At 48.0% G+C, this 137,639-nt stretch overlaps 7 protein-coding genes and 13 non-coding genes across 26 annotated transcripts; 9 read left to right on the top strand and 11 right to left on the bottom strand.

The window, feature by feature from the left end:
* Positions 1-39,457: 39,457 nt before the first annotated feature.
* POFUT2 (protein O-fucosyltransferase 2) lies at positions 39,458-48,991 on the bottom strand. 2 transcript variants are annotated; one of them, XM_053981982.1, is made up of 9 exons: positions 48,962-48,991; positions 47,476-47,726; positions 46,309-46,453; positions 45,904-46,014; positions 43,697-43,763; positions 42,133-42,258; positions 41,399-41,579; positions 41,034-41,157; positions 39,458-40,754 (listed from the first exon to the last, which is right to left on the bottom strand). In XM_053981982.1, exons 1-9 carry the CDS (start codon positions 48,970-48,972, stop codon positions 40,601-40,603), a joined length of 1,170 nt encoding a protein of 389 aa, XP_053837957.1. In that variant the 5' UTR covers positions 48,973-48,991; the 3' UTR covers positions 39,458-40,600. The 2 variants fall into 2 exon arrangements, with proteins under 2 accessions (XP_053837957.1, XP_053837956.1); XM_053981981.1 differs by lacking the exon at positions 48,962-48,991 and adding an exon at positions 48,374-48,552.
* On the bottom strand, positions 47,649-49,327 carry YBEY (ybeY metalloendoribonuclease). Of its 2 annotated transcripts, XM_053981998.1 has the most exons (3): positions 48,962-49,321; positions 48,808-48,876; positions 48,607-48,693 (listed from the first exon to the last, which is right to left on the bottom strand). In XM_053981998.1, exons 1-3 carry the CDS (start codon positions 49,298-49,300, stop codon positions 48,607-48,609), a joined length of 495 nt encoding a protein of 164 aa, XP_053837973.1. In that variant the 5' UTR covers positions 49,301-49,321. The 2 variants fall into 2 exon arrangements, with proteins under 2 accessions (XP_053837974.1, XP_053837973.1); XM_053981999.1 differs by lacking the exons at positions 48,607-48,693; positions 48,808-48,876 and adding an exon at positions 47,649-47,726 and having other exon boundaries at positions 48,962-49,327.
* Positions 49,328-49,577: 250 nt separating this feature from the next.
* Positions 49,578-71,741, top strand: MCM3AP (minichromosome maintenance complex component 3 associated protein). Of its 4 annotated transcripts, none has more exons than XM_053981957.1 (29): positions 49,581-50,439; positions 50,525-50,748; positions 51,389-51,467; positions 52,688-52,835; positions 53,841-54,037; positions 55,040-55,179; positions 55,553-55,750; positions 55,965-56,233; positions 56,412-56,574; positions 57,123-57,283; positions 57,757-58,001; positions 58,807-58,994; positions 59,644-59,744; positions 60,571-60,702; positions 61,321-61,434; positions 61,585-61,737; positions 62,152-62,349; positions 62,980-63,048; positions 63,770-63,904; positions 64,318-64,471; positions 65,630-65,888; positions 66,213-66,310; positions 67,208-67,598; positions 67,720-67,977; positions 68,463-68,592; positions 69,196-69,390; positions 69,569-69,763; positions 70,014-70,164; positions 70,283-71,741. In XM_053981957.1, the coding sequence occupies exons 1-29, from the start codon at positions 49,593-49,595 to the stop codon at positions 70,439-70,441; spliced, it is 5,751 nt and encodes a 1,916-aa protein (XP_053837932.1). In that variant the 5' UTR covers positions 49,581-49,592; the 3' UTR covers positions 70,442-71,741. The 4 variants fall into 4 exon arrangements, with proteins under 4 accessions (XP_053837934.1, XP_053837932.1, XP_053837931.1 ...); XM_053981956.1 differs by having other exon boundaries at positions 49,582-50,439; positions 58,804-58,994; XM_053981959.1 differs by lacking the exon at positions 69,569-69,763 and having other exon boundaries at positions 49,578-50,439; positions 58,804-58,994.
* A 163-nt stretch (positions 71,742-71,904) lies between these two features.
* Positions 71,905-71,986, bottom strand: TRNAS-GCU (transfer RNA serine (anticodon GCU)). Its single transcript has one exon. It is a non-coding gene; the product is annotated as a tRNA-Ser (tRNA).
* A 168-nt stretch (positions 71,987-72,154) lies between these two features.
* Positions 72,155-72,227, bottom strand: TRNAM-CAU (transfer RNA methionine (anticodon CAU)). Its single transcript has one exon. It is a non-coding gene; the product is annotated as a tRNA-Met (tRNA).
* A 119-nt stretch (positions 72,228-72,346) lies between these two features.
* TRNAS-GCU (transfer RNA serine (anticodon GCU)) lies at positions 72,347-72,428 on the top strand. The gene has a single exon. It is a non-coding gene; the product is annotated as a tRNA-Ser (tRNA).
* Positions 72,429-73,866: 1,438 nt separating this feature from the next.
* TRNAP-AGG (transfer RNA proline (anticodon AGG)) lies at positions 73,867-73,938 on the bottom strand. The gene has a single exon. It is a non-coding gene; the product is annotated as a tRNA-Pro (tRNA).
* Positions 73,939-75,450: 1,512 nt separating this feature from the next.
* Positions 75,451-75,522, top strand: TRNAA-UGC (transfer RNA alanine (anticodon UGC)). The gene has a single exon. It is a non-coding gene; the product is annotated as a tRNA-Ala (tRNA).
* A 254-nt stretch (positions 75,523-75,776) lies between these two features.
* On the top strand, positions 75,777-75,858 carry TRNAS-UGA (transfer RNA serine (anticodon UGA)). Its single transcript has one exon. It is a non-coding gene; the product is annotated as a tRNA-Ser (tRNA).
* A 509-nt stretch (positions 75,859-76,367) lies between these two features.
* TRNAA-UGC (transfer RNA alanine (anticodon UGC)) lies at positions 76,368-76,440 on the bottom strand. Its single transcript has one exon. It is a non-coding gene; the product is annotated as a tRNA-Ala (tRNA).
* Positions 76,441-77,587: 1,147 nt separating this feature from the next.
* On the top strand, positions 77,588-77,659 carry TRNAP-CGG (transfer RNA proline (anticodon CGG)). The gene has a single exon. It is a non-coding gene; the product is annotated as a tRNA-Pro (tRNA).
* Positions 77,660-80,746: 3,087 nt separating this feature from the next.
* Positions 80,747-80,818, top strand: TRNAP-AGG (transfer RNA proline (anticodon AGG)). The gene has a single exon. It is a non-coding gene; the product is annotated as a tRNA-Pro (tRNA).
* A 686-nt stretch (positions 80,819-81,504) lies between these two features.
* On the bottom strand, positions 81,505-81,576 carry TRNAP-AGG (transfer RNA proline (anticodon AGG)). Its single transcript has one exon. It is a non-coding gene; the product is annotated as a tRNA-Pro (tRNA).
* A 1,564-nt stretch (positions 81,577-83,140) lies between these two features.
* TRNAP-AGG (transfer RNA proline (anticodon AGG)) lies at positions 83,141-83,212 on the top strand. Its single transcript has one exon. It is a non-coding gene; the product is annotated as a tRNA-Pro (tRNA).
* Positions 83,213-83,513: 301 nt separating this feature from the next.
* TRNAA-CGC (transfer RNA alanine (anticodon CGC)) lies at positions 83,514-83,585 on the bottom strand. The gene has a single exon. It is a non-coding gene; the product is annotated as a tRNA-Ala (tRNA).
* Positions 83,586-89,346: 5,761 nt separating this feature from the next.
* LOC128809749 (feather beta keratin-like) lies at positions 89,347-89,634 on the bottom strand. Its single transcript, XM_053982002.1, has one exon. The coding sequence runs from the start codon at positions 89,632-89,634 to the stop codon at positions 89,347-89,349; it is 288 nt and encodes a 95-aa protein (XP_053837977.1).
* A 10,430-nt stretch (positions 89,635-100,064) lies between these two features.
* Positions 100,065-100,136, bottom strand: TRNAP-AGG (transfer RNA proline (anticodon AGG)). Its single transcript has one exon. It is a non-coding gene; the product is annotated as a tRNA-Pro (tRNA).
* A 520-nt stretch (positions 100,137-100,656) lies between these two features.
* Positions 100,657-106,633, top strand: FTCD (formimidoyltransferase cyclodeaminase). The gene is made up of 14 exons (XM_053981975.1): positions 100,657-100,823; positions 101,583-101,766; positions 102,119-102,247; positions 102,360-102,448; positions 102,666-102,845; positions 102,934-103,071; positions 103,364-103,495; positions 104,152-104,213; positions 104,892-105,021; positions 105,132-105,293; positions 105,676-105,719; positions 105,800-105,938; positions 106,220-106,315; positions 106,485-106,633. Exons 1-14 carry the CDS (start codon positions 100,770-100,772, stop codon positions 106,569-106,571), a joined length of 1,626 nt encoding a protein of 541 aa, XP_053837950.1. The 5' UTR covers positions 100,657-100,769; the 3' UTR covers positions 106,572-106,633.
* A 1,357-nt stretch (positions 106,634-107,990) lies between these two features.
* Positions 107,991-109,847, top strand: LOC128809748 (nematocyst expressed protein 4-like). Its single transcript, XM_053982000.1, has 3 exons — positions 107,991-108,087; positions 108,335-108,636; positions 109,540-109,847. Exons 1-3 carry the CDS (start codon positions 108,069-108,071, stop codon positions 109,594-109,596), a joined length of 378 nt encoding a protein of 125 aa, XP_053837975.1. The 5' UTR covers positions 107,991-108,068; the 3' UTR covers positions 109,597-109,847.
* A 785-nt stretch (positions 109,848-110,632) lies between these two features.
* Positions 110,633-134,414, bottom strand: COL6A2 (collagen type VI alpha 2 chain). 2 transcript variants are annotated; one of them, XM_053981964.1, is made up of 28 exons: positions 133,986-134,355; positions 129,823-129,959; positions 128,541-129,139; positions 128,065-128,085; positions 127,359-127,424; positions 126,879-126,932; positions 126,753-126,797; positions 126,492-126,518; positions 126,144-126,170; positions 125,994-126,038; positions 125,711-125,764; positions 125,240-125,302; positions 124,922-124,984; positions 124,348-124,437; positions 123,488-123,550; positions 123,045-123,107; positions 122,858-122,920; positions 122,333-122,395; positions 121,857-121,907; positions 121,473-121,508; positions 121,044-121,106; positions 120,738-120,800; positions 120,507-120,542; positions 120,240-120,285; positions 119,962-120,114; positions 119,338-119,790; positions 119,021-119,059; positions 110,633-112,007 (listed from the first exon to the last, which is right to left on the bottom strand). In XM_053981964.1, the coding sequence occupies exons 2-28, from the start codon at positions 129,929-129,931 to the stop codon at positions 111,400-111,402; spliced, it is 3,063 nt and encodes a 1,020-aa protein (XP_053837939.1). In that variant the 5' UTR covers positions 129,932-129,959; positions 133,986-134,355; the 3' UTR covers positions 110,633-111,399. The 2 variants fall into 2 exon arrangements, with proteins under 2 accessions (XP_053837939.1, XP_053837940.1); XM_053981965.1 differs by lacking the exon at positions 110,633-112,007 and adding an exon at positions 115,092-116,369 and having other exon boundaries at positions 133,986-134,414.
* Positions 134,415-137,639: the final 3,225 nt, after the last annotated feature.

Genomic DNA, 137,639 nt, shown 5'->3' with positions numbered 1-137,639 from the left:
CGTCAGTAAATCCACATTGATTGAGTGGATGTATTTTCTAATTTTCTTATCATTCAACATCTGCATCACATTTTATATGTGATGATTACCAAACTTTCCTTCTCAGTTAATTGTTGCTCCTAGCAACTTTCATCTAAGCCAAAGGTTCTACAAATTGAGGAACATTTTGCTATTAGCATTTGGGGAAAATTTGCTGATAATTTTTCAAGATTACTTCATTAGTGCCAAGAGCTAGACAAGGGAAAATAATTCTAGCTGTGATTTACAATATGTTATAAAATTTTCCCTAACAACTGAAATGAAAAAATACTTCTTATTGTAGCACAGTACAATAATGTAATTTGTAGGATCCAGTGATCAGGGCCATTCACTTGCCTGTGCTAATTAGGTCAGACCAAATCTTGATTTTAAGTGTAGCCTGCTGCAGTAGTAAGGGAATATCCTCTAGGTCACTTTTGGCTGCCTGAGGTTTTCCCAACAAACAATAATATTATGCTGATAGCATTTCCCTTTTCTTATTGACTGCAGTGTTCCCTGTTCCTGTTTATTGGTGTAAATGCAGGAGAAATTTTAAATTTAGAATTTAATTAATTAATTAATTAATCAATCAATTGCAAATGTAATAAGAGAGAAAGTCTGTTTTCTTTGGCAATGAAAGAAATCTGAGAACCTGAATAGCCTGATGCTTGGGGAAAGGCTCAGCACAACATAAGACTGAGCTGCTTTGAGGCAGCAGAAGATACAACTTATTGAGCTGTTCAGTTTGGCATTATTAGTCATATCCTGGTTTGTGCTCTATTGATCAATTCAATTTGGCATGGTTATGCCCTGGTTTGTTGTAGTAAACGTTCAGCTCCGGGGGCTCCCTGGGTTCCCAGCCAGTCCGGGGAATGATCCTCGGCTTACCGGTCCTCAGGGAGGGGTAGGTGAAACTCAGATAACTCCACCAGATAAAGACAAGACGTCTCCCGAGCAGTGAAATCCGAGAGGTTTATTGTAGGATGATAGAAGGAGCGGGAGGAGAAGGCAGGGAACAGCAACACTCTCGGAGGGAAACTGGCTCCGGGAGCCCAGAACAAAGGCGGGACCGAGAATATAAGGGCAGGGGAGTAGGAGTGGCTAGGGTACATAGCAACCAATGGGTAAGGGGCAAAAGGGAGGAGATGGGATGGGGTGACATACAATGAACCAATCGGGATACAGGAGAGGAGTGGCATTCTAACAAGGTCCAATGGGGTTAACAGAACAGAAGAACTTTCTAGAACCGGGGAGTGTGTTAACCTTTGACGGGCAGCTTCAACTGGGGAGGGGAGCAACATGTGATTGACAACTTTTATCTATATTGAAGCTGCCTCCCAAGGGAGGGTGGGGACCCCTCCCACAACTCCCCCTTTTTGGTTTATTAAAAAAACATTTCCCATTGTTCTAAATAACAATTTCTTAAAGATGGTTAAAGCAATAGAAATTAAGAAAATTATAATCAAAACCCAAACTAAACCTTTAACGATCAGAATGGCCCACCCAGGAACACCCCATTGGGAGAAGATCTTATTCACAGCGTCCACAGCCCCAGTTTCAGTCTTTAAGTCCTTTACCAACGCCTGGATCCGCTGGATGCTGGCTTGGATGGATGTGCTCCTCGATGACAAATTGAAACAGCACATCCCCTCAAAGTCCTCGCAACTGTGGCCATGGGCGAGCAGCAGAAAGTCGATGGCTGCTCTGTTTTGTAAGATGGCATGCCTGGTGGTCTCTTTCTCTGCCAAAAGATCTGATAAGGCGGCAGAGGTAGCATTGGCCTGCTTACTCACCCAACAGCCTAAGTGAGAAATCTCACCGAGGGCCTTTGCTGCCGCATACCACGGTAGAAAGATGGATGCAGCGACCCTCTTTCCTTTGCCCCAATCATAAATTTCCGAATCGCAATTTGGGTCTAATTCACCATAGGATCTCTTTTGGCGTGCCGATTGACTTTCCTTTTTCCAATCAAGAATTTGTGTCTTGTTGGGGGTTAGGGTAGTAAGCTTGCCAAGGCTACAGGGACCCCCCTTGATCTTAGAGGGGATCCCAGCCCACACCCTGTCCCCACAGATCAGAAACACACCCTGAGGGAGCTCCTTAGGGTATGGGTATGACTTGGACAGTACCGGGCTTGTGTAGTTGCACCACTCGTTGATATATTTCTTATCAGTTGGTGTGACTTCTTTGATGTTATAATCTGTTTTTCCTTGAGGGGCCTTAGTGTAAAATCTAATGCAAAAATGAGCCCTTGTGGACCCCAGTAGATCTAATTCCTGGGGTTCCTGTGGTGCCTGCGGTAGTGTCCTTATCCAACTCCTCCAGGAGTCCGCCGAGTTGGGTTTCATACCTGTGAGTGAAAAATCGTTTTCAGACAGGGGGACTCCCACCAGGCATGTAGACAACGGGTTGTCTACACCTCCCATGGCCATGCAGAGTTGTTCCTGCCCGATGGACTTTGCCAGCGTGACCCAGACGTTCTCTTTTGGCTGTGGTACGATCCAGCTTCCTGCCAGGTGAAGCCACACGATGGTGAAGAGTGCTGCTGCAGGAAGCTGGTCACTGCGGGGTGCTCTGGCTGCTGTGATTGCCATTCTGGGTGGCCCAAAGTCTAATAAATAGATACATAAAAGAAATGAGGATAGTGACCCCTTTGAATCCCCATCCTCCCCCGTTTAAATCAAAATAGTAACAAAACAGGAAAACAAAATCAGGTCAGGTATGAGGGAAGAAGGGGTGAGGAAAGTGGTAGGATGGGAAAGGGTAAGGGATGGTAGGGGATGGGGTCAGAGGGTAAACAGTCCAAGCAGGTGGGAAGTGTCTGTTAGTTATTAGGGTCCTGACGGCGGCGCTAACTGGTCTGGTCTTCTTCCTCTTCCTTCGACTCCACGCGACGGTGGTTTCTGATGGAGCTGGCATCTCGGGGGAGTGTTCCGGGGGTTGGCTTTCTGTAGAGATGTCCTCCCGGTACGGTTTGATGAATTTCCCGGGGATCCACCTGGGGCCCTGTTCTGTTGAAACACATCCATACCCTCTCCCCCACGTTATTAGAGGGTATGGACCTTTGATAACTTTGGACTCAGGGTCTTTCACAAGCACAGGAGGTCTCTCTTTCAACTGCGCCCTGGTGTTGTTATGGAAATGGCGCAGGATCAGGGGGTTTGGCTCGCGGTCCGAACGGTTCATGAAATTGAGAACGTATAGGGCCTTGCACAACCTCTCTACAGGGCTCGTGGTGATGGCCGAATCGTTTTGTTGCTCTAGTAATTTCTTAATCTCCTGATGTTTCCGTTCTACTATTGACTGCCCTGTAGGGTTGTGTGGAATACTGGTAATATGGTCAATGCCCCACAGTTGCACAAATTCCATGAACTGTTTGGACACAAACCCTGGTCCGTTATCAGTTTTGATGGTTTTTGGGACCCCCAGAGTGGAGAAAGCCATATACAGATGTTTGATAATGTCCTTGGTTTTCTCCCCCGTATGTGTGGAAGCGAACACTGCCCCCGAGAACGTGTCCACCGACACGTGGATATATTTGAGTTGACCAAAAGAAGGAAAGTGAGTGATATCCGTCTGCCAGATGTCCAATGCCCCCAGTCTCCGGGGGTTAACCCCCGTCGCTACTGATGGTAAAGCGTGGGACTGGCAGTTGGGGCAGGTGGCTAAGATGGCTCGCGCCTGCTCCTTGGAGATCTTAAACTGGCGGCATAGCGCCGGAGCATTCTGATGGTAAAAGGCGTGGCTCATCTTAGCCTGCATATGAACATCTGGCAGGGCGGGTGCCAAAGCTGCTGGGTTTGCGGTGTTGGTGTTAGCTAACATGGCCAGAGTGTCCGCTCTCCGGTTGCCCTCGGTGATGTCTCCTGGCAGGTCTGTGTGTGACCTAACATGCAAGATATGATAAGGTTGCTCTCGGTGGGAGATCAGCCAAATTAATTCTGAGAGCAAGCTATAGAGTATTTTATTCTGAATTTCTTTGAGCAAGGCATGTTCAGCCCGCTCTGCTATCCCGGCTACATATGCCGAATCAGTTACCAGATTGAAAGGTTGTTGGAATTTTTTGAAGGCTCTCACAACCGCTGCAAGTTCAGTGATTTGGGGGGAACCCTGAACTATTTGGACATCAGACTCCCACTTCTGACTGTCCGGGTCCTTCCAAGTGATCACTGATTTGTGGGATCTTCCCGACCCATCAGTGAACACCGTGAGAGCGCCTTTTAATGGTGTTTTGCTCTTGAAAATTTTTGGAGCCAGATATAAAGTATCTTTAAATAGGTTGTGCTTGGGATAGTGTATAAGAATTTGACCAGGATAGCTGTCAAGTGAAATTTGTAAGTATTCATTTGTTTGTAGAAGAAAGTCCAATTGGTCCAAATTTAAAGGTAGATAAATGCATGTTGGGTCACACCCCGCGAGGGTCCGGAGGCGCTGACGGGCCTTAATGATTAGTTTTGACATGAGTTCTGGATATGTTGTTACTGTCTTGGCGGGTTGGTGGGGGAGGAACAACCACTCGATGACAAGGAGTGGGTCCCTCTGGCTGTCGTCCCACTGGAATAATAGGGCGTGTAAGTTTGGGGACTTACCCAGGATGGCACACTGGATTGGGAGGGACCGCGCGACCCGATGCGCCTGGCGGGACTTGATAGCAGCTGCGACTCTCTCCAAGGCCTCACGGGCATCCGGTGTGAGATGGCGTGGGAATGCCAGGTTGCCGTCGCCTTTCAGCAGGTGGAAGAGTGGTGACAGCTCCTCTGTGGTGAGTCCCAGGAGAGGTCGGATCCAGGTGATGGTACCGCACAGCTGCTGCAAATCCCGCAGGGTCCGTGGGTCGTCTTTGATGACAAGAGACTGGGGCGCGACGGTCCTTCCCGTGATCAGGAAGCCCAAGTATTTCCAGGGGGACGACAGCTGGATCTTGTCCTCCGCGATCTGAAAACCCGCCTTTTTGATAACTTTTGTCGTCCTGTCCAAAGCTGCTTGTAAATATGTTGGGCTGGCAGCGCAAATCAAAATGTCATCCATATAGTGAAGGATGATGGCCTCGGGAAAGAGGCGGCGAATTGGGGAAAGGACCTGTGCCACAAAGGTTTGGCAGAGCACCGGGGAATTTTTCATTCCCTGGGGCAGAATGGTCCATTGGTACCGCTTGTATGGCTCACCTCGGTTGATAGAGGGAACCGAGAACGCGAACCTGGGAGCATCTCCGGGGTATAACGGGATGTTAAAAAAGCAATCCTTGATATCAAGGATTGCGAGCTGCCAATCCCGGGGCAGCATAGAGGGAGAGGGAAGGCCAGGTTGCAAGGGGCCCATATCTTCAATAACATCGTTAACCCTGTGTCGTGGTTTGACATGGAAGTGAATTTTTTCCAGGAAGTTGGGTCAAACCAATCAGTGGTCAGGTTTGGATACTGGCACCTGGAGTGACCACTGAAAGTGTGGACACGCCTCTGAGAACACAGGGGGTTAAAAGCAAGAACTCCCAAGAGAACTCTCTCTTTTTGTTCCGGTCGTCAGAGAGTGCAGACTCCCCCCTGCCCAGCCTTAGGCTGGGTGGGGGAGGGGAAGCCACGCGGCCTTGTCCAGGTAGGCCGAGGGGCTGAGGGTCTGGAAACCAGCCAGCTCCTGTGGACGGAAGGGTGGAGAGAACCGGAGATGCCTTTGCCCCCCCCCAAGAGGGAAAGAGACAGAGAGCCTGGCGGCACCTGGAAATCTGCCGGCAGAGAAGGAGAAGGGGGGGGGGATGGTGCCCAGCGTGGGAGGCGGAACGCTGGACCAAGATATCAGCCGTCCAAGGAGTCTGAACGTTTAACCCTTTCCAGGAAATGAGGGCTTTTTAAAAGTATTACTCCTCCTTGATTTGTAGTGGAAGACAGATAGTCCGGGACCTGAGATGTTAGAAGAAGAAATATTTAGGTGGGAGGAGATGATGAAGTAGCTTTTAGCTGGACTTTTCTTGTTAGCCATGGACTGAACCAAAATCTCCTGCAATAGAGACTGCATTTTGGGGGGATGCAGTGGTGACCCAGGGAGACCTGTTTCAGCTTCGAACAGCACAAGAATGGCGAGAAACGAAGAGAGCTGAAGAGGGAATGGTGATACCCTCTGTCTTCGGGAAGAAGATGAGTCCTGTTTTTGGACCCCTTGGCCCCAGGGGAAAATGGGGGGGACTGTAGTCCCAGGATGAGAAACTGAACTGTTATATCTTTGGGTCCGTGGCAAAGCATCCTTAAAGGAGCCCTATGAGCAGTCTGTCCATGCACGGTGGTGAGAGCACTGTGACATGGAATGGAGAGTGTCACACTGGCAGATTTTTTCTTCCAGGCGGTTGCCATGTGTGACAGGGAAACACAGGGGGGCAGCTGTGTTTCCTAGGGGGTCTGTGGCGCAAGAGAGACTTCTCTCTCCCTTGATAGTTTAAGCATAGATTACCTGAAGGGTGGTAATTTGATCAAGAATCCCGGGTGATGTTTCATGGCTGGGTGTTTTTGGAATTGGGAGGAGGAGGGGTGGTTTAAAAGGTCTTCATCCTGGATTTAGTTTATGTGTTTTCTGTATTAGTAGTAGTTTAATAAAGTTTTTTTTCCCTTTGTTATTAAGCTTGGGCCTGCTCTGCTCTGTTCCTGATAACATCTCACAGCATTTATTTAGAAAAGGTGCATTTTTCATGGGGACGCTGGCATTGCGCCAGTGTCCAACCATGACACCCTGCGTAGGTCTTGGAGCAGGCGCCACCTGTCTTTGCCGGGTTTTTTAATAACAAAGACAGGCGTGTTCCAGGGGCTGGTGGAAGGTATTAAATGCCCCAGGCGCACCTGCTCCTCTACCAGTTCATTGAGCGCCTTAAGCTTTTCGATTGGCAAGGACCACTGGTCCACCCACACTGGTGTATCAGTTTTCCAATTAAGTGGTGGGGAGGTGCGCTCCGCAGTGGCCCAGACTGAAAATCCCACACAGGGCTAGGGATGTCGAGACGGGCACCCCATTGGGACAAAACGTCCCTGCCTAATAATTTGATGTTGGATGTTACTACGTCTGCTCCGGTGTCTGCCATCAGGTCCATAGAGATGTTTTTCCCCTGAAAAATAAAAGTAGTTTTAATAATCGGTCTTTGTCTGGTAACGTTTTGTATGAAGAAAGCAGAAGGATCTTGATCAGTAGGAAAGTCCGGTGAGACGTCGTTGTTGGTGTCTTCGCTGTGAGTATGTAGGATGTAGCACAGAGCTAAAGGAGACCCTCTCGGCAGAGAGAACGGAGGATGATGGCACACCACGGAGACGATGAGCTCTGCCCCCGGCTCGAAGTAGACGACTTCCGGGATGACGGTGAGGTCGTCCGGCGTGCTGATGGAATCTCCCACGAAGAGAACGGTGACTGGGCGTTCGCAGTAAGGTGGCGGCAGGAATCCCACTGGAACACGGACCAAGTCCTCATCCGGAAACATAATGTGGATGGAACTCCGGAGGACTTGGCGGCGGGCGCTGTTCAGTTGCTTAGTCCGTCTGAGGAGCCGGAGCCCGTCCTCCTGGCTGCGGACGTCCGGAGGAACGTGCCGTTGGGGCAGTGGTTCTCCGGGAGCGATGGCAGCGCAGGGCACTGGGACGGGCCATTTGTTGTTGTAGCACGGCCCCTCAGCGCGCTCCGCCTCCCGTTTCCCGGCTGATGATAACGGGGATTCCGGTAAGGTGGTCTCGGGGAGGGGTTGTAATGGTGGTAGGACCTCTCTGGCGGCCAGTGTGGGCAATTGGCTTGTATGTGGCCCAGCTGGCCGCAGCCGAAGCAACGCCTATTCATGAGGTTCACCATCGCCTCCCCCACCCCTCTGCTCACCGCAAACGCCACAGTCTGTTCCATTGATGCCGCTTTTGTGCACGCCTCGACCATCTTGGCAATGGTCAGCTCCGGATCCTGGGGGAGAGCTCGCAGGATCTTCTTTGTCTCCGGGTTGGCATTGGTCAAGGCCATCTTGCGCAGCAGTTCCTCTCGGGCCTCGACGTTCTCGATCTGCCGGTCTATAGCCTCCTTTAGCCTGTCTATAAACTTAATAAAAGCCTCATCAGGGCCCTGGAGGATGGATGTAAAGTTCTGGAGGGGGGTGGTTCCATCGGGGATTTTTAGAAGGGCTTCCTTCCCAGCGTCCCGGATGTCAGCTAGTAAATTGTCGGGAAGGAGGATCTGATCTTCTGGTTTACTAAATTCCCCTTCCCCTGCCAGTGCCTCCAGGCCCTCGGCGCCATCTCCCAGCACCTCCTTAAGGTCATATTTTGTCAAAATAGGTTTTATTAACTTTTTCCAATGGATCTCCCACAGAAGAAATTCTGTGGGAGACAGCAGAGCCTTCGCTATATAGCGAAGGTCATGCTGTACTAGGGTATGTCCAGTGAAAGTAAGGTCCAGTACGTTTTTGAAAAACGGGGAATTCCTCCCGTAGTCCTTGGCTGCCTTCCTCAACTCCTTCACCTCCGCATATGGCAGTTGTTCCCACCGCGGTTCCTTCCCCCTCTTAAGCCTGACTGGTGCCGCGATTGGGCCTAGATCCCTGGCGAGATCTAGGTCCCCATCCCTGATAGCCTTGGCCCTTATCCGGGCCCAGCCCTCCCCCGGCTTGGTTGTTGGCCGGGGGTCGTCACTGTCCTCATCCTCTTCCGAGGATGAGGCAGGACGGGCTAGGGCGCGGAGCCTCTCCCTTGCCGGTGGGTCCTGGTTATGGGACACCCTGCAGGCCAAGATGGCCTGCTTCCGGCAAGGCCTACTTCCGGTTCCGGTAGCGTGGGAACCGGAAGTGGTAGGAGAGGGGGCGTGGCCTGACCCACCCACTGGGGCGTGGCCTTCTGGTAGGCCTGTCCCACCCACCAGGGGCCCGCCCAGGGGTGTGGCTAGGGAGGCAGGATGGGAGGGTCCCGATGTCACCGAAATCGACGCAGTTAGGGAGGCGGGACCCGACGCAGGGGTGGCACTCGACGAAGGGGGCGGAGATGGTAAAGTGGCGGGAACCGGAGGGGTTGAGGAGGAGGAGGCGCCATTTTGTGGTCTAAGGCAATCGGCCACGAGGCTGTCGCCATTTTGAGGTGGTAACAGAGTATTGAAACTGGGGTTAGAACTGGGGTTGGGGATTTGAGGAACGAGGGAATGGATAGAGCTCGTGCTGGGGTGGCCAGTCCCAGCACAAGAGAAGGACAGGGTGGAACAGGAGGCAGCAGGGAGACGGTAGCAGCCCTCTGCCTTATTTTGGCAGGATCTATCTCCCGATCCACCCTTAGGGGAAATGGGGTTAGGAGCGAGGGGGGCGGAATGAGGGGTAGGAAAACTGGGGCCCGAACTTTCCCCTTTTTGTTTAACTAAATTTAAAATAACATCATAAATAGGAAAAAATCTCCCAACCCAAAAATTCCCAGAAACTTGTAGATTATAAATATAACGACCAACTTTCCCCCAGAAGGAAACAGAAAAGACATCCTCATTAGAGGCGTCAGGAAAATGATCAAAAATAAAATTAACAAAAGATTTGAGGACCCGCTTATTAAAAGAAACATTCCCCAACCGAAGGGTAGTTTTAACTTGGGAATAGAAGTCCCGTCTTGCAGAGGAGAGGCGGTTATCCATCTCCGCGCTGCAGAAGAGAATCCCCACCAGAGCAAAGGAAAAAGGAAAAGAGAAGGGCCTGCGTCAGCTGCTCTCCTCGAGCAGCTGCACTCACCAAACCACGACGCGGCGAAAGGCAAAGCTGAGGTGGGGTGGTGGAGCTCTGCTGGTGTCGTGGAATCCGGAGCTTCCCTCGAAGCTGCAGGGTCGGATGTCCACGACTTGTCAGCAGGTCCAGGAGACAGGAATCTTCTTAGAACAGAAGAACAGCTGCTCCTGGGATTGGCAGCGAACGGCGCTTTCAGTCCCGCAGCGCAGGGTCACAGATCCTCACGCGGCAGGAGACGCTCGTCGGAGACCGGGGCAGCGATCGCCGTGTTCGAGGCGCCAATTGTAGTAAACGTTCAGCTCCGGGGGCTCCCTGGGTTCCCAGCCAGTCCGGGGAATGATCCTCGGCTGACCGGTCCGCAGGGAGGGGTAGGTGAAACCCGGATAACTCCACCAGATAAAGACAAGACGTCTCCCGAGCAGTGAGATCCGAGAGGTTTATTGTAGGATGATAGAAGGAGCGGGAGGAGAAGGCAGGGAACAGCAACACTCTCGGAGGGAAACTGGCTCCGGGAGCCCAGAACAAAGGCGGGACCGAGAATATAAGGGCAGGGGAGTAGGAGTGGCTAGGGTACATAGCAACCAATGGGTAAGGGGCAAAAGGGAGGAGATGGGATGGGGTGACATACAATGAACCAATCGGGATACAGGAGAGGAGTGGCATTCTAACAAGGTCCAATGGGGTTAACAGAACAGAAGAACTTTCTAGAACCGGGGAGTGTGTTAACCTTTGACGGGCAGCTTCAACTGGGGAGGGGAGCAACATGTGATTGACAACTTTTATCTATATTGAAGCTGCCTCCCAAGGGAGGGCGGTGACCCCTCCCACAGTTTGTGTTCTGACCTGAGAGATGACAGAAGCCAAATGAGATTATGTTAATCTGCTCTTATATCAGTGTGCTTTAATACTGAATTTTAGGGTATTTTTGTGGTAGTTTCTTGCAGCCTCAGGCTTTGTGAAGCTGGCAGGAGAAACTTGAAGCAAAATTCTGGGATGGAATTGGTGTTTCTGGTTTGGTCACAAGCAGCACTCACTGAAGGTATGGGGGGAGGCAGAGAATATTCCTTAGAAAGCAGCCCGTCCCTTTCCTTGCCATCACGAATTTTCTGGAGAAAACAGTGAGTGCTGGGCTTCAGTCTACAGAGGGAACAGTGGAATTGATTGCTGACTTTCATTCCAAGATGGTGAAAACAAATTGTGATTACAAATCACAATAAATTAAGTCTATCTGTAAACTTATTCTTTCACTGAAAGCAGATTGCTGCTTTTCATCACAAAACTACCACACAGGTACTTGGCACTTGACTTGTTTGTTGGTCAGGATGATGTTTGTTTGATTACATGATATATTTTTTACATTCTGACATTATTTGTCTGTTTTACAATACACAGCCTGATAATGTGTTTAATCAGTCCCTAGGAAATGAATAGCCAGGGGTTTCATAGTTGAACAAACATATCATCTATATTGGCTGCTGAATTATATGAACTTTTTGCAAATCTTTGTAATACAAAACCCTTAAAAGATGTATAAAAGATGTTATTCACAATAATTTGTGAATAACATTACTTGAGATTTGGGATTATTTTGTTTACCTTTAATTTACAAACTGATAAACTTTTGAACAGCCTTAGTTAACTTCCATCCTTCAGTTTTAAAACTCTTTTGTTTCTCCTTTCAAAGAATTTTCTTAGTGTTTATCATTTATTCACATCAACTCTGCTATATTAAAGTTACTATCTGAGAACAATGATACCATAATTTTCATAGTACCGTCTTTCTTATGAATTTAAACTACTTTTTGGACAAAGACATGATTGCAGTTGCAGACTGTAATATAAATAAGGAGAAGATACTGGAATGTGTTTGCAAGTCACCCAAGGAAGCTGTGGGTATGAGGGAACTTTAAAAGTCTTGAAATTTCAACGGAAAGTTGCCCTGCATTATTTACAAGGGTCTGGAGGGGCAGAACAAGGGGAGCAGTTTTCAAACTGCAGTGACAGAGCAGGGCTAGATGGGATATTGGGAAGGAATTGTTCCCTGAGAGGGTGGGCAGGCCCTGGCACAGGGTGCCTAGAAAAGCTGTGGCTGCCCCTGGATCCCTGGCAGTGTCCAGTGCTGGACACTGGTGCTTGAAGCAGCCTGGGCCAGTGGAAGGTGTCCCTGTCCATGGCAGGGGTGGCACTGAATGAGTTTTAAGGTCCCTCGCAAACCAAAGCAGTCTGACTCTTTGATTAAGGGTAAATAATCACGATCAGCTGCTTCAGTCCCACCCATCCATCTCACATCTCTAACACCTGTCAGTGTTTCAGCTCCATGAAAATGCAGGTTGTTTGTTGGTTTTGCTTTCATTCCAGCTTAGCCTGTGAACCCCAAGGAAGAATTGGTTCTGCTTTTCTTTGGTTGTTGTTGATCAAGTGCTGGGAAGGGAAATTTTTCAGAGAATGTAATCACTGAAATGTTTGCAACACCATGGGCTAAAGCCCTCTCCGCTCCCTGTGCCATCTGGGTTGTAAATAACTTTTTCCCAGAGAGACAAATGTGAACCCTACATTGCCTTTCTGCCAGCAGTGGTGAGTTGTGTGATCACCAGTCATGTCACCCTGCTGCTCATGCCTGCGATTCAAACAGCACAGAACAAAACAAGGATGAAGCTGAACAAGTTCTGCAGCAGTTCAGTAGTTTGGCTGATTTATTCTCCAGTGTTCTGTGATATATTTGTCCTGTATTTTTATAAGGTCTGCATGTTATATGTAGCGTTTCTCCTTAATTTTAATTATGTGGCAAGTTGATTCACTCATTTCATTTTCCTCCCTGTATGCATCTTCTGCAGATTTGGTTTACTTTTCCCTGAGATTTGAAAAAGCAGAATTTATCATGGAATACATTCCAGAAAATAAAAATAATAAAATAATTTTAGTCACTTACTAAATTTCCCGCATGAATTTCTGTATGTCACCTCCAAAATATCTTTTTCTTCCAATTCATTTAGGGTCAAATGTTGGTAGGGAACAAATTTTCCTTTGATAAAGCTCTCCAAAATCTGTGACAGAATGATGACTTTCTTTCTGGTTATGGTGATATATTTTAATGTGTGAGAGAATTTTTAATAAAGGTTGTGCAGAAACTAAAGAGAGACAGAGACTCAGCCAAACCTAGCATCCTGGTTTTGCATCACAGAAGTGATGCAAAGAGAACCTGCTAGCAGTTTCCTCTGTGTCTGACAAAAAAAAATCAATCAGTAATTCGCTTTAAGAATTGACAATCTGTTAAACCACTGAGAAAGCTGATATGCCTCTGTGAACACCCATGTAAAAATAGAAAAAGCCTAGGAGGGCACTTCCCCTTCTAGTCAACGACGAAGTAGCAAGGCCCCTATCTCAGCCGGGCAAGGCCCCATCCATGACTAGGCACGGGGAGGGGAGGCCACAGGGCCAAAGCCAGGCAAGGCCCCAGGAGATGCAGAGCGGGGAGAGGGGAGAGGGAGGCCATTAGCCGCTGAGTCCAAGCCTGGCTGCTGAAATCCTTGCCGCTTCCCCCTCCCTCCACCCCCCCGCCGCGGCCGCCGGAAAAAAAACCCCAAAGCAGCTCTACAACCCATACAAAAAACAACCCGAAGCCAAACCAACTCAGCAAAAATTCTACCACCTTTAAAATTCACCCACAGCCACTGGGCAGAGGGGAAGAGAAGCCATCAACCCCAGGGTGCCGGCTACTAAGTTTTAGTCTAGCTATTAAAATCCTAGCCACTCCCGCCCCCCCCAACACAACCACAATTCCCACCACAAACTACTAAGCCCAACCAAAATCACATAACCATTTACAAAGCCCAAACAAAATATTAACTCTTTCAATACTTCAATCCTCCCTCAAATAAAAAAAAAAACTAAAATACAAACACATAAAAAAACCAACATAAAACCACCATAATCAATTAAAAAAATATTTCATAACAAGAGAAAAACCCTCAAACAAACAACAAAATCATAATTACTGCCATCTCACATTTCCTCTGTTTTGTTGGCACTTGCTCTTTTAGTACCTGTCTGCTTCTGGTTCACAGCATTTCTCATTAATGATTTTATTTATAGAATACCCATGCTGACAACTTGAAAACAGGTTTTAGTGATAAATTCTTTTTAAAGAGTAAGTGATCAATTAAATATGTAATGAGATGTGTGAAAAATGCATATTTTATGATTGGCTTTTCGCAAATGTTACAATGAATATTATATGTATAATTTTGGAAAGTTATGCTGTATTAATTCTCTCAAGTAGTGTGTTGAATGTAGTTTTAGATTATAACACAATGTTAAAATAGAAACTATACTATGTAAGATACTTTTTAACTAGCTCAAGAAAGAGATGAGATAATCAAGGAATTCTTCACACAAAGATAACAATTGCAGAAACCCCTAAATTTTCCAGAGGAGAGGAATGTATGGCTTTCCTTATCAATAGAAACGAACTTCTTCAAGCCTGACTTAAACTTGAAGGTGCCTGGGGATTAACAGAAACTTTTTGACAGGTGCCAGACGAATTTCTTGTTTTTAATAAAATATATGCATAATCATGAAGTGTTTTGTATATGCAACAGGCTATTGCTTTTAAGGTTATTCCTTTGTTCACAAGGCATGCTTATTGGGCTTAAGGGCCCGAGAGCATCCGGATGTCCGTAATTCTTTGCTTTTTATTGTCTTGTAATTGTCCTAACTCTAAATTTTTATTACTCTAATTGTATTACTATTTTTATAACCATTTTATTATTATTAAACTTTAAAAATTTTAAAACCCAAGTGATCGGCGTTTTTCACAAGATGTTAGTGCTATGTCTCCTTAGGCAGCAGCTTTTGTATTAATTCAGCCACTGGGCATACCGTACTTCCCATATCACTTTTACTCAATTCTATCAACTATTCAGATTTTACAGCCATTACTATGAGGCCTTCCTGGGCCTTGTTTCTTGCATACTTATGCACACAAAAGTTTCTAATAAGGACTTGCTGCAATTAGAATTAAAATTAACATTAATGTCATGGTGATAGAAATGGGCCAGGAGACCAGCTCCTTTTTAAGGCCTTTATTAAGTGATCAGCTGTGGGTGGGGGCCTGAGAGGTCACGCACACCGCCACTGCTCCCTTCGGCGACACAGAGGAGGAGATGATCAGTTTTGCTTCACAGCAGAACTGGGACTCCTGTCCTCACAGGCATGCCTAGGAAGATGTCTTCTGGCTCGTCGGCTAGGGTCCTCATTCTGGTCTGGTTACTCTTAGGTGGTGGTGACCTCCAAAACCCTGTTGATGGAATAGAGGGGCTTTCCCCCAGCAGGTCCAGTCATTTAGTTTTCCAAATTTTAGGTTGGCTCATTGTTTGTTGGATTTTCTTCTGCTTTGCTTAATTTGCATATCACCGGGACTGTTTCCAGCCGCCATTCTGGGTGCAGCAGAGGCAATACCCAAGGGACTCAATAAGGGTACAGGTAAAGGGAGCACAACCAGGGGTATGTAAGGGGTTTAACAGTGGGGAGAGCACAAGGGGGGTACAACCAGGGTGTGTAAGAACAAAGAGTAACAGTGGAGGGGTACAACAAAGGTGTCTAATAACAAAAGATATATGTAAGGGGATTAACAGTGAGGGGTACAACAAGGGTGTATGTTGGGGGTGTTAACAGCGGGGGGTACAACAAGAGTTTTAACACTTATTAGCTTATCACAACTGTGTGTACTCCCTTTACCTGTACCCTTATTGAGTCCCTCGGGTATTGCCTCTGCTACACTCAGAATGGCGGCTGGAAACAGTCCCAGTGATATGCAAATTAAGCAAAGCAGAAGAAAATCCAACAAAAGACCCTAGAAACAACGAGCCAACCTAAAATTTGGAAAACTAAATGACTGGACCTGCTGGGGGAAAGCCCCTCTATTCCATCAACAGGGTTTTGGAGGTCACCACCACCTAAGAGTAACCAGACCAGAATGAGGACCCTAGCCGACGAGCCAGAAGACGTCTTCCTAGGCATGCCTGTGAGGACGGGAGTCCCAGTTCTGCTGTGAAGCAAAACTGATCACCTCCTCCTCTGCGTCACCGAAGGGAGCAGCGGCGGTGTGCATGACCCCTCGGGCCCCCACCCAGAGCTGATCACTTAATAAAGGCCTTAAAAAGGAGCTGGTCTCCTGGCCCATTTCTATCATCATATAATAATTGCCACAATTTTTAATATATTTTTTACTTCATGCTCAGCACATAAACAGAAATAGTTGCAGGAAATAAGTCCAGCTACAAGTGTCTCATCTGTACCAGCACTCAGAACTTCTTTCTTCTGTTCTGATCTGCAGCTGCAGGAAATTGGTGAACAGAGGGCCTTTTCCACAGTGAAGCAAGGAACAAGGAAAGGAGATCTATCTCCATTAGCAGGTGCTCTTGCTAATCTTTCCTGTGGTCCTTACAGTGGAAAAGTCAAGTTTGTGAATATTGCTATCACTTAAATATTAGATTTAAAAAAGGAAAAAAAAAATAAAAACAACCAAAAAAATCCACAAACTAAGAGGGACAGGTTTGAACATCTGGGTGATCCACCTTTCCCTTGGATCCTCTCTCTGCTGGCCCCAGCTCTGTTTCAAAGCAAACCCATCTGTTTGCAGATAACCATTCCATGCCTGTGTCAGAGGAGAGCACTGGTGGGAAGGAAAGTGCACCTTTGCACATACACTGTGGACACATTGGAATCCGGACAGATTTTTCCCTCTAGGTGAGGGTAGCACAGGTCATCTTTACCCAAAACATTTAAATGAGCATGGAAATGCAAACTTTCTTCAAGTTGGGTAAAGGAAATGCAATCTGCAGCATTTAGCAGAAATGTTATTAAAGATAATTCGATAGAAGATTAACTTCTAAACTCATTTCAGCTCAAGAATGACAGTGAAGAGCTTTTTCTGGTAATTCCCTTACTGCAGCATAGGGGCTTGCTGATAACTGGAGGACTTTTTGTCCAGATGTTGCATAATACCCTGAAGTAAAGTGAGCTTTAGAAAATTTCTCTTCCCCAGTTTGTTTTAGGAACAGCTCAAATATGTTTTATAAAAGTGCAAGAGCACCTGAAAATTTTTAGCATTATGCTTTAGAAGTTTTAAAAAAATATCCCCTTATATTTTATTATGAAATTAAAATACAAACACCTATTAAAGATGAAAAGCTGTTTGAAGTCAGTTGGGACATACCTTCTAGTAGAGCAAATTTTACCTTACTGAAGCTTAAAACTCAACAAAATCAGACTTTCGGATAAAACGTTCTCTTCCTAGACACTACACTCTTGTTGATGCTGAGCACCTTTTAGAGGTGCTGAACTTCCATCAGGAAGGTCCAAGGCTGCCAGAGCTCCAGGAGCATTTGGACAACACTCTCAGGTACAGGATGGGATTGCTGGGATGTCTGTGCAGGAATTGTTGGGGTGTCTGTGCAGGGACAGGAATTGGACTGGATGATTCTTGTGGGTCCTTTCTATAATTCCATGATTCTATAACTTCTTTGTTTGTTTTCATGGCTGCCAGATGAAGCATTTGGACATCCTTATCCTGCTGCTAAAGAAGCTGAGGAGAAGCTGAGGGAACAGTCCAGAAGGGTTTATTGAAATCTTACTTTTAACTATTATTTTTGGTGTAGCAACACTCAAAAGTTCCTTTCAAGGTCCTATCTCCCACTATAATAAGAGATACATCTCTCATGCGATAAGATCATGAATTGCCTCTCCTACTTCCTTTTAGCCCACTCTGTGGTCCTGCAAGGTTCTCATCTTCCCTTGAGAAAAACACAGCAAGACATTTTGTAAAAAATGGAGAGCAAGAAATTTTTCTGGTTAGGTCTATTCTCATTCTCCAAGAAATGCCAAATACTCTATTTGATAGAGTTTCTCATTCCATAGCCCTTGCATGTCACAGACATGTTGATATTTGTTGCCTTATACACCAGTGTAAATGATGAATTCTGGTTATATAATTGCAATTCTGATTTTCCTGTTCCATGTAAGCACCAAGGGCAGAACAGCATTCTATAATTGTTTCTGGAAGTTAAATAAGGAGCAATTCATGGTGCCTGGAAATCTAGAAATCTAGAATGTTCTGTGACCTCTTCTGCTTTTGTTGTCAAAGTTAACTTTAGCTGCTCTTCACTGAAAATTGAAATATTTGTGCTAGAATTGTGATTAATTAGTTGCAAAAGTTATGAAATTTTGTTTTAACTTTCTATTTCTTGACGTAAAGCAAAGAGAAAGAACCATTTTGCTTGGAGTGATTAATCTTGCATGACTTGAGTAGATTTTGGAAACTTTCAGAATGGAGGAAGTTCAAATCTTTACAAGGACTTGTATTTCAATCTTTAAAATAATACACTCCCATAAGGGGGGCATTTGCTCATCATTTCCAGAATGCATAATGCTCAGAGTTCTTATGTTGATAATGTGTGGTAAATGTGCCCATGTATAAAATATGAATCAGATGATCCTGAATTTTGTGGGAGGCTGCCTGAAGTTGAAGGTTAATGCAAAGTGGGAATAAGCAGTTAATTGTGTTTCTGAGCTTTTTTAATTGTTAAAACTTTGAATAAAACATAACACAGAGACCCAAACCACACAGCTGAGTCATCTTTGAGTTCTGTTGGGGCAAAGAGATGATATCACTAAAGATTAAATATGAATAAATACAGCATATCAGAAGTTGTTTTATTTAAATACCTCATGTAAGTGTTTTAAAGTTCAGTGAAAAATTAACTGAAAGCTTCCTTTTAAAAAGCTGAAAATATAACCTCCAAATGCTGTACCATTAGAGGAAATGCAGAGGAAAAATCTGTGAATACAGAGTTCAGATCACAGCAGGGCCTGTCACCGATGCTGGTTCAGGGTCTTGGCTGGGTGCTGGGAATGCAACATCTTTGGGATATTGATTGAATCCCAGAGTGGTTTGGACTGAAAGGGACCTTAAAACTCACTGAGTGCCACTCCTGCCATGGACAGGGACACCTTCCACTGTCTCAGGCTGCTCCAAGCCCCAGTGTCCAACCTGGCCTTGTAAATTGCCACGGATAGCCACAGCTTTTCTGGGCACCCTGTGCCAGGGCCTGCCCACCCTCCCAGGGAACAATTCCTTCCCAATATCCCATCTAAACCTGCCCTCTGGCAGTGGGTCCATTCCCTTGTCCTGTCCCTCTATCCCTTGTCAATTGTCTCTCTCCATCTTTCCTGCAGCTTCTTCAGGCCCTGCAAGGCCACACTGAGCTCACCCCAAAGCTTCTCTTCTCTAGGTGAACAATCCCAGCTCTCCCAGCCTTTCCTCCCAGATAGTCTGGAATATGGAACACCATTGTCAGTGTAGTCCTGCAATGATAACTCAACCTACCAAAAACTAATACAGAAATATATTGTTAATGAGCATGAAAGTTGCAGTTATGAAGTCAGGAATGGCAGTTTTAATATAAGGTGCTGAGATAATGCACAACTTGACTACTAAAAAAATAAATATAAACAGAAGTCATGGTGCCCCTGTCCTTGCCATGATTCATCCTTGCCATGAAGAGAGTGTAGTATGCAATAGGTGAGAATCAGGATTATATTCCACTTCTGAGAAGGAATTGCAGGAACTCTGTTAACTTTTGCTGAGATCAGACAAAATACCCATGTCTTAATGAATTAATATTTAATATCAAGAAATACAAAATGATAAAAACCACATACCTTATATCTCACATCTGTATCTACGGCGTCGCACTCTTTCTTCTGGGTCCGGAGCAGCTCTGGTGCCTTTTGGCGCTACCTCCCCCCAGACACCTGGATCCGCCGCTTCTCAGACCCCGACGCCAGCTGGGGTCTGCCGGGTTCTGTCATCCACGCGAGGGTCCGAGGCAAAGAGGGAAGGAATGTCCAAATCACCCACGAAGGAAAGCGGGAAGGCTTTATTGTCACGGAGAGCTGTGGTCGGGGGGTAGCGACCCGCGCTTCCCACTCCACATGGGGGAAATGGTGCTGGGACCCGGGAGGGAGCGGGATGATATAGGGGATGTGATAGGGAGGGCAGACGCCCTCCCGCCCAATCGGTGTGGATGCCGCGGTGATGACATGGAGACGGCAACCAACCAAAACACCGCAGGGGCGGGCACTGAGCTTCAGGTTGAGTGGGATCGTGGGGATGGGGCGGCGGACATGGGATTCCCGGGGCCGGATGGGGGAGTGGTCACAGGAATGTCAGGGGGGAAAACCCAACGGCAGGCAGCCTGGGGCTAGACACTGCGGGGGGTGGGGGGAAGACACGGGGGATGCACAAGGATACATAGAACTCGGCTAGCTAACACAAATAAGAACTCCTAATCTAAACCTAATCCCAGGATGCAACATGTATCTACTTTATTAATAATCATATTCTCACTTTCAGTGCATAACCCAAATACTCTGTGTTGTTTGTTCATGAACATTGACCCTAAAAAAAATTAAGGAACTACATAGAAAAGTTAAAAAAACTATTTATACTACACCAAAAGAGAAGCTCAAAATCTTGAATATAGATATTATAAAACCAGCTTGATGACAGGTATGGTGCTGTAGTCTATCAGTAAACTGTAGACCAAACTCTTAATTCAGTAAATTCAGTGGACTAACTCACTAAATTAGCAATAAACTCTGGGAAATTCTATGTATGAAGCCTATTCCAAGAAAGATGAAAATAATCTGCTTTAATTTTTATCCTTCTGTCAACAGTTTTCTCCTGTCTAAGTTTACAGACTACTTGAATGAAAATGAAGCTCAAAGCAAATTCATATAAATAAATATGTGCTTAATGTAATTTCATTTAATTTTTATATGTATTGAGCTCAGATAACTTTCATTAAGACTGCTTAAAACAGGTGAAAAAGAACAAATTACATTTTTCCATATTGTGTGTGAAGAATATTGTAGAAAGATTCAGGATCTGTGGTGTCCTTGTCCTGTCAGGATGGAGATTCCTTGTCTTCTTTGGAAACCTGTTCCTGTGCTCAGTAAGAACCATTCTCTTTATTCATGTTCTACCTTTAGATTGTATTTTCATTTTAATCCAGATATTGTGTTTAGAGCTTTGATGTCATGGTTATAGCTGCTTGCTGGCTTCCATTTTGATATTTCTCTGATATTATTTGGTATAATTGTGGTAGTGTCAATTAGTCAGTGGTATTAGCTGTTTGAACACACAGCAGTTAGAAAGCATTAAAATAAATTAGCATTTCACAGCACTTCTGAGGTGACCAGGATGTTAATAATTTGAAATGCTGATGTGGTTTGCTTTATTTTTTTTCATATAAAGTAACTAAGTTTCAAATAATCTATATTTTTTTTAAATCAAAAAGTAGTTGTTAAGCACTGAATACAGACAGTAATTAAGGACTCTTTATTCTGAAGTAAGGTAACAAAATTCTTAAATTTTAATGTATACTGATGTATGTTTAGGGGCAGAAAATTATGGTTTACGTGGAACAACACAAAAAATTAGATTGAAGTCATTTTTCTTCCAACAGTACCTCCAACAGCTTCCTGGTAGTTTCCAGGGCTCAAATCTTTGAATAGGAATGAAGAAAAGTGCCAAAGACTGAAGAAAATCCTGGATAAAATATCACCAGAAGGAATTCCAGCAGGATGAGAGAACAGTCAGGGGATTAGGCATGCAGCTGAGATAATATTTCACATATTCTAGATCATAATTTCTCCATTTTTGTTTTATTGTTAAGGAATTGGGGATTGTGTGGTCATTCAGTCTTTCCATCTTCTTCTCTTAACCAATGACCAAGGAATCCTTGGGCCAAGTTCAAGCACTTTAAAAATCCATATGGATTTTGAGCTTCCTATAATGAACATTTAAAATGGATAAAAGGAAATTGGGATCATCTAATCAAAAGATTGTAAATTGATCCTTGTATAATGATTTATTCCTGCTAAAGAAGTTTAAAAAATAAAGAAAAATATAAAAATAGAAAGAAAATTTAATGCAAAGAGGCTGCTGAATTACTGTCATTTTTGCAACCACTTCTCTTGACAGTTGGACAGTGTAAGTTGCATAAAAATTCAGCCTCTCAGAAATCACTGATTTAAAGACTACTATCACTAACAGTTAAAGAATATTTTCCCTTTAAAAACATGCTCTTAAAATTTGAAAAATAGTCACAAAGTCATGTGATTTCTATTTTTTGAAGATTTTTTTTGGTGAGATAACACTGAAATAATTTCTCTGCAAGACATATGCACTTTTAATTTGATCTACCAACAGATATAGTAATGAAGTTTAAAAAATGTGGGCACTTCTTTTTCTGGTAATAACTGTTGATAATGATAAATACATGATTATATAAATTCATATTTCTATAAATAAGTAAATAAATAAAATGTTAAGCTTTATAGTGGAGAAGGTTCAGCATGTTTAGATGGGGTAAGATGAACAGTGGTCAGCCAATAGGAAGGAAATATCTCTAGCTTATTTCTGAAAATAGGAGTTTGGATTTTCAATTTTTTTTTTTATTTTCATTCTTTCTCATAGACATTTTTAGTGGAGTTTTCTTGTGTTATGGTCCTTTGTCTGCACCCTTGAACTCAGCTTTGAGGACTTTGCTCTGTAGTTTATTTTGCTGCTTCTTCAGATTAAAATATATTATTCACTGTGATTTAAAAAAAAATAGTAGGAATGCCACCATTCAAATTATATTTTCATGAGGGCATGGAAGGGTGATCAACCATAACATCATATTCAAATTCTGTCTGATTTTGATGTGTTCATGTGACTATGTGACTATGTTTGTACTTATGTTCATTGTGATGGAAGAAATCAATTTTTTTCCATGAAATAACATCAAAAAATAGAGAAGCAAACACAGGAGACGAAGCAAAGAAAGACCTAATAGCTTAACTAAAAGAAACTAATTAACCTCCTGGATAGGCAGAAATTACTTATTAGCAGTTGTTCAAATTGATCCTTTAAAAATAACTCATCTGAAAAGAAACTGATAACAAGAAATATTTCAGATTTTTCCTTTTTTTTTTTTTTTAAGACTCGTCTTAGAAGTGATACCATGTGAATTGCTTTGAGTTTTAAATAATCAACAGATGGTTGACTAATGCCCTGAAAGAGCAAAATGCTCAGAGGAATTTGAGGTGCAGTGGCTTTGGTTAGAAAAAGAGTTTTGGTGTAATTTTAAACACATCCTTCAGTATTCTCCCCAGTTACCTGAACTGGTGTGATTTTACCCCCTAATTTACTTGTTTGAACTCTTTTCTTAGAACAAAGTGGAAAAATCATATTCTGTCTCCACAAATATTACAGTATTTCAGCATCTGTTTTTATGCTAAATTTTAACAAATGTTGTAGTTAAAATATTTTTATTAGTGAAAATAGTTGAATGTCATTTGAGAGATCTCAGGTTTGTGAGCCAATAAATCAAATGAATAAAAAATAAACTTTGCTGTCTGATACTATTGTAGTGTTGGTTATGTGTGTCTTTGCTCTTTTTACTCTTTAAATTATTATGAAAATGTCACTCTTATGAAAGAATGAAGGGTGGCTTCAGGTTTGGGGAGACCTGCCGTAACCCTCCTTCGACAAAAGGAAGTCTTGTGAGCAGCCAAGATGACTTCAGTGTTTCAGATCAGCATTCCCTGGCTCTTTCAGCCTGACCTCTGTGACATGTCTGGGAATGTTTGAGTATCCATGTGGTGCCATTTTATATAATCAGCTCAGAGCAGGTTGGTGCAGTGTCCAGCTATTTATAATATATTTGAATAATTTAAAAGAAACTCCAAGCACTTCTAGACCTGCAGGTACTTTGATCAGCAGTGCATTAGAATTTGAGCCTTTTTCAGTGGAAAATTGTCGGAATTCAATTCTTGTACCATAGAAAGTTGAGATCAAGAGTTTCTGTTTGACTGGTTCATCATCTCAGCAATTCCTCTCTGATTTATAATGACATTTTTAAACAGCCCTTCTTCAAGGTATGATTAGTCTGATGAACTGCTGTTGATCAGGGGGTGACATTTACTCAGAGCTGTGTATTCACAGTTCCAATACTCTATAAACATAAATAGCAGTGTTCATGATTGAGCAGCTAAGTCTTTAAAGATACCTGAAGAAGCAGCCACTTCAGGGATCACTCTAAAGGGACGTTAGATGGTTAGTAGATGCCAGAACCCAGGACATCCCTCTGGCTGCCCGGACTGTCTCGAGACCCTGGCAGGGGGCTCGGAGACCTTGGCAGGAAGTCAAAAACAGTTGTGGTTTTGATTTTAGCCCATGGAAAAAGCTGCCAACTCTGTATGAGGAATTACAAGCCACAAGGGTGTGAGTAGTGTGGTAGTTGACTTAACACAGGGTAAAAAAAGTAGAATTTTGGGGCTTTTTAGAATGGGGTTCAAGGGAACAAGACGGAGGGATTTGGGTGTGTTCTGACCTTCTTCTCCTTCTTCTTGTCCTCCATGTCTTGCTGTGATGGTGACACTTTTCTATTGGTTTAAGGTAGAGACACACTGTCTAACATAGATGATAGGTATTGGCTAATTACTGTAAACATATTAACGTAGTTTTTAGTATAAAATGTAAACATCACCCTAGAGTGTGGACAGAATGCCATGGACAACCTGCTAGACAGAGCTCAGCAGGTCAGAGAAAGAATGTTATAGATAAGGAAAAATAACCTTGAGAAGCCGATCCTACGCATTCCGACTCCTTCTTTGGCTGCATGGGCTGGGAGTACAAGGACTTTTTCAATCTTGGGGTCACCTTGACACCATGGACTCAGAGAAGTAGATAAGATGAGATGCTACTGAGGAGGAATTCCAAAATTCTGCAATTCAAATAAAAATTGAAACTCATTGATATAGATACTGCTGTTAAAATTCATACTATCATAGGATGTCCTGGGTTGCGAGGGACTCACAAGGATCTCTGAAGTCCTGCACAGAGTCGTACAAGACCTAAACCTGCTGAGATAAAGGAACAATCTTTGAGCAGAATTTGTCCCTCTGGAGTCACCACTTCCTTTTAGTGCTAGGTCTTTCTTTTTAGATTCTTCTTCTATTTCTTGTTTTTTGTTACACAAATTGATGACAGTTCTTGGACCCTGAATTTTGTTGAAGTTATTGTTCTCTCAGTGTAATTTAATCCCACCTTTAGTTGTTTGGATTACCAGGTCTTTGCTTTTGCTGTGAACTTGCCAGATTTCCCTAGGCAGCACTGTGAGCTCACTGTGAGATAGCAGCCGTTCTCTCCTGTATGAAGTCAGGCCACTCATCATTCCCATGACTAAAGCCAGAAATATTTGTGCCTTTCCTTATTTTCTGGGAGTCATCTGAATTGTTTGTATGCTGACTTTTCCTTTTTCTCCCCTCTGTATGAATTTGATAAGAGTTCTTTCTGGTCCACCTGAATATTCTTTTGAATCAATGCTGCTTCTGTTCCCATCTTTGCTGTGCTTACTCTTCTGGTGCTCCTGAAAATGAAGCTAAACCAGCAGTAGAATGGCTTTTCCTAAATGTCAGACTGGCAATATTTGCTGTAGTGTAGCTTTGAAAGTATCAAGGGATTTTTGGCACTTAATCTTCATTCTGACATAGGTAACTCCATTTATTTATAAATCTCTGATTGCATTGTCAAGGATTTGTTTTGGGGCTTGTAGTTCTCTTATGTTTTGTCACAGATCTTGGTTAGGGGTTAGTCCTTTTAAGACTGTCCGGTCTTAAATGGAGAAGAATGAACAAGAGATGAACCAAGTGATTGTGTTTTGTTGTAAATAATTCTCTACCTTTTTAGATTTGGACTGCAAATTTGTGTGTGTTTCTGCCACTTGGGGGTTTGTAATTTGAAATTGTAATTTTCTCCCTCTGCCTCAAGTTTAATTAACAGTAAGGGTTTAGTATCTGCTTGGTCAGTGACAAGGAACTATTTTGACAATTTTATCTTTCTTTCCCTGGTATTTACCCCTTGGTGATACTCAAACCGTTCCGCCATTCAGTGTGCTACAGCTAAAATGAGGTATAAATTTTTTGTAGTTCCTTTTTTTTCTGCTTGGTTGGCAGTATTTTGTGGTTCAGTGTGGTTCAGCTCCATCCAGCACTATGGAATCAGAGGTTTGCACTTTTGCTAATGGCATCATGGTATGTGGAGTTTCATAGCTGTTCCACAGCAAAGAAAAGCTTTTGGTTTTGTTATTTTTCTGTAGAATAGCCACATCTAACTGAAATATGTGGTTCTCATTCCCAAGCTATGCAAACTCCAGTAAATGGAGTTTAAAAATGGTTTATTTTTATTTTATTTGCAATTGCTTGATGAGTTTTGTGCTGAAAGAATTGAGCTGCATCTATTTTCCTCTCTCAGGTACTCCATGCAGAGAAACAAAAGAAAATGAAATGCCTGTTGGGGAGTGGGGAATGTGTGACATTACTGGAACCATTTTAATCCTAATTGCTTCCTAGCAACACTGGCACATCTATAATGATGCATCTCCCACAACTGGATACAACAACAATAAAACAAATAATTCCAATCATACAAGCCTGGCAGCAGTTTTGAGGTAATTTCCTGCAAGTTGATCAATAAGAAGTTCACATCCTATAATCCACATTGAATTTATTCCGGTAATACATTTTAGCTTCTAGAGGAGCAGTGGTTAATTGCTAATCCATATTTATTGAAGAGAACAAATGAGAACAGCAAGGGTAGATACCCATGCCACCATCACATCAAACGTGGAACTTCTGAGCTCAGTTTTCCACTCAGATCTCTGGTGTTTAACTTCTGTGCCCATGACTTCACAAGGTCTTTGGAGATTATCAAGGAATTTACCCACCTGCAGCTTTTGTTGGTTTTTGTTGACAATGCTTGGTATTTGTGTAGATGTTAATTAGATATTTCAAATTATATGAATCTTCTGGAGTGCAGTTATTGTTGATCACCAGAATGCATTTGCATTTTACACGATTGATTGTACTTTGGTAATTACTCTTCAGAGCCCCCTTTCAAATCTATATTTCTTTCATTTGCTATGTATTAAGTTTGCACTGGAGCTTATGGGTTGTTCTTGGCACAGCAGACATTTTATTTTAAGGTTCACCTTTGAGCACAGCATACTAAATTTATCATTCAGTTTTTAGGGCTTGATTCAATGCCCACTGAGGTTGACATTAAGAAAAAATTCCTGTCTTTGGCTCAGCTTTGGATGATGTTCCTGGTCTTGTCCCTTATGTGTACAGCTTTCAAATTGATCCCAGATGGGCAGGGTTTTATCAAGTATTTGCCAAGGACTTCATCTATTTCAGCAAATAGATTACTTGCCACGTATGGCGATACATGAATCACTTTCTGAATTATTTTTTGTTCACTCTCACTGTTGCCTGATTTGTAACAACAGGAAAAGTTTTCTTCTTGGTAATGATGAGAGCTTTTAATAGATGAGGAACAAGACATCAATCACAGTAAGCCATTAGCAAATAATGAATATCCTTGTAGAAATACTTTTTCTCTGAAGAAAACACAGATATTGATAAGAAGAACTGTATTCTCCAGAATTAATTCAGAAAATAAAATTGATTTATGTGAATTTATGGAGAAGTCCAATAGTGATTGTGTTTGTGATCCACATCTTAAAAAATTCAGCTTCCATTTTATCAGTACACATCTTTCCATTAACAGAAATGTAATTAAATGGAATTCTGTTCATGTAATTAAATCCATAAAATGCATGTAAAATTAATCCAGTAGAATAAACTTACAATAAAATATGACATAAACTGGTATTTATATTTAAAATATTCAACACATGATTCCCAAAATCCTAGTAGAAAAAAAGACTTCTTATTTGAAAAAAGAAATTAAGAAGAGCTTATTTATTATGGTCAGGTAAATAAGAAATACAGATAAATAATAAATTAAATGGACTGTTTTGGCTATTGAATTAGCAGAGGCTTTGAGAATGACATTTTTTAAAAATAAACAATGCATTCTCCTCTGAGTTCAAAAGAGCAAATATGTTTGTTGGAAGTGTTTCTCAGATTGTCCCTCTCCTGGGAGGGAAAGTTTAGGAAAAAATTCTTTCTTTCTGTGACCAGAAAGTATAAAATATCTTTAACGGTCACAGTAGAGTTGTGTGAGTCTAATGAAGAATTAATATTCACCCCACCTACTGTCATCACAAGTGGCAATTGCCATGTCCAAACTTGAATTTAGAACCTGATTTTGCTGCAGGATATTTCTGTAAATATGCTGGCTTAATGCCTAATTTGCAGTTTTGTTTCTGAGTCTCACTTGCACAGGATATAAAGCAACTCTGGAAAGAAAAATTAACCAGAATTCGCTTTACTTGGACTAATCTAATAGGAAGTGTAACTGTGTAACTTTTCCTCCACATCTGTGAGGACACACCTGAGTTGGGAAATGTCAACAGGAGGGACAGGGATCTCTGTGGGCAGAGTGCAAATGACCAGGTTGTAGGGAAGGAGGTATCCCACAGAAGGCAATCCTCTTTGAAACCCTGCAAAAGATCTTGGAGAAATAAGAGGAGGCCCACAGGTACACTGTAAGGAAGACTTTGCATGGTTTGGAAGGGGTTAGAAAGAAATCTTTAAAATACTGATTTGATATGTTGAACACCCAAATTGGATAAGGGGAAATTTAGGTCAGATAGACAGAAATTCTTCCTTGCGAGGGTGGGCAGGCCCTGGCACAGGGTGCTCAGAGAAGCTGTGGTTGCCCCTGGATCCATGTCAGTGTCCAAGACCAGGCTGGACCGGGCTTGGAGCACTCTGGGATAGTGGAAGATCTCGCTGCCCATGGCATAATTTGAATTTTAAGGTCCCTTCCAACCCAAACCATGCTGTGATTCAGTGATTCTAATATAAAAATACCTTGATTCTGTAAAGATGGATTTGACAAATTAGAAGCTGAGTTTTCATTGCCTGCATCTCTGAGCACTTTCTGAGTGCAGGTGGAGCACAAAATTTGTAACACAAGTTATTGTGTATTTTCATCTGAAATGCTGGTTCTGAGTAAAATTTCCATGATTCACATGGATTCTGATGAGGGTTCCTTTTCCCTATTTTTGTCATACAAAACTTTTAATGATTCATTAAGTGTCTCGAGTTTCCTGACCTGATGCATATCTGAATACGTGCTGTGGTTCAGTCAATAGGCAGCACCCCAGAGCAAACCACAGAAAGCAAACAACAGGATTAAGAAGGTTCCTATGCCTTCAGATCTGTAAAAAGGTTAATGTACTTGTCATAATACAGTGTTCTGACAGGACTTTTGTTGGCATAACTTGAATTTAGCAAATGAGAAGAGCTTACATCCATCTTTCATTGAAACAGTGAGGTTATTTCTCACATTGTGCACTTTGCCTCATAACTGTGCACATAAATATTCTGGTAGCATAAAATGTACCTTGTCTAGGGATAGAGTGTTGGATAGAACAATATTTTCTGTTCCAAAAGTTTGTAAGTGTTTAGTGTCATTATGATCAGGTGGATTCATTGCATGACAAAAGTTCTAACTTTTGGTTCTTAGAATTTCCTGCTTCTTGGAGTATGCCAACCCTGACAATATTTATAAGAATTGAGCTGGTGTTGAAAAATTAGTTTTAAGTGAACGATACTTTTAATGCTTAACAGAATGTCAAATATCTTTTTCTCTTGCTTGACAAGTATTCAGGAATTCCCAGGAAGCAGACAATATAAATCAAAGAGCCTGGTTTATGAAGCTCAATTTAAAAAAAAATTGGTTAGAGTTTTGCCTTGCTGCAAAGAAAATTATTGTGAATATCAAAAATTATTATTTAGAGTTTAGAAAATCCCAGTTAATTTTAATTGGCTGTGCTTGGTTTTAACTGAAAAGACTGAAACACATGTTTTATGATTCACAAACAAAATAATATCTTGTTCTATTTTAAGTAGAAATAATTTGGGGGTGGATAGGAGACTGAGGACAAGTAGGATTAATTGTAAGGGGAGTCTCTTTTTCACTTCCTATTTGGAAAGGATCCTGAATTTACAATTCCACTATGGTTGGTGAAATGAGACTCACACACGAAGTTTTTTCTAGGAATGTGCCCCCTGTTGACGGAGTAAACAAGTTATGCTTTGTCTCCTTAAAAAGGAAAAAAGCCCAGAAGTTTCTCTCCTCAATTTGGTTAAAAGACACTTCATAGGACCTTAGGGACTTCACCTCAAACTTAAGGATAGCTAATTGGACAAAACCCAAAAAGTCTCACCTAAGCAATTCACTGGAAAAAGAAGAGAACAAAAGAAGTAATTGCTTTTGTGCAGGAGCAAGAACCTCTTGCCTTGGCTCGGTTTTCACTGTAAAGAGCTTTTTTATTTTGCCTTTTATTAAAACTTTTTGTTTCTAACACTGTCACAGGAGCCATCTTGCTTCTTTTATGCCACTTGAGTTAGCTGAGCTATCAAGGGTATAATGCTTATCTCTGAGAGCTTATAAGACCTTGAAGAGAAAAAGCAATATTTGGCACCTAGACAAGATTTCTCATATTGAGGGACACTGTGCAAGAGATTTTTTATTAGACCTCAATCAAAATAAGACATTTTTTTCTTTAGTCTAGCATTTTGGGGAGCAGGCCTACAACTGGGGTTTTGTGGCGCCAAAACCAGAATGTAATGAACAAAGTTCCCAGGTGTTCCCCAGGGACGCGGGCAGGGCCTTCCTAGTTCCCGTGGCAACACTGGAACGGCTGCTGGCTCTAGCTGAGTACTGATATTGAAATGTTAATTAGCTAATTGCTCTGTTTGTTCTCTCTAAACTACCTGGAGATAACCTGCCTCCCTCACTCACACCAACATTCTGGGACTAAAATGCAAATAAAAAAACCCTTGGGATCATGGGAGTATTTTTAGGGGATAAAGATACCCCTAAGTAAAGAACAAAACCCAGTAGAGGGGGGCTAGACAAATGCCCTAGCTGAGGAAGAGGGAAACACATCCCCTGATTGATTTTTGTCCATCACCATCACCTTAAAAAGAATAGACTAGAATAGGCTGGGGGAAGTGAAAGACAAAACTACTGGTGCTGCCACAAGGGAAGGAGCAGGGACAGCTGTTGTTCTGGATTTCAGCAACAGACTCTGCACACCACGTCTCCTCACCCTCTGGCCACCGGTGTGCCACAAGGAAAGAAGAAGGGACATCTGCTGCTCTGGACTTCAGTGACAGACTCTGCATGCCTCCTTCCTTTCGGTCACCTGGAAAGGCTACAACCATGGGGGCAAGCTCCATGTTGGGCCCCCTGCCCAGCTGATCTTTTTAATAAAGAGATGAACATTAATAAAGGCATTAGCCCTGTTCATTTCAAAAACTTTCCTGTTTCCAACACTGTCTCAGAAGCTGTCCTGCTAATTTATGTCATCTGAGGTAGCTGAACTGTCTTGGGTGTGATACATTTCTCTGAGAGCTTATGAGACCTGGCTCGAAGAGATAAGTATCAGAGAGGGGCCGGGGGTCCAGAGCTGGCCAGATCGGACCCCAAAGGCCCCGGGATCAATCTTACACATAAGGATTCTACAAATACAGCTCAATAGTGTTGTTAATATTGTATACATCCATCATGACCAAGGGGAGAAACCTTCACAAAAGAGATCCAAAAGCTCCAGATGTACACAGTAAACCATCTATGAGACCCTTAGAGCGACAATTCGCTTAGGACTTTACTCAAATACCGCAAGAAAAGACATTACAAACACAAAGATGTGTCATTTTAAAATGTAAGCTGTGAAAACTAGCTAAGACATGGAATGTTTCCTTTAATAATCTTAAATTGATTTAGAAAATAGTACTTTAAAAGAGATTGGATACCTCACGAAACACAACAGCTGTAGGGGGTGTTACACTGAGGAGAGAAGACAAAGGACTCTGCATGATTCATTGTGAATCAAGCAAAAGCCGTTTTTTGTGCTTCTAAACGTTTATATTCACTTCTTATCTTGGTCTACACAGTCAGGAATTGTTTAATAGTGTGACTAGAAACACTTTTACACGTTTCTAGAAACATTGTTTCAAGAAGGGGCCCATGTCATTCCTTAAAGGCGTGGCTCAGTTAAGGAGCAATACCAATAAAGCCCACAGATGAGAAGCCTGTTACTTTTTTTTTTTTCCTTTAAAAAACCCCTCAACTATCTAAAGCAGAGTTTAGTAATTCAGGTGAGTTCAGCCTGCCACATTCTGTTGAAAAAGGATCAACTAAATCTACGCTCTAAGATATAAAGAGCAGTTCAATGTATGAAGGAGGTGGGACACACAGTATCATTTTCCCACGGAACCTCCGCAACAGGAAAAGCTTCTCTCTGCCCCAGGAGCTGCAAGGAATTTGGGCCAGTAAATGCCATCTGAGAATTACTGTAAATTCAGAGGCAGAAAGAGAAGATCTGCCATTAAAAGGCAGAAAAAACTGAAAGGTTTTAGAAAACAACTCTGCGCTCTAATTAATAAATACTTCAAATTCCCCTGTGAGAAGAATAGAACCCTGCAGCAATTAAGGCTGCACAGTCCACAGCAGCGAGAGCTCAGCACACATCCAGAAAGGCAGCTCCAGCATCTGAAATAAAAATTAAAAAAGAAGAAAATTTTGATTTATTTTGTTTTAAAGTTACTTGAAGTTCTTTAAACCAAACCAACCTTTGCTCCTGATTTTGGCTCACTGACACACACACAGGAAGCCAAGGGTCACACAGGTCCTGCTTGCAGAATTCCCGATCCAAACCCTTGCCTTTCCTGCCCAGCGCGGACTGAAATCTGACAGAGGATTAATAAAGAACCTTTGTTGAGACCAGTCATCACTCCAGGCCTTCAGGCTTGGCAAGATTTTGTAGTGAACGGACCCAAATTCAACTCCTCCATCTGAATCTCTGACAAGTCTTGTCAGAAAGATACCGGTCAGTCAATCAGAGTGCAGAATTTAAAGACTGCACAAGGAAGAACAGAAGCTTTGCTAAGAATTAGATGAGTTCCTTTTCCCTCCACATCACTCTGGGACTGTAGGACCTGATCTTTGCAACCTAAGTAGACCTAAGGCACTGGTTATAGCAGCAGCTGCAGTTCCAAGCTTTCTGTTCCCTGGATTGCTCACTTAAGCACTCCCAGCAATCTCACCTCAGCCCAGAGACTCTCTGTTCTCAGAGGGAAGGAAACACAACCTGATGGGACACAGCTCGGGCACCACATTTCCTCTTCCCTTCTCCCCTGGTCCTTCCAGACCAGGTTGGTGGAAATGGCATTTCTTACACAGTTCATCACAGCAGAGAGGAGAAGAGGAAGCTGTGACTTACCCACACCATGGGCAGAACCAGGTTGGGTTTGGCTGCTCAAACACCAAAGCTCTTGGCAAGGATGGGACATGTTCAGTGGTTCTTCCTGTCCTGAAAGAGAGGAGAAATGGGAAGTTAAGTCCACTGTGGAATCAAAGACTCCTGCACTTCATCTTTCAGCTTGGATGGCTCACCATGGAGTTTTAGCCATAGAAAAGGAGAGGTGGCACCAAATTAAATAGAAATGTGCTCTTTCCCAGCGTTTTTATTCCAGGCATTCAAAGGAAGCTCATTTTTCTTCTAGCGTTGTTTCCCCAGTTTTAGCAGAACCATTCTCATCCCAGACCCCTATCATCAGTTGTTCAATCCTTTGGCACTGGATCTGGACAAAGGAAGGGACACACCTGGATCACAGGAAGGCACACACCTGGATCACAGGAAGGCACAGAGAGAAAGCTCTCTCTGTCCAGAAAACTGGAAAGAGAAAAACGACAGGAAATGCAGGAAGACAGAACCCTTCTTTGCATGTTTGCATTCCTTTCATAAAGACTTCTGTGCAGCTGGATGCTCTTTGCATTTGGCTTCCTTTAAAGGAGTGGATTTGCTGCTAAACACATCTCAAGCCCAGATGTGACCAGGAGAAGGTAGGATGGAGATGAGGAGTCAGACAGGGAATAGTCAGGGTTATGCAGGACCTGGGAACATTGAGGATGGAGAAGAGAAGGAGCAGGGATTGTTTTCCTTGTTTAGATCCATCAGTGCAGGGAGCTTGGAAAACACAGGGTACCAGAGGGATCCTGGTTAGGAGCAGGATAACTCTGGGATAAGGGCAAGCTGCTCCTGCTCCAGGGCTGTGCCAGGGAAGGAGGCAAATTTTTTCCCCTCCCCTTTCCAGTGGGGTGCCATCCCCCACAGAGGCAGAAAAACTGCCTTGCAGTCCAGTACAAAACCTGCCCGCCAAGCCCAGGATGCCAAGGAGCTGGCAGCCATTTCTTCTGGACTTCGTTCTCACAGGCATTTTAAGCTGGCTTTGCCTCACAGGCACTTTTCTGCCAAGGGCATTCCCATCTTTTTTAGATCCTGAACAAAAGTTTGGAAAGCTGACTTTGATGAGAGAACTGCTTCCTATTTTGACCAGTCTTAACTTGGATTTTCCCTAGGCACCAAAATCAGGGGGTGAACCCAATGTGGCCCCAAAGGGCCATAAGATCCCAGCTATCCAGTCACCAATTGCCTCAGCACTGGTTTGTTGAACCTTTTCAGGGTTAATTTAGCAAACTTAAGGGTTTGGTGATGTCAGGATCAAAACAACCAGAAACCCGTGAAAAAGAAACTGAACTAAAGCCAGCTAAAAGTGGTCCCTGTGATGACTCATTACAACAACTCATTCAAAAGGAGGCAGGATTGATTCAATACTTATCAGTCAATCTGGCCAAGGTCAGAGTTCTCTGCCCACCAAGGAAACAGCAACCAGCAGGCACCTTTCTCCCACTCTCCAGCACAGACCTAGTCCCTCCAAACGCAGGGAACTGCAGCCACTCAGGGAATACCAACTTAGTCCTGGGCTGGCAAGAGGAGAGGCACAAAGAATATTTAGAATTCATTTCTGACCTCAATGCCATACAGACCTGGGAGAAAGCACTTCCCACTGCCCCTGGAATTTTCTTCCCTGTCCCTTCCAGCTTTGGAAGGTTTCTGTGGGAGCTGGGATTATCCACGTGGTTCAGAAGCTGCATGTGGTACCTAAAGCATTCCCTTGGGAATGTGGAGCTTCCCTCGTGCCTTTCATTTCTTTATCCCAAATATTCTCCCCAGTGATCCACAATCTAGAAAGAAAAAAAGGGAAAAGAAGGAAGACCAGTTCATTCTGATATAAGTGCTGGCTATCCCAACACATTTCCAGGTGAAAAAAACATTTCTGCCACTCTAACAAATCCACTTGATCCTGTCTCAACTCCATAGTAACTATTTAAATATTGTATTAAGAATCATAAGGATGCAACACTTTGAATTCTCAAGAATGCCTCAGCTTGGCTACTTCAAGGACTTTCCCACCTAGGGAACTGAGTAGTCCCAGATGTAAGCACCAAATTTGATACAAATCTGGTAGAAATTTGATATTGTTTGGCTACTAAGCTTTTCCAAAAGCTGTGGAGTCAACGCTGGAAATCCTCACTGAGGCTTTTCCGTATCCCATCTGGATTTATCCTTGGGAAAATCCCACTCTAGTGGGACTTGGCTTTAAAGAAGTTGCACTTGGTGTTACAGACACAGAATTCCTTTGGGATTTGGCATTTCTTGTACCTCCAAACACATTAAAAGAATCAAGTCCAGAGTCCTGAGTCTCAATTATTCCTACTTTTCTCAGCTCCACATGGGTTTGTGCCTTCTCTGAAGGTCTAGAAATCTGGAAAGGAATTTGGGGATCCCTTTCAGTTGGTTTGATCTCCAGCTCTTTCTCTGAGGTGGCCCAAAAGGCAAACAGAAAAAAAAAACCCAGAACATCCCAAAATCCCAGCCCATCCCAAGATGCAGCTCCCCTTGGGAGAATCCATGGTGGTTCCAGCACTGCTCTAATCCCACCTCAAACTGAGCTTCCAGGGGGCTCTGCCTAATTCCCATCTAAAAAACTCACAGGAAAAGAGGAGACAAAGTGAAGGGGAGAGGGGAAATAATGGAGTTCTGGGTTTTCCCTCTGTGTGCAACAGAATTGAAGGGCAGGATGGAGAGGTTCCATGGTGTCTTAGGCTGGAGGATGCAGCTGGGGGTGTATATTCTATCACCGTCTGTTAGAGGTGGGGCACTTATCTTCTGTTAATTGGGCAGTTTTCTTTATCTCTTCCACAACCAATCCTCCCTCCAAGAGATATCTCCTGATAATGGGCCATTGAGTGTCACTGCATGACTGATAAAATTACATCATCCCATGGTGAGATGCTCTGCCCAGAGAGAGGAGCCAAGCATTCCTTCCTGGATATAATCTGAAATTTGGAACACCACAGTTGGACTTTTCCCACTGGATTCCCAGAGGAAGACCAGGCCCATTTACACCACCGCTGGATCTTCAGAGGAAAACAACACCCTTCTTAGAGGACCACAGCTTCAACAGAACCACATCTGTCACTCCAGGAAAACTACAGCCACCATTTCGATTGGACTGCTACCACCACCCTGACCAACAGGATGTCAGGTCATATTCTGACTCTGTCAATGTGGTTTTGTATTACTGCATTTTTTATTTTATTTTCTTCCCTAATAAAGAACTGTTATTCCTACTCCCATATCTTTGCCTGAGAGCCCCTTAATTTCAAAATTATAACAATTCAGAGGGAGGGGGGTTTACATTTTCCATTTCAGGGGAGTCTCCTGCCTTCCTTAGCAGACACCTGTCTTTTCAAAGCAAGACAGATGGGAAAGAAGTCCCAAAGGCTGCTTAATTCCAAGCAGTTAGTGTTGCTGAAGTTGAATCCAAGAGGACAAATCCACTGGGATCAAACAGGAGTGGCAGACAGGATGGGTTATAACAGACCTACAAAGCTGAAGCCTTCTTTCTTCTTCAGGGCTCTCCCAGAAATTCTCCATGTCTGGACATACTCCCAGTCTCCCTGCTGGGAAGAATGGACTTGGATATCCCAGGTGACTGCTGAGGCTCAAACAATAAAGTTATGCAATGATCAAAGTGTTTTTCCCAAGGAAATTACATATTCTCTGAAACTGGGATAACCTATCCCATGGCTTTCTCCAGGAAGAGTCACAGTTGGATATGGTCTCCTATTAAGGATTCCATAGGCTTGGCTGAATTCCTCAGCAATGCCAGGATGTGGCCATTTGAGGTTTTTGGCAGACTGGGCTCATTTGCAGGCTTTGTTTCCTCCTCTCAGCTTTCCCACTGGATTGTGTTCTCTAAGGAATCTGTAAATCCCATTTGACTCCTGTTCTTTTGGACAATTTTTGCACCATTCCTGTACAAATGGAGGCCCTCTGTTAGGATTCTTTTCCCTACCATTCCCCAGCAGTTTTATCTGCCAGTCCATTCCCTACGTCAGTTGGGTTCTTCTGAGATTTCAGAGCTTCACAAGGCAGGAAATTGACTTGGCTTGGGAACTAAACACTCCTGAGGAATCGTCTGATAACATCACCAAGTTCAGCAGCTGATCCTTGTGCTGAAAGGATGCCTCTTTCTTCCCTTCAGGCAATTCCAAGGCTCACTGCTCCCATCTGGGAACAGCCCCCAATTTGGACTTTCTTGTGGAGTATCCCTCCAGTCTTCCCTGCTGGGATCCTGCTCAGGAATCCATGGGGGTACAAATTTAGTAATTAATTCTTCTCACCCCTGCCCAGTTCTAATTCCAAAGGATTTGGTGTCTGCCTTACCCAGGTGGAGTCTGGTTCCAACTCTGTTCTTACTGCTTCTGCTGCTTTCAATGTCCCAGGAATTCCACCAGTAGAATGACAGCATGTTCCACTTCCTCCAGGATTCCCTCTGTTGCATTTGGGTGCTGGAAGAATATGCAAACCTGGGCCTGTAGGGCTTTACTATCAGGAATTACATCCCTGGATTTGTTAAATTTCCTAATATTATCTCTTCCCAACAAAGCACTGGGCACACATAGAACATAGAAATAGATGTGCTAACCACTGTTTACTCCTCTGGAATTTCAGAGCGTGGAAAAAAATGACAGTTTTGGCTTTTCCTGATGGTACCCGTGAGGTGTATTTTACTTAAAAGCTCCTTCCCATGTTTTTCCCTGCATCCACCAAAAATCCACCTGTTCATTCTGAAACAGAGATTTTTAGAGTTAAGTTAACAAAATGAATTAAGCATTTATAATTTAGCTTGTAGAGTTACGTGTTGAATTTTAACCTTTTACTTAAGAAACCTCTGCCTGGTACAAAGGGCATAGGAAAATGCAAATTTCTGAAGCTTCTTGCATAAAGAACAATACCAGAAGAGGCAAAGAATCCAGATAAAGAAGCTCCTCTGTCTCCAAGTCTATCAAGACTGACAGATGTACTCAGATAAGCACCAAAAGACCAAAAGCGCACGCGCAGAGAGGAAAAGTTCAAAAGTTCAATCATGAGGAAGACCAAAATCTTCAGCCTCAGGACCACCGAGAGACCCCCGTACGACCACCACAGCAAACCACGCGTACCCAGAAGGACGTGGACTTACTTAACATGAGAGGCGAGGACAGGCGGGGCCAGGGGTTGAATATGCATGAGAAAGTTGTGCAATGTATTACTTATGGAACATCTTTGAGAACAAAAGTGTGGGTCAGACTGAGGCTCGGGGCACAAGTTTTGGAGAGCTATCTCACTTGTGCCGGGCGTTGACATACATACCCACTGCATAACTACCCCAGGGTGTGGAGTCTATTTATTTATTCCGCGTATCACTTCAATTCCCCAGCTACTTCCTCCCTCTCTTCCTTTATCTAACAGAATTTTAGCAGGTGAATATTCCCCTCTGGAAGAGCACCTTTCATTCCAAAGCTAATAACAAACGAATAATTTTCTTTGACCTTCATCGTTAGGATTCTACCAAGAGCCAGTGGATGGAAAATGATTGTCCCCTGGCCCCTGCTGGATTCCTGGAGCAGGGATTCTTTCCCTCTTTCCCCTGTGGTGGCCCTGCTGCCCCGCATAATTTTTGGCTTTGTTCCACAGCTTTTGCTTCCCATCCTTGGATCCTTCCCCTCACTCCAGGAGCTCCCAGCAGTTCCACACCCTCTTTTGCCCATCCTGATAGTTTCTCCAAGAACAGAACTGTGCATTTCCATTTCCTTCTTCGGCAATTCCCACAAATTCAAAACCTAAACCTGGCACAAGGAACTCTGGGTGCCTACAAATCCAAATCCAGACCTGGCTATCCCTAAACCAGCAATACAAACACACTCCTGGACAATTGGCATTCATTCAAACCTAACATTTAGGACACATCAAATACTTCAAAATTCTCAATAAACACCCTGTTGCCTTCAGCTCCCAAAGATTTTTGCTTTGGACTCTGATTTTGGGCTCAAGGGATTTCCCAGAAATAAACTGTGTGGTGCATGCTGGAATCCTCAATCCCATGAGTCCAGAGAGTGTTAGAAGCTTAGGTTAACCTGAGCCACCAGAAAGTAACTCTTAATAGTGATGAAGGGGAACTGTTGGACACCAGCCAACAGCAAGGGAACACTTTTAACTCTCGCCTGAAACTTTGCAGCAATTGGCAACACCAGCACCAGGGGGTGCACCCTGATGTGCTGAGGCCTGAGCAGCAGGGCTGACTTATGAGATGAAGCCTGGGCACTGTATGACTGACACCATTAGTATTCTTTAGCTAAAATTAGATGACAAAGACACAAACATAATGTAATTAAAGGGAGCTCACACAAGAAGGGGAGGAAAGAAAAAAACACCTACTGAGCTCAAAAGCAGAAACACTGTATCAGTGTGCATCACCATCTTGATTTTTTATATCTAGATTTTTTATTTGCATTGGATTTTATCCGCAACAGTTGTCTAAGAAATAATGTTATTAAATGTTTGTTTCTATTCTCACAGTGTGAGAATTTGTTATTGCTCTGTGTATGTGGCTTTGGCCACACTTGTAGAGACACAAAATAAGCACTTGGATTCTTCCAGACACATAATGGGCAACGTGTGTCAGAAGCCCCCTGTGGATAAACTGCCGCTCTCCTGTAGATCTGCAGTGGTGCCGCGTTTTGCAGAGTAGTTGAAGGGTTTACCCACCTTCACTGCGGGGAAAACTGATGGACTTTTGAGTACAGGGCTGTGGTGATGGTTCTGCCTTCTGTTGTGTCTTTCCTTTGTGGACACAAACCAGTGGAAAAGCAAGGCCCTGAAGCAATCAGGACCCTCCTGAGAGGGCCACCAGCACTGCCCCACTTCCAGCAGCAGTGCTGAACACACCCACCCTCCCCCAGGCAGTGCTGTGGCAGGCAGAGGAGGGAGCTCAGAAAATGGAATCTTGGCCCTGCTCCACCAGGTACCAACCTCTTTCTCTGCTAGGCAATGTGTCTTCACATGAAAGATGAGTCCCCAAAGGATGGGCCTTGCAGGCCCTTGGAGTGGGAGCAGCTCCCTCCATGCTTTTATTTCAGTGGCAGCTTGGTTCCTCCCTGGGTAGAGACTAGTGCTCCCAGGGTGAGTGTTCCTGGTGACATGGTCAGGACCCCCAGTCTGCAGCCCAGACCACAAATCCACTGAGAGAACCACATACAGGTATGAAATGCTCCAGCAGGCGAGGCTGGGTTGAACTGCCGCATCCTGGGCATTGCTTTGCCGCTTCCCATCACAGCTCTGCAGCCAAGAGGCCCCTGTGGTCTGTAGCAACCCATCTGGTGCATGTGGGCCCACAAGGCAGCAGGAGCAGGACATACTGGGAACCCAGGTGCACCAGACAGACATAGAAATGCTGTGAGGTCCAGAGATACTGAGCAGTACAGCTACCCCATGTCATACCCACACTGGAAGGGGAGCGGGAACTGAGAGTACAGGACTGGGTCATACTTCCAAGGTCATTCCCCATTATTTTTCTTATTATTTTGAACTCTAACAGTATCAAAACCTTTGTGTTTCTCTGTGTTTAATATACAATTTTCCAATGAGCTGGCTGCTCACAGTTTTTCTCTGTTTCACCACAAAATCGGTTGTAAGTTGTTTTTGGATCAAATCCCAAGATCTCCCTTTCCTCATGGATTCGGAAGGAAAATGTTGAAACTGAGGTGCCTATAAAATACCTATGGAGAAAAATCAAAAAGGGTTTGTGAGGGAGGGCAAGTTTTTAAAATGCAAGTAATTAGATTTCAGTCCAATGAACTTCACTGTTCAGTGAAATGATATGATAATAAAATTATCATATATACACACACAATATACCCATTATACACACCTCAATTATATAATTGATTATATAATGTCTTACACTATTTGTAAACAAGCTTGGGCCAAAAATCATATTCAGTTTTGTGACAGTGCTGAATAACGAGCTTTGGCTGAATAAAAGTCAGGTTTGCTACCTTGCATGTGCACAAATCCACTGGTCAATCACAGCCAAGCCCCCGTCCTTATACAGTTCCAGCTCCTCCAGAGAGGGTTCAAACCTCACCATCTCAGGCAGCAGTTTCTTGAGCAGTTCAATCTCTTAAAAAATGAAGGATATGAATTAATCTCTACATTTATGAACAGCAACTTGCTGCTGTCACACAATGTGTTTAAGGAAACCCTGGGTGAACAGTTACAGAGCAAGTGACACCAAAATCTACCAACAAATTTTACAATTCAGTTGCTGAAATTCACAGCATTGCAGGCAGGGAGAGGAGCCAGTGGTAATTGCTGCACTCCTCAGAAGTTACCAATCCTGAAGTGACTGTGATCTGCCTACCTTCCTCAACAGCATCAGTGGCTACAAAAACTTTTTCAAGTTTAAGTGTCTCCAAGAGGCTGTGGATTTTCTTTACTGCTCCTTGCAGGGAAGGCACGTCTTCTCTGTGACCCCAAATGAAGTCTCTCCTTCTGAGATGAACCCCAAGGTATGGGCCACCTAGAGCTGTGCCTGTCTTAACCTATGAGAGAAAGATCGAAACTTCAGAACTTGAGAGCATCACTGTTCACACTGAAAAGCCAGAATGCATCATCTCTGGATAAGGCACAGAATCTGTCTAGCTGCAGACAGAAATTTTTAAGTATGGACGGGAAGCAGCTTGGAACACTTGTTGCAACATTTAGATCTTGGGTGGCCACCATCATGCAAGAGAAACTGGAGTGCCAAATCTTTGTAAGCAAAAATTCCTCTCCTTGACCAAATAAATCCTCAACTGGCAGGTGGCAGCTGAACTTTACACCCACACCTAGTGCTGAAAACAGGAAGAAATTCAAGTTTCCTTTACTGAAATGAGGACAATAAAGATCTGGCCCTCAGAACCAGTCAGGCACACCTCGACAGACTCTGTTAGCTTGTGTCACACAGGGAGAAGGTGCATGAGGTACATGTGTGTCTACCTCGATGTGATTAGAAGAGTGTCACTCATGTGTACCTTCCAACATGCCCTACAGCACACTGCCAGGAATACACAAATAAAATATTTGTTATGGGGAACAGACTGTTAAGGATTTTACCTTCATCTGTGTCCAGTCCTCCTTGTACTGAGTCCTGTCTGCCTCATCCGTGGATTGAAGGAATTTCTTCCTAAACTTGTCTCCCACCACGCGGAGGTGTTTAGCAAACACCATGCTCCGACGGGTCTGTCAGAGTTAAGAGCAGATACTGAGTCAGAAAAAGGAGAGTTAAAAATGAGTAGGTGGACAGAGTTTCATACACACAGCACTTCCGGGATGCAGTTACTTCTGGTACATCTATGCAGTACTCTAAGCAACGATTTTATCCAAGCCTTAATAGTTTATTTCTAATTATCACCACATTTATAACCAGTATACTCACTTGCCCCTGCAATACACAGGTATAGGGAGGACACTGCAGTTATTTACACAGCAGAACACATGATACACCAAATTAAATATCCCAGCAATATACCTCACTTCCGTAAACAAAAGCTGGGCAAACACTTTAGTGTGCAAAACACCTGTAAGAATAAAACCTGCTTTAAAAATATTACACATCTAGCCACAGACATGCCTATGAAATTCAGCGGGAAAATTATGAAAAAGGAATTATTCCCTTAACCTGTGAATAAGAATCTCTAAGACTCTGTGATGCAGTTCCCACTGCACACAGTCACAAGCGGCCTTTTTATTAATAGGCAAAAGAATGAAGTTTTCCCTTTTTGTCTGCAAAGAAACAGAGAAGGGAGAGATGCTTCTCAGAGAAGCATGGAAAAAAGAGAAGAAGCCCTGGGTCCAAGCTGCAGTGAGTAAATTTTTGTTTGGACATTAGGCAAAACCACTGGGCAATGTTTAAAGTGCCACTGCTAAGAAATGTGTGTTATGGAACCATGTGGATTTCATGTCTGCTTTTACAGGACAAGTCATACTCAAATATGGTACCTGGGTTGCATTTCTTTCTTTAGGAGGTTACTCTTAATGAATAATTCATGGTAGCAAACTACTGTTTGGTCCACTTCTGAAAACATGCCATATCTCAACTGAACAGGCAGGTATTTACTAGACTGAGGTAATTTGTGTAATTTGTTTTGTAGTATCATGACAGTCAGTTTTTCTTAGGAATTTTAACTATATCAAGTACTCGATATCATGTTCCATTTTCCTGTCTGAACCTTGATATTTTCTTAAAACTTTTATGACAGGAATTATTTTACCGTAGACCTTTGCCTTGAAACTCATGGAAATTTTGCCTTTGAAGCCAATGGAGAGGGATTTGGGACAATAATGAGCACTTTACGGAATTCCTTTGAAAAGACTAATCTTGAGGTTGACTAGGTAAGAAACTGCTCCCTTCTGACTGTAGATGTGTTGTATAGGGGAGGTCCTTTTAATCACCATGACCTACAGCACTGGGCCTTTAGGCACAAGACAGCAGGGCAAATTTCTGTGTCACAATAATCCACAGCAGCCTGAAAACCATGTTAGAACACACTGCTGAAACAGAAGGCACAAGTGACTTTCAAGACAAGAAACCCAAGGCAAAACTGAAGCACACGTTGGTTACTGAATTTTTAGCAGAGTCAAAGAAAAAGTCTAGAGAAGCTATCTGTAAAATACTCACATTCCAATAATCTTTCCCTCCGTAGTGGTCATGAAGAAGGTTTTCAGCTCTGTCTAACATCACTGACCTATTGAAAATTGTAAAACTGAGTGCAGTTCCCTTAGGAATAGAATTTACATTATGTCGTTTCTTTACACATTTGCTAGGATAAAGCACAGACTACAGTCTGTTTGCTAAGGGAATGTGGGGAATGAGGGACAGGCTCCTATGAGGCAAATTCTAGTTCTCTACAAGGCAAATTGTGACCCACAGTCTGCTATGGAGAGAAGGGAACCATGCCACTCCCTGTGCCTGCTCTCTTCCCTAATAAATGGTGTCCTGACTCTGAAAGGTAAACACTAATAAGCATTAACCACCCCTCACAGTCTTTTTAATACTTGCTATGGGAGACATTAGATTTCTAACAGGGAGAGTGATCCAAAGGGGAGAAGTGACCTGTGTGATAATGCTCAGCCTCAGAGCACACAACAGCCTCTGGGAGGAAGCAGATAATGAAAACAAACCCAGAGAAGGTGTTCTCCACATGCAGAATAAAATGTCCTACAGTAAAACAACAGATCAAAGAACACAGAGATACTACCAAAATGTGTGGTAGCAGACAGCAGCTTGCCCTTCTCATAAATAAACACAGTTCAGCATTGTGTACTGGAAACATAATTGCACTATCAAAATTCTAAGAAGCAGAAGAGATTTTGAGAGCTTCAAGTATTCCAGAGCATAAGAGATGTAGATTTAGCTTGTGAGCACACTGATAAGCAAACACACAGAGAAATGCTTCTGCTAAAAGGGATCAAGGTCATTATCTGCATCTCCTTCTACTAAAAAGAGAGGAAGAAGATAACCAGTCAACTTTGGATTATCACTGCTGATCATCAACTGGACACCTGCAGGGAAGGCCCTAAATCACCTGGAAACAAACTAGACTGTGCTGGTGAAGAAGCAGCATGCATCTAACAGGATGATTGGAGGTGATTGAGGTGACTAATTGAAATGTATTGAGAAGTTTCCTTGAAGTGACCACACTGTAGGGGTAAAAACCCAGTCCTAGGATCACACAACTGGTTTTCTAGCCAGAAGGGCAATATGGGAGATCACAGCTCTGAACAATCATAGTAGTTTGAAGACACTGCCACACGTGAAGTTAAGGGACATCTCACTGACATCACCTAACAAGATTTTCTGACAGCCTTCATTAAAGGCATTTAAGAAAACTTGGCACAGAAAGGTTCTTGCATGGATTAAAAAAAAAAAAAAAAAAGTTTAGAGACAGGGATAAATGTATGGTTCTCATTGCAGAGGGAGGTCACAGTGGAAGGTCTCTTCTTCACCATATTCCTAAACAACCTACAGAAGGGCATGAAATTAGGTGACATAGCTTAACTATTTTAAATTCCTCAGAGCAGCTAAGGCCAACTATGAAGAATTAGAGAAGTCTGATCACTGGCCAATGAAGTGGCAGATGAATTCTAACATAGGAGTGAGCGTAGTAAAAAAAAAGAACAAAACCTGGTTTCATCTAATGGTCTTGATGGTCAGGAATGAGGACAGTTTGATGCAAACATCAAGGCAACACTCAGAGATGAAAATAAGGAACATGTGTCTCAAGAATTAGCAGAAAAAGAAGAGAGCATTTGACAGAACATGTAATTTGTACTGCAATGTAACAGGTTTACCCACACTCAGTGTGCAGGATCCTACTGAACTGGTTCGATAAGGTTCAGAGATTGGCAGTGGTGACAACCAAAGGCATGGAATGGCTTTCATGTCGAGAACAACTAATGGAGCCTGGACTCTTCCCACTGCAGAGGAGACTACTGAGGGGGAATGAGACAGAGATGTAAAATTACATGTGCTGTGGAGTAGAATATGGAACAGCTGTTGGTTAAGCATCTCTTCCACTGCATGATCTAGGGGATATTTGATGAAACCTTGGAGGTATGAGTCACAAAAGCAGCCTGAGAGGGAACATAAAGGAGCTCAAGCCTATTTGCTCTTAGGTTTTAGCACTGCAATCTTTAACTAAACTTACAGTTAAGTGTTTCTTACACTGTAAATCCCTTTTGTAATTATTTTAACAGAGTACAATAATTCAGTGATGAAGTATCTCAACAGTGGACAAGCCTTTAAATTCCCCCTGTTCTTCCCACCCAGCAATGGGGTTGAACAACAATAATACAGGAAAAATAGCTATATACAAGGCAACTCACTGTGCTGAAGTGTTCTTCAGAAGGATTGGAGCCACAACAGAGGCAGATCCTTGGACAGACAAACAAGAGACATTTAGGCCTCGTGTTTCCTTGTAACCCCAGAACCAGCCCCTAAAAGGGAACACAAAGGATTGGTTCACAGGCTTGTATTTTAAATTGATGCCATATATAGAACAAAACATCCTAAAAAAACTACATATGTTACAAATAAACCAGTCATCTCCTTTATGCTGCTCTTCTGTGTAGCAACAACTTTATAGAATCGGATCTTCTCATACCAGTACAACATTTTACTTTTCACAGGCTTTCTAAAAACAAAGTGAACTCCAAGCACCAAGATATCTACAGCAGGCAAATATCTCTCTAAATACAAATGAAAAGAGCAGAAGGAATGCTTGATGTTACCTGTAGTAGCCATCTTTGTCTTTGGAGTACATCAGTTGATCAATGCAAGCTTTTTCATCTATTTTTTCTTCCCATGTTCCTTCTTTCCATCCTTCTGCATAGCCTTGTAGCACATAAACCTGTTCAATAAAGGGCCCACCTGACTCTGAACAGAAGGCAAAACAAAGGACTTGTAAGCATTAAAACCCACACTGTAAAGGTATGAACAAGCATCAGTTGCAGTTAAAAACCTGCTAGAAATGCTAATGTTACACTACTCTCTCTTCCCAGTTTTCCCTATAAAAAAGGAAAGGAAGTTCTGTGAGAGCCAGAAAAGCTAAAAGGGTCAGGCAATGTGATCACCTGCTATCCCACCCAGCTCTGTGCTATTTAATGTGCCAAATGTAACAGAATCACTGTCACCTGGGTAAAACACACTAGGAAGCACACAGCTTTTCAGTGCTGTAAGCAGCTACCACAGGAGGAGGGCCTCCAAGAAAAATGTCCAGTACAAGCCCTTCTTCCCTAAATTTTAGGGTCTCTACAAGCATTTTCTTGGAAGGCAGGGAACAGAGCTCTTTGCAGAGGTGTGACATTTGGTGGCCTTTATTTCCTTTGCTGAACATGTCAGTGTGCAGTGTTCACCAACTGAACATTTGGTGATTAGCTCAACATGGCATTAAATCCTAAAGGAACCAACTTCACTTTCTTACGGAAAACCTTTCTTTTAGACACAAAAAGCAAGGGGTATTTCAAGTATGTGCAATATCGATAATGAAGAAGTAAGTTCAGGGAGAACCTGCTTTACAACTTTTACTGTCCAACCACCACATCCAGGAAAAAGATGACTTGTCTGTATTTCAACAAGCTGCCTCTCTCCTTATGGTCTTGTCATTATGGTCAAAATCACACAGAAATACCATAGGTGAATTTAACCACAGGCATTAATTGTCTATCTCTGGGGGTCCCTGAAGTCAAGGGGGCAGCAGTGCTACATCAAACAAGCTGCCAAGTAATTGGGTTATTCCATCCTAGTGGTTGTGTAGCTCAGCAAAACTCCTTCCCATCCCTCCTCTTGCCACCTCTATGATTTTTTTTACATAAAAGGATAAGAGCCCCTATAAGGACAAACCTGTTAAGAAACCATATCAAATATTTAATCGTAGATTGCATGATCCTATACCCCACCTGCAAGGAACTGCTCGTATTCAATGACAGGGATGTTCCTGTTGAGGCTTGGGATATCAAAGAACTCGGACCAAGCGATCTGCATCTGGAGGATGTCAGGGCTCTGCCAGTGATAAAGACGTCCCCAGGGAGGCAGAACCAACACCCAGTTTTCGCTTTTCCGTAGGGTCTTAAGAAGAGAAGCAATGCGAATGTAGACATCTCTGCGAAGATTGAACCCTTCAGGGGGGTTTACATCGTACAAAAGGTATCTGGGGAGAACAAAGGAATACCATTTTTTTCTGGGAGCACATTGAGGCTATTACACGTTTTTCATTTTTACCCTACAATCCTGTGATGAAACGGTTGGGAAGAAAGCTGCTCCTCTTTTTGAGTTTGTGGTACCCGGAAGGGGAAGAAGTATGGGAAGTCAGAACAGTGTGTGCTGCAGGGGCTGGAGGGGCCACTAGGGTCTCCTGGAGAGGTAGGACATGCCAGGAGCCTTTCTTGCAGCAGGTCAAGGAGTGAAGAGTCTTGCTCATCCTGAGGGTAACATGGGGTATGTGGTGAAAATGGTGAAACCACGGGCATGTAACCAAGGCTAACTCTTGTAAGCTGGACACAAAGGCAGGAGGATATGCTCCGGAGAAGTACGGGAAAAGAATGCATCTAGGAGCTGGCTGATCCCTGTGGGGTCCGTTACAACTCAGGACATTCTACAGACGAAAGCCCTCGGACAGCTGCGATGACACCTTCCAAAAACGACCCAAAAAAGAACCAGCAGGCGAAGGAGGCCCTTTACCAGCTGATGGCCGAGACACGTCGGTTCGCCTGTGCAAGGGGACACCGCACGACGGGGGGAGATCCCGGGGGGCAGGACCGGCCCTGGGTCGGACGCGGCGGGGCCACCGCATCTCACCTGGTGCGCGAGGCGGCAGCGGCGGCGGGCAGCGAGGAGGCGGCGTGGCCAGCGCGGAGGGCGGCGGGCGGCAGCTCGGAGGCGGCGGCGAGCGACGGCGGGAGGGCGAGCACGGCCAGGCCAAGCAGCAGAAGCGGCAGCGCCGGGGCACAGCGGCCGCCGGGCCGCTGCACCGCCATCCCCCACGCCACGTCCGGGGCGGCGCCGGCGGAGCCCCAGCCCCTCCCAGTCTCTCAGAAGAGGCCGGCTGTGAGGGGCCGCAGGCGAGAGCCCGTGATGCGGTTCAGCTCCTCCAGGATTTGCGCTTCCTTCTGGTACATCTGCGGGAGCAGCGGCGGTCAGCACCGGGCGAACCCCGGTTCTCGTCACCGGGGCCTCCGGTCCACCCCATGGCGGACCCCGCACACCCTCCCCGGCCCCAGCGCATCCCGCACCTGCTCCCACTCGGGTTTCGTGTCGTGCCGGTAGCCGAGCAGGTGACACAATCCGTGGGCCGCCGTCACCTGCGCGGGGGGCGAGAGCACAACATGTGTTACCGACCGAGCCCCGTGCCCGCCCCACCACCCGCCAGGACCGAGCGGGGCTCACCGCCAGGACATCGTCAAAATCCTCCCCGGTTTCGCGGCACTGCTGATGGATGTATTCCACCCCCAGGAAAATGTCCCCCAGATTGTACTCGCTGCGGCAACACGGCCGCGGCAGCTCCCCCGCCGCCACTTGGTGGAACGGGAAAGAGAGGACGTCGGTAGGCTCCGGGCAGTGTCGGTAGACGCCGTTCAGTCGCTGCATCAACGCGTTGCTGGCGCAGACTAGCCCCACGTCGAAGCGGGAGGCGCCCAGGGCGGCGCGCAAGACGCACACGGCGCGGCGAAGCGGGGCCCGGCGTACGGACAAGGCGCGCTGCGCATTCCGCAGCACCACGCTCATGGCAGCGCCACCGCCACCACCCGACCGCCCGCGGGGACCCCGCCCACCACAATGCGCGTCCGTCCTGAAGTCCCGCCCACCACCACACCCATAACAGAGACTACGCCCACTCAATGGGCCCACCCCTGTACAGGATCCCCGCCCACCCTTCTGTCCAGCCCTTAGTATGCCCGCCCACTTAGGCCACTCCCGCAGCCACACCACAACGCTGCTCCCACTCGTCTCCCCGCCCCTACAGTTCTGCTGCTGCCGTAGCCCCGCCCCTTTTGCACTGCACTCCGTCCTCCGCCTCATGGCTAGAGATTCTCCCCACCGCGCATGCGGGTCCCGCTTCGTTCGGCGGTCCGAGGCCGCCTCCGCAGCGATGTCGGCGCGCGGCCCGTTCCGTAGCCCGCCCTCCTTCCCGGCGCCTCTGCGCTTCGGGCAGCCTGCCGTGTTCGGCCAGGGCAGCGGCCCTGCCGGCCTCCCCTTTACGTCCGCCGCCACCTTCGCGCCGCCCTATGCACTGGGCCAGGCTCCGGCCCCGGCGGGGAATGCGGGATTCAGCTTCAGGCCGCCCACCAGCCTGGGCGGCTTCCCGACCTCCAGCGAGGCGTCGGGTGGCGGCGGCGGTGCCTTCGCCGCTCCTGAGTTCCACTTCAAGGCACCCGAGAGCGCCGCCGCCTTCAAGCCGATGTCAGGCGGCGAGGTGGAGAAGGGCCCGGCTGCCCCCGCCGCCTTTGCTTTCTCGTCGCCCTTCGCCTTCGCCTCTGAGACGGGCCCCGAGGCGGCGGTGGCGCGGGAGCCTATCTCGTTCTCACGTCCCGCCGCCGCTTTGGGGCGGCCGGATGAGAGAGGTCTGAGGGCGCTGCCACAGGATCCGGGGGAGCCGCCGTCCAAGGGGCTGAAGCGGAAGGAGGAGCGGGAGCGCTCGCCGCGGCGGGCGGCGGCGGCGGCGGGCGGGAGGGCGGCGGCGCCGCCGGAGAAGAGGGCGGTGGTGGTGAGCCGGCCCCGCGGCGGGATCCTGTTCGGCCGCACGCTGGAGGATCTGCTGCGCAGCCAGGCCCGCGAGCAGCGGGAGCGCGGGGACGGCCCCGAGACCGAGCGAGGACTTACCGAGGAGCCGCCGCCGGCCGAGGGCCGGGACCCCGCCCGAGAAGGTGGGTGGGAGTCTGGTGGAGGGTAGCCCTGCCGCCCGGGTGTCTCCCTGCTTGCTGACTGCTGTCGTGTTCCTTCTCGTCACAGATGCGGCCCCTACCGCCCCTGCTTGCCGAAGCCGCGGCAGCGAGAGCACGGAGGGGCTGGGGGTCCTGCCAGCCGCTGAGCTGACGGCTGTCCAGTGCAAGAACATCCCTGACTACCTCAACGACCGGACTGTGCTGGAAAAACACTTTGGCCAGTTCGCAAAAGTTCGCCGGATCATGACCAGGCGTAATAAAAAAATGGCTGTTCTCCACTTTTTTGATCATGTGAGTATCAGAAGTAGCATAACTCTTGGAAGTTTTCAGCCTGGAGAAGTCTTCAGGGATGCCTTAGAGCCCGTTCCATTGTCTAAAAGGGGCTTACAATAAAGAGGAAAAGCAACTTTTTACAGGGACAGACTGGAAGAGGACAAGGGGAAACAGTGCAAACTAACAGAGGAGTTAGATGTTAGGAAGAAATTATTTGAAAGTGATGAGGCCCTGGCACGGGTTGCTTAGAGAAGCTGTGGCTGCCCCATCCCTGGAAATGTCCAAGATCAGGTTGGATGGGGCTTGGAGCAGCCTGGTCTAGTGGACGTTGTCCCTGCTCAAGGCAGGGGGGTACAGCTGAATGGTCTTGCAGGTCCCTTCCAACCCAAACCGGTCTCTGATTCTATGAAGAAAGACTTAAATCTGAGGGCTTGGGGTGGGTCCAGCATTAATGAAAACTACACTCTTGTTTGTAGAAAAGTGACAGTTTTTTTGTGGAGAACAATTCAACTGATTGCACGTAGGTCTTAAGTGAGGTTACAATACAGCAACCAGAATTTTTTGGGAATCGGTAAATGTTTCTGTGGCAAAAACTGCGCTGCGTGTCTGGGTGTTGTGATGCCAATAGGTTTCCATGCTCTGCTTTGTTTCCCTTCAGGCTTCTGCAGTTCTTGCCAGAAAAAAAGCGAAAGAGTTGCACAAAGACATAGTAACATTTTGGCAAAAGAAGAAAACAAGTAAGTCTGTGTTTCCGGGTTACTGAATGATGTATAAATAGCTCGCCAGATGCTCTTTTTTTCCCTGATGTGCTGAGGATGATACCTAAATTATCTCTTAGTAGGAGATAACATGGTTGAATCCTTAATGCAGTCATACAATAGCCATATGGTGATATGCCTTGCTGCCTGCCTCAGGTCATGGACTGGGATGTGGACTTCCAGCTTTCAGGAGAAGGTTCTGAGAACCAACCTAAGGAAAGTGTCCTGAGAATCTCTGCAATGTCTGCTGAGGTTGCTGTTCTGTGCATCAATAGTTAGATGCCATTTGACAAAAAAAAAAAAAAAAAAAAAAAAAAAAAAAAAAAAAAAAAAAGAGAACAATCTACAGAGTTTAGAAGTGGGAAACCTGGATTCCAGACCCTGCTTGGTATTAGGGCAAGAGGAGATTATTCAGTCTCCAGGAAAATACTTATAATGTCAAGTACTTCCTTTTCTTTAGCTTCATGAGTGCAGTGTGTGTGCCTGTGAGATCCTAACCTGTGGGTGCACTTCAGCTGCCAGCACATGGATGGTTCACTTCAGCTTTGACCAACCACAGCCTTGCTTTCCAGAAAACAAGTAGCTGCTGAGTTGTCTCCCTGAGAGTTAACATTTTGAAGCAGCAGCTCTAGGGCTGCCTCTTTGCCAGTGTCATTTTATCATGGTGTTATGTTTGTGGCAGCATTCCAAAATAACTGTTCTGGGAGGGTTCAAGAAATCCAGCTGGTGGAAGAATTGTCTTTGGAAGAAGAAATTCTCCCTTCCTGCAAGTGTTAATTCATGCCAACCTGAGTCTAACCTTGGATATGTGAAATAAATACTTTCAGTAGGAGCACTTGGAATTGTGATTTACACAGGTGAAATGGATTTCGTATCCCATAGGGAGTTATGACTTGTGGATTATATCGCAAACCTGAGAGAACTGTGATTCAGTTGAGGATCAGACTTCATTTACTGCTAATTACAGCTATTGCTAAGTGATATTGTCTTGAAAAATACTTATTCTTTACAGAACAATGACCTTGTTAGCAATTGGTGGAAACTTGGTACAGCTCCTAGTGCAAGTTGATGTGGAAGTTTTGCATGCATGTACAAAACTGGGAGTCTTAGTTTTCATCACCACCTCCGTGGGGTCAAGAAAGAACTCTTGCTTAAACTACTTGGCAGGTACCTGGTTTCATATTTACGTGTAATTTCAGGTCCAGCAAAAAGAGAATTTTCATCCAAGGAGAAGAAAGCAGGTGAAGATGAAGGAAGGCAAAGCAATGAAGAGCAAAGCTATCAGCATTCCCCTCTTAGAAAACCTTTAATAAGATCTTCTGCTAGCAGCATCATGCCTGGGAGAAGGTATGTCCCCTCCTCTGGGAATCTGCCTGGCAGGAAGTGGGGAGCTTGGAGAATAATGGTGATCACTGTGTGCCAAATATAGTCACGTTCTCTTCAGGGAGGCTGCTTTCCTTCTTTTCTGATTTGTCTGAATTAGAAGCACTCAGCTCTCACACTTTGTCAGAAGGATATTCCTAATGGTTTATTAGGGTCTTCTATTTTGGTGAAAGTAAAAGATTTTGTTCATAAAAGCACCTGTAGTATGAGGCATGAGGGAAGCGAACAAACAGTGCTCAGCCCAACTAGGACTGAGCAGTAATGACACTGTTTGTGGTTATGATTCAATGAGCAAGCAAGCAGTTTCCTTTGGAGGCAATTAGAGCTCTGTGTAATGAGGGTCTCATTTTTGGAGTAGTTTGGATCATTGTCTCACTTCAAGTGGTCAGTCTCCCTGGTTCATGGCAGTCACAGAAGTGGCAAGACTTGTCGTTGTCATACCTCAATGGTTTGTCTAGTCTGACAAAAGTAATTTAATATGTGTAATCATATAACTATAAAATTAGTAATATGTTGTGAAGGAATCAGTATTCCTTGATTTAAAAAGCATCTTTGTACTTGGCCCTGTAAAATCTTTAAATAATCTCTACTGCTGTAGAAAGCGCGTTGGGTTTGTCTCCAGCAAGCCAGTTCCTAACTTAAAATACAAACTACTGTGCCATAGTGTTGCAGAATACTACAAGAACCATCCATTTTTGTCTCTTCTATGACACTTTCACTTTTCCTTTTCTGTTAGGACTTTCTCCACAATGCCAGAACTCTTGGCAGCATTGTCAGGGCAGTGCTGAGGATTTAACCAGATTAACTTCCGGGACTGGCATTAGCGCAGCACATCCATACATTGTTCATGTTTCCCTGTGAACAAAATACTCTTCTAAAGAGATGCTGGCATCCTAAAGAACAGTGAACTGATTAAAATTGGGGCATGCACTAAGGTATTGTTATTAATAGAAAAGTCTTCTGCTTTAGTTCTCCAGCAAAGAAGCCTGGCCTTCGAAAAACGCTGCAGTTTGAAGCAGAGCTCTTTGATTCCAGTTCTGAAGGGCAGAGCTCGGAGGGCTTGGGGCCTTCACTGTCATCACTCAGTAACCTGGTGGGATTGGTGGCTGAGACATCTGAAGAAAGATACAGGCTTTTGGACCAGAGGGACAAAATCATGCGACAAGGTAATTAACATAAGTTAGTGAGTGTGTCATCTGCTTCTCTGCTGGAAAGAAGTGTTTGGGTTTTGTGGCAAAGCTGTTGTGATATTACGGAAATGGCTTAAAAGAGAGTTTAATGTAGAGCAGTTTATAAAATACTCTCCCAGTGTATTATTTTCTGTATTTTTTTCTTGTAAAACACACAAGTCTGTTCTACTTATTGCACGTGCAATTTTTCCCTTTCCCTGTGTAAAGGGAAGGGCGGAATGTCCATTTTCTGTGAAGGAGGGCACATAGACAGATCTGCATCTTTATAGACTCTTTAAAGAAAGTTACTCAAAGCCTTAACTGCATTTCGTAGAGCCATGGATAACAGAATTATTTGAGTTGGGAGGGGCCCTAAAGCTCATCCAGTCCCACCCCCTTGGCATAGGTAAGGGACACCTTCCACTATCCCGGGTTGCTCCAAGCCCCATCCACTTCCAGGGGTGGGGCTACTACAGCTTCTCTGAGCAACTTGTGCTAGTGCCGCTAGTATTTCTCCAAATTCAAACTATTATACAGCTGAGAATTATTTCAAGAAATGTCTTTCTTTTTCACAGTGGTGGTTGTAACACCTTCCATGCAGTTTCACTTCCTTCTTGCAGTTTCAAAATTGATCCAATTTCTAATTTAAAATCTTATTTTTAATATTGACAGACTTCTTGTCCACTCAGTGCAGAATTTTGAAATTGCTGTTCCTTAGGACAGAAAACATTGGGTGTCTTTTAAAAGCTTCAGTCTTTTCAGCAAAACTTGCAATATGTGCAATACTTGGACAGGCCTCAGAGTGGGGAGAACCCCACCCTTGTCCATTTCTGACTATACCAAAATTTGAAATTTGAGTACAGCCTTGCATGCTCAGGGCTGTTTTGGCACATCAGGGTAATAGCTTATTGTGAAGAGAAAAAAAAAAAAAAAATCCAAAACCCAAGAGATGCTTAGTGTTTGTTCCATTATTTATGTTTTTTTTGGTTTTTTTTTTAGCTCGAATAAAAAGGACTGATCTTGGCAAAGCAAAAACTGTTGTTGGTACTTGCCCAGATATGTGTCCTGAAAAGGAGCGTTACATGAGGGAGACAAGAAGCCAGCTCAGCATCTTTGAATTGCTTCTAGGAACTGATAAGGTATGAGATTGCCAGGATATCAGTATGTCTGATGCTCATTGGAGCTGTCAGTATTGTTTAGCTGATTACAGGGGTAATTCTGGTGCAAAAATTCTGTAGGCTGTGTAATTATTACCTTTGAATTCCCCACTGGAAAGCAAGATTTGCTTTTTCACTCTGTCATGTCTTTTATTCAGTTATTTAGAACTATAATTCTAAAGCTGTAATTACATATTATATGTAATTATCTACAGCTATATATTGTCTTAAAGGTTATGAGTTTGAGACTAAGTCAACTCCTTACTGAGTTAAAGGCATGGGTGGGATGAAATCCTCTTTACTGCTGGGAAGTTGTACGTACTTAGGTTTTTATTCATTTCCTCACCTCTTGCAGGTGGATCATGCAGCAGCAATCAAGGAATATAGCAGGTCTTCAGCAGATCAGGAGGAACCTTTGCCCCATGAACTGAGACCCTCTGAGGTGCTGAGCATGACCATGGACTATTTAGTGACAAATATTATGGATCAAGGAGAAGGAAACTACCGAGAATGGTATGACTTTGTCTGGAACAGAACTCGTGGAATAAGAAAGGTAAGCACTATGGATGTAGGTGTTTGGTAATAAAAAGCAAAAGATCCCATCATGCTGTAAAAAAAGGAAGGAAAAAGCAATAGTTGTTAAAACGTTTTGAATTGCAGAGTGACTTAAAGCACAGTGAAATGTGTTTTCCAGAGGTAGTGCCAAGTGACTGCTCTCTTCAACTAGTTTAAAAATACACGTAATGCATTCTTTTTCATTCTGTTAGGATATAACCCAGCAACACCTCTGCAACCCGCTGATGGTATCTCTGATTGAGAAGTGCACTCGCTTTCATATCCACTGTGCTCACCACTTGTGTGAAGAGCCCATGTCCTCCTTTGATGCTAAAATCAACAATGAGAACATGACTAAATGCCTGCAGAGCTTGAAGGAGATGTATCAGGACTTAGCTAACAAGGGGATTTACTGCAAGAGTGAAGCTGAGTTCCGAGGTTATAATGTCTTGCTGAATCTCAACAAGGGCGATATTCTCAGGTGAGAATAAGACATCATTTGTTTTCTCTCTTTACCTCTGGGAAGAATTGAGTTTAGAATTAAATCCAGACAAATTGTAAGGCTCCTGATTTTAATTCTGTGCTGTTACAAGTTGCTCTTGAATTGTGATTGTTCAATATTGAAACAAAAGTTTTGTCCCTGTCTTTTGTCTCCACAGAGAAGTTCAACAATTTCATCCGGAGGTTAGAAACTCACCTGAAGTTAGATTTGCAGTTCAAGCTTTTGCTGCACTAAACAGCAACAATTTTGTGAGGTTTTTCAAGCTTGTGCAAGCAGCTTCCTATTTGAATGCCTGCCTCTTACACTGTTATTTCAACCAGGTGAGGAAAAAACAGAAGGATATTTTAAAACTTATTTAATGAGTAAGACAGTATGGGATTTGGGGGGAAATCAGCAGAAAACTTAGTAGATATTGAGCCATAAAAATAATACTGTTATTACTTCTTTAGAAGTGTTAAAAAATTATCAGGACCTTTCTGCTGTGATATGAAAGGCAAATACTGAAATGCTCTTTTTTTTCTTGTAATTGTGTACAAATAAATATTTCCCTGAAACACAATTGGGTAGCAGAGAAGCAGGCCTGAGTGTCCTGCAAAGAAATGTGAGTCTGCACTTTCAGAAGTCCTTGCAAGGTGTTTTTTCTACAGAAGAATCACAAAGGGATATGCTCAAAACAAATATCATGAAAGAGGAACAGAAACTAGAAAGCAAGTGCGTAGAATTCAAAAAGAAAGTTGCAACTCTAATTGTTTATGTAGATACTTGATGACAAAGTATTGGTGTATTTAAACATGATTCTCACATTTATTGTATGCTTTATAGTTTATTTTGCGTTCTTTCCTAGTAGTGGCTTTTTCTTTTCCCCCAGATTCGTAAGGATGGTCTCAAATCCCTCAACATTGCCTACACTGTGAGCACCCAGAGAAGTACAGCGTTCCCCTTGGACCACCTCGTCCGCATGCTGCTCTTCAAAGACTGCGAGGAAGCAACTGATTTTATAAGTTACTATGGCCTGAGTGTATCAGACGGGTAAGTGTGAGGAAAGTGATGCCTGGGGGGGATAGCCTGATGTCAAACAAAGGCGTAATGTGGGGGAGTTGCTCCTGAAGGTTGGAATCAGAGAAAGAAAGAATGGGCCAAGAACAGGGGATGAGTCTCCATAGGAAATAAGGACACAGTTCTGCTTCATGGGAAACTGGCATTATAGTGATGCCTGTAGGGTGGGATGAAGCTGAACAGTGCAAACCAACTGTTAGAGGATGCTGGAGGACAGCAGTTCACAGATAAGTGTCTGCCATGAAAATCCATGCATTGTAAGGTGTGTTCATCCAAACTTGGAATTTTGAGAGACTGGGGAAGTAAAAAAAGTCTTTGAGGGTGCCAGTTAGTCATCTATTCCTGTCAACATTGTGTTTCAAACCAATGAGTTTCAGAATTGAAAGCCTGTAGGTTACTGGAGCTTTGTGGACATATGCCTGGTTGTTACTTTTGTTTTTCCCCAGTGGTTACGTGGAGCTGAATCGCTCGGCTTTCCTGGAGCCAGACGGATTACCCAAACCACGGAAATCCCTGTTTGTCAGCCAGAAGCTCACTGTCTCTGTTGGCGAGGTTGTGAATGGGGGGCCCTTGCCCCCAGTGCCTCACCATGTGCCTGTGTCCAGCTTCAACGGGCAGAACAAGTACATTGGTGGAAGCACTTCCATGGATCAGGCCAGCAGTAGTCAAAAACCCAGTGTGGAAGCAACAGGTGAGAGCAAACCTACATTTTAGGTACTGCTCAGAATACACTGTCGAGGCAGCTCTGTGAGCAGGTTTATTGTACAAAGCAGAAGCTGTTTGTGGCTCAGAGACTGAAACTGCATGGCAATTTAGATGTAATGAAAGGATTAGAACTTAAATCGCAAGAGAATTACAGAATGGTTTTGAGTTGGAAGGGACCTTGAAGCTCATCAAGTTCCACCACCCGACATGGCAGAGGCACCTTCAACTAGACCAGGTTACTGAGGTGTGTTTATGTATCTGTAAAAGCCAAGAACAACCTGATTAATAAAACATATCTTCCAATTCAGGAAATTCTCTATTGAGCCAAATTTTGCCAACATAAGTGGAAATAAGAAGTATTTGACTACTTCAGAAAACCAACTTCCCTTTGCAGTTTGCATGTTTTTTATTTGCAGCTGTTTGTTGCCTCTGTGTGTATAAACTTGTCAGTTTTCAGGTTAGCTGAATGTGTGCTTTTCTGTCCTTGCTGGAAGTACAGATAGTGTGTGTAGGTGCCAGGTGTGCCCGACTTAAAATAGTTGCTTTGTTGGAAATACATGTGCTTGGTAATGGGGTTAATGTGCAATTAAATGTTTAAATGTTTTGTATAAAACATTCATAAATGTAAATGAATTTCTATGATATATTTATAACTTTAAGGCAACAAACTGTTCTTATGGATTTATTTTATGACCTGCTGAGTTTTATCAGACATTTTTTGAAGATAAAATTTTCTTCTGTTTGTGACTGATCTGGTTTCCTTATTTTTTCTCCTTTTCCCTCCCAAGAAGGAAGAGTGGAAAGCAGAGGTGTGGATTTAGAGGCCACAGCAGTGAGAGTGCAGTCCTCATCTCATCTTCTGCCCTCGCTGTTGCCTCGTCAGCTGGTGCCAGTCCTGCTCTCTGCACAGCCCATCTCCCAGTCTGCTGCACAGCCTGAGCCTCCCCCTTCAAAGCCTCAGCCTGGTTACTCAGATGAGGTAGGGAAATCTAAACTCATCAGGAAATATTTGAGAAAGATCTGTGAAATATAACAAAAGGTAACCAAGTTCTTTGGGTATTTTATTTTTCTGGAACATGCATGTATGTCAAATGAGACATGACAAAAGTTTCTTGCTGTGGGTACATGACCATTAATGCTGGGTCTTGAATGTGTATCCCATCTACCTGTGCTATTTTTCTCCCTCCCACACAAGTTTTTGTATGCTGATGCTGAACCAGTCTCAGAGTGTGTCCTTGCTTTGTACAGTACAGTTGTCATATTCTAGCTAGATAATGGCAAATTTCAGTGAAGGGTGGACCTGATAATTTGGAATTAAATCAGCTAGAATGGAAGTCTAAAGTAAGAAAATAGGAGTCTCTCCTCAGTTATGGTTTCCTGAATTGATTTGCCCACATTTAGTACAAAAATCTGCTTTTGTTCCTGGGCTGTTACTAACCTTTTAGATAGTCTAAATAGTCTGAATTTTGCAGGCTGTTGTGTTTGCTTAAGTTGGCTCAGTTTATAAGCAGAAATACAGATGCTGCTGTGAATTACGGTAAGTTAAGGAAGGCTGGAGAGCCTTACTCCCAGTTTACTCCTGAGAAGGACCACACTTTGTTTCAGCTGTTTCCTCTGCTGTGTTGCAGGACATTGCCGAAGTGGTGGATGGGCTTGTGCATGATGTCCTCAAAGGAGAATGCAGAGAAGTGGGCAGAGCAGGAGCAGCTTACGTGGCTGCTGCTATCTGGTAAAGAGCATTTCTTGCAGGTTCTCTTGGAGTCTGTCACCACATTTGCCCCTTGCCATAGCAGCACCATGTGTGAAGGTGGTAAAACTAAGCACTGTCAGGTCTGTGATGGAGACCATGTTACTGATGCAGTGGAAGAGAAGGCAGACCTTTCTTCAGATGTCTGTCACATCCCAGCTGTAGCCTTAAGGGAAGGCTGACCCAAACCTCTGGAAACTTTGTCTGGTTAGAAACCTCTGTCATGGAAGGGAAGGTGCCCAAAGGGGGACAAGAGGAGCAAGTCCAGATCTGTCTGCTTCTCTGCTTCTGTTAAATTTCCTCTCCAGGGCAGTTGGTAGAGTTATAGATGTGGGATGTGACCCAAATAGATGTTGTTCCAGCACTGTTTGAATGGGGATAGCTGACCCAGGCTGACTAAAGTCCATTCCCTGTGATGTCATGGTCAGCAATGAAACTGGCTTAGAGGAAGAAATTGGAGATTTGTGGTTTTCAGGGTGGACATTGATTGGGTACTGTCTGGGTATTGCTCTTCCCATGGGAAGTGGTGACTGGCTGCATTTACGTTGCTTGATGGGGGAGTAGGGGTTTTGCCTTTCTGTATTACAGTGTGTATTTATTTCCATCCATGAGTTTTCCTTTTTTCTTCCTACTTTCTTCCCTGTCCCAATGTGGGGAGGGGAGTGAGCCAGTATCAATTTATGTGTGCTTGGCTAATGGCTGGAGTCAGCCCACCACAGAGAGCAAGGTGTGGTTGAGAAAAGTATAGACCTGGGGCTTTGAATGAAACAATTCTGGCTTTGAGAAGAGATTTGCTGTTTCTGCACAGTGCCTCAGAGGCCACCGTTGAGGAACTTGTGACTGTGGTGATGGGGGAGATCCTCAGAGAAGTGGCTGGAAACATGCTCAGTGTGGAAAGGCAGCGTGTTCAGGAGGAACAGCGCAGAGTGGAGGAGGAGAGGTGAGGCACTGCTTTGGCTGTGGGACAGAGTGGGCTGGGTAGACCCCAGACAACGTAAGGACATCTGATGCCAGCCTGAGTCCTTGTGCCTCTGCTCAAGGCCCGTGTCTTTCTGCCACAGTGGCAGAATAGCCTCACCTTGAACTCCCCTGGGATTGTACAGGCAGGGTTCCCCTCTGCATTCTCAGGTGATCTGCTGGTTAGCATTTTGGTCGCTTCGGAGCCATGGTGAAAATGGTGGGTGGGAAATTTAGGAACTTTTATTTATCCAGAGCTTCCGGAGAGGGACATGCTATATGCAGGAGCTTTTTCTTCTGAGTGAGCGACTTGTTTGTAGCTTACTGAGGTAAGAATAAATAGAATCCCAGAATGATTTGGTTTGGAAAGGACCATAAAGATGATCTAGTTCCAAGCCCCAGCCATGGGTAGGGATGCCACTCACTAGATCAGGTTGCTTAAGGTGTTTTTGAGGGAAACCTGGTTCCATGCAAAGCTGTTTATTTAGAAACCAGATAGTGGGAAATAATTTTAGGCAAATTAGCTGTTTGGCAGTGCATGTAGTGCTTGTGTAACTAAGCACCATTTTTGCCAATGTAAATTTTTTCTTTGTCCTTCCAGGCAAAAGCAGGAAAGAGAAGAGTTAATAAAGCAATTGAGCCAGTTGCTGGGTATGGAATTAATGGAAGAAGTAATAAAGGAGAGTGTTAAAGAAGCTTCAGTCAATGAGTTAAGGTATGTACAATGTGCTGCATGCTGCAACCCTTGCTTTCCCAAGGGTTTCCTAAATGTCATGGACTTCCCTGTTTGCATCTCAGCCCACTGAATTGGCATCTGCTGGAGGTCTTCACCTTAGCAGTCTTGGTTTGTTTTATTTGGAACTAGATGTGCCTTAGAAAGAGACCAGCAAGCCCGGATTGCCCGGTGTTCAGAAGAAGTGTGTGGCCACTTCATGGTGCTCTTTCTGGAGGATGAGATTTTCCAGATTGCCAAGGAAACCCTTCAGGAGCTCCAGTGTTTCTGCAAATACTTAAAACGGTGAGTTACCACCCTGGGACATAGCTGCTTCACTTGGGAGCATTGACATGGAGCAGTTAACAGAGATGGAACTGCTGTCTGGTTATGTCCTTTTTGAGACAGTTTTTTCTGTCTTATCTCCATGATAAGGGTAGACCTTACAGTCTTAGTACCAGCCTCTGCTAAATTACTGTATGTGGGGAGGGGTTCACATCTTGTTGTAGTCAGGTAATGAGCTTGGTAGGAGATTCCAGCTTCATTCTGTCTAGAAACTTGTAGTAGTTTATCCTTGTATTGTTTCGTCTGATCACTGGTTTTCCTGCCCATATGCTCGGTGTGTTGTGTTTGTTGTGCTGTTCATTATACAAATATCTTGTGACAGAGGTCTGCAGAAGAGTTCACGAATGGGACCTATTTATCTCTTGTTTTCCAAAGGTGGAGGGAAGCAGTGGCAGCTCGGACAAAGTTGAAACGTCAGATGAGGGCATTTCCAGCTGCTCCCTGTGGCTTGGATTCCAAACATCAACTGAAAGCACTGTCCCCCAGTGCAGAGTGGCCTATAGCCATGGAGAACTTATGCAAGAGATTTGTAAACCTGGGGAATGGAGGAAAGCTAGGAATCTCTTGCACGAGGTAAGGGGTACTTCCAGTGGCATCAGTAGGAAATCTGGTTGATTTTTGGAAGATAAGTTACCAAAAATTCTTTCATTGGGAATGTTAGTTGGTTTGCAGAACTGTTTATTCTTAAATAGCTTCCAAAATACTATCTCCATAAATGTCATGACCTATGGGTATTCTCAGTTCAGTCAGAGAGAAAAAGAGACATTTCTACTAGGCTGGGCCTGGGAGAGAGTTGGAAAGGAATGTAAATAATTCTTTATCTCTCTTGTTGTTTGCATTGTTTATAGATACGTTCTGCCACCGAGTGTCATTCAGAGCACACCAATGGTGTGAGATGTTTTTACTTTAAGACCAGTGAAATTAGTCTGCAGGATGCTCTCTATAAAAGAGCAATGTATTTGAGATAAAGTGGAGTTTTCTTCTTGCCTTCTAACTGGAGTCCTTCTGTTCCTGTCCTGCCTCAATGGCAACAACGACCAAGACTGAAAATCCAAATAAATTCTTCTGTTAACAGCAACATTCTGAGGCCTCTGTAATATTTCCCAGGCCTGAGTGTTCTTAGATTTGTTTAAAGTACGTGTTTTATACACATACTAATACACATACACATAAAATATACATCCAAGAATATTTTGTTTCCAGATTGAACTTGCTGAGAAACAAGACAGTGCATGAAATTAAAGTTCAGCACTTCTACCAGCAGTTGGTAAGGTAGGCTGGGGTTTGGTTCTTGTTTTCTTTGGAAGCAAGCTGCAGCAGATGTGCCAGAGATACCAGAAGTGGCCAGAAGGTATGGCTAACCATGCCCAAATGTCTGCTTGCAGCCTTGCTTCTGGGAGTATTTTGGAATAAGGGGAACAGGAAGGTCATTAGAATCATAGGATGGTTTGAGTTGGAAAGGACCTTAAAGATCATTTTGTCCATTCCATTCCCCTGCAATGGGCAGGGACACCTTCCACTAAATTAATGAAGGTGTTGGGTCAGATGATCCTCCTGGGTGTAATTTTAAGGATCTGATGGGTATTATGGGGTGTGACTTTGTACCTGGATGTGATGGAGCCTGGGATGGGCTATGGGGGGAGAAGAGTAAATGAGGTATCAGTGACCTGGCTTGTGGTTGGAAAATATTGATTGAGATGTTTGAACTGCAGCAGAAGGCCTGGCTTCCCATGGCTCCTCATGCTCTCCAGTGGCCTGAGTATGTGTTGGATCAGTGTGGAAGTAAAGCAGTACACATATACTCCTGAAATCCCCAGAGTAAGGCTCATGTGTCAGGTTTAGCAGCTGCGGCTCTTGAAGGATGAGCAACAGATCCAAAGAATTAACTGGTCAATACACTACAATATTGTAACTTGTTCAGTGCAAGACAGACATTCCTCAGCTGGGCAAGAGCCCTGGGATCTTTTCACCAGTTCTTTTGTCTCTCTTTAAGTGATTTAGCTTGGACTCCCCTGGATCTTGTCTCATTAATCATGGAACGTATTCCAGTTCAACAAGAACAGGTTTTTTGGAAGGCACTCTTGGTTTTGCCCAGTGATGATGAATATTCCAAGGATGATCCCAATAGGTATGTTGAAGAATTGGTTGTTGGGTCCCTTTCTCAAACAGGGCAGACTTGCTTTATTTAGCTAGAAGAAGATTAGTAATTGTAAATGTAAATTGTAAATGTAATTTTGCCTGTACCATGTCAGATTTCCATCTTTTTCTTTTCCTCCAAAGCACTCTAAACAATATAGCTGTAATTTATTACAGTGATCTGTATTTTTTAGCATGGTTTAATTATTTTTGTTCATACTGAAAACAAAACCTTGATAGATGATAATTTCATTAAAATTTATGGCTATTTATTAGGTCTATTTATAATAACCTGAATATATAGGATCACGATAGATTGTGGTATCTCAGAGGTGCTGATACTAAAACCCTAAAATGCCAGTTTCAACAACAAAACCCCAAAAAGCTCTGTTTTTTGTTTGCTAGGATACTGATGGATTGGCTGAAAGCCAAGTTTATGGGACACAGAAGCGATGAGAAAAATGCTTCACATACAAAAGGCAAAATTCAAACACTGACGTTATTTAGTTCTCCTGGCATGCAGGGGACCCGAAGCATTAAAGTCAGTGTGTGTATAAAGGTAGGTGAGAACATCTTAATGATATCTAAGAGGCCATAAGAGCAAGGTGGGCTCTTTTCCAGTGGGTATTGTGTACTGTCAGATGGAGGGAGATGATACTGGGAGAGTGTCTTGGTTTGAAAAGACAGGTGTCTGCTAAGGAAGGCAGGAGCCTCCCTTGAAACGGAAAATGCAAACCCTCTCCCTCTGAATTATAATTTTTGAAATTAAGGGCCTCTCAGGCAAAGATATGGGAGTAGGAATAACAAGTCTTTATTAGGAAAAAATAAAAATAAAATAAAAGAAAATATAAAAATAAAATGCAGTAATACAAAAACAACACTGACAGTCAGAATATGACCTGACACCTTGTTGGTCAACTGTGGGGCATTGATAGCAGTCTGATTAAATGGTGGCTGTAGTTTTCCTGGAGTGACAGATGTGGTTCTGTTGAAGCTGTGGTCCTCTAAGAAGGGTGTTGTTTTCCTCTGAAGATTCAGTGGTGGTGTAGATGGGCTTGGTCTTCCTCTGGGAATCCAGTGGAGAAGAAAACTGTTCCTCTGGGAATCCAGTGGGAAAAGCCTGATGGTGGTGTTCCAAATTTCAGATTATATCCAGGAAGGAATGCTTGGCTCCTCCCTCTGGGTAGAGCATCTCACAATGGAATGATTCAATTTTATCAGCCATGCAGTGATACTCAATGGCCCATTATCAGGAGATATCTCCTGGAGGGAGGATTGGTTGTGGAGGAGATAAAACTGCGTGGCCCAATTAACAGAAGATAACACCCCATGTCTAACAGATGGCAATAGAATAAATACCCCCACATAGCCACGTTTTGCATTTCCAACCTATGACAGAGGGATAGAGGGTTATTGAAAAGGTCTGAAAAAAGATGGAGTTTTTTCTTTGTTTTCAATCAGCTGAGAAATATCTGGAGTAGCAGAACATGAATCATCAATTCCTGGTCCCAAAACAGGTGCTGAAGGGCACTTCTGTGCTCAGCTCACCTATCAGACACATCCATGTTGGCCTGACAACAGCTTGTTGTCTTAGGTTGTGTAGAGTTCCTGAAAAAGGATGTCAAAGCTGAATGGCAAGGACAATAAACTGCAGATTTTGCTGTGGAAATAGCTTTGTTTAGCTACATTATTGTTGTCATCTTTGTTGCCTGTCTAGGTGGCACATGGTGCGCTCTCTAACTCAGAGCTTGATTTGGCTGAGACACAAAAGGACTTGCTTGGGACCAGTGGCCTCGTTCTTCTCCTGCCCCCCCGAGTTAGCAGTGAAGATGTTGCAGAAGATGATGTTTACTGGCTTTCAGCTTTACTGCAGCTGAAACAGCTGCTTCAGGCCAAACCTTTTCACCCTATAGTTCCCTTGGTGGTTCTAGTCCCCAGTCAGAAAGAGGAGGCTGTGGAGAAAGAAGTAGAAGATGGTATGTAATTGTTTTTGTGTCTTGAAACAATGAATGTTTAGGGCTGCCTGAAGTAGAAGTGTTGTGACTAGTCCAGCCTCTCAGTTACAGTTAAAGCAAGAGGCTGTGAAGTACAGTGCATCCCAGAGCTTTCCTAAAAATCTTGAGGTCTTAAGAGCTCACCAATTTTGGCCTCCAGTTTTCTTTCATACACAGTATTTGATCCTGAGAGTCCGTGGGCAGAAATGGAGGGGAGCAGCAATGCAGTGAATGTAATGCAGAGCATGTGGCCCAAGGACATGTGTTCTTACTCTGTGTACATGATGAGTTTTCTTATTTTTTAAGGTTTGATGCTCCAGGACTTGATTTCAGCCCATCTTATTTCAGACTACACCGTTGTAGAGCTCCCAGGCTCTGTCAATGACTTAGAAGGCACCAGAAGGGTAAGGACAGCAAGATGCAGGAATTTTTTTCCCTTATTTGTGACTGTTCTATTTTCACTGACCAGAGATCAGTGGCATTTGCTACAGGAAAAAAAACCAAAACCAAAACCAAAAACAAAAAAAAACAAACAAACAAAAAAAAAAAAAAAAAAAAAAAAAAAAAAAAAAAAAAAACCCCAAACCAACAAAAAAAAAAAAAAACACAAACAAACAAAAAAACCCTGAAAACTGCACTGAGACCAAAATTAATGGATTTCTAAACCCACTCTTGTCTGCCCTGCCTGTGTTGCTGCCCAACAGAGGAGTGCTGGTGGTGGGTAAACCATTTTATCCTTAAGCTCTTAGTCCTAAAATGCTGAAGACCCTTTGTAGCTGTTCTGCTGCTGTGAGATCATCCAGAGTTATACCATCTTGGTGGATATGACTGAGATGCCTCTACGTCTCATGTTCTGTACAGGAATTCGATCATACAGATCTCTCCCTGACAAGCCCAGAGTGATGCTCCCCCACAAACCCTCACAACTTAGGTCTGCACTTCAAGGACTGCCATGATCCGACATGATACAGTCACCCTGGGCTAATTTCTGTGAACTGTCCAATTTTTCCTGGATAAGTTTTCAACAACCCCAGCATCCTGCAGCAGGGAATTCCACTGCATACCTGTACCTCATGCAAACAGCCTCTTCTTCGTCTGTTCCTGAGCTTGCTGTGTGGAAATTCAGTTTGTGGTCACCTAGCTGGAGAATTATTGTTGTAAATATAAGTTTGATGATGCCTGATTTATTTGCCGTTTGCTGCATATCCTCTTGGAGAATATTATTCAAACTTAGGGTTGAATCCTTTGTGTCCTGATCACTACAGAGCAGTTTCCAACCCTCCCTCTTTTGTGTGTCGTAGGTCTCTGCAGCTGTGGGTTGGCTGGTGTCCCACTGTCCTGCCTCCCTTGAGCTCTGCAGCCAGACCCTTCAGGAGTACATTGAGGATGGGATTGATGGAGAATTTGGCAAGCGTTTCTACCATGACTGGAAGGAGAGGCGTTCAGCTGGGCTGCCATCCCAGGAGCCTGGGGTCATCATAGAGCTTTACAACAGTGTGCTGCAGTTCCTGTCAGATGTGGCATCCTCAGAGCACTTTTATGACTTGTCTTGGCCTGTCACAGAGTTTTCAGAAGCAGGGGGTAACAAGATGTTGCCCCACCTGCAGTGGAACATGCCAGATCACCTGGCTTGGTTGAAGAAGGCTGTCCTGTCCTTCCAGATCCCATACCTAGATCTGCCTCCTTTAGGCGGTAGGTACTTCACATTCTAATATCTTCTTGGCAGCACGTTGTTCTCCAAGATAAGCCTGTGCAGTGTTGGTTCTGTCACAAATTCTTGCAATTTACTTAAGATTTTTTTTTTGTTCCACAGCTCCTTGGCGTCCTGTTTGCCACATGATTTTTCAGTATGTCTCTCAGATTGCAAATTCTTCCCACACTCAACCACTGATCCAGTCTCAGGTGGAGAATCTGTTGAGCAAAACTTACCAAAACTGGAAAACCAGAACAACTGGGAACTCTGATGAAGATGGACCTTCTGTTGATGAGATCCCTTGGGATTGTATCTTGGCAGTCTGTATTGATCATAAACTGAGAGACTGGAAACCACCCAAACTGCCTGTTGCTCCAGGTATTGTATCCTCCTGTGGCATGGATGATGCTTCTTTTGTGATGGTATTTAATGCACTGCCAGTGGTGCCTTTGCATATGGCAGCAAGTGATGTGTAGCAGGGAGGCAGCTGTGGTCTTGCTGGGTTCTGCATGTATCTTCCCTTTGGAGCGTGTTTTTAGTATTGGTTATGGCTTGACTTGATCCTGTGACTAAAAAACGTGACTCTGGTTAGAGTTTTTCAGCCCTGCCCTCCCAATGGGAGAGGGTTTGAATCAAGCAAAGGCCAAGAGTTACCCTTTAGAAGCTGTGTCAGCAGGGAGGGCAGGCTGCCACAGTTAATTATCACTTCTATTGATTAATGAAGATTGTCCCAGACTCTGTTTGAAATCTATTTGAAAGTGAACAATTGCTCTTGCCCCAGATTGCCTTTTTAATAGTGAACTTTTCTTCTGAAGGAGAAAACCTGTGCAAATTATAAACATTGGGTTTGGGTTTATTCACAGAAGCTATAAGCAAAGATGGTCAGATTCGCGTGTACTTCTTCAAGGGGCATTTAAAGAACTACAGCGTGCCTTTCTCATGGGATCAAGCCAGGCTGCGGACACAGGAGGAGATCCGGCAAGGCCACGAGAGGTGAGGTGGCCTGCACAGTGCTGAAAAGTAGCTTTTGGCATCCTCCCAGAACCTGCTTATGTACATCTCCCTAAAATGATGTACAAGGCTGTACTGAAACAGAGTAGAAAGTGATTTTATTTGTACAGGGTTACTCAGCTCTCAGAGAAATTGATTGCTTGGGGAGTGCTGAAAGTGTAGAAATTAACTTCTAGTTGTGCAAAGCACAGTGGGAAAACAATGTTAATCTGAGAAAATGATTGAGGTTGAGGGGGAAGGATGTCTTAGAGCTGTGTGGCATTAAAATGTTTGAGATGTCAAGTATAGCTCACTTCCCTAGCCATGTTCAGATGGAAGTCACTCTCTTCCCTCTTGGAAGCTTAGCTGCAGCTCTGTTGTGTAGTGGGTGATGTTTGGGGTGAATCCTATGCTCCTGTCAGATTAGTTCCTCTCTAATCCCATGCACAGGTGGTGCTGTGGTGGACCCTGGCACAAGGGCATTATTTCTCCAAATGATCACTTCTCACTCCCTGCTATTTCCAAGCTTCAAACTGAAGGGAAAAATCAACACACTCACACCAATTCATGTGGCTTTGTTTACTGTTTTTTTCCTCCCCTCTTCAGATCAAAGATAAAATCTCCCAAGTCTTTTAAGAAACCCTGCAGTATCTCCGTGGTGCCAGGTCAGTATGGCTCTGGCATGAGCATGCTGCCAGGTCAGGAAGTGAGCATTCCCAGTACAGATGAATTCAGAGACACATCTTTGGCCCAGCAGCATCTGTTGGCACAGTTGCAACTGGAAAAAGTAGAAAACAAGAGGTAAGTTCCCAGAGCAGCATCTTTTCCTTGCAGCTTCAGCCCAGAGTTGTAAACAATTTGTCACTTTTATGGAATAGCAAGTTAAACTGTGCTAGAAAAGAGCCCAGACTGTCTTGAGTTCCATCTGATTTCATCAAGCACATCAGGGCAGTTCTCTACTATTTCCTTCTTGCATCAGGGGAACAGTCCAGGATGGTAGAAATTCTTGGAGTTGTCAGGAATGGTTGGAAACTCTGTGGTCAGTCATGCCACCAGAACTGAAGCAGTACAGTGGTCTGTGTGTCCCCAGTGTCACGAATGTCTATAAAGTCATCTCTGGAATGTCAGTTTGTAGCAATGAAGATCACAAAGATGAAGAACTAAAGCTTTTGAGGTTGGTCCAGGAGCATTTTGTCTCTTCTGCCTTCCCATAAGTTGAGTCTCTTCAGTCTGTGTGGCTCCTCTCTGTACCACAGTCCTCTGTGATGGATTTTGATAGCTGCAGTGGGGCACAACAGACTGTTTTGAATATGGCTGTGGAGATCAGATACTTCTGAATCCAGAAAACCTCTTAGTATAACGCACTGGTTACAGGGACAAAGCCAGGCTGCCATCTGACTGGTGCTCTTGCCCTTCCCATCCAGGTTTGAAGAGCAGCTGCACCAGTATCTAGCTGAGGATATGGAGCCCCTTGGGGATCTCCTGGGTCTTCCTCTCTACCTCCCTCAGTCTCTGCTCTCCACCCCAGCTGCCACCTGCCCCTTGGTGAAGAGTCCCATGTCAGCTGCTCAAGAGGTAAGAGAAAGCGGTTCTGAGGTAAACTAAAGCTCTGAGGAGTGCAGTAGCTGCAAAACCTGTAGTGGGAATTACCTTGGGAGAAAGTCTCAGTCTCATCTCTTTTCCTTCTGCCCAGGCTGGGAGTCAGGAGGAGCACAAGATTCCAGAGCTGGAGCAAAGCTCTGCGCTGTCGGACAGACTCAAACACCTGCAGCAGCTCCTCAGAGCCACCAAGGAGGCTGAAGCTGCCTCTGAGCTCCATCTCTCTGCTCTGGTGGACATGGTGGACATTTGAGCAAAGCTGAGACATGGAGACTCAGAAAAGAAGTCCAGGTCCAGGTGATTGAACAGATGCACTCCTAGGCATGTTCCAGAACAAGCAGGTGTTCTCCTGGGATGAGAACATGGAGCAGCTATGGGGCCTGGGCCCTTCTCATATGACAGCAGGGCACAGGGCGAGCGTGCCATGGATGGTCTGGGACTCCCTCCTTTTCTGCTCCACAGGCACAGAGACAAGTCAAATGCTTTTTCTTGGAAGGCCTTAAATGACAGTGGTGGTTTTTCTTTCTCCCAGCTCTCATTGTGGGTAAACACACCTTCATTGGGTTCAGCTGTAGGGTAGCACAGGCCACTAGGAATATTGGAGCAATTTCTGTCCACAGCCACAGTCTCTGAAATGTTATGTCAGTCTGTGCTTCCTTCATGCAGGAACTGCCTTGCAGCAGCACTGTGGTTTGAAATTCCTGTTCTGTTTCTAGGAATGTCAAAACGCTTATTCTCAAGTTGGAGCAGCATGATTTTTGTACTCATTGCTCAGTGCAGATCCAGAAGGATTTTTGTTGTCCTGGACCCAAGTTCTATTTTATTCAATGTTTTCAGCATTAAAAATAGGTGAGGTGATTATTCCACAAATTCCATGTCATGCTGGAAAACAGGATGCTTCCTTCAGTCATCAGAATAATAGCTATGGAGAAACAATTTTCCTTTGTTTTTGGAAGAGCAAATAGCCAGCATTCTCAAGCACTTAAAAACTTTTTGAAGTTGAAGGCCCTTGGTTTTGGTTTAATTCCCAGTAAATAATTTGAAGATGTACTTCATGTCTGCAGTACTCCTATATAGTTCATCTTTTTCTTATAAAACCAGCCAATTTTTCTCAAACAGAGCCTTCTGCCAGATTGAATATAAATAACTGCACTAAACTGATTATCTTGCGTGCCCAACCCAGGTTGAAATCCTCAGTAGTCTGAAACTGTCAATTGCCTTCCAAAAAAGTGATTTTACAGTTCTTTAAAACAGCATTTAATTTGTAGTATTTCTCTTAAACCCAAAATAGCAATAGTAGCTTAATGCTAAGTTGAAATAAATTTAAATTGGAAAGGGTGTGCTTTAAGACTCTTCCTGCTCCATGTGCTTTTGTTGGGCTGAGTTTTGTTGTTTAACTGGTTCTATGTGAAGGGAAGCCTGTGCTCTGCTTTTGATGTTCTCAGTTTATGTGAAATTCAGCCGTCAAAATCCAACAGAGCTTTGGGAGCGTGGCTTATACTATTTGCTGTAAATTGTGTTTTGTACCTAATAAAATTTTTCGTGGCTTGAAAGGTACCTCATTCCTCTGTAAAAGCTCATGGTACGGGATGCTCTCAAGGGGGAAGGGAGTGGGGAGGGTGGCTGCTCTCTGTTACCCGGGGGGGCTGGTCTCGCTCCCGGCCTCTCCCAAATTGTTTATCTGTGGATGGAGGACCCCGGGCAGCAACAAAACCCCGACGAGGGTGGGATTCGAACCCACGCATGCAGAGCACAATGGATTAGCAGTCCATCGCCTTGACCACTCGGCCACCTCGTCCCACTGTATACTGCCTAGCTGGCTGCCTGCCCCGCGCCCTTAAGAGCTCGAACCTCCTGGGAGCCGCCAGCCGTGAGGGCCGGACGAAGGCCTCGGTAGTATCTGGGCCGGGTGCACTGCGGAGCCACCTGGCGTGGCCACGGGGAAAGAAAAAAAGACCCAAAACGTTGCCCTCTCTGAGGCTCGAACTCAGGACCTTCAGATTATGAGACTGACGCGCTGCCTACTGCGCTAAGAGGGCACTGAACCTAATTGTTAGCATCGGGCCTCCAGCAGGTAAGCAGGTGACGAACTTGGGACAGGCCTCAGGGCTGCGGCGGCTGCGTCAGGTCGGCAGGGGGCTAGACGTTTTCTCAGTGGGACGAAGTGGCCGAGTGGTTAAGGCGATGGACTGCTAATCCATTGTGCTCTGCACGCGTGGGTTCGAATCCCACCTTCGTCGGGATTTTGTTGCCGCGCGGACAGAACTTCGGGGTGGTGCTCGGATTCTTGAGGCACACGGGGACTCGGCGGCGGGTGCGGGAGGGGAAATGGTACCAGCAGGTGCCTGGTCTACACTGGCATCTGCATCCTCCCCAGGATCAAAAGTCACTCGTGCCCTGGAGATTTTGGGAAGGGGATGGCAGAAGAAATTGACGCGGTGTCTAAAGGGCCAGCCAAGGTACATATGTGGAGGGGTGGGGAAGTCTCTTATCCAAGACTCATGGAGAAGAAAGCACTTAGAAAATCCTTACATGAGCGATTACTGCTGAAAGTAGCTTTTGAGCAGTCAGGCGATAACCTTCCAAAACGTAGAGTGCAATAGGGAAGCAAACTGGGACAAAGGAAGTGTGAAACCGTGGATGGATACCCTGGATACTATGGGGAGAACAGGCAGAGAAGGTATAGGAGGGTTTTTCCCATCAGAGTTCTTGGTAATTATCCCCATTCATTGTTACTGGTAAAAAAATGCAGCAAAGTGGGCAAAAGGCAAAGTGCAAATCTGATCCTGCATGTGGTGGGAATCCAGAGAGGCAGAGGAAGGCGCTCTGGCCCCACACCACCCTGAGCCCCCACTGGCACCGGGATGCTGGGTGTGGCTCTGGGTGATTTACCTGGAGAGGGATCCAAACAGCTTCCTACTTCCCACCCAGTGGGGATTAGCCCTCTCCCATGGCTCATCCTGGCCATTGGACAGGTGTGGGCACCCTGGGAAGGTACCTGAGATGCTGCCAGGTCTCTCCAGCCAGCCCTGCCAAGTGTAGGAACCTGGAGGGTGGGCTGTGGGCTGGGCAGCCATACCGAGGGAAACAGATCCTGCTGCTGCTTGTGGGTCTTGCAGGCGCCACGAGGCAGGAGCAGGTCCTGGGTAGGAGGGACCCTTTGGTGAATTTTTATGTCCAGCGGGGGACCCTGGGGACCCTGAAATAAGCTTTCAGTAAAAACGTGCACCTAAACTGCTCTGAGTCAGCATCATCATTGTGAGGGGCAAACAGGGGCAGTGGGGAAGCCCCAGCAGTACCCCAAACTTGTGCCAGGAAGGAAAAGCAGACTCCCAGGCACCATTGGAAGTGGAATCCAGGATCTCCTGTTTACTAGACAGGTGTTTTGACCAGCTGAGCCAGGGCCCTCACCTGCCCCACTGCCAGGGGTGCCCCATGGCCACAGACACAGCCCTTCCTATGCCATCCCCATCCCGCTGCCAACTCAAAAACAGGGTCACTCTGGAGGACCAATGAGTTGGGACTCCAGGGACAGGGCACAGCCCCCTGTGGCGCTCCGTGTGCCACGCTAAGCTCAAAGCTCTACGGGTATCCCTGAGGGGTAAAAATCGATGTCTGGGGTCCCGTCGGGCTCTGCACCGGCCAGGCGATAGCAGGGTGGTGATGCCCAAAAAAGAAGGGCTCGTCCGGGATTTGAACCCGGGACCTCTCGCACCCTAAGCGAGAATCATACCCCTAGACCAACGAGCCGGGGTGTACTGCCCCTCCCGCGCCCCGCCCTCGCCCTCGCCCTCGCCCTCGCCCTCGCCCTCGCCCTCGCCCTCGCCCTCGCCCTCGCCCTCGCCCTCGCCCTCGCCCTCGCCCTCGCCCTCGCCCGGCCCGGCCCGGCCGCTGCGCGGACGCCGCTGCCCGGGGACCCCGCCCCGGGGCCGCTCCCTCCGCACGGCCCGCGCCCGCAGCCCCGCCGGGACACCGCGACATCAGCGCCGCGCACATGCCACCCCCAGACACCCCGGACACCCGCTCCTCCGCACACTGCCCCGCACCCCGCCCCGCTGCCCCCACCGGAGCCACCGCGCTTCCCCCGCCCTGCCAACGCCGCTCTGACGCCCGAGGGCTGAAGGCCTTGGACTCCAAATCCCACAGGGCTTCCCTGTCACAGACGTGGGTTTTACCTGCATGGATGGGAATCGTGGTGGTCATGGCCTGTTTTTTTTTCCCTCCTGCTATCAAGGAATAAGTAGCATCATAGGGCAGGGCATCATGGACCACTCACTCTGGGGTCAGGGGAAATCCTCTCGCGGATGAGGTTATCTCTTTCTACTGACAGGCCAGCTGGGACCCACACAAGCCCAGGGCAGTGGGGCCAAGGTGCCCAACAATGCAGGTTTGCAGTGTGTTTCCACCTTAAGGTATGATGAGACATGGGTCTCACTCCTAGAGGAATTTTTGCTTTGGTCAGAGCCTGTCCTGTTTCTCTCTGGAGGTACAGAGCCCTCTGGGGTCTTCCCGTTGTTCCCCTCCAGTCACTGCAGCTTCGGGCTGGGCAGCTTCGGGCTGGGCAGCTTGAGGGCATGGGCTGTGGCACCCACTGTGCACCACTGCTGTCCCCCCACTCCTGGGCCTGCCATGCCCTCAGGCAGTACCAGTGCTTTTGGGAGGAGGGGGGGTCTGTGGGGGGCTCTGCCAGCCCCACAACCAACAGGGAGGGGTCTGGAGAGGCAAAATAACATGGAGATGCTGGGGGTTGATCCCAAGGGTTCTTGCATGCAAAGCAAGTGCTCTTCCGCTGAGGTACATGCCCCTGTGCAAGGGCAAGGTGGTGTCCAAGAGTCCCCACTGTCTTCATGGTCCACCTGCCCCTGTGGCCACTGGATTCAGGGAAATTATGCACCATGGACACCTCCAAATGCCAGCCCCACCTCCTGGGCACCATAAGATATTTCCTTGTTCCAAGCTATGCCAAGGGGCAAAAGACAACATCAGCCACCCTCCTCAACTCCCAGAATTGGGGGCCACAGATCACGGGCATGATTCTCACTTAAGGCGTGAGAGGTCCTGGGTTCAGCTCCTTGATGAGCCCACCTTTTGGGCACCTAACTTCTTTGGCTGGCACATGGGACTGCAGCATAACCAAGGCTTTGGCACAGAGGGCTGGGTGCCCCTTCCTGGCTGGGTGGGCAAGATGGACCCCCCCAAAGCTGGCAGTGTATGCCCCAAGGATGAGGGGACTCAGCCAGGCCATCTCCCTGCCTTGCACAGGGGGATGTAGCTCAGCGGGAGAGCGCTTGCTTTGCATGCAAGAGGCCCTGGGATCAACCCCCAGCATCTCCATGTCTTTTCCCCTACAAGAGCTGCTGTATCCCTGGGCATCCTTGGAGGATGCTTTCCTGTGCTGCCTGTCTTGTGGCCAAGGCACCTGAATTTTTTCCAGCCATCAGTAAATATTCCTGTATGATCCCTTTTCCCAAACCTCCAGGTGTGGGTACTGGGGCTGAGCAGAGCCCCACACCAGGCTGGGGGATGGCATAACCTGAGGCAAAGTGGGGTGTCCCCATCTATTGTCACCTGAATGAGGGGTACTAGTGGCTGTGATGGCCAAGGGGTGAAGGTGTTGGACTTGAAATCCAATAGGGATTCCCTATGCAGGTTCAAATCCTGCTCACAGTGACAGGTTTTACCCATGGCTGGATGGTGTGGGGTGCCAGGGTGACTGACCCCTTCCCTCAGGATTTTGATCCCTGGAGAGCAGTGGACAGGGAAGGAGCGGTGGGCTTGCGGACTCTAGGCTCAGCTCCTGTATGACCCCTCCTTTTGGGCACCTGTGGCCAGGCGTGGGCTCTACGGTGTCAGGGCAAGGATGGGGAGGCACTGCCTGGCACACAGGGCAAAGGCAGCCTCCCTAGCTGGGTGGCCCCTGGGATGGGATGGTCCCATCACTGCCAGGAGCATGGTGTTGCCCAGTGCCCATGGGCACAGGCACAGCTCAGCCATGGCCAGGGCTGGTTCCCTCCTGGGTTGGGAAATAGCTGTCAAGGCAGTGGAGGTAATGTTGCAGCCTCAGGGGGAAGCTTTGCCATGGTGCATCCCTCACCTCTGGGGAGCCCTCCCAGAGGTAGATGCAAGTTTATCATCACTGGCCTGTGGAAGAGGTGGGTTTGAGGAGGGGAAAAAAAAGCTGGAGATGCTGGGGGGTTGAACCCAGGGCCTCTTACATGCAAAGCAAGCACTCTCCCACTGAACTACATCCCCTGCCTGGGCGCCCCACATCTGGGGGTTCTGCTGACCCCCCTGTTCCTCGTGGCCCCATTTTAAAACCAGGCAGATGCAGCACATAGCCATGCTGTGCTGGGCAGAGTGGGAGCTTCAGACGAAGTTTAGAAACTCCCATTGAATTATGAGGTGCAGAGAGGAACCCCTGGCTTTCTAAACGTTTAAGAGGAGCCTGGGTGTGGCTGGATCCAACCTTAGCCCCAGATTTTGCAGTTTATCTCTAAAATATTGTATAGGTGTAGTAGAAACTTTATACAGCTTTATCCTGCATGATTAAAAATAAATATTAAAATAAATATTTACACAAATACATATGATTTATTACGATTAGACAAAAAAAATCTTAATCAGAATTATTTACTACACAATATAGGTGCTATAACAACTATCACAACATAGTGCACTGTGAAGGAATATTGAAACAATTATATTAAAGCAAATATATTAAACCTGCCAAAACCAATTATTAAGTAAAGGTTGATGTTTGTCACCCAGAATAACCAATGACTGGGGGCAAATCTCTTGGCCTCAGTCTTAAGGAGTGACCTTGAGGAGTGTCTCCACCCCAGGGGGGAATTTCCACACATACACTTCAAGAAAGGATTTGTCAGAAAACCCTGCCATTCAAATATGGGACTTTTATGCTATAAAAGAATGGACTTTTCTGGTGAGCCAGATATGTCCAGCCCAGCTGTGCCAGCTCAACGGCTTTACTAAAGTTATCAGTAATATTACTTGTTTGTTCTTCTATCCAGATATTTTACCAGATCTACTATATCTTCATATCACTATCAGAATGTTTAAATTTGAGGTTGATGAGTCAGGCTGGTTTCAGCTTTATTCAACATCAAAAGCAGTGTGACCCCTTTTTCTTCATTTAACCCTGATTGTTTGGGAAATAGAGCATTGTTTGAGTTGTTTCTGCCATTCCAGTCTCTGGCATTCTGGAGCAACCTGCGATGTATGCCCAGGTGACATCCCCACAGCCAGGGAAGAACAAGGGTGACCTCTCCATGGTGACCATCCATCAGAGACAAACAGAGGTGCCACAAATCCCATCTCATCTCAGGCAGTTTTGTGGGTACTCAAACTAAAAAAAGGGTTTTCTTCAGTACTTAAGCCATGGGGCTCGTTGGTCTAGGGGTATGATTCTCGCTTCGGGTGCGAGAGGTCCCGGGTTCAACTCCCGGACGAGCCCTTGTTTTGGACACCCAGACATGGGTGCCTTGGGATGTGGTGGAACCAGGGCGGGGGTGAAGGGTGGGAAGCAGTGCCTGCAGAGCAGCAATGGGGACAGTGTTTTGGGTGGGCACCTCCTTAAACCAGGAGGAGTGCCTTGGAAGCAGCAGTGGGAAGAGTGCAGCGCAGCCTGTGGCAGTCGGGTTTGGAGCCGCGGGGGCAGAGTGGGGCAAGGGCACTTGGCCAACTCCCCTTGCTATTGCACAGGGGGATGTAGCTCAGCAGGAGAGCGCTTGATTTGCATGCATGGTCACCTAGAATCAACTCCCAGCATCTCCATGTCTTTTTGCCTCTCCAGACCCCTCTCTGATGGATTCAGGCCCCCACAGACTCCCCTGATGCCCCACAAGAAATCCTGGGGCTGCCTGCGAGCACATCTCACCTGAGATTGCCCCTTGGCACCCCAAAGCAGGCGGCAAGGAAATGTTAGTGGAGATCTCTCTCCTTACCTAGGTGCTGTAGAGTGTGGAGGCACCCAGAGTGCCTTCCCCACGGGGCTCACGGTGTCTCCTGGGGCGATCACCGGCGCTGGGGAGACCAGCCAAGTGGCAGGGGGGCGCTGGGCGCCCAAAAAGAAGGGCTCACCCGGGGTTTGAACCCGGGACCTCTCAGCACCCTAAGTGAGAATCATACCCCTAGACCAACAAGCCGGGGTGCCTAGGATATCCCAGACGCTTCCTCACTATGGGAATCCAGGGCATCCCTCTCTGGCTGCCCTGTAATGTCTGGGACCCTGGTAGGGGGTCAGAAACCCGCCTGTACAGAGCCCCGAGAGACACTGTCTCTGATCTCTGTCCATGGAAAAGAGTTTTCAATCTTACAGGATGAATTACAAGCTCTGAGTGTTTGATATCAGTAGTAATTAGTGTGGCACGGGTGCAAAAGTAGAATTTTAGGATTCTAGATAAGGGGTTCAAAGGAGGCAAGATGGAGGAAACTGGGCATGCCTTGTCCTTTTTCTTCTTCTTCATGCCCTCCATGTTTCACTGTGGTGTTGGCATTTTTCTATTGGTTTAGGCTGGGGACACACTGTTCAACATGGGTGATAGATATTGGCACGTTATTGTAAATATAGCACACGCAGTTTCTAGTATAGAATGTTTGTAACATCCCACTGAGGGGCAGAGCCCCGCGCGCTGTCCTGCAAGACAGACCTGCTGCAGGTCAGAGAGAAAATATTTTAGATAAAAAGAAATAAACAACCTTGAAAACCAGCACAGACGAATTACAACTACTTCTTTGGCAGCGGGGCTGAAAGACAGAGACTTTCTACAATCTTAGGAGCATCTAAATATCACAGATCCCGACACCTCGCTGCCAGGCAAAATGCCGCTCCATGCACACACTGCCACACGGGACCCTGCCTGCGCAGGGACCCAACACACACGCACCCGTGCAACCCTTTACAGCTCTTCCACGTCTCACACATGACACCAACTCACACTTCCCACACTGCTCACTGCACTCCCCCCTTAACCCCCGCCCCCAGCACCGCAGGACCCCATGCACGGACAGCCCCTGGCACACAGACACGGCCATTTGCTGCCACTGAGGACAAACACCGTTCACAGGAGATCACCTTTGCAGGATGCCCCACAGCAAAAGGTGGCAGAAAAAGCACCGGCCATTCCAACTCCTGCAAGGGCCGGTGAGGGTCTTTGGGGTAGAAAAGAGGGGCTGGGGGGTGGGAGATGCTGGATCTGGCATCTCATGGCCACAGCAAGAGGCACCTCCCTGCTCCCAGAGTGTGAGAGGCTGCACAGAGCCCCGGCTGCCCCCAAACCCCCAACAGGGTCTGGGAGAAGTAGAGTGGGAGACAGAAGGGGTGCATCCCATCTTGTTGGTCTAGGGGTATGATTCTTGCTTTGGGTGCAAGAGGTCCTGGCTTCAACTCCCAGACAACCCCTGCTTTTGGCCACCCACCATGTCCAGCGCTGAGGGTGACCCTTGGTGGCTAGGTACATCCCTGTAGGAAAGATAGACTCTAAAGGACTGGTGGCAAGATGCTGCTGGGGGAGAGAGATGTGGCTCAGATCAACCCTTAGCATTCTCATGTCCTTTTGCCTTCTCAACCACCTCTCTGCTGGTTGCGAGGCTGCCAGAGCTGCCCAGGAAAGGCTTGGTGCTGCGTCTTGGTATGCCACGGTTGCGTAAAAATCTCGTGGCTCTTTTGCTACTCTGCCTGGAGTCTGCAGAACATAGGAAGCCTTTTTTTAACTTCCCCACGAGGCTCAGGGTGGCTCTCTTGGGGTGAACATCGATGCTAGGGGGACCAGCAGCTCAGAAGGAAGAGGGTAGTGGGTGCCAAATAAGCAAATTCATCCAACAGTTGAATCCAGGACCACTCGGACGTAAAACACCAATCTCCCACCCAACCAAGGCGGGGTACACTGCTCCCCCATAGATGTGAGACAGGGTTATGTATGAGGAGTAATAACAGTCAACAACTTCAGGATGTTCCACCTCCAGTATAGCAAATCCTGGAGAAGCCCGCCCGAGAGAGAAGAGAGGGTAGGGCTTAGGGCAGTCTGGCTGTTCATGACGCTTTCTGTATCAAGCTTCTGCCGGGACTCCGAATGGGGTTATCAGGGCATTAGGTAAAACCCGCATCTGTAAGCAGGATTCGAACGTGCACAGGGAAGCCCTGTGGGATTTGGAGTCCAAGGCCTTCAGCCCTCGGGCGTCAGAGCGGCGTTGGCAGGGCGGGGGAAGCGCGGTGGCTCCGGTGGGGGCAGCGGGGCGGGGTGCGGGGCAGTGTGCGGAGGAGCGGGTGTCCGGGGTGTCTGGGGGTGGCATGTGCGCGGCGCTGATGTCGCGGTGTCCCGGCGGGGCTGCGGGCGCGGGCCGTGCGGAGGGAGCGGCCCCGGGGCGGGGTCCCCGGGCAGCGGCGTCCGCGCAGCGGCCGGGCCGGGCCGGGCGAGGGCGAGGGCGAGGGCGAGGGCGAGGGCGAGGGCGAGGGCGAGGGCGAGGGCGAGGGCGAGGGCGAGGGCGAGGGCGAGGGCGAGGGCGAGGGCGAGGGCGGGGCGCGGGAGGGGCAGTACACCCCGGCTCGTTGGTCTAGGGGTATGATTCTCGCTTAGGGTGCGAGAGGTCCCGGGTTCAAATCCCGGACGAGCCCTTCCTTTTTGGGCATCCCACACCATGGCCGCAACACAACACGCTGCAAACGTACCCTCACATTCACACTCGCACTCGCCACCTCCGCCCGGGCCACCACTGCAGCCTTACATGACCTCGGATCTGGAAAATTACTTCCCTCCTCTGCCCCACACTTATTCCCCGTCTTCCAACCCCCTCACCACTCCAATGACACCTAAGGGAACCGCAGTGCCTGCAAAGACCTGAACCCCCTTTCCCCAGCTTGGGCAGCAGGGGGAGGCAGCAGACACAGGCATTTTCTCGGAGGGAGGAGAACACCAGGGCAGACCTTGTGTCAGGGGGATGTAGCTCAGCGAGAGAGTGCTTGCTTTGCATGCAAGAGGCCCCGGGATCAACTCCCAGCATCTCCATGTCCTTTTGCCTCTCCAGACCCCTCCACAGACAGGGCCCCCACAGACTCCCCAGATGCCCCACAAGAAATCCCCGGGGCTGCCTGCGAGCACGTCTGACCTGAGATTGCCTCCTAGCACCCCACGGCAGGCGGCAAGGAAATGTTAGTGGAGATCTCTCTCCTTACTTAGGTGCTGTAGAGTGTGGAGGCACCCAGAGTGCCTTCCTCACGGGGCTCACGGTGTCTCTTGGGGTGATCACCGGTGCTGGGGAGACCAGCCAAGTGGCAGGGGGGCGCTGGGCGCCCAAAAGGAAGGGCTCGTCCGGGATTTGAACCCGGGACCTCTCGCACCCTAAGCGAGAATCATACCCCTAGACCAACGAGCCAGAGTATTTAAGATATCCTGGACACTTCCTTGCTGCCAGGTAAAATGCCGCTCCATGCACACACTGCCACACGGGACCCTGCCTGCACAGGGACCCAACACACACGCACCCGTGCAACCCTTTACAGCTCTTCCACGTCTCACACATGACACCAACTCACACTTCCCACACTGCTCACTGCACTCCCCCCTTAACCCCCGCCCCCAGCACCGCAGGACCCCATGCACGGACAGCCCCTGGCACACAGACACGGCCATTTGCTGCCACTGAGGACAAACACCGTTCACAGGAGATCGCCTTTGCAGGATGCCCCACAGCAAAAGGTGGCAGAAAAAGCACCGGCCATTCCAACTCCTGCAAGGGCCGGTGAGGGTCTTTGGGGTAGAAAAGAGGGGCTGGGGGGTGGGAGATGCTGGATCTGGCATCTCGTGGCCACAGCAAGAGGCACCTCCCTGCTCCCAGAGTGTGAGAGGCTGCACAGAGCCCCGGCTGCCTCATTGGGCAGCTCCAGGTGATCCAATGAGGGCCCCACATGTCGCCTTGCACACTCCACTCCCATCCAGTCACCACATGGTTTCCTCCCTGACGGAACTGCAGGTTTCCCCTGGCAAAATCTCTGACGTCTGGATCCCTAAAGCAGCTCAAGATGGGGAGTCCAGCATGGGCATCCCAGGGCCGAACCAGCATGGGCATCCCAGGGCCCCCTCCCTGCCCTTGCACAGAGGGTGTAGCTCAGTGGGAGAGTGCTTGTTTTCCGTGCAAGAAGCCTTGAAATCCACCCCCAGTATCTCCATGTCCTTTTGCCTCCCTGGGCTCCTCTTTGCTGATGCAGGGCTTCCAGAGCTCCCAAGGAAAGACCTGGCGCTGCCTCCTGGCACCTCAAGCCTGTGTAGAAATGCCCATGGCTCTTTCCCTACCCTGCCCAGAGGCTGCAGGGCACTGGAGCACTTTGTTTTCCTTCCCCACGAGTCTCAGGGTGCCTCTAGGGGTGCACATCAGTGCTGGGAGAGGCAGGAGGGCTAGTGGTGCCCAAGACCTCTTCTGGGAGCTGGACCAACGAGGCGGGATGCACTGCTCTGCCAGAGATGTGGGACAGGGTGGTGAGGAGGCATCCACTCAGCAAGACAGGAAACGGTTCCACCTCCCTACGCCACTCCCCTCAGTGTCTTTTTCCTCACCTCTCCCGGGTCTGCCAAACCTGGAGGATGCCGGGCGTGTCACTGCCCCGGGGGTATCACAACCCCTGGCTGGGGCTGCGCTGGATGCCAATGACCTTCTCATATCAGCTTCTACTGGGAACCCCAGCGAGGGCACCCCAACACTGGCAACATAGGTATCTGGGCAATGGGTAAAATCGCTGTAAGCAGGATTGAAACCTGCACAGGGAATCCCTATTGGATTTGGAGTCCAGCGCTTTCACCCCTCGGCCATCAGAGCGGCGGAGCCCATGGTGCGGGGGGCACGGTGGCCGCGGCCTGCACCATGCTGTATTTTGCCAGAAAGTGAGGAAATGTCTGAGATGTCCCAAGCCATAGAGAGAGTGCTAAAAAGCCCTGTGCGCCCCGGCTCGTTGGTCTAGGGGTATGATTCTCGCTTAGGGTGCGAGAGGTCCCGGGTTCAAATCCCGGACGAGCCCTTCCTTTTGGGCACTCGTCACTAGATTCCAGGCACGCGTGGGGCGACGCTGCCTTGCACAGGGTACACGGGGGCCTGATATGGCCCAGCTATCGTCGGGATTGGTCCTCTCCTGAGTGGGGAAGGGGCTGCCGGGGCAGTGGGGGACGGCAGAACGTGGGGTTCGTGCTGCATTTCGGCCGTAAGTGGGCGGCACAGCCATGGTGCGAGGAATCGCCTTTGGGAAAACCTGATGTAAAAGGAGTTCATCATCGCCGCCTCGTGGTGGAAGTGAGGGGGAAAAAAAAAATCACGAAAACAACTGGAGATGCTGGGGATTGAACCCAGGGCCTCTTACATGCGAAGCAAGCGCTCTCCCACTGAGCTACATCCCCCGCACATGTATACACCTGAGGGGGACATTCTCCTGGCACTGCAGGAGTTGTGTTTATCTGCTAAAAAATGGCGTTAGCTGAATGACAGGTGCTACAGCCACCCCACGGGATGCTGTCTGCCGGGAGCTGGGAGATGAAAGGGCTAGTCATCCTACGCCTGGTCAGCAAAGAGCAGCAGGGGTGCAGTCCCAAAGGAGGAGCTGTCCTAACAAAGGGTTGCCTCCAAAGCCAGGGATTTATCCAATGGAGGGCTTTCCCCCAAAAAGGAGGGGTGTCCTAGGGTGATGTTATGATGCTCGTATCCCCAGTCGTGTGTTCTTTTTACGCTGCATATTCTATTCTGTGCCTTCAAGACTGGCTCTGAGATCGAAGGCAGGGAGAAGAAGAAGCACGGGGTTTTGCTCTCAGCCTGCACTCACTCCTTCACATTCTGCTGGAACACAGAACTCCACTGTGCTGTCTGGGCATGGATGGGGCAGAACAGGGCCCTCCTTTGCATTTTACTTACTTTAGCTAGCTGAGGCAGTCCAAGTTTTCCCCTGACTGGTTTTCTTTACCTTTTCTTGGATTCGTTCGAACCTGCTCCGGACTGGGACCCAGGGAAACACCAAGAGCTCCCACTTTGTGCCCTACTCGGGGCAGCAGCCTTTCCCAGTGCCAGAGGGACTGAGAACAGAGCAACCACACACCAGAGAGATTTTCTGAATTTGTCATCTCATCAGAGCGGCAAATGAGTTTTGTCATCTGGCATTGTTCACTTTTTTTTGCTGGGGAGTGCTTTGCCTGGTAAATAGTTTTTTTCCACTTCTCTCTGAGGAAATTCTTCCCAAACCGATTGGGGGCAGGGGCCATGTGGGTTTGCTTTCTGGAGGGGGCCCTTTTTGGACGTTTTCTTCCAAATTTGCCCTAAACCAGGACAAGGGGTTGTATCCAAAGGAGGGTTTTTCCAGGAGTTGAACTCGGGATCTCTTACAAATGTGCAAGACACCTATCCCTACACCAACAATCTGGAGTGCTGCACCCCTTTTGCCTCCCCAGCCCTACAGTTTGGATTTCGGGGTACAGCTGAGGCTGTGCTTTTCCCCAGCACACCTACAGCCTTGAGGAGGAATTTCCAGGCCAGCCATGCCAGGAGGCAACCCCAGGGCCTTTTGACAGGATTCTGTCAGTCCTGCATCCAGCAGGGAGGAGCCAGGGAGGCAAAAGGATGTGGAGATGCTGGGGGTTGATCCCAGGGCCTCCTGCATGCAATGCAAGCACTCTTCTGCTGAGCGACATTCCCTGCTCCAGTAGCCCTTTGCTGCCAACCCTTGAAGCTCCATACTGCCTGCAGGAATTTGCCAAGCCAGGACATGGGACCACCCCTGGTCCAATCCATGTCACAGCCCCACAGGTCCCAGTGTGGCTTTGGTGTGGCTCCTGACAGACAAGAGCTGCGAGTGCTGGGTAACTGTCTGCTCTTTTTTCCCAGCTCCCATGGGGGTTACCAGGGTGCTGGTGCTCCTATGGGGTGCCATAGGGGTACAGTTCCAGGGCAGGACATGGGGAATTTTCCAGAACACAGTTCCTGAGGGTTGGGCTGCCTGTAGCTGTGCTGGGGTGGGAAGATGAGCTGCTGCAGGAGCCCAGCTGCTGGGGACCCCCTTTCACCCAGGAAGAACGGTGCAAAGAGATGATTTGCAGACAGGAACGAGCCTCCAATACCGATTGTAACACGTGGCTGTGCCAGAGCAGAGATTCCCCCCATCCAAACTCCCTGAACTGACTGAGGGGAACTGGGAGGTTGGTTCAGCCACAGCCTTTCATATCACAGAGGGGTGGAGGGGAGCAGGAAAGGGAAACACTGCACCCCATGGTTGCCAGGTCTTGTAACCCCCCGCAGACACCCAACTCCTTCAACCCCACATAACCGGCGCTGACAGGAGCTACCCCACACAGCAATAACTACATCACACTGTCTCTATAGGACACGAGAAAGCACAATGCGAGCCGCTGCTATTGTCAAGTTAAAAAGGCAAGTTTATTTTTCTGACTCCAGCATTTATAGTTTTCCAAAGGTGACAGTGAATTGGAGGTTGGAAGTGCCACCTCTCCAACAACACTGGACAAACTACCAGTCCATAAAATTTCTCCGCCTCTATGAAGGAATGCAAAAGAATAGGTTATTTACAGAAAATGTGTGAGAAAGTTTGCTACAAGAATGTAAACTCAGAAGGCTTTAGAAAATCTTAAAAAATCAGGGCAACATCACACCTCTCCTCTTTCGGAGGCATGCAGACACCTCTCAGCAAACGTGAATTAACAGGTCTGGAATGTTTAATCAAACAATTCTTGAGTATAAAACTTAGATTCCCTCCCCAGACCCTGCAAACCATTGGGATCTGGGCTCCACTTTCATTGCGCTCATTCCAGTCTCTCCCTGAGGGCTGCCCTCCACAGCAAAAACTCAGAGCAGAGGAGGGTGTAGGACAGCCAGGAGCGATGTCTGCTGGTGATGTGGGCTCAGGGTGACACAGTGCTGGTGGAGCCAACAGGGCTGCAGGATGCAAGTCTTGTGAGCCCCATTCCTACACGGAGTACCAGGAGGGCCAGACCAGCATGCTTGTGCCTTTTAATTTGCCTGCTTCTTCCCCCTTGACTCACACATGTGGGCAGGCTGTAATTTTCCTGTTTTATGGGATCTCCAGCCCTGGGGAAGAACCAGAGCCCTTGGCAGAGCCACTGCCTGTCTGGCTCCCCAGGTGTGGCAGGCAGGGCACTCTGAGTCCCTGCCCTGTGCTTGCTCCATGGGTTTGTGGGGTGGGATATCCTCAGTGGTGCCCTCTCCTCCCTCTTATCCTGGCCATGCAGCCACTTTCTCTCCCCTTCCTCAGTCTGGAAGGTTGCTCCAAGCTCCATCCAGCCTGGCCTTGGACACATCCAGGGACTGGCCACACAAGTCCCATCTCTCTGCTTGCCATGCCTGCAGGGTCCCAGCTCCAGGGGCTCTGTCTCTCACCTGGCTGGCTCCAGGTGTGTCCCCAAGTGCTCTGGCCAGAAGTCCTTGCCCCAGTGAGGAGGATGAGGGATGCTGCCTGTTGATGCAGCTCACCCTCCCAGCATTGCCCTCAGCCCAGTGCCCCAGTGCCGGTCTAGAATACACTTTTGGCAACCCAGTAAAGGCACAGGTGATGAATCTGTCTTTTCATCCTCTCCCACTGCTGTGATGCACCACAATTTTTGTCTTCTCACCTGGATGTGCAGAGAAGCTGAAGACTGATGTGCTGTGTTGACCCTCCAATAATCCAACCACCACCAATCCCAGCCCCACCACCAGCACCATGCTGCCTGGGGCTTCCATAGTATCATAGAATATCCTGAATTGGAAGGGACCCATAAGGATCATCAAAGTCCAACTCCTGGCTCTGCACAGACACCCCAGCCATCCCACCCTGTGCCTGAAAGGGTTGTCCAAATGCTCCTGGAGCTCTGGCAGCCTTGGGGCTGTGCCCATTCCCTGGGGAGCCTGTTCAGTGCCCCACCACCCTCTGGGGAAAGAATCTTTTCCTAATCCCTTAACCTCTACAGGCAAAGTCTCCATTACAAACAGTCCCACTCACTTGCAATCTCAGCAATTTCCCCTTTTCCAAGCTCTCTGTGCTTGTTCCTCCTCAAACCATGACTTCCCCTCTCCTTCCCACCTCGTCCACCGCCAGTGTGGGAAGGTACCTGTCCTTCAGGAGCCTGAGGGTACTGAATGACCACAGGGAGCAGGTTTCCTCCAAGATCATGAAGCAGCTGAGAGAAGATGGGAGGTGGGCAGGAGACATAAACCTCAACAGGCATGGCCAGAGGGTGGCACCTGGGCCATACTCCAAGCTCTTCCCAAAAATGCTTCTGCTGTTTTTGAATGCTATTGGTAGGCAATGCTGGGACAAAAACCCAGGACCCAGCTATTTCCCTCCATGTGCTTCCATCTGCTGAGCAATATTTTTCATTCCCGTCTTGTTATGTAGCTCTATGTTTCTCACCGGAGCCTTTGGCTGCACTTCCTCTACAGAAACCTGTATTTAGGGCCTGATCAGCAGGTCTGGGGGGTCCTGCCTGGGGCAAGGGCTGGCCTGGGGGGGAAATATGGTGAGTTCAGGACTGCTCTTGAGCTGGGAGCCAAGGGGGTACAGCTCTCAGTTGGAGTCATGGCCCCCATGGGAGACAGAGTCCCCTGACCCTCAGGATAGGCAGTGCTGAAAGGCACCGAGGTTCTCATTTCCCCGATTGTCTGCACTAAGACACCACAATTTTCAAGTCAAATCAAGGAGCTGTGTAGATTTTTGTAGACATTGGATTTTCAGGAAAAAAAAAAAAATCTATATAACCCCACCAGTGGAGTCATTCAGTGCAAAGCTACATAAAAATGTCATTGTTCGGTCCACTTTCTCCCTCCTGGACTGTTCAGTGCAGCAGCCTTGAGGAAGGCAGCTGCATAAGGCCCAGCTTCCCAACAAAACTTCTGCTGGAATTTCAAAGCTTTTTGTGATTTTTTTTATTCAAAATTTTGCATCCTATCTCTGCAGACAATTGCCAGAGCTGGGATAAAAATATCTGAGCCATCTTTGGAAGAAAGACACCTCCCTTCTCCTGGTGCACTGACTTCTGAGCAATTGCCATGTAAATTTTCTCCAGATTAGGAGCACCTCAGCAAAGGTCTTCTGGGCAATAAAACCAGTTGAGCTTGGTTAAAGGCTTTTGATGACCAATAGGCTTTCAAGCTCAGCATAATCCCTCATTATAAACACTCACAAACTTTATGCAAATATTCCTATTCCTCCTCTCATCAGCTGAAAAGATTCTGCCTGATGACCCATGGCATCTTAAAAAAGAGGCTTTACCCAATTCATGACATCTTCCAGAGACATTAGTGTCCCCTATCCATAAAGTAAGTATTGTCTCTTTCACTCTTCACTGTCACCCATTAAACACTGTGTGAGCTTGGCATAAAGAAGCCCATCTCCCAAAAATCCTACTTCTACCTTTTTTCCCTGACTCCATGCCCACCTCCTTAGCTCAGGCCCCCAAAATATCACTGCAAAATGCAGAGTAAATGCCATTTTGAAATGTCAAACCTTCACATTCCCAGGTTCTTGAGGGAACAGGCAATAAAGTGTGCTCCTGCAGGAATTCCTCCCTGAGCAGGTGCTTGCCGTGGGGCAGGAGGAGAGATTTCCAGGATAAGAAAGTTGCCTTGGGACTGGTTGCGGCAAACCACACACTTCTGTCAGCACAGGGACGAGCTGGGCAGCAGAAACCCCCATTTCATGTAAAAACCAAACCTCCCCAGCAGCAACAAGCTGCCTCCAGGCTCCTGAACAAGGAACAACAGAAGACTCAGGCTATGATGTAGCAAGTCTTTAATGAGAAGGAGAGTGAACCAGTTCAGAGTACAAGTGCGTTTCCCATGCTCAGTAAAGAAATATCCCCACTTTGGGACAAGCTGATCCCTACAAGGTGTCCCCTCACCCCACCACCCCATGATTATCATCTGCCATCTACAGCCAGCAGCAAATGCCATGTAGAACATGGAAATATAAAGACTTAAGTGAGATAAAGGTGTACAGAGGCTTGGGAGTGATGAGCTCGCATGGCTACTGTCCTCCTGGGGCAGCTGCTGGGAAACCCAGGGCCATCTCCTTAGTCCTCTCCCCGAGTCTTGGTGGTGTACTTTCCTTGCCTTTCCTGACCACACCGCTGGCATGGACAGGAGGAGGAGTCTGCTGGGGACACCCTACAGCCTGGTGCCCAGGCACAGCAGTCCTGCCTTGCCCAGCCCCCAGGAGCCCACAGGGATGCCACAGCAGCGCAGGTAGCTCCCGACTGCTGCCGATGCCGTGGAGCCCACCGTGGTGTTCTGTGGGAAGGAGCTGAGGATGGGCCCGGGCAGCGTGACCACAACTGTGGGTGGCTGGATGAAGGCGATGGAGTCCCCACAGCGGCGGAAGCAGGGCTGGTTGCAGCTGGTGGCCAGGGGCTGGGGACCACAGGAGGAGGGCAGGCACAGGTCGTAGCAGGACATGGTTCGGCAAGGATGTGCACCTGAAAGCCAGAGCTGGGATGTAAAAGCAAGGCAGAGGCCGCTCTGTCCCTGCTGAGCCCTCACGCAATACCTCTCATACTAAGAGGCATGGGAGAGCAAGCTAGAGGGTGAATTTGGATGGTTTAGAAACACCAAAGGAAAGCTTCCCCCCACCTTGCCCCATAAACCACTCAGAAGAACGAGGGGAGTTTTGTTTGAGCTGCAGGTTGGTCTGGAAAAGTTGGAGACACCAGGTGCTGGGACCAGAGAGCAGACCCACTCCTGCTCTGAGCTGATGGGGAGCCTTTGGCAAGCAAGGTGGTCACAAGATGCATGTGGTTGAAGCAAAACCCACTTAAATCAACACAACATGAACTGAGCCATCCCATCCCAAAATATAAGGGACATTTGATGCCCATCCATAAACAGGGACACATTGATCTCTGCAACCCAGGCATGTCCTGTTCTAATTTGTTTTCTCCTTCAGCAAGGAAAATCATGCAGGATGCAACTGATTATTTGGTTGCAGACCCTGTAAGCCCTGCATCCTGCAGAGTGCAACCCCTTGCACTCTTCATTTTAGGGCAGAAATACACCCTCCCCTGATGTCTTGTGCAGCTGGAAGGGAAGAGGGAGGGGTGGGGAAGCGGATGGAGCCTGTCTTGACTTACCCAGACGGAGGTGGCAGTGGTGGCAGCTGGAGCAGGTGGTGGGGCCAAGCACTGTCTCAACAATTTTATAGAGTGGCCCAGCCCCCCAGGGGAGTGGGTGTGTGCCTTCAGCCTGAAACTCCCCAACAACCAGCAGTTTTCTCCTGGAAAGCTCCCCTGACTGATTAAACAGTTCCCTCTTTCATCTCTCATGTTTTGCTTCCATGTAATACTGAGTAAGATTGAAATGATTTGGGCTACAGGCATTAATTACCTTCTTTCCTAAGGCCAAGGGACATTTTAGGTCTTTATGCCACCAGGCAGGAGAGTGTTTCAGCAGAATTTAGAGCAGACATATCCCCACCTTTCTCTCAGCACAACCAATTCAGCTCCCTGATGCACCTGAGGTGAGACCAGAGATGTAAATTGAACGTAAGGAACATCCATTTGGATTGAAATCCTGTGCCAGGAGTCTCATGGATGGCAGGAAAGCTGAGGGGCTGCAGGAGTGAGGACATGAGCGATGTGGACACAGGGACCTGACCTAGACCAGCATGAGCAATTTGTTATGGGTTTGGATGCACCTAGAGGATTTTCTTTCTTTCTTTCTTTCTTTCTTTCTTTCTTTCTTTCTTTCTTTCTTTCTTTCTTTCTTTCTTTTCTTTCTTTCTTTCTTTCTTTCTTTCTTTCTTTCTTTCTTTCTTTCTTTCTTTCTTTCTTTCTTTCTTTCTTTCTTTCTTTCTTTCTTTCTTTCTTTCTTTCTTTCTTTCTTTCTTTCTTTCTTTCTTTCTTTCTTTCTTTCTTTCTTTCTTTCTTTCTTTCTTTCTTTCTTTCTTTCTTTCTTTCTTTCTTTCTTTCTTTCTTTCTTTCTTTCTTTCTTTCGCACTTCCTTCCTTCCGCACTTCCTTCCGCACTTCCTTCCTTCCGCACTTCCGCACTTCCTTCCTTCCTTACGCACTTCCTTCCTTCCACACTTCCTTCCGCACTTCCTTCCGCACTTCCTTCCGCACTTACTTCTGCACTTCCGCACTTCCGCACTTCCGCACTTCCTTCCGCACTTCCGCACTTCCTTCCTTCCGCACTTCCTTCCGCACTTCCTTCCTTCCGCACTTCCTTCCTTCCTTCCTTCCTTCCTTCCGCACTTCCGCACTTCCGCACTTCCTTCCGCACTTCCTTCCGCACTTCCTTCCGCACTTCCTTCCTTCCGCACTTCCTTCCTTCCGCACTTCCGCACTTCCGCACTTCCGCACTTCCGCACTTCCTTCCGCACTTCCTTCCGCACTTCCTTCCGCACTTCCTTCCTTCCTTCCGCACTTCCTTCCTTCCTTCCGCACTTCCTTCCGCACTTCCTTCCTTCCTTCCGCACTTCCTTCCTTCCGCACTTCCTTCCTTCCGCACTTCCTTCTGCACTTCCTTCCGCACTTCCTTCCTTCCTTCCTTCCGCACTTCCTTCCTTCCGCACTTCCTTCCGCACTTCCTTCCGCACTTCCTTCCGCACTTCCTTCCTTCCGCACTTCCTTCTGCACTTCCTTCCGTACTTCCTTCCTTCCGCACTTCCTTCCGCACTTCCTTCCGCACTTCCTTCCGCACTTCCTTCCGCACTTCCTTCCGTACTTCCTTCCGTACTTCCTTCCGTACTTCCTTCCGCACTTCCTTCCGCACTTCCTTCCTTCCTTTCTTCCTTCCGCACTTCCTTCCTTCCGCACTTCCTTCCGCACTTCCTTCAGTACTTCCTTCCGCACTTCCTTCCGCACTTCCTTCCTTCCTTCCGCACTTCCTTCCTTCTGCACTTCCTTCCTTCCGCACTTCCTTCCTTCCGCACTTCCTTCCTTCCTTCCGCACTTCCTTTCTTCCTTCCTTTCTTCCTTCCTTTCTTCCTTCCGCACTTCCTTCCGCAATTCCTTCCGCACTTCCTTCCTTCCGCACTTCCTTCCGCACTTCCTTCCTTCCGCACTTCCTTTCTTCCTTCCGCACTTCCTTCCTTCCGCACTTCCTTCCGCACTTCCTTCCGCACTTCCTTCTGCACTTCCTTCCTTCCGCACTTCCTTCCGCACTTCCTTCCGTACTTCCTTCCGCACTTCCTTCCGCACTTCCTTCCTTCCTTCCGCACTTCCTTTCTTCCTTCCTTCCTTCCTTCCTTCCTTCCTTCTGCACTTCCGCACTTCCGCACTTCCGCACTTCCGCACTTCCGCACTTCCGCACTTCCTTCCTTCCGCACTTCCTTCCGCACTTCCTTCCTTCCTTCCGCACTTCCTTCCTTCCGCACTTCCGCACTTCCTTCCTTCCTTCCTTCCTTCCGCACTTCCTTCCTTCCGCACTTCCTTCCTTCCTTCCGCACTTCCTTCCTTCCGCACTTCCTTCCGCACTTCCTTCCGCACTTCCTTCCGCACTTCCTTCCTTCCGCACTTCCTTCCGCACTTCCTTCCTTCCTTCCTTCCGCACTTCCTTTCTTCCTTCCGCACTTCCTTCCTTCCGTACTTCCTTCCGTACTTCCTTCCGCACTTCCTTCCGCACTTCCTTCCGCACTTCCTTCCGCACTTCCTTCCGCACTTCCGCACTTCCTTCCGCACTTCCTTCCACACTTCCTTCCGCACTTCCTTCCGCACTTCCTTGCGTACTTCCTTCCTTCCTTCCTTCCTTCCGCACTTCCTTCCTTCCGCGCTTCCTTCCACACTTCCTTCCGCACTTCCTTCCGCACTTCCTTCCACACTTCCTTCCGCACTTCCTTCCGCACTTCCTTCCTTCCGCACTTCCTTCCTTCCGCACTTCCTTCCGCACTTCCTTCCGCACTTCCTTCCTTCCGCACTTCCTTCTGCATTTCCTTCCTTCCGCACTTCCTTCTGCACTTCCTTCCGTACTTCCTTCCTTCCTTCCTTCCTTCCTTCCTTCCTTCCGCACTTCCGCACTTCCGCACTTCCGCACTTCCGCACTTCCGCACTTCCGCACTTCCGCACTTCCTTTCTTCCTTCCGCACTTCCTTCCTTCCGTACTTCCTTCCGTACTTCCTTCCGCACTTCCTTCCGCACTTCCTTCCGCACTTCCTTCCTTCCTTTCTTCCTTCCGCACTTCCTTCCTTCCGCACTTCCTTCCGCACTTCCTTCCGTACTTCCTTCCGCACTTCCTTCCGCACTTCCTTCCTTCCTTCCGCACTTCCTTCCTTCCGCACTTCCTTCCTTCCGCACTTCCTTCCTTCCTTCCGCACTTCCTTTCTTCCTTCCGCACTTCCTTCCGCACTTCCTTCCGCACTTCCTTCCGCACTTCCTTCCGCACTTCCTTCCTTCCGCACTTCCTTCCGCACTTCCTTCCTTCCGCACTTCCTTTCTTCCTTCCGCACTTCCTTCCTTCCGCACTTCCTTCCGCACTTCCTTCCGTACTTCCTTCCGCACTTCCTTCCGCACTTCCTTCCTTCCTTCCGCACTTCCTTTCTTCCTTCCTTCCTTCCTTCCTTCCTTCCTTCCGCACTTCCGCACTTCCGCACTTCCGCACTTCCGCACTTCCTTCCGCACTTCCTTCCTTCCGCACTTCCTTCCTTCCGCACTTCCTTCCTTCCGCACTTCCTTCCGCACTTCCTTCCTTCCTTCCGCACTTCCTTCCTTCCGCACTTCCGCACTTCCTTCCTTCCTTCCTTCCGCACTTCCTTCCTTCCGCACTTCCTTCCTTCCTTCCGCACTTCCTTCCTTCCGCACTTCCTTCCTTCCGCACTTCCTTCCGCACTTCCTTCCGCACTTCCTTCCTTCCGCACTTCCTTCCGCACTTCCTTCCGCACTTCCTTCCTTCCGCACTTCCTTCCGCACTTCCTTCCGTACTTCCTTCCTTCCGCACTTCCTTCCGCACTTCCTTCCTTCCTTCCGCACTTCCTTTCTTCCTTCCGCACTTCCTTCCTTCCGCACTTCCTTCCGCACTTCCTTCCGCACTTCCTTCCTTCCACACTTCCTTCCGCACTTCCTTCCTTTTGCACTTCCTTCCTTCCGCACTTCCTTCCTTCCTTCCGCACTTCCTTCCGCACTTCCTTCCGCACTTCCTTCCTTCCTTCCGCACTTCCTTCCGCACTTCCTTCTGCACTTCCTTCCGCACTTCCTTCCGCACTTCCTTCCTTCCGCAACTTCCGCAACTTCCTTCCTTCCGCAACTTCCTTCCTTCCGCAACTTCCTTCCTTCCGCAACTTCCTTCCGCAACTTCCTTCCGCAACTTCTTCCACAACTTCCTTCCGCAACTTCCTTCCTTCCTTCCTTCCTTCCTTCCTTCCTTCCTTCCTTCCTTCCTTCCTTCCTTCCTTCCTTCCTTCCTTCCTTCCTTCCTTCCTTCCTTCCTTCCTTCCTTCCTTCCTTCCTTCCTTCCTTCCTTCCTTCCTTCCTTCCTTCCTTCCTTCCTTCCTTCCTTCCTTCCTTCCTTCCTTCCTTCCTTCCTTCCTTCCTTCCTTCCTTCCTTCCTTCCTTCCGCAATTTCCTTCCGTAACTTCCTTCCGCAACTTCCTTCCGCAACTTCCTTCCTTCCTTCCTTCCTTCCTTCCTTCCTTCCTTCCTTCCTTCCGCACTTCCGCACTTCCGCACTTCCGCACTTCCGCACTTCCTTCCTTCCGCACTTCCTTCCGCACTTCCACACTTCCTTCCGCATTTCCTTCCTTCCTTCCGCACTTCCTTCCGCACTTCTGCACTTCCTTCCTTCCGTACTTCCTTTCTTCCTTTCTTCCTTTCTTCCTTTCTTCCTTTCTTCCTTTCTTCCTTTCTTTCTTTTGTTTTGTTCCTCACACCTGGAGTATAAGTCCTGCTTGGAAGGCACATCAGATTTGAAAAGCAAAGTGATCATGGGCTCTGAAGTCCAGCCCCACAGATGACACACACTAGCTGATTTTGTGCAGGGAGCTGACTTCCAAGAGGCCCCCATCCCACTCTTTGGATAGGGTGGTAGCAGTGAGCCGGAAGGTCACAGGTGTCCTTCCTTGTGATGGAGTGACATAGTCAAGACAGGGTTAATTGCAGTAATTACAGGCTCTGGTGTGACACTGGGGATGGAGGATTGCTCTGCTGGAAGCCTGTTAGCTACTAAACATCCCAAACTTCTCAACCTGCACTTAAATGTGAATCACCCTCACAGCTGGGAGAGGGAGTTGCTGATGTGGTCCCAAGCAGGACATGATGAGCCATCATGAGCTCTAGAGGCAAGGAAAGTTTGAAACAGGCTTTTCCTTTCACACCAGCAGAGCCCAATTGACATTGCAAACATGTCCTGCCCTGGAATAAACCCTGACAGTACTGGGACACATGTACTATGTGCGTGTGGTGCTGTGAGCATCCTGTTAAAGACGTGCCTTGTGGGGTTTGGGGAGTTCTTGAGATGACTTGGCCACAATGGATCGGACTGAATGGTCCCTAGTGACTCCTCTCTGCCTGCCTGTCAGGGCAACAAAGCCTTTCCAAAGTTCTGAGGTCGAACTCAGCTATTTTTTAACATCATTCTGGAAGAGAAAAAAAGAAATCAGGGAGAAGCAACCTGGCAGCTCCTGGAGTAAGGCAGGACGCTGTGGGGTTCATCATTCATAATCTCCTAAATGGTGACTTGGCAAGCAGGAAAACATGAGGTTTTAGTTTAAGTTTTACTGTGCTGCTTTTTGCACCACTCTTGAATAATAAATTGGTGCCACAAGTGCACCTTGGACCCACAGCCTGAGAACAAAATCCTTCTTCTACCAATCTGGTTTGTTTGGGTTTTTTTTGTTCTGTGTCTCTGTGCACTCCCATTTTCTCAGGAAAACAGCCCTTCCTGGGTGACTCCCTTGCAGGCTTCCAGGCACAGGGTGGGATATTCGGAACTGCAGCCTCACTGTGTGTTTCAGTTTTGCAATCTAGTTTAAGCACTTGAAGTTCTGCTCACATTGGACCATTATGTCCTAGAATAATATCCATAGATGCAGTGATGCTTGGGATAAATGTAATGGGGCACTCAGAGGGGAAATGTTGTCAAATGTGAGCAGATCTGTGGACTGAAACAAGTCCTTTTCCTAGAAAAGACAGTAGGAGAAACAAAAGGCACATGTTAGGAAGTTAAAATAATCAGATCTGTGTAGTGATTGAAAATTTAAAAAGGAAAACAGCAGGGGAAAGGGCAGATATTTGGGAGATACACAAAGACTGAATTTTCCAATCCATATTCATTTCAGGGAATGAGCACTTTCTGCTTGAGATGTGACTTTCCCTGGATGAACCTCAAATATGAGAAAATTTCACTAAATGAAACATGTCAGATCCATTTTCTTAACTTCTGCATGGATCCAGGATGTGTGGCCACCTCAGCCCTGCTCCTTCCTGCAGGTAAGGACACAAAAAACATGGTCCAGGATCAATAATCCATGTGTTTCCCTTCCTATCACCAGTCCCAGTAGCACTTTGCATTTTGATTTCCAGTGACCCAAGGGCTGGATGTATCCGAGACTGACTGGAGGGCGGCAACTTGCCCCTGTCCTAAAATTTCTCCTGAAAGCCAAAGGCATGGGCACATCTTGGAGCAGCAACAGACCTACAGCATCCCATCTCCAAGGAATGTCTGCATCCAGGGCTCTCACTCAGGGCTTGCCTCCTGGCAGCAGGACAGTCAGGGACCACTCCCAGATGGCTGATGGATGAGTGGGACACCCCAGTGCCAGAAGGCAGAATCTTGATGCAGCCAGACCCAGGCACAGATCATCCTGGCTGCCTGTGTCCTTGCCAAAGCAGACTTGGGGTGCTTTGGGGCCACTCTGTGCAGCCCTGGGAGCCCAAGGGGTGCCACTAGGGAGAGTCAGGCTCCAGATGCCAGTCACTGACCCGGGGCTGCAGATGATCCAGTTCCATGCTGCCAAAGGATCCCTGTAATTGCCAGGTCCCTGCGTGGGCTGATGCCCCACAGCACCCCTGACAGTGACGCATTCCCTTCAGGAGGACTCGTCACCACTCACCAGGACAGGGACATGTGTGTGCCAGGGCAGTGTTGAAAGGTGTCCCAAGGGAATCAGTGGGGATCCTCTCCTGGCTGCCTGTGCCTTGCAAGTCCCAGGTCCCATCCTATCCCCTGCCATACCTCTGCACCCACCACTCCAGTCCATTTCATCATCTCCAGCCACAAGTTTGTTTCTGTGCAGGGCTGGACCCAAACGAATACATTTTTTCCCAGGAAATCTCGCACAGATCCCTTGCAGGGCACCTGGCTGTCCAGGCAGGGACATCCCCCTTTCCTGGGGTTGCAGACCTGGCCAAGCATCACAGCATCTCATGGCAGTGGAATGGGATGGGGCCACTGTTTCCCAGCAGCCTGGTCATGGCTCCTGGCTCAGGAGACACTGATGAAGGGAAGCAACTTCTCACTGGTCCTCAGGGACATCTTCCCAAGGCATGGGAAGGAAATGTAGCCACAGTGAAGGTCAAAAAGGTGTGGGCAGCTAAGCCTGAGCATCCTCACCTTTCTTTGAAGCCATTGCATTGCTTGGTCACATTCTCATGAGTGGAGACTAGAGGGGAGAATGGGAAAGCACTGGCAAGACTGGCACGATACCTTTGCCCAGGTGCCTCAAAGCACAGACTGCCAAATGCAAGGCTTTCCTCTCTGCAAGATCACTGAGATTCCAGAAGCATTTTTACCTCTTTCCTCTTCATCTTGCCATCGGTCATGCTTTCCCATCTCCAGGAATCTCCACTGTGAGCACTGCTCCAGGCACAGGAGGGAGGTGCCAGTGCACAGTAGCTCTGCCATCCTCAGAAGAAGCACCTCTGGGACACGCCAGAGACGTCCAGGGCAGCATCCCTGAGGATGTCCAGTCCTGACCTTCCCTGCCTACAGTTCAATACTCCTGGAGAAGAGGCAATGGGATGGCAGGAGAGAGGGTGGCAGGTGGGCTCAGGCACCCTTCTTGCATGGGGCATTGCACAGAAGGGCCACACCAGTCCCTGAGCTACCAGGAGCAGGTTCAGCCTGTGGGAGCAGCAGTCCAGAAGCAGGTGTGATGTGTATTTAACACAGGAGAGCAAAACACGGAGAGCAGGAAGATACAGGGCAAGCTGCACCAAAAGACTCACTTGACATGAGGGCTCACACACCCAACAAGGGTGGGATTTGGACCCACACATGCAGAGCACAATGGATTAGCAGTCCATTGCCTTAACCACTCATCCACCTCATCCTCTTTGATGACCCTTTTTTTCCTTAGTAAAATTTGTTTTAGCAGATTTTTTTTTTTTTTTGGTCCTTTCTTGCTCACAGCAATACTGGAGCTGGTTCTTCAAGGTGTCCTTTGGTGAGCAAGGCTGGGCAGGCACAGCCCTGGCAGACCCTTTCACAGCAGGGCAGGGAGACAAGCAAGCATTTGCAATTAATTTGCCCCTCTCCCTGTTCCCTTCTGTGTCCATGGTGGCAAAGGGTAACATGGCATTTATTGTTGCCATGAAAACACATGCACCAGGCATCTCCATTACGCACCCACACCCAACCTGTGTCCAGAGGGTTTTCCTATGTGATTCCACACCAGTTGTGCAAAGTAATAGGGAAGATGGGAGGGGTCCAGACAGCATATATTGTATCTCTTATTTCCCAAATTTCCTGGTTTCTGGAAACTGTTTAGGCCAACTCTCCAATGTGAAGTGAGAAGGGAGAGGAAGCAGAAGGAAACATTTTATCCCCAGATTAGAGTCACGGGGGACAGAGAATTGGGGACTGACGGTGCTCAGAGCAGGACAAGGACGCCCAGCAGTGCCCCCAGCTTGGGACAGGGAGGAAAAATACTCCCCCAGGTTGAGGCACCACTGGGAGTTGAACCCAGGACACCAGCTGAGCCATGGCACCCACTGGCCCTCCCGACAGTGGGTGCTCCTTAAAACACCTGACACTCTGCCTACCTCTCTGCCCACAGGTTTGGGGTTCCCCAGCTGCAAATACCATCTCTTTTTGCTGCTGGGAACACGCCCAGTGCTGACGCAAGGCCCTGGCACAGGAAGCCCAGCACATCCCATAAGCACTACCAGCTGGTTTGGCGGTCCCCAGATCCTACAGGGACATGCTGCCCCCTCCCCTTGCCCTGGCAGAGATGTTCCAGCTGCCACTCTACACTGCCCTGAGGTGACAGCTTTAGTCTCATCTCCCTCTCTGGCTGCTCCCCCCTATCACCAATAGTCACACAAAGACAATAATCACCCCAAGAGACACGGTGAGCCCCGTGGGGAAGGCACTCTGGGTACCTCCACACTCTACAGCACCTAAGTAAGGAGAGAGATCTCCACTAACATTTCCTTGCCGCCTGCCGTGGGGTGCTAGGAGGCAATCTCAGGTCAGACGTGCTCGCAGGCAGCCCCGGGGATTTCTTGTGGGGCATCTGGGGAGTCTGTGGGGGCCCTGTCTGTGGAGGGGTCTGGAGAGGCAAAAGGACATGGAGATGCTGGGAGTTGATCCCGGGGCCTCTTGCATGCAAAGCAAGCACTCTCTCGCTGAGCTACATCCCCCTGACACAAGGTCTGCCCTGGTGTTCTCCTCCCTCCGAGAAAATGCCTGTGTCTGCTGCCTCCCCCTGCTGCCCAAGCTGGGGAAAGAGGGTTCAGGTCTTTGCAGGCACTGCGGTTCCCTTAGGTGTCATTGGAGTGGTGAGGGGGTTGGAAGACGGGGAATAAGTGTGGGGCAGAGGAGGGAAGTAATTTTCCAGATCCGAGGTCATGTAAGGCTGCAGTGGTGGCCCGGGCGGAGGTGGCGAGTGCGAGTGTGAATGTGAGGGTACGTTTGCAGCGTGTTGTGTTGCGGCCATGGTGTGGGATGCCCAAAAAGGAAGGGCTCGTCCGGGATTTGAACCCGGGACCTCTCGCACCCTAAGCGAGAATCATACCCCTAGACCAACGAGCCAGGGCACACAGCTTTTTTCACACTCTCTCTATGGCTTGGGACATCCCAGACATTTCCCCACTTTCTGGCAAAATGCAGCATGGTGCAGCCTATGGCCACCGTGCCCCCCGTGCCATGAGGCACCAACGGTGTGATGGCCGAGGGGTGAAGGCATTGGACTCGAAATCCAATACTCTGTGCAGGTTTCAATCCTGCTCGCAGCGGTGATGGGTTTTACCCGCTATCCATGGTGAGGGCCTGTGTGGAGCTGTCCCCTCCACTAGGAACAGTGGTCAGTTGCAGTGACTTGTCTGTACCATGTGGTAACCACAGTCTCTTGCTGACTGCAGCAGATTTTTTTTCCTTCATCTTTTAATTGGGGCTGGTGATTGCTGCCATCTGGCCCCACAGAGCCCTTGTGCCCGGAGTTGCTCCAAGCACAGCAGGGCCAGTATGATGGTGTTTATCCAAACCCTTTTCTGTACCCTGGCCACAGATCGATTCAGTTAATGAGAAACTCTGGCTTGGGAAAGAGGCAATGTGCTGGCTTTTGAGAGGATTTCGCTCTGCAGTGGGACGGGAAAGGGCAGGAAACCCCCAGGGTGTGTGAAGATTCAAGCCAGGGGCTGAGGGCTGCAAGCACACCGTGGGACCATGGCCAAGCTGGTAGAATGCGTCCCCAACTTCTCAGAGGGGAATAACAAAGAGGTGAGGGAGTATGTGGAAGGGCTGAGGGGTGGGTGACAGCAGGCTGCTGACAGCCAGGTTTCCCCCTGCAGAGTGGTACCCACTGCTAGACTCTGCCATGCCTCCTTTGCAGTGCCGTGCACTTTTCACTACTTGGCTAGTGCCAAAAATGCCTAAAGATAGCTTCGGCTCCCTTATGGCACCTCAATGAGAAGTAGGGGCTGAGACCTCTTCCACCTTTGCCAGCGGGTTGCTGTAGCACCAGGTCTGGGCTTGGTCTGGGATACCCCAGACCCCAGAGAAATATTGCTTGCAGTTGTTGTGCCAAAACACACTGTCAAGGTTAATGGAGTCTGTCCTGGGCATCAGCCTTCAACTGAACTTTGGCTCTGCCAGTGGAAGGAAAATTTAGCAAACCCAGCATGGCTGTAAAAACACAGCCTCCTCCAGGGAAGAGGCTTAGCAGAGCCAAATGCATTGGGAAGCTAGCGGGTTGATGTACCCTCAGGAACAGCAATTTGTGGTGGTGCTGTGACATGCAGCAGCAGCCAGGTGTCTCTCCCCCACCATAGCGAGTTTGGGGAGCCAGGGGTGCCCCAAACGCCCTGGGTGGGAGTGGGATGCTTGTGCAGGGCTGCATCCCCACTGATCACGGAGCCATTCTCAACCCCATCACCAGTGGGAAGGGGGAGAGCTGAGATACCCCCTCTCTTGAAAAGCCATGGCTGTTGTATAGTCCCAGCCATCTCAGCCCCCTTGCTCCCATCTGCTGTCTGGCAGGTGATTGATGCAGTGGCACAGGCCATCTCCCGGACACTGGGATGTGTGCTGCTGGACGTGGATGCCGGCGCCTCCACCAACCGCACTGTCTACACCTTTGTGGGGTCCCCTGAGGCCGTGGTGGAAGGGGCATTGAGCGCAGCCCGTGTGGCTGGGCAGCTCATTGACATGAGCCAACACTCGGGTGAGTCTGGGAGAGGCCCTGGGGCTGGGCTGGCACAGGGGGGACTGCCGTACTGCTGGGACCAAGCATGGCACTGGAATAGGGTCTGTGGTCACAGGGCCAGGCCCAAAAGAGTTTAAGAAGTGTTTGCAATGCTCTCAGGCACATGGTGGGATTGTTATGGCTGCCCTTTGCAGGGCCAGGAGTTGGACTCAATGATCCTGGTGGGTCTCTTCCAACTTGGGTTAGTCTGTGATTCTATGATTTTCTCACAGCAATGGTGTCCAGTCTGTAAGAGTGTGCAAAAATGTGTTCTCCCTCCTTGTCTGCTTATTCTTCCCACCTCCCCTTCCTATATCTGCCCCGTGACCAGGTGAGCACCCTCGGATGGGGGCCTTGGACGTCTGCCCCTTTGTGCCAGTGAGGAATGTCAGCATGGAGGAGTGTGTCACTTGCGCCCACATTTTTGGGCAGCGCTTGGCAGCAGAACTGGGTGTACCTGGTGAGTGAGGTCAGGAACCTCTCTACATTCCATCCTATCCTGCATGATTCCAACTGTTGGAGAAAGTGCCAGCCCCTGCCTGACGGTGCTCACCCCCAGCTGTGTCTTGCAGTTTACCTGTATGGAGCGGCAGCACGGCACGAGAGCAGGAAAGCCCTTCCCTCCATCCGTGCCGGGGAGTACGAGGCGCTCCCCGAGAAGGTGAGCCTGGTGGTGGCACAGGCTGGGCAGACCTGACCTGTACTTCCCTGGCTTCAGGGAGCATGCTGGGGGCTGGTGTAGTCCCTTTGCACCAAGAGGAGCTGGTGACACAAGTGGTCATAGCAGATTCCAGCTGGGGAGGCAGATGCCGTCCTTGGGAGGGTGGCATGTGCTCCTGGGTGGTGCCAGCCCACACACTCTCTTCCCTCCTCCCCAGCTTGCAAAACCAGAGTGGGCTCCTGATTTTGGGCCCCCAACTTTTGTCCCCCGGTGGGGAGCCACAGTGACAGGCGCCCGGACCTTCCTTATTGCGTACAACATCAATCTGCTGTGCACCAAGGAGCTGGCTCACCGCATTGCCCTCAACATCCGTGAGCAGGGCCGCAGCCCCAACCAGGTACCTCAAGAGCACGGGCATGCCAGGAGTACATCTGCCTGCCCCCACACCTCCTGGGCTGTGCCCTGAATGTGGCAGTTGTTGGCAGCCCGGGCGCTTGAAGAAGGTGCAGGGCATTGGCTGGTATTTGGAGGAGGAGAACATGGCCCAGGTTTCGACGAACCTGCTGGACTTTGAGACCACGCCACTCCACACCATCTATGAGGAGATCTGCCGAGATGCACAGGTGGGTGGCCTGGGGTGCTTGTTTCCAAGGGGGCTTCCCAGAGAATGTCTCCCACTAAGTTTTCTTCCCCACTGTCAGGTCAGGCTTTGGTTTCTCTCATGCTTAGCTCAGCCAAAGTGCTGAATGTCACAAAACCCCCAGAAATTCAGCAACTTGCTGCAAGCCCCCAGCTCCTCTGTTGAAAGCTTTTCTATGAGCTTCCCATGTCCTGGGAAGGGATGAGGACCACGAGGCTGAGGTAGTTTTGGCAGCAGGGCTATGGGGAAAATCACATTTCTGATGTCCTTTGCAGGAACTGAATCTCCCTGTGGTGGGGTCTCAGCTGGTAGGGCTTGTTCCCAAGAAGGCCATGCTGGATGCAGCTGACTTTTACATCAAGAAGGAAAAACTCTTCATCTTGGAGGAGGAACAGAAGATCAGGCTGGTAATGTGGCTTCTCCTGATACCAGCACAAGGGTGGGATCGTGGGAAAGACACATCCTTCCCCCCCCCACCATCCTCCCAAAGTGGCACTGAGCAGAGATTTGGGACTGCTCAGGCCTCAGGCATGACACTTGTCTCCAGTGTGGATTTTGCGGGGGGACAGCAACTGGGACAAGTTGCTTTATTGTGCTGAGGTTGCCGAGAGGGCACAGGGAGCAGGAACTGCAACGCATGAGGACTGAGTGTGGGTAGCAGCTGCTTGTCCTGCCTGCATGGAGGTCAGGAGGGGAAGGAGGCGTACCCAGAGCTCAAGGACAGTGTGTGGCATTATGGGAGGCTGTCCCAGGATGGGGAGTAAGCTGGAAAGGAGGAGACAGGCTCTGCTGTTCCACTGCAGGAGGGAGGGATTTTTCCAGCCTGTGGGGAATGTGCTAGATAAGAGCAAGCTAATGATTTATCAGTACAGCTCCCAGTCATTCGGAGGTGACCGCACACCACCCCCGAGTCTGCAATGGGATGGGCTGGTGGTGCCAGCTGTCCTCTCCCTGAGTGGTGGCCCAGTCCCAGCTGACTCACCCATGGTTAATTAGCAGTGGGGAATGAGGATACAGCAGGACTTACGTGACAGGGCTGACACAGTGGTGCTGCTCCTTGCAGGTGGTCAGTCGTCTGGGCCTGGACTCCCTGTCTCCATTTCATCCCCGGGAGCGCATCATCGAGTAGGGACCCACATCCTACTTCTTGTCATGGTGCCCATTCCTTCCTGGATGGGGGGATTCTCATGCCTGTATCCTGCACTCAGCTAGTTTTGGGAGTGGTGGCTGCTCCCAGCTCCTCTTTACCGCCTGGGGACATCTCTGTTGGGTGTTGTGCAAGAACAGGGTGGTCCCTGCTCCCAAATGCTGATGGCTGTGAACATGGAATGGAGGAAGTCCAGGCTGCTTCAGCAGGCAGTAGGAGCAGGTTTTGTGGCCAGATTTGAATGTTAAATTCCTTACCCTATCCCCATGCAAAATTTCACTGCCTCTGGTTCACATGCTGCAGAATCTTGTGTGAAACATGAGTCTGTGGGGGGAAAGGAAGGGAAATCCATCCACGAGGTGAAGTCCTTGTCACCCTTCCTGGGTCATGGCTACAGGGGCATTTCTGTCCCACCAAATGCTGCTTGCATCAGCCCAACCTGGCTAATGCAGAGCAACTCCCACACCACCTGCATTCACCAGATGTCCCCATGGGGTTCCTACTCCTTACCCTGACCCTCGGGCTGAGTTTTTTTTTTGGCTTAGTCCCCTACTCATTCACGGGGTTGATGCTGGAGAGGGCAGTGCTGGATGAGAAGGGTCTGGGTGGTGGTGGTGTCCCTGCGCCTGGAGGGCTCTAAAACACCTGTGCTGCAGGTACTTGGTGGAGGCAGGAGAGGTGGACAGGGGGCTGGTGGCCAAGCCACTGGGTGCCTTTGTGCGAGCAGTCGGAGCGAGATCAGCAGCGCCAGGAGGAGGCTCCGTGTCTGCAGCTGTGGGAGCCCTGGTATGTGCCCCACACCAAGACGGAGGCCTGGGGGTCCTGGGTGTGCCCAGGGGAGCTGGCACAGTGGTTGCAGTGGGCACTCTGTCCTACTGCAGTATTTACCCTGGCAGGGAGCAGCACTGGGCAGCATGGTGGGGCTGATGAGCTACGGGAAGCGGCAGTTTGAGGACCTGGACCCCATCATGAGGAAGCTGGTCCCCCCTTTCCACCAGGCCATGGAGGAGCTGGTGGCAATGGTGGATGCCGACTCCCATGCCTTCAGCAGCTATATGGTGAGGTCCCACCAGAGGCATCCTGCAGGGAAACAGGAGGTTTTTCCAGCTGGGAGGAGGGCTGGGATTGCTGCCCTTTGGATTCCTTAGGAGCAGGGCTCTGACCTTAGAATCACAGAATCATTAAGGTTGAAAAAGACCTCCAAGATTATCAAGTCTGACCTTCTACTGAGTACATCCATGCCTACTAAACTATATGGTAAAGTGCCATTTCTGCTTGTTTTTTGAACACTTCCAGGGATGCTAAAGCCAGGGACTGGGGAAGGGACATCGTCCCATAAGGGAGTTTTGCAAGAGCATGGGAGTTATGGGACCTGCCTCGACCCCCGATGCAAGGCACGGTCTGGATGATGTCAGCAAACATGCTTTTCTTTGCCTGCAGGAAGCCATGAAGCTGCCCAAGAACACTCCTGAGGAACAGGAGAGGTGAGCTGGGCTGGTGGGGATGGGCTGACTGTGGGGGCACAGCCACCCAGCACTCAACCCAGGGCTGTCCCCCCTCCCAGGCGCACAGCTGCCATGCAGCAGGGGCTGAAGACAGCCATGGGGGTGCCCTATGGCCTGGCAGAGAAGGTGAGTGGGCTCTGGCCCGCTCTGAAGGAGCTGGCACGACACTGCAACCTGGCCTGCAAATCTGACATCCAGGTATGGCCCCAGCTCACACACACTTGTCCTTCAAGGTGTTCCCTCATGTCCTGACCTCCAGGATACATCTCTCCAGCTGTGCTTCCTAAACTGGCCCGTAGCTTCCACCCAGTAATTTTTTTGGTAGCCACTTCCTGAGAATACCAACAGATTGGAAAGCGCTGCATGCTGCTGGGTGGTTCAGGGTGGGAGTCCTGCAGCATAAGGGTCTGACCTGCTTCAGCGCCGTATGGTGGAGCTGGTTCACCAGGACAGCTTCTCGCAAGCCCGACTTTTCCCAGGTGGGAGCCAAAATGCTGGAAGCAGCAGTGTTCGGAGCTTACTTCAATGTCATGATCAACCTCAAGGATATCACGGACGAGAAGTTCAAGCTCGTGGTGAGCCAGGTTGCGCGGGCACCCCCTGGCGGTGCGGCTGAGGGGTGGCAGAGATGGTGGTGACGCCTCGGAACCCCTCGTGCCCCTTTGCCGCCGGCAGGACGCGTAGGGTGCACGATGGCTCTTCTGGCCTGTCGAGTGGCAAATTACTCATCTTGTCCCCACACAGATGTCACAGAAGGTGTCCAGGCTGCTGGAAGAGGCAAAGCAAGGCTCGGCGGTCGTGCTGGCACTGCTGGACAAGCGGGTGGCCTGAGAAGGGTTTGGGAGTGCTCTGGGGGTTCTGCCAGTGGCAAATACATCTGGGAAATACTCTTGTCCCTGCCTAGTCTCTGTTGGTATTCACCTCTGGAGAGCTGGTCTGCTCAGGCACATCCAGCGTCATATCCCCTGGCCTTTCCGTGGACAAGGGGGATTTTTGCTGTCTGGCTCCATCCTCTGATCCCTGGGGCGACTGGGTAGAGGATTGGGTTGGCAATGCCTGGGACCACAGTGATCCTAACAGAAGGGATGGCAGGATCCCTGTAGCACTGTCTGCAAGGAGATCCCTGTGCATGAGCACCTCCTGACCCTGCACAGTCCCTGTGTCCAGAAACCCCCATGAAACACCCTCCTACCTGAGACCTGGGGCAAGACCTGGCACAGTCCCTTTCTGCCAGGTGTCTTTCAGGCTGTTTGTGACCATTCCAACCTGTTGAATTGCCTAGGAAGGGAGCACTGCCAAACATGAGGCACCATCAGAGGTGTTAGCAGGGAGATGGGGTGGGTTGAGATGGGAGAAATCCTACACCCTCCTCATAGATCCTCCAAGAGGAAAACCTGAAAATCAGGGCACCCAGCCCTGCCTCCTGTCCCTGTTGACCGGGTGTTAGCAGATACTCTGTCCTCCACCCGCACACCGTGGCAGCACCCTGAGCAGTGTCAGCCCCCCACACCCCACTGACTGTGGGAAGGTCACCCCTGTTCCTAGACACTGTGCCTGAGTGGGGAGCACCGAGTCAGGGTTCATGGTGGGATCAGCTGACTCACTTCATCCCTCCCTTGATGCCGGGAGCTGGAATTACCGCCTTGTGTTTATTATCCCCTTTGTGGGACCTTTGTGCTGGCTGGGAGCGGCATGTTGACGTTTCTTGCGTGCCCATGGTGACAGTGCAGTGTCACCTCTCTGGTGTCACCCCTGCCTGCCGCACCCCTGCTCACAAAGGGGCAGGGCCCCTCTATTTAACAGATGCCCTACAGCTAGGAGAGCCGTGCCAAGGACTGGGATCCCGAGTGCTGCTGGCGTTGCTTCTTCTGGGACCTTTTCCACAGGCTTGGTGAGTGCAGGGCAGCACGTGGGCAGCAGGAACATGGGCACCCGTGGGCCAGGGTGCACTGTCCCCATGGTGGGCACTGCACCCAGGCACGTGTCCCCAGTCCCTTGTGGCCCACAAGGACACGGGCTCAGCACCGAGGCTGGGCCAGCGTGGATTTATTTCTATTAACAATGGAGACAATGTGCCTGGGCTTTGTGGGTGCATGGAGAGGGGGGGGGACAGTTCTCTGGAGGTTGGTGCTGTCACCAAAGGGACAGGATGGCATTTGGGGTCTGGGGGAGGGCATGGCATTCTGGGGGAAGCGAGCATGGTCCCTGTGCTGGGGGCAGACATGTGGGACAGAGGATACAGGTCCCAGCTGCTGGCCAGGTGATGTCCCATGGCAGGAGGTGACTGATGGTGCCTGTCCTTCCCTTTCAGCTTGGAAACCACTGAGGATGTGTGACCCCAACCAAGGTGAGGGGCTGTGGGGCCAGGCAGGGCTGCAGGTACCACATGCTCATCAGGGCTTAGAGGGGAGCTCTATACCATGGCCACACACACCTGGGAGGTTTATCTGAATCCCAAAGGGGTGTGGAGTGTCCTTTGTCAGGAAGAGGTAGACTGGGGTGGGCCCTTTGGGTGGAAGGGTACACCAGCTCCCTGCACTGTCTCTCTGGGGAGAGCCTTTCTCTACTCACTAACAGGCTCCTCTTCTTCCTAGACCCACCACAACCGTACCTTGCAGTATGCCCTCCCGCCCCTCCAGGATACCCTGGTCCTGGCACAGGCTCCTACCCTGGTGGCATTGCAGTTTGCCCTGCTGCCCCTCCAGGACACCCCAGTCCTAGCACAGGTCCCTACCCTGGCAGCGTGGCAGTCTGCCCCCCACACCCTCCTCCACCTGGCCAGCATCCCCATGGGCACCCCCCGTTGGGGCATCACCCCCACGGGCACCAGGAGCACCATAAGAAGCACCATAAGAAGCACCATAAGAAGAAGCACTGCAAGCACCATGAAGGCAAGGTAAGAGGAGGACAGCAGTGAACCCTTCCCTAATTCTGCTGAGGACCTCCTCCAGCATACCACAGCATCTGGCCTAAGCAGCTGGGACTCTCCGCTCCTACCCTGTAGTGGCTGGAGCAAACTGCCCAAACATCAGTGGCTTTTTTTAGATGTGGAAACTCGTTAGAATAATAAATAGGCAAGAATGAGTCATAATAAGTGAGTAATTTGAAAAGCAATCCATGAAATTCCTTGAAGCCATTTAAAGTGGCTTGGGGCACACCATGCAGTGTATTAAATCCCAGGACTTTGTCCTGCTCACTTAAGTGCAAGTCATGCCCCCATAATGGACATTCACTCAGTGTCTTGCAGCAGAGGAACTGTTTGGCTCCTCCTTAAATAAAAAAACAAAAAACAAAAAGCAACCCCCCCAAAAAAAACCCAAAAACCCCACCAAAAAAATAAACCCCCCCCCAAAAAAACCCAAAAAACCCCAAACCAAACCAAACCAAACCTCACAAAAAACCAAGCCAAACCAATTCCCTGTGCTTAGAGTAGATTCTGCAGAAAATACCATTCCAGGGATGGGCACCATTCTGAGCAGGTCTGAATGAGGAACTGCTAAACAAGGCCCCATTTCCAACATTGGAGGCGGGAGCATTTCTCAAACAAATCCTACCAACAGCTCCTCTCACTGGGAAACAGCTCTGGAAGTGACCTGCTGTGACGCTGGTCCTTGCTGGCAGAGAGCAAGACCTTTCTGAAATTTCCGTTATTGACCTTAAGAGTCTTGTAAAAAAATAATAAAAAACCTCCAACCCTCCCACAGTATGGGGCAGCCACCACAGGGTCACTAATCCATCTCAGGAATGCTGTGACAGAGGCTCGTTTCCCTGCTGTCCTAAAGTTGTTTTCCTTCCCCAGCCCTCTGGTGGCTCGTGCAGCTCAAGCAGCTCAAGCAGCAGCTCTGACTCTGACTAAAGGTCTGGCATGTCCCACCTGCTCTGTGGTGATCAGCAAAACATGAGGTCAAACTCCTCGTGGGAACCCCCTGCATGTCACTCCCCTCCCCCACCCTTTCCCTTGGAGCAGTGTTTTGCCTGCTGAGTGATTTTTCTTGTGTGTAAGAGATTGTAAATCCTTTGACCTGGAATCTCCGAGTCAATGGACAACATTTCCACCCTCTGTCTTTTGGGAGAGCCTGCTGAAAGTCATCATATGCTGTTTTCCAATCTGCTGGTGTCTGTGTGTTTTTTTCCTGGGCAATGATGCTGGTTGGATCCCATAAAACTCCTTACATTTCATGTGAGCTTTCCCAGGTGTAGCAGAGGGAGTGGCTGGGGGATACTGTAATTATGTGGGCTGCCATCCTCCATGCCAGGGTAATAATTTATAGGAAAAAACTCACCATGGCAGAGGGATTCTCCCACGAACAGACGAGGAGCATGAACAGCTGGAAGTGTTCAAGACCAGTGCTTGGAGCAATCTGTGTCCCTGCCCATGGCAGAGGGAGTGGAATGAGATGATCTTTCAGTTCCCTCCCAACCCAAACCATTCTGTGATTCCGTGATTATCTGGATTTACCAGCTTGAAACCAGGAGAATCAGCTGCTCAGTAAAAATCATTTTTAAAATCCCCACTGTTGCAGCCTGAATTGCTGCTAGTGAAGTCCATGGTAAGGAAGCAAAAAGGGCCTTTGCATAATATCCACAGATGTTTAATTCAGCCACACGGTGAGATGTTCAGGGTCCAAGGCACCCTCATCGGAAGACTCCAGGTTTCTCTGCCAAGGGGCCCCGGGGGTGAACCTGGTCTCAGGGCAGTACAAAGATAAGGGCCAATCAGGGAATAGGGAGGGAGTGGCTCAGGGACATGGAAACAGACATAGGAATAGGGGACAGAGCCAATGGAGTCTTAACAGCTTTTTGAGGGAAGCTTCTTGTGTCTCCCTAACCTAGGGGATGCCTCCCAGGGTCTCCACACCCCACAACTACAGAAAAAAGAGGCCTTTTCAGGATAGGTTGGAAAAGGTTTGTTTATTTTTGCAGACAGCACGATTTGAGTTCAAATCTGGGCATTGCTCAGCAGATACTGGTGGGAGGAAGGTACCATGATGCTTTGAGCTTACTGGGATGACTGGGAGGCAGCTCTCGTGGCTGTCCAGTATTTTCTTGATGCTGGGAGTCATGCTACCCCTGTCAGCTGAAATTCTGAGTGCAGTAATAGATGAGCAGGTTCTGATGAAGGGCAAAATAACAGGAGGAATCAAGGCAGGTATGGCCCACAGGAAAATAAAGATCTTAGAGATGATTTGCAAAATTTAAGATAGATAACCCCCCCGCAAAGGAGCATCTGTGGAAGGCAGAAAAATGTCTCACACCATCCTGCTGTTCCCAGAAAGGAGGAGCAAGAGGCACTGAGAGATATTGAGAGTTTGAGTTATTCATTGGTCCTGCTACAGTGGAAAGGTTTCTTGCATCTCTGATAAGTCCTCCTAGGATTACAGTACGTACACAAGTCATGGCTTGGTGTGTGCAAAGCTTTACAGAAGTACTTCATATGGCTCTGTATCCTGCTTTGATCTGGGTTTTAATTAGCACCATAAATGTAAGACACATGACTCTTCATCATGGAAATCAATAAAGAGCTCTGGATTTTGGTTAGAAAGGAGGACCTAGAGGGCCAGTCTTCAGGGCTAGCAACCATACAGGGGGAAGAAAATACAACAGGTAATATCAGGTGTATGTTTATCAGTGAGAGAAGGATTGTGCGTGTGCACTTCTTTTAACAAATCCACCGAATGAACCTGTCAAAGAAGCTGGGCTGGGAGAGGCTGTCATAGTCCTTCTCCCGGAAGATGGCTGCCCGGTCCCCCAGGCCAAGCTTCAGCAGGACATCCATGTCCACATCGCTCCCCAGAGCCAGCACCGTGGGCATGACATCTTGCTTCTTCATGGAGTTGATGGCCTCCTCCAGGTTCTTGCTTCCTGTGATGCCGTCAGTGATGAAGACGAAGGAGAGCTCGGCATTGCGCCGGGCAAGTCGCTGCCCGTTGCCTGGGCTGAGCACGATGTTGTTGATGGCGTGGATGATGGCTGACCCGATGTTGGAGGACGAGTCCAGGTACTTGATCTGTGCCAGGGCGTCGGAGATCTCGGTGAGGTTGTGGGTCAGCGGGAAGACCACGTTCTGGTCCTGCTCACTGCCGTATTGCAGCAGCGCAATACGGGCGTTTATGTGATCGCTGCTGCTCCGGGCCAGCGTCAGCTGCCGCGCGACATCCTCCACGAAGTGGTGGGCACTCTGGAAGTTCTGCTCTCCAATCCTTTCCGAGCCATCCAGCAAGAAGACAATGTCAACAGGGCGCTGGGTGCAGTGGGCTACAGCAAGCTCTGCAGGGGGAAGGAGAAGACAGGAGCTGGGAGGATGAGAAGACTACAGGATAATTTGGGCTGGAGTTGCCTCTTTGCATCCTTGTCCAAAGAAGAACCAGCCCAATGCCACTGCCAAAGCCTGTCTTTACAGCTTGAAATGTAGCTTGGAGCTACAAATGGAGCTTTGCTTTTGATGCCCTCAGCTACTGGGCATTTAATGAATGCTATTTCTGGGACTGAGGGCAGACCCTCGTGAAGTTAGACAGGTCTGTGCATTTCAGTCCCAGAATTACGCCCACTGCCCTGCATCAATTTCCAGCTCTTATTTGTTAGAGGAATATCCAGAGATTAATGGCAAGCAGCACCTGCAAACCTCTCAGTTACTTTGGGAGAGTGGTTTACTTTTAAAGTTACTCTTATAAAATCATAAAATCAGAGAATCTCAGAATGGTTTGGGTTGGAGGGAACCTTAAGGCTCATCTTGTTCCAACCCCCTGCCATGGGCAGGGACACCTTCCACTAGACCAGCCAAGCCCAGTCTAACCATATAGAATATATGAATATATGCAGTGAATAAACTCAGGAAAAACCAAAAAGGAGAAGAAAGTAGCTATCTTTTGAGTCAGCTGACAGGGACCATTATTTCCTTCATTTTCTGTAATTATGTGCATTGCATTTAGTGTTCCTCTGAGCTCCTCCTGAGCTGGCAGCAGGGCAATGCCCATAGCACTCTCAAGTAGTTCTGTGGGTCTGAGATTGAATCTTGAAAGGGTGAAGTCCTGAAGATGTTGCCATGTTGTGTTGCATCCCTGGCAAAGAATAGGAGCTTCTAGAGCAGCCCCACCTTGAACATCCATTTCTGGCAACAAGGGGTAACCTTGGGGGTAAGAGTGTAATGTTAGATTGAATTTCCACAGTATGAGCAAATCCAGCCTGACGAAGAGCTTCCCTAGTGCTGAACAGCGCTGTGCCTGGGTCCAGCACAGAACCAGGGAATCACAGAATCTGAATGGTTAGAAAAGCCCTCTGAGGTCCTCAGGTCCAACCATTAGCTCAACACTACTGTGTTAACCTCTAAACCCTAAACACCACACCACATTTTTTGAACACTTTCATGGATGATGACTCCACTGTTTCCCTGGGCAGCCTTTTTCAGTGCCTGACCACCCTTTCAGTGAAGAAATTTCCCTTAATATCCAACCTAAATCTTCCCTGGTGCAACCTGAGGCCATTTCCTTTTGTCCTCTCACTTGTTATCTCCCTTCTTTTATAACAATAAAGGCACATACTCACCTCTGCCAAAACTTCTGTGAGAAATGTTTTGTAAACGCACGTTGATGCTGCAGTTCCTGGTATGCAGACACTGCTGCCACAAGGATACCTCGCCTTGGCAGCACCAGCACTCCTGGTCCTCACCTGCTCTGAGTAGCCATGGAGGGGGAAAGGCAGGAAGAAATCCCCCTTGCAACCACACAGTGCAACACCTATGTGAGGGTCTGTGAAAGCAGCTGGGAGTAGGGGCTGTGCGTCATGTTGGGGCAGTGTTAACAGCCTCCCCCAAAGCCTGCCCACATGTTTTTTAAGATGACAAGAAAGTCTGAAGAGCTCCTGGCTAAGCAGAGGGCAGCATCACTTCATGGAGCTTCAGCGAGAGTGCAGTGCACATCTGATAAGAGCATTCCCCAGGCTTACTGCTCAGCCCTCACAGCTGAAGAAGCTGCCTTCTGGTTTGATAAGGTGCCTTTACATATGAGTTATCCCAAGGGAATGTGAGGCAGCAAAGCCTTGGGTTTGTCCTTTTCAGTGGCAGGTTCTGGTTGCAGCTTGTTCCCATTTCTGAGAGGCTGAGGACCTGAGTACCTTTCCTGCAGCAAGATTCTTATCCTAACTGGAGGAGAAGCTCTCAAAGGCACCACCACGAATTAGGCCAACCAAAATCTTCCTGTTGTGCTTTTAACTGGTACATTGGTACTTTTCATGTGGATCATGAATGCCTGTGGCTCACAGCTGAGGATGTCTAACAAAGGTAGCAAAAATAATCAGAAATACCATTGATTTTTCTGCCATTAGTGTGTGCAGAGCAACCCCACCCATTCACATCACCTTCCTGCTTCTTCTAAAACCTGAGGAACTTGTATTTCCTCTATTCTTTCCCAGTGTTGACAGTGGAGATGAAAGTGAGGTGGGGACTGACGTCCCAGACCTTTTTGGGGTTTCCCCCTTTCCCAGCCCCTCCTGTCTTTGGGGAGGCATGGGGAGGCTCCTTCTCTGTCCTTCCTTTGCCCAAGAGCTTCACTGAAGGAACTGCTACTGTGATGAAGTCCACCTGGTTTTATCAGAGGGGTTAGCTAGGATTATGCTCAAAAAACCACTCCTTCACCCATTTGCCTCTAACAAGAACAAGCACAAATACTCCTCATGCAAAGAGACATATTCTCTCTCTCCCCACCTCTAAAGAGCTGAAGGTTTTTGAGATAAAAAAACTTTGTTTCTAATGTTTTGCTAGGAATAAATGGCCACTGTGTGATGAAATTAAATAAAATCAACACCCCCTTTGCTGAAATCTTCCCTAATTCTCTCTTTGTCTGGCAAAATGTTCCAGCCCTGAGATCTTTTCGAATCAGTGGGGTGTGGGAGCTTTTCCCCTGGCATCATGGCTGGAGCAGCTCAACTACTCTGAGTTCAGTCCTGCATCCCAGCAGGCTAAGTCACACTCATTTTACAGTAAAAAATCAAAAGAAAGGGAGTCATAAATCAAAATCCAAACTCCAAAGGGAGTTTGGCTTTGCACAGACTATCTGGAATATGTGAATTATGACCAGATTTAAGCAGAAGCTGATCTTTTTGCTTTCACCTAAAACACAGAGCACATCATGGAAAGCCCTCAAAACTCTTTTCTCTCTATTCTGCATTGATAGCAGTAGAGTTCTCTGAGCAACTTGTCCCTGGGAGGAAAAAGTGCTGAAACCTCAGGGGAACACGGCAATGAGTGCAAAGCGGGCAATTCCAGTGGCTGAGTTTGGCAATTGGCTCCACTTTTTACACCTGGAAATATTACAGCCACATTCCTGAAGATAGCACATCTCCCTTCTGCCCGTTAAATATGACATTTTCTCAGTATACTTTATTGCAATAATACCATGCCAGTCAGAGTAAGCGCTTCTACTCTTGTGTCTGCACACGAAATCCCACTACCTCTAAACAGAGCTTGAGAGCAGTAAAACTGGAGGTGGGAATGGCACTGGCCTGCCTGACTTTGTGCAACCAGGGGCAGCTGAGTGGATGGAGATACCAGCCCTTGTCTAAATGCACTTACCTGCAGTGCAGGTGGTGGCTCTGTGGTCTCTGAGCCAAAGCAGCACTGGGTGTGGATTGAGTAGGCTCTACTACATCAAGGTTGCTTTTAAACAACTCACATCAGTCAAGGAGTTTTGCTTTGGGCCACTTGGCCCCACGTGACAGAATATCTGCCTTTTGTATATGGACAGGTACATGTTGTGGATTATGACAGAGGAAGCACAAATGTATAAGCAGAGAAAAAGGCCAGGGGAGCCACGAAGCTTGTGAGAGAAGCACTGCCCAGGTGGTAGAGCTCCCAATAGAAAGGGAGGGCTGCTCCTTCTCCCATCCTGCTTCCTCCTTCCCTCCATATCCCCAGCTACCCACGAGGGGTTCCACAGAGACACGGTGGTGAGCAGGGATGCACCTTGCTTAGTAAGCCTTGCAGGACCTAGAGAGAGCCTGTGGTAACCAAGAGAGAAGATGCAGAAGATGCTTTGGAGGGGGTCCGCAAGGACATATGCAGGAAACCGTGGAGAAAATGCATTATTAGGCTCTTGGCAAAAAAGCAGCAGGCAGAACAAGAGCATTCCTTGACACTGCTGGGGAAAGCCACCATGGTGACTAAGCTGGAGGGGACTGCTCCTTGTGTCCTATCTCCAGCTGAGTGCAACCGAGCCATTCCACTGCCTCTGTCTCTCCTGAACTAAAAGCATCTTCCCCTGTGCTGTCCCCTCTGCCACACAGGAGCGATGAGTTCCACCTCCACTCAGCCTCCATCTCCACGTGACCCCCAAGAGAGGTCTCAGCACAGCCCTAGCACAGTCTCTGGGTCCCCCACAATCTCACTGTGCACCATTTTGAAGGTGTCAATGAACAAGTCCATCCACTCTTGCTGCTCATTTCCAGTGGCAAACTTGGCTTTTTCGGCAGTAAAGGCCAAAGTGGCCACCAGCTGGGTGTACATGCTGGGGTCCCGGGATTCCCGCGTGGAGTTTAGGAACTGGGCGATCGAGTGTATGGTGCTGGGGAAATCTATGTTGACTCCCTCTTCCATGGGGTGGAAAATAAGTGGGTTTACACTCCCAGGGTTCCTGTCATCTGCAAGTGAGCGTCAAAAGAATATTTTCAGGGCTTGCTAGTAATGGCCGCATCTCTGAAAGCTACCTGGCTTTCCTACTTGCACTGCACCAGAGAAGAACAGAGCTAACAAGGACAGAAAAGTAAAGATCAAAGCCAGATTTTAAAACTTTCTGCCATTTGTGTCTAAGGAACCATGAGATTTGCCCTGAAATCCTTCCCACATCAACCAAGCAACTCCAGCAAATCACACAGAACCTGAACTCCCCAGTTCCTACTGATCTGGCATGGGCACAATGGAGAAGGAGGAGTGCTCAGGAAAAGGGCCACTTCCTTCTGCAGATGGGATTCACCCATCGTGTAGCTTAGGACTGTGCTATGTGCAAACTGCCCACATGATGCTGTAAGGCAGAAAGAGATCTAAAGGATAACATTTTGTGACCTCCTTGCCTAGCCCTCAACCCTCAGGGCAGTGACTGCCGTCAAAGCCGTGTGGTGTCTGGACTTGTCAGAACCCTGAGAGCCTCTGTCTGTACCTGGCTGTGCTGAATTTAACTTTGAATAAAACCCCAAAGCTCAAAGCAAAGTGTTTTGCATCGGTTAGCAAGAGCCTCTCAGGATGTCATGCGGTTTCTATGAAGCAAGTGGTTAGTTCAGATTTGCTCAGCATTCAACCCCCCAGCATCCTGTTAGCACAGCAGTAACTGATGAGAGACAAGGGGCTGTGCTGAAAATGGGAAAATCTCAGGTAAAGCCCTGAGACAGCATGGGGGGATGACAGGCTCTATGTGGTACCTGTCCCTGCCTGTGCTCTGCTGGCAATACCCAGGCTGAAGCTGGGGCAGTTGATTTGCCCCTTCAAGCATCAGAACCACCATGCTGAGCCATGGGGCCAAGAACAGGGCTGGTTTAGCTGCCTCCCTGACCTGTCTGTCTGAACAGTTCACAACACACGCATGGGATGTGCACTGGCTCACTCACATTATCTCCGAAGGGCACTGTCTCCACCCAGAGGAACTGCATGGGAATTGGCAGGAGCTCATGGGATGTTCTGAGAGAACCAGAGAAGCCCCAGGCCTTGTCATGTGCCTTATGTCCCATCCCATCCAACATGTTCCATTGCCACTAGGGAAGTGTGACCACTGCACATCCTTCTAAATGATGACAGCAGCGCAGCACGGACCAGCCAGTGTGGTGGGTGGGAGGCTCCTTGCCCAAAGATTCCTGAACCTATTACTTAAAATTTCATCTACCAGACCTAGAACAACTTTTGCCCATGCTGAAAGGGCACTTTGACAGGAGGCCAACCTTACCCAACCACATCACTCTACCTGCCAAGTTCTTTGGGGCGCAGGTGTTGCCCGCACTTAGCCCGGTTTATGTATAGCAGGGCTTAAGGGATTCACCAAAGAGGGAACCCCCTCAGATGCCTCCTCAAGCCACTTCTTTTCTGGTTCCCAGAGCTGCCAGGCACCAGTGAACTGTTCTCACCTTGCATCAGGAACAGGAACACCCAACTGCACTACAAGGAAAGGACTGACAACTTTGCCCTGCTTTGGAGGGCTTTGATGGCCCAAGCCTGGGAGAAACAAGTGTGCCACTGCTTGTGTTCCTCAGAAATGGGAAAGCTGCAAAGACCAAAACCTTTGAAGACACCTAAGCAATCACCAGTGTGGCCTGGGGATGTCACCTCCTTGTGCACAGATTTGCAGGCAAAGCTCCTCAGAGGACACAGCAGAGGAGCTCAGCATCACAGTAGCACACTGTGTCCCCGGCATGGCCAGGTGCAAATACTCAAAATACCAGCAAGATATTTTAGACAGGAATAATTATAGATTTTCTCTGGGTTTCTGTGCATCTTGGGACCAGTTTTCCTTTCCTTTGCAAAGGGACTGACTTAAAAATGAAATTTGATATTCTGTGTAAGGCTCATTTGAAGCTGGGGACTGTGACAAAAACATTCATGGCAAGAGAAGAGATAAAAATTGCAGAATGGGCAAAACTGTGGTCCTCTATAAACTTTGTGTATCAGCACAGAGTTCATCTATAGTATTTAAACAGACACTGGGATTCAGACAGATGGAATCTCTAGGAATTTGGATGCACATCTGCCCCTTAACAAGCAAAATGTGAGCCAGTAAAGCTACCTTCAGCACACAGAGCACCAGAGGATCCTTACTGTCTTTTCCTTTAATACAACACCTTGAGTTAATTGTTAATTAAATACAGCCAGCATTAGAGAAGCCAAAGCTTTAGGTCCACTACATTGCCATTTTCCAACTGATCCCTAATATCTGCTCTGCCTGTCACTCCCAGGGAGCATTCTGCTAAAAAGGTCATGTGAATGGGTGTTTAGCAAGGAGATTCTGACTTGAGTTTGGAGGTCAAAACCTGGTGGCTCCCAGGAATTTGGATGGGGAGAAATATCAGGGATGAGCCATGCTGATGCACTCACAGTGCACTTGTACCTACCTGTGCAGAGAACTCAGAGACAGGAGGACAGCAGGAGATGAAACCCTGGAGCCTCTCCTAATGTAAAGTAAGACTATTTCCCTAACTCTTGCCTTCCAAAGGGATTGAACAGGGTTGCACCCCCGTCTCCTACACCTGAGCATTGTGCAGTCTTCCCCCAGAGTCTGTGCAAATGGCATGAAGCTGCTTGTAATGTTTACCTGTCTGGCAGGGCAGCTCGGGGCAGACGACCTGTGGATCTGGAAGCAAAAGAAACAAGGAAAACTGAGCCATATGTTGCCACCCCCTTTCACAGTTTGCACAGTCAGAGTGGCAGGACAAGGTTTCTTACAAGAAACACCAGAGGACTGCCCCAAAAGGTTGGTCTGTATCTGAGGAAGGACTCTTTGTTCAGGGCTAAAGTCAGACCCCACTATGGATGACCCAGCTGCTGGCCAATATACTGGGACACATCTCTGCCCCCTTCCCCAAACCCTGGCGCTCAAAACTCCAGCTCCATGCAAAGACAGGGACAGACCTGGGCAGAGCACATCTTCCATCTTGTCAATGAACTCCTCTGCCACTAGGTCTGAGAAGAGCCTCATCTTCTGGACTCTCTGGGGTTCATTGCAGGCAATGGAGACCAGGGTCTCACTCTGCTCTGGCTGGTCAAACATGTCTCCTATGCCGATGGTGTTGACCACCACATCTCTACCACAAAGAGCCCCGAGGTTCTTGTCGTCATCCCGGGGATCGTAGCGCCCATCTGTGATCACCACAGCGAACACTTGGGCTTTCTCTCTCCTGCTTTCCTTGATGAGCTTGTTGTAGGCAAATTGAAGGGCAGATGGTGTCCAGGTGCCTCCAGCAATCCACTCCAGGCGCTTCACCGCTTCCTTGAAGCTCGACAGGGAATCAATGCGCTCATCATCAAGCTTGATAGCTTCAAAAGTCCCTTCATGACTGTACTGTACCACCCCAACACGGGCACCTGCCAAAAAAGTGTCACATTACTTGGCTTTGCATCCTTGCGAAAAAGTGGAGAGAGTCAAAGAGCTGCCCAATGGGTCTGAAAAGACATGGAAAATAACCATTAAGGTTGAGAAGATCCAAGACCCTTTTCTTTTCCCCATGCCCCTCTGTGTCCCCACAGAGTCCAGACCTGTCTGTGACTTGGGGTCCTTGGCAATAGACCCCAGCCTGCTGACCACGTTGATGACAAAATTCTTCTCCAGGGTGAAGTTGGTGTAGCCAATACTCTCAGAACTGTCTATAACGAACATGATGTCCAGGGCACCGCAGCGCTTCTCACAGTCTGGGGAGAGGGGCAGGGGGAGGGAAACACAGCAGTCAGTGATGCTGGGAACCTTCTGGTGACCCCCTGTCCCAATCCCTCATGTGGTTTTTCCCCTTCCCTGGGTAGATGTGACATCAGCTCACCACAGCATCCGCACGTCTCTCGCACGTAAGTCATCACATCGCAGTCCTGCCAGGAAAGGGATACAGGATGAATGCTTCGCTCTAAAGCAAAGGCTCCCCTTTCCCTTCCCACCCAGCCAGCCCTCTCCTCTCTTTCCCTGGCTCCCATGGGAAGCCACAGGCTACCTCTGTCAGGCAGCAGCAGGACCTGATGTCCTGTTTTGTTCTTGGGCTGTGCACAGAAAAACCATGATTGCCCCAAGAGGAAGAGCAGCAGGGGTTACTTACAGTCAGACCAGGATCTCCTGGTGGGCCAGGGGTCCCCTGTAAGAAGAGCACAGGGATTTCAGGCACAGTTTTCCCAAGAGTTCTTTTTCTGGGAACTAATTGTCAGAGCCATGAAAAATGTGGCTTTTTGCAGAAGGGGAAGGAGAAGGTCCACTGTGAGCCAGTGGACACATCTGGCAGCTGTGTCCCCTCCAACAGCATCTGCTCAGATACAATGCCATAGGACTGTACCTCAGGGCCTGCTTCACCAGGTGGACCACGCAGTCCAGGCTCTCCTCCTGGGCCAGGATCACCCTGGGGAAGAAGTAAAGAAGAGTCAAATATTTCCTGGGCAATGTTGGTAATGCAGCCCCTGGTGTTCAGGGCCACTCCTGACCCCCTGGTCAGCCCCAGCCCTGCTAAGCACAGTCACCAGCATGCCACAGCTGAGCTTGGGGACAGGGACCAGGCAGAGAGCAGCAGTGTCATCCCCAGCACACATGGCAGCGGTGTGGGAGGGAGACACTGAACCTGGGGTAGTACAGGGAGTCTGCTTACCGGCTCCCCCTTCTCTCCTTTGGTCCCTTGTACTCCTTTTGGTCCAAGCTCACCTCTTCCTCCCTGCTCGATGGAAGGAGAAACATATCCGGCATGGAGCACATCTGGATGTGCTCAGGCAGAGGCTCTGCTGCATCACAAACATATGCCTGCTTGGCCTGGGAGAGCATCCTCTAAAACAGCAGCTCAGAGCACAGCAAACAGTGTTTATACAGGCATTAAAAAAAAAAAAATATTGTGCAGCACATTTTTCATATGATTTCAAAAGGAGATGGGCTTGGGAGATATAATCCAGCTTCAGCTACAGGGAACATCCAGGGCAGTTGCTGGCAGGGCTGGCTCCTTAGCCATTAACCCAGGGGGCTGGGAGACAACTCCTTGGCATTCCAGTCAGTACAAAAAACAGGTGATGGAGACAAGCACACTTACCTTGGGTCCTGGCTGCCCCTTCTCACCCTTGTCACCCTGCAAAAGGAGAGGAGGAAGAGATCAGCAGCTGTCCAGGACTGGCCCCACACTGTGCACCAGTACACCCAAACATTGCAGTGAGGGGCAAAAAGTTGAAGAGCAGGCTGTAGCTTCAGGCTGATGCTTGAGAGATCATCACCATGACTGGAGTTGGGGTCCCCAGCACCTGATGGACTGTGGCCAGGTTCAGTCCTGGGGTTGAACCCTCTTTCTCCTTCACAGGCTTCACACATCTGTGAACCTGAGCATTTTTCTTCCTCCTTCCCTGTTTTCTCAGTCTGCTCAGATCCAACAGCAACATCCACTCAAACAGATTTCCTCATGTGCTGGATGAGGAAGACGTACCTGAGGTCCTCTGGGTCCAGGGTAGCTAAAGCCAGGCCTGCCTCTGTCACCCTTTGGTAGAAAAAAAAAGACTCGTGAGATACCAAACCTGGCCCTTCTGACCTGCTTCTCTCTGTGACAGTTACAGCCATTTTCATCTTTGGGTGTGAGACACCACCAGGAGCCAAGGCTCTTACAGCTGGACCTGAAGCACTGGGAACAGCTTTGCAGAGCAAGGATTTGGGGGGCCTTGGGGATGTCATGTGCCAGGGATGTCCCTGAGTTTGCTCAGTAAGGAGTTTAATCAGAGCTGCCTTGGTCAGAGAAAGACCTACATCTCTGCCCCATAGGGAGGATCAGGTCTGATTCTGTTTTTGAGGCACATAAGTTTCTGCTGTGAAAACAACTTTTTTTTTTTTTTTTAATAATAATAACAAATAATAAATAGGAACACAAACCTGCCTTTTCAAATGTATAGGTTTATTCATGAACTTTACCTTTGGTCCTGGTGGTCCAGCATCACCTCTTGGGCCCAAGTCACCAGGGTCTCCACGTGATCCCTGCCGGACAGATTTGGGGAGAAGGCAGGAAGTGAGTGAGGATGTTCCCTGCTGCCCCCCAGCACACAGCGGACTGTGCTGGAGAAACCAACTCTCGAGATGGTGCTGCAGGACCATCTCCCTTCCTGGTGAATTTACTGTGGCAGTGACTGCCTCAGCAGTGGGGATTCCATGTCCCATAGAGCCACCTGGATGTCACAGCACTACTGCCATAGTGGACTATGGAATGATGGACTAAACACACACCCAGGACAAATAGGTGGTTGTAGAGTCCCATCTTCTCTCTCCCCACTGACCCACCCACTTCCACATTGTCATGGGAACACTCAATTTTTGAGCCCCCCTGAGAGAAGGTCGTGTAGGTTCTCCTTGAGAGGGACAGCACAGGCAGCTTGTGTCAGCAGGACAAGTTCTCACCACAGAAGGAGGGCATGGTCACACACATGGCCAAGTATGACTTACTATCCTGCCTGGCTCTCCCACAGCCCCCGAAGGGCCTCGGGGTCCTGCTAGTCCTTGTTCTCCCTGCACAGCAAAGAAAGACACAAGAACACACAGTACATGAGGAGGAAACACAGGCAAGCTGCCCTGGATGGCACCAGTGCTCCCCCTTCCTCCTGGCTGCCACCAAGCCTTGCTCCATGCTTACCCTGGCTCCTTTGTTTCCAACCTCACCGGGCAGACCACGAGTACCCTCTGGACCAGGATCTCCCTGTGAGAAGGGAAAGATATTCCTGGTCAGGGATGTCTCCAATGCTATCTGTGTGCGTGGCAGTTCTCCACGATGCCCTTCTCAAACCTGGTGTTTCTTGGTTTGAAACATTGTCAGGGCAGTGTGTCCTCTGAATGTGTCTCTCAACCTTGAGATTTGCTGCCCTTCATCCCCTCTCTGGACCAAGCCCTGGAGGAAGAGGCTGTACCTCGTGCCAGTGGCACAGTGGGAGCACAGCACAGTGAGATCTGTATTCCCAGCGCTGGTGCTGCATGGGCACTGCATGGACACTGCATGGCTGGGCTGTAGCACATCACACACACTCCAGTCCTATACATTTGGGGCTTACTTGCAATAATCTGGGCAGTTGCTTCACTCACCCTTTCTCCTAGGCCTCCAGGAGAGCCTTTGCTGCCTTTCGTCCCTGGATCTCCACGTCGCCCCTTGGCAGACACAGAAGTCACATAAATGGGGTGAGAGGATGGATGTCACCTGGGCAGTGACCCCTGGCTGCCCTCCCTCCTCCCTCTGGGCCCAAGAGATGTACACCTGCCCCCTAAGCAAGTGTGTTCCCAGCAGCAGGGGAGCAGGGATGCCCATGCTTCCTTATGGGAAGCAACAGCCAGACTGCTGTTTCACCACAGTGACCACAAACATGCCTGGTTCATTCCCTCAGCGTTAAAGACTATGATTTACTTCCAGCTCATCCAGCGTTGCTTTCCCCACTGGATCTTGCACAAGGGGACAGGCTGGCTGGGTTCTAGACCCTTGATGCTGGTGGAGCTGTGCCAGGGATCATCCTCTTCAACCCACTCCCCAGAATTTGCAGTGCCCCATCATATTAACTTGGGTCTGTGTGGCACCACTGGTATGTGATACTGCCCTTTTCACAGAGTTCTGCCATTATGACCACCAGATCCTGACTCTTTGAGCTCCTGCGAGGAGCCAGAGGTTTGGGGAACTTGCCAGAGTACAACCAAAGTGTCCCTGAGCATCCACAGAGGCCAGGGTTGTGTGGTTATGTGGGAACACAGGATGCTTCTCTAAGGTGAATGGCTAACATCAGGCTTAGGATTATGGGTGTTCTGTTCTTTGAGGATGGGAGAGAGAAGGAGATCAGCATCTGCACATCTTTTTGGATACACAAAGCAGGACAGGGGAGTTTCTCAGCACTTGTCCATTAAACTGCCTCAGGTTCCTGCAGTGTGCCCAATGTCCAGGGATCTATTCAGCCACTTACAGCCTCTCCTTTGGGTCCAGGAGGTCCCACTTCACCTTTCCTTCCCTTGGTTCCAGCAGGCCCTTGAGCTCCAGGGTTGCCTGGAAGTCCCTTGGGGAGGAGAAAGAAATACAGTTTGTTGGAAGAGAGGTCAAGATGTGCACACACCTCCCATTTTTATCCTGTGTCAAGCAGTCCTCCTTGAGCAGAAATGTATATGAGCACTCAGGTTCTGCTTCCACACACACGACATGCCCACATGGCACTGCCATGAGCAGGGGCTCCAGCCTTGGAGCAGAGTGATCCAGTGTCACCTTCCCTCCATCAGCTGACAACAGGTTTGTCAACTGTTCCTTACAGCATCCATCCACTCCTGCCCAAAGCCAGAGGGGCTGTGGCTGCCCCATCCCTGGAAGTGTTCCAGGCCAGGCTGGACAGGGCTTGGAGCAACCTGGTCTAGTGGGAGATGTCCTTGTTCATTGCAGGGGGTGGAACTGGATGAGCTTTAATGTCCCTTGCAGCCCAAACCATTCAGTGACTTTATGAACAGACCACAGTAAAACCCTGGAGACATTTGAATGTAGCATGAACCTACCGGGCTTCCTTTTTCTCCTGGGGGCCCCAGGGGTCCACTGCGACCAGGCCGGCCAGGATCCCCCTGAAACACCCAGAGAGCCAATGGTCATTGCCTGCCTCATCAGCACATTGTACCACAAGTAGCCCAAGGAGCAAGGCCAGCAAGGCCCTTCCCTCAGCTCCTGTGCCTCGTAATGAGATCCAGACCCCAAGACCTATGAGCTCCATAAGCAGTAAAGGATTTAGGATATATATAGAAAAATATGGGGAATGGTGTTTAGCTGTCCCCACTGGCTGCCTCTGCTCACACTCTACTGTCTGTCCAGAGTACTTGTACCTTTATGCCTGCATCTCCTCTTTCTCCTTGGTCTCCCGCATCTCCCGGGTAGCCATCAGGGCCCTGGGGAGGGAAATTACAAAGAACCACACACTTCACATTGGGAACACTTCCATGCAGAATAAATAAAATAAAACTTTCTAATTAAATAACATTTCTAAACCAGTGCTTAGAAAGTTACTCTAGAGGCGAAAGTCATTTTTGCTTGTTACTAATGTTGATGAAAGGGGCAATTCCTCCTCCCTATGTGGAGGGAAGGGACACTGCGGGCTCCCAGCTTGCTTATCCACAGAAGGGAGGCACAGAAAAATCAACCCGTGGTCCCCATTCCAGGGATCCCAGGTCTGGGATCAGATTATACAGCCAGTAGGAAAATGGGCCAGTAACCTCTTGTTTGCCATCTTTCTGCCTATGTACCTCACTCAGCACCTACATAACTGATGTGCTGGTGAAAGAGTAAAGCATTCCTACCTTGTCACCAGGGTCACCCTTGCATCCTGGTGGTCCAATTCTCCCCAGCCTGCCCTGGAGAGATTACATTCAAAAGGAAAAGACTGAGAAGTTATAGGTGGCTGAAGGGAAAACACAGCTTTTCTTGCTGACAGTTAATAATGTTAGCATCATCCGCTGACCTTATCTGTCAACAGCTAGAGAACAAATAGCAAATGTACTCCTTAAATGGGGAGAAAAGTGGAGAAGAAGAAATGGAACAGCAGCACTGACATTATGGGGTGCTCCCAGTACTCCCAGTTACCTTCTGTCCATCTGTGCCATTCCTTCCTGCCAAGCCAGGGGCACCCTTGGATCATGGGGAAAAAAAAAAAAAGAAGAGGGATCTATTAACACACAGTCCAAGGGTTTGGGAGCTGGAAATGCATGCAAGTTAGAAAATGTTCTTTCTTACCCGTCGTCCGTCAGATCCAATTTCTCCCTGGGAGAAGAAGAGGACAGGAAGTCAGACATTACCTGCATCCCCCACCACCCCGCCCTCCCACTTTGGTCCCCATCCCCAACACCTGCCTCTCACCCTCCATTTACATCCTAAACCCATTCCCGCTTCACCAGACCATGATCAAAGCCTGAAGAAAGAGACAGGCTTTGCGATGCCCTTGGAAATCCCTCCCCAGGTCCACAATTACACATTAATAGGGTTGCTATCCTTCCCCATCACAGCTAATCTCTCCTCTGTGCATCAGTAAGGAGTGTGGTCCCTGCCATGTGCCAGCCATCCGTTCTGCCTCTTCTTTCTCACCTTCTCTCCTTTCAGTCCTGGGACACCCTGGACAAAAAAAACAAAAACAAAAACAAAAACAAAAACAAAAACAAAAACAAAAACAAAACAAACAAACAAACAAACAAAAATCCCTGTGTTAGTGCCTGGGCAATCAGCAGGTGCTGAGGGTAGGGGTCTGGGATGGGAAATGGGCAGGTGTGAGGGAGAAGCAAAGCTCCCCTTGCTTTACCAAAAATCAGGGAATGCAAAGAGCTTAGCCATTAGCTATGCAATTCTTACCTTGGGACCAGGGTATCCAATTGGACCTTCAATACCTGGGTCGCCCTTCAGGGAGGAAGGCAAGGAGAGTTAGCTTGCAGTCATCAGAGGTGTAGCAAACTGAGGGGAGGATTTTCCACAACTCACCTGTCGTCCCTTCAGCCCAGGGGAACCTGGCTCACCCATGTTCCCCTTTGCACCCTAAGGAAAGGAAAAACCCAGCATAAGTCCAGGCTTGGTGCTGACTGAGAAAATGGCATTTTCTAGGAGACCAGAGCACACAGAGCTGGAGCAGGAGACTGGGACACCCTTGTGCATGTGAGAGCTCTGCTCTGAGAGTGGGGAACTCAGCAACAACTGCTGCCTCAGTCCTGGTATCCTCAGGTGCTCTGGTGTCCACCAGAAACTGGTGTTTCTCTGCAGAGCTGGCAGTGCATCAGCCTCAGCACAGACATGGGCACACCAGTGCTGACTGTGTCTCCAAGGGCCAAGACAGATGCTGAGGGGTATTTTCCACCTGGGTGCTACCTGAGAAAGCAGCTGAGGTGAGGTGAGGTCTAGGGCATGCTGCAGTCGTTGTGGCAGGCAGGGGCATTATTGCCTTTCCCACAGCTAAGAGCAACTTACCTTCTGCCCTCGGTATCCCTTGGGACCAGGTGGCCCTGCAATCTCCAGGCAGCTCATCTTGTAACACTGAAATACAAGAAATTAAACTGAGGTACTGACAGTATGCATCCCAAACTCAGCTCAGCTCTGCACTCACAGCTCTCCACATGCCTCTCCCCATCAACTCAGGACTAAAATCTATTGGGTCAGGGCTGAAGCAGCAACAAGCACACAAAGAAGTGCTGCCTGTAAATTAAGAATGGAAAGTTGCCATGAGCATGTTCATTATAGCTTGGCTCTGGGCCCAGACTGGAAGAACAAGACTGCCACGTGTTAGAGGTGGTGGGGGCTTGCTCATCTGCCATCATCATGGGACTGGCATGTTCTTTGAAGCATCCCCTGCACATCCTGTGTATGCCAAACCCTGCCTCTGTGGTACTAGCAGGGCAGGAGCTTCAGCAGGTGCAGCACTTATGTAATGTGCCTCCAAAGTGAAGAAATTAGTCTATTCCATAGACCAGAACCCACTGCAGGTGAGGGGGAGGCAGGGAGTGAGTCCAGTGTGCCATTACAACCCCTGGATAAGGGAATGTGTCCCTAGTCTGTCCTGATCCACAGGTGGGCAGGGAGCCATCCCAAGCAGGTCCATGCTGTTCTGGGGTGTGAGCTGCTCTGCTCTAAATTAAACCTATCATGTGGCAAAGGCATAGAGATGCTGCTCACTTACCTCGCCATAGGCTTCGTGTTTCTGCAAAGGAGAGAACAGGAGGAAGAAGATCAGTTAAGTTGCTCAGTCCCACAGGGGAGACAGCAGCTCACCCTTGAAGGGGAGTGTGTTGGTAAGGGAGAGGAGGTGCTAAAGGTACCCTGGCTGTAAAGATGCCCTCTGGAGAGCCCCTGATTAACAGTGCCTCACAACTGGAGTCTCAAAGACCAAGCTGAAGGTGAACATGTGTCTCAGTGTGGCACACCCTCCCACATGCTCCTGGATGGGGAGCAGGCTAGGGTATGGCCTGGTCTTCAGCAAGAGCCAGGACTAGGGTGGCAGGACTAGGGAAATGGAGACACAAATCAACGCGTCCTGGCTAAGTACCAGAAAAAGGCTCCACTTTCCCTACTAGAGGTTATTGCCAATAGAAGGGAAAGCATCTCCCATCTGTGAACTGCTCCTCTTGTGCCCCCTGTTCCCCTCCTTGCACCTACCATAGCCTGGATGATCCTGTCTATGGTGTTGACATCGATCTCCAGGGTGTCCCTCTGGGTGATGGCATAGTTGTTGCGGTACAGCTCGTGTGGCAGATTGGCGATCTCCCGCAGACCCTGCTCGTACACCTTCTCACTGGGGGCCACCGCGAACAGCTTGATGCCCATGTCTCGTGCCCTCTCGGCCTGCATCTTCATCCCCCCACAGGGGCTGCCCGTTACATGGCCGTCAGTGATGACCACCGCAAAGTTGACGCCATTGGCCATCTGGGTCTGGATCTGCTGGGTCATATTGGAGATCGCACAGTCTGTGAAGGTGCCCCGGCCCAGGTAATTGATGGCAGACAGCCTGGGCAGGTAAATGTCTTTGCTGCTTGTCAAAGGGCTGTAAATTTCTACCACATCTGAGTAATGGAGCCCACCAAACTGCCAGGTGATGTAGACTTGGTTCTGGTAGAGTTCACTCTCCAGTTTATCGATGAACATGGGGATGAACCGCTTTATTTGGTCCACGAGGCTCTGGATGGGCACAGTCTGCAGAGCCACGCTCTCCGAGGTGTCAATGATGAAGTAGACATTGATGGGGCAGTTCCTTTTTTCTGCATGGGGACATTTATTCAGACCATGTCAGAGCACTTCATGCACCCCCTTTGCTGTCCCCCAGACACCTGGAACAAGTGTAATGCCAGGAAAAGCACAAGTCCCACCTAACTCTAGAAGTGACACTTGTGTTTAGGTCAGATGGTTCCCCAGTGACCAGGACTTCTAAGATCTGCTATAGAATCACAGAATAATTAAGGTTGGAAAAGACCTCTAAGATTATCAAGTCCAACCATTAATCCAGCACTGCTCAGTACTAAATCAGTCTTGAAAATCTTGGGGGTTTTTTGTAAGAGTCGGGCTGAACCCATAAATCACCTCTGCAGTGTAACTGAAAAGTAAGGAAATCACCAGATTTAAAGTGAACTATTTTCTGGTCTCAGATAGAGAGCTGACTGCTGGAGACTGACTGGTGTTTGTTACTGCACCTGCTGGGCGAGACCACCACTGGCAGACCCCAGCTCTTCCATCTCCAGCTCTCTGCACACCAAAGCAAACCTGGAAATGTGATTTTGGGTGGAGGATGGTGTTCCCCACAAATGGATTGCTAACACAGGAGTGCTAAGGGCCAGGGGAGGTGGAATGTCCCAGTATCAGTTCCTGGCAAGCAGGTTCTACAACTGAGCATTGTTTTTGTTAAAATTGCTGCCCACAAAGGTGACCCAAATTATTTGGTTAATACCTGCACAGGAGGTAGGACTGACACCTCCAACATCCACATCAAGCTGAGCGGCGTGAAAAGGAACTAGAGCCACAAAAAGGAGAGTGGGAAACAAGGCTTGTCCAAACATCTCAGCGGCCCCTCAGGATATTCAGATGCTTGTGGGAAAACACAAGTTACATGTTAAACATGATGCACAATCTCCTGACTCTGCTGGCATGACACAAAGCCAGTCAATTCTCCCTGTAAACCCACAGAAGGAAAGGACAAATAAAAAACCTCTTGAAGAAATGCACATCTTCAGTGCTTAACCCATCACCATGCCTCCAAGGCCCAGCTGCATGTGGGAGTTTATTTCATGTAGGGTTATGGCAAATTAAAGCAGCAGAAGAGTTAGAGATCTGGTCTGAAAAGTTCTTAGGAATGTATGGAAGTGATCAAAGGTACGTGGGATTTGAAAGAGTATTCTCAGGCAACATTTAAGCAATGCTTGTCACCATCGTGGAATATGGAGGAAGGGGAGATGCTCACCTTTGTGTCTAGAGGACCCCAGAACCAACCAACCTGGCCCTGTTGTGGCCCAGAGATGTTTCTCTGCATGGTAGCCAACTCAACACTAACCAAAAAGGGGCATGTGGGATGTCTGTTATGATAAAAAGACCTCAATCCAGTCCAAAAAGACAGCTTCTTTCTTGAATGGTTTTTCTGGGGTAACTTTTGGAAGAGTCCAAGGCTTGAAGGGACACTGAGCATGCATTTGGTGGCAACCGCAATGCAGGGGGGAGGGCAAGTGAGCAATGCAGCTGAGTTCTGCCACAGCTGCCTGAGGAACAGCATTACTGTAGAATACAGGCAACTCAACCCTCCCTGGCATCCCTTGAGACCTCTCTCTACATGGTGCCCTAGCTCTTGCCTGGTGGGACATGTCCCGTTCCAGTTTACAGTGCCAGCTGCAGTGCACCACAGGCTTCTGCAATCTGGTTTATGCTGGAAAGGTAGGTGTCAGTGCTGCTGAGACCCTACAACAGTGACAGCCTTCCTCTGCACTAGGGCTTGTGCTTATGAAAGAATTTGGATTCTTCAGTCTAGAAAAGGAAAGGCTCAGGGGTGACCTTACAGCACTTGCTGGTATCAAAAGGGGCAATGAGAACTGGAAAGGGACTTTGGGCAAGCACCTGGAGTGATAGGACAAGGGGGAATGGCTCCCCATTGCCAGAGGGCAGGGTTATGTGGTGTATTGGGAAGAAATTGTTCCCTGTGAGGATGGGGAGGCCCTGGCACAGGTTGCCAAGAGAAGCTATGGCTGCCCCATCCCTGAAATTGTCCAAGGCCAGGTTGGATGGGGCTTGGGGAAACCTGGTCTAGTGGATGGTGCCCTTGCCCATGGCAAGGAGTGGGATGGGATGGTATTTCAGGTCCCTTCCAACCCAAAACATTCTACAATTCTATGATGTCCCTGCACAAGTCAGTGTGGCTAAACTTCCATTGTGCTGCAGAGAATAAAAGTGGTATGGTAAGGATAAAACACTTTCATGCTAAACGGGTGTTTTAGTTAAGATCAAGATATCTAAGCCTACTGCAGACTTTCCTTGTTTTGTTTGCCCTTCATAAAACAGGGCTGCAGGAGATCCTGATCTTTTGTAGGACACAACAGCTTTGAGCCTTCAGACAGCACCATTTTAGAGCCAGCCTTTAGCTGAGGAAGATGGAGACATTAACTTTTGGAGTGGCTGGGAGCACTGAGGGCTTTGGCCAAGTGTCTGACTCATCACTGCACGCTGAGTTTAACCACCTCCCTCTCTCCCTCTTTCTTTCCCTCTGTCTGTGTGGGTGGGAAGGCACTGTAGAGCAGAGCAGTTGGCCTGCACGGGTAACCAGGGCCAGCTCTGGCACAGGACGGCTCCTGCCCACAGCCCCTGGGGCCTGGGACTGGGTCAGTGAAGCAGCACAACCTTGGACAGTGCAGAACAACAAGCAGGAAAGTGACTCCTGAAAACACGAAACACAACTCACTTCTCTGGGGTCCTCTTGCACCATCTCCTCTATCCCACTCTTCACCCTGAGCTACATTAGTCTCCAGCTCTCCCAGCATCCCTCCTGGTATTAACCCCCCTGGATACATGGTGGGGGCTGTTGGGAGCTCCAGTACCCACCTCAGGGGTGTCCAAGGCTGGGGTGGGCAATGCTGCCCATTTTGTCATCCTCAGAGCACCATCAGCTGTTGTGATGCTCTTGCAAACCCCATAACATTTGATATTTGACTTAAAGTCCCACCTGCCATTGAAAGATGCTGAGATAGAAACCTCAGATTTCACCAGTATTTCAGACTGTTTTCTGTATGTTGAATGCAATTTTTGAACACAAACAGTTCAAAAAACTATTGCAAAGAGCAAATTGAGAGCTGACTCGTAATGCTTGGACACTTGGGTCTGCCCATCCTGTTCTTCCTTGACTTTTCTCTCTCTACCCAGAGCAGGATCTTTGTTCCTATGAGGCCTTCTCTCAGTATTTGTATTTTTGAGTGTATCACCTCTTTTGCCATGAGATGCACACAAGGGAAAAACAATAGGGAATTTCAAGCAGTGAAAATTTTTTGAGGGCACTGTTTTGCACCGTTCTCCCTGAATGAGGGTCTGTGCTCCTATCTCAGGTGCAGAAAAATGCATAGTCTTTGCTGGTCCCACATGAGGATCCCAGGTGACCTGGCTGTTATGCACATAATTGAAAAATATATGGATTTATCTAGATAGAGCCCTGCAAAAGAGTGGCCTTGCAGGAGGACCCAAGAAGTTCTCTGCTTGTTTCTCTTCCCAGCAACTGAGCAACTGAGCAATGAGCAACTAAACCAAAAGTGATATTACGGCAAACAATTTACTTGCAGTGGCTCAAATGTGCAAATCATATCTGGTTATTTGTGCTCTCACATGTTAGAGCAAATCCCAATTATTACTTTGATCAGATCCCAGTGCAGTGGAAATGTCACCTCATGAACCTGGCCAGGCAGAGCCATGGTCTGCTTTATCTTACACATTGATATTCCTGAAGTTCCCCCTGGTACACTGTGTATGCCTCCTCCAATACCAGAACAGTCATTGTAACTGACCAAACTGTTCCCCAAATTTGCAAAAATCGAGATGCACTGCTCTCTAAGCTAACACTACCTTCAAGGAACTTATCTAAAACCACATAAACTTAAAGCCACACAAATTGCATTCCTCTCAAGGAAGGAGAGTTATACTGGCTGTGCTAAAATATGCAAAATAAAGTTTGAAGCCTTCCTGTTGCTCAGTCCCAGCATTTTCTGTGGCCATGATGGGCATGCAATGCCTGTGGTGTCACTCGCTTGTGCATGCAGCATTTTCTCCACTCAGATGTTTGATAAATGAAACTAGAAAAGAAAAATGTGTCCCATTTGGAACAAAACTCTTATAAATGCACCTCCTCTTCCTTCCTGTTTGTGTGCCTGTGGTTTGCATGCTGAATGAGGAGGCAATTTCAGTGCTGGTTGCAGCCACTAGCAAACTTGCCTTGTAATTTTCATACCTGGGCAGAGCACCCAGGGGAGAGGTTTCAGCTACAGAGACTCCAGATCTTCTCCAGGTCTCCCAATATAATTATCCAGGGATATTAGCCAGGGAAAGTTTGGTCTGCAGGAAGGCTGAGGGGAGCAAACCCCTGCCACCAAGTGAAATTAATTCCCAGGCATTCCTAAATATGCTGCCACCTCCCAAAATAGAGAAGCTTGTGCTGATGTAATTCAGCATAAATAGGAGACAGGGGCCACAGGTGAGTCTAAATAATATCTTCTGAAATCCCAAAACTCAAGAGGAGTTCTCTGCCCTGCTGCTATCACTTCACTGTAGCTGCTGAACTAATCCACCCCCTTCAACTGAGGGATTTTCTAGACCTGTGGCCCTGGCAGCTTGTGGTCCACACTACTTACACCTAGGAAAAAAAAAAAAACCAAAACCTTGGAAAAACACCCAAACTAGCCAAGAGCTGAAAGTAAAGGAAAAATTTATATTCTCTTATAGCAGGTACTGTCTAAATGTGAAATAGGCACCTTGCTGGAAAGCCGATAAGCAGCAGCTGAAATTTCAGAGGGATTTCTTTTATTCCCAGCTGGAGCTCTGTCAGTAAGTAGCCACAGAACCCCTGTACTCCGAGTGAAAAAGTCTGCCTACCTGGAAAATTAGGTCATTAAAACTTCGTCCCCAAATCCCTCTGCAACGTAAGGAAAAAGGGCTCTGTGGAGTGGCCGGTGTCAGGAAGGCTCCCACATCCCCGGCTGGATGGTGGCTCCGGGCTCTGGGTGCTGGGATGTGCGGGATGAGGGACCGGGAGGAGCAGCAGAGGCGTCTCCAGCCCACTCCCGCTATTCCCCGGCCGTCTGGAACTGCCCTCTGAGTTCCTCCTCCTCCAAAATCGGCAGAGTCTTGTTTGCAGTAGCTCCGAACATCCACGGAGAGACACTGTGGATCTACCGAGACCTGGCAGGGTCCCTTCCCCTCCGCTCCCACGCGGCTCGGGGTGGGCTGGGTCGAGGTTGTCCGCTCTGGAGCTGAAGGCATCTTTGTTTGACGCGAACTGGAAGAAGTGTCATTTTTCCATGATAAGAGACCCCTTTTCGGGGTTGGCAGTGATGCCCCACATCTTTATTTATACCATCAAATAGTCTTTCTCTTTCTTCCCCCCTACTGTCCTGCTCATTTTTCCATCCTAGTAACATGTCCTGAATGGAACAAATGAAAACAAGAACATTCCAAAAAAGAGCAGCTTGCACAGAATTGTGGAGTCATTGCCCATGCAAATATGCAAGTCTTCCTCAGAGCCAGCCAAGACTGAGTATTACCAGTTTCTATTAATTAATTTCTGGATTTGGGTTCATAGAATCATGGAATCAGGGAGTATCCTGAGTAGGAAGGGGCTCACAAGGATCATTGAGTCCAGCACCTGGCCCTACACAGAACAGCACCAAAAACCACACCATGTGCCTGAAAGCATTGTCCAAACACTCCTTGAGCTCAAGGACTTTGTTGTTGTAGTATTTTTTAAATTACTTTTAAATTCACAAGGTCTTTTTAGCTCTGCTAAATGAAAAATAGGGGCAAATGTCTGAACAAAAAATATGGAGAACAGCAATGACTTTCAGGAACACAGCCTGTTGTTCCTTGAGCTATAACTTTGAAGAGCAAAATAAGGATTTTGTGAGGCTGTTGCTTTCCAGGGACCCTCCTGAAGCTCTAAATGGGTTGGTCCCTTTTCTTCTGGAGCATCTTTAGTAGAGAGGAGGGGTCCAGCTTTTGCTGACAGTGATTTACCAGACAGCACCTGAGACGTCTGAGCAAACCATCCACCCACCAGTGATCCAGTAAATATGTCACATTCCAGGCCATTTGTTTTTCCTGCTTTGCTGCTGTGTCCAAGCTCTGTTATGTCCATGGGTACCTGTCAATGCAGCTGTTTCTAGGTGAACCCGCCCACGCAGAAACTGTTCTCCAGCAAGAAGCCTTATCACAACCAGCTCAACAGCACATCTGTCCCTTGCAGTGCTGGTGGGTGCCCAGACTTTGGAGAGGAGTGGACCACAGACCCACACCTCCACATCTTCTCTTCCTCCTCTCAAACTGGCAAGTCTTGTCTTTTCTCTACAGTTTCTTGAGCAAAGGACCTACCTTTAACTTTCTATATGCGGTTCTTGAACTTTCTCACGTCAAATCAAAACCTTTCCTTGAAAATTGATATGACAAAATGCCTTGTCCCTGAGAGGATTCCTGTATATTTTACAGAACAGCTCCCTGCTGTACACCTTGCCTCAATAAAAAAGGCAATCTTGGTATTTTTCATCTGCCTAGATATCCATTTGCATGACATTTGTGGAAATATTATCATCTTCACACCTCTGTCATAGATGGGCACGCCTGGCAAGTTCCTGTCTTAAGTTGGAGCAACCTAATACACAGGCACATTAATGTGGTGGAAAATTGAGCAAAATAACCTCAAAATATCCTGTTGCCTTTTTTTTTTTGTTTGTTTGGTTTTTTTTTGTTTTTTTGGTTTTTTTGGTTTTTTTTTTGGTTTTTTGGTTGTTTGGTTGTTTGTTTGGGTTTTTTTTTTTTTTGGTTGGTTGGTTGGTTGGTTGGTTTTGGCTTTTTGGGGGTTTTTTTTGGGTTCTTTTTGTTTTTTTACATCTTATTTTAGAACTGATGTCAAAGGCCTGAGCTAGTTTTCTGTAATTGAGGGTTTTTTCCTTAAGAATGGGCTGAGGACATATGAAGCTCTGAAGGAAAATGGGTGTGCTCTCTTTAGCTCCTTTTCCTAATCCTCAAATAAATTTCCTTTCTTTCTTCCTCCTTTTAGTGAAACTGCAGATTTCATGGAAAGATATTTTGCAGAGGATGTGCATGGATATGGATTAGTTACCTTCTGTGTTTGACTTGGTGACCTTGGAGTTCTTTTCCAGTCTTAATGATTCTATGAATCTATCTGACCTGCAAATTATCATTGCACCTCACAGGACACACTGTACTGAACAGATACTGAGTATTCCACTATATTTAAAATGGAGTACTGAGTATTCCACTATATTTAAAATGGAGAGAGAGGAAATTGAAGAAGATGAAGGGTAGAAAGAAAGACAAAAGCTTGATTATCTGCTCTCCTCTACAACTAACTCTAGAATTGGAATTAAGGCACAGATGGCTATTTTTTCATTTACATCCCCTTGTAAACTGAAATGTGTTTTATGGTTTGTTTAGTTGTTCCTTTATAAACTGTGTATCTGGTCCTCTTTTTTTTCTTTTTTTTATCTGACTTGTAGCCCCTAATAACATGTGAACACCCTGTTTAAAACATGTGTGTACACATGGCTTATGGGTTCTCTGGAAAGCAGCTACTGTAGTGCCTTTGTCTGCAATTGCAACCCCCTTCACGTCATTCTGATGTTATGCAGTGGTCTCCAAGGATCTTGTTTTCTAACTGTGAGCAGAGAACAGAAAACTAGGCCAAAATTGTTAAGTGCTTACTGAGAACAATGCATGCTGGTTTTCAATTCTTCATAAGTATGCAGCTGATATTCTCAGCATTTTCACTGATGACAAACAGAAGGATGGATTTTTTTCCTTTTTGTAGTTGCCATTTTCTGAAATTCTTGCTTCCTATTCACAGAACCAAGCAATGCTTTGGGTTGGAAGGGACCTTAAAGCTCATCCAATTCCACCCCTGGCCTTGGCCAGGGACACCTTCCATTAGATAAGGTCACTCCAAGCCTTGTCCAGCCTGGCCTTGGACACTTCCAGGGTTGTGACTTTCAAGCTCAATTCATACAATGTGTTAGTATTCCTTCACCCCAACAGGCAAATCCTTGCCCCTCTGAGGCTCAGGGCTGTCATTCTGCTCTTTGCCTTGCTCACCTCTCTCACCCCCTGAAGTGCCCCAGTCCCTTCAGACAGGGCTGCCTCCAACCCACTCATTTTTAGCCAGTTCTTCCCTGTGTTTGTGTAGTGGGTCCAAAAGATCATCTCTCCTTGTTGGTTCATTCATCAGCTCCATCAGGAACCTGCCTTCAAACCATTCCAGAAACCTCTTGTGGTGCTCATGCCCATCCTGTGGCTCTAAGGATTTCTCCAAGAGCCTGATGTACACTTCATCCACCTCCTCTTCTTCATCAGGTGGTCTTCAGCAGAATCCTACTACAACATCCCCTGTGCTGGACCATCTTCCCAGAACAGACCTGGCTAACTCCAAGGCATCTCTGGCAGATCTTGCCCAGGAGAAGACATCTATTAAATGAACATATATATATATGTGTGTGTGTGTGTGTGTGTGTGTGTGTGTGT

Source organism: Vidua macroura, chromosome 7, assembly GCF_024509145.1.
Source record: "Vidua macroura isolate BioBank_ID:100142 chromosome 7, ASM2450914v1, whole genome shotgun sequence".
NCBI classification, from domain to species: domain Eukaryota; kingdom Metazoa; phylum Chordata; class Aves; order Passeriformes; family Viduidae; genus Vidua; species Vidua macroura.
This window is presented reverse-complemented; position numbering and strand designations above follow the sequence as displayed.

Coding starts and splice junctions, on each gene's coding strand:
- POFUT2 (XM_053981981.1), bottom strand. CDS start 48,552: ATGGCGGTGCAGCGGCCCGGCGGCCGCTGTGCCCCGGCGCTGCCGCTT. Junction 46,454..47,475: donor ATACGAGCAGTTCCTTGCAG/GTGGGGTATAGG, acceptor CCTTCTGTTCAG/AGTCAGGTGGGCCCTTTATT. Junction 41,158..41,398: donor CACTGATGCTGTTGAGGAAG/GTAGGCAGATCA, acceptor TCATTTTTTAAG/AGATTGAACTGCTCAAGAAA.
- YBEY (XM_053981998.1), bottom strand. CDS start 49,300: ATGAGCGTGGTGCTGCGGAATGCGCAGCGCGCCTTGTCCGTACGCCGG. Junction 48,877..48,961: donor ATTTTGACGATGTCCTGGCG/GTGAGCCCCGCT, acceptor CCCCCCGCGCAG/GTGACGGCGGCCCACGGATT. Junction 48,694..48,807: donor CGAAACCCGAGTGGGAGCAG/GTGCGGGATGCG, acceptor CTGCTCCCGCAG/ATGTACCAGAAGGAAGCGCA.
- MCM3AP (XM_053981956.1), top strand. CDS start 49,593: ATGGCTAGAGATTCTCCCCACCGCGCATGCGGGTCCCGCTTCGTTCGG. Junction 51,468..52,687: donor TTGGCAAAAGAAGAAAACAA/GTAAGTCTGTGT, acceptor GTGTAATTTCAG/GTCCAGCAAAAAGAGAATTT. Junction 68,593..69,195: donor ATCCGGCAAGGCCACGAGAG/GTGAGGTGGCCT, acceptor TCCCCTCTTCAG/ATCAAAGATAAAATCTCCCA.
- LOC128809749 (XM_053982002.1), bottom strand. CDS start 89,634: ATGTCCTGCTACGACCTGTGCCTGCCCTCCTCCTGTGGTCCCCAGCCC.
- FTCD (XM_053981975.1), top strand. CDS start 100,770: ATGGCCAAGCTGGTAGAATGCGTCCCCAACTTCTCAGAGGGGAATAAC. Junction 103,072..103,363: donor AGATCTGCCGAGATGCACAG/GTGGGTGGCCTG, acceptor TGTCCTTTGCAG/GAACTGAATCTCCCTGTGGT. Junction 105,022..105,131: donor CTGCAGCTGTGGGAGCCCTG/GTATGTGCCCCA, acceptor TTACCCTGGCAG/GGAGCAGCACTGGGCAGCAT.
- LOC128809748 (XM_053982000.1), top strand. Junction 108,637..109,539: donor GCAAGCACCATGAAGGCAAG/GTAAGAGGAGGA, acceptor TTCCTTCCCCAG/CCCTCTGGTGGCTCGTGCAG.
- COL6A2 (XM_053981964.1), bottom strand. CDS start 129,931: ATGTTTGGACAAGCCTTGTTTCCCACTCTCCTTTTTGTGGCTCTAGTT. Junction 125,303..125,710: donor AGGGTGACCCTGGTGACAAG/GTAGGAATGCTT, acceptor TTCCCTCCCCAG/GGCCCTGATGGCTACCCGGG. Junction 121,908..122,332: donor CTGGACCACCAGGACCAAAG/GTAAAGTTCATG, acceptor TTTCTACCAAAG/GGTGACAGAGGCAGGCCTGG.